Genomic DNA, 122566 nt, shown 5'->3' with positions numbered 1-122566 from the left:
TTTAGTCTCCTTGCCTTACAAAAAAAGTTAAATGGCCGCTATTCTGGCAATGGCTTCTATATGTTCTTTTCAAAGTTCCCCCTCTCCTAGCCTGGGTAAATCACTTTCAATACTATTTATCATCTGAGCTATAGTGTGTCAATTATTTCATTTCAGGACATTTACAGATGCGAATCCTCCCCTACAAATCCCCCAGTCCTCCTGGAAATTCTGTTGTTGAGGGATCGCTATCTAATGATTCCGTGTACCCCTAACCCCCTCTTTAATCCTCCTTCCTCCAACAAGCACACAGGCATCCTGTCACCGGTGTCTTTTGGCTACAGGATTCGAATGCCCTCCGAGGCACAGGGAAAGAGAAGGGAGGGATTTGTTTAGACAAGCAAGCCAGAAGGGAACTATTGGAAGAAGGTTTCGGAGTGGCAGCCGTGTTAGTCTGTACCAGCAAAAACAACGAGGAGCAGTAGTGGCACCTTTGAGCTTTGTTAGTTTCTAAGGTGCCACTAGTACTCCTCGCTGTTTTTGTTTTTATTGCAAGAAGGCAAGCGAGGAGCACTTGGCTAGCTGAGGGGACTCTGGACAGCTCCTTTCCTCAGGGCAGGTCTACACTTCATGCGAAACACACTGAGCAAGCTAAAATGGGCAAGTAAACATGATGAGGAGCGGGAATGCAACTCATTCACTGAAGAGCTGGTAGTTATGCCTTGGAGACAAGAGTTCTCCCACCACACACAACATGTACCAGATGTGGGCTTCCAACGCCACATACACCCCCCCCTACTCAGACACAGCCTGCTCCACACCTGCTACCCTTACACACACCCCTCCCCAGAAAGGCGTAGATAATCCTGCTCCAGGCTTGCAACCCCCTGTATACACAACCCTTATCCAGCAACACACACACCTTTGCCCACGGAGTCAGACACGCGCACACAACCCTACTTCATGCCCTCCACCATGCACAGCTAAAAACCTCCTCCTCCACACCCCCATCCACTACCACACACTAGAGGTCGCTTACTCCGCATCTCCCCCCGCCCCCCCGACACCACCTCTCCAGAACCACCCCCACCCCCCTTGCTCAAGATAGTAGCACCCCACGCCCACGGTATTATTTGGATAGACCTATACGGACACACGTGCTTCCCAACATTGTATCTTTCAGTTGTCCGTGTAGGGTGTAAACTGTGCGTCACAGAATTTCATTGAGTATCAACCACTGAGCTGCCCTTGTTCTCAGTGGAATCTGATACATCAGCTCATGCTTCAGCTTTTCTATAGGTGCGTCTGTGTGTCCCGGCCTGTACGTCTGTCTCTCTGTGCATCTGAGTCTGCGAGGAGAGGGGGGTTGAGTTTTGGATACTACAGTCCCCCTCCCCTTCGCTGCCCTCCAGCCTAATGAGCTGCTGAAAAGGAGCAGGCTCCAGCGCGCGTGGCTAGCGGGACTCCCTGATTGGCCAGCTGCGCCTCGCGACCCCCATTCATTAATAAATTAGCGGCACGCTCCAACCGAGCGCGAGGCACCAATCACACCGCAGAGCAGCCGGGGCTGCACCACACACTTTATGGGGATCAGATAAAAGAAGACAGGGAAGGAGGGTGGGGGAGGGAGGCAAGGGGTGCAGGGGGCTTTAAAAGAGAGAGAAAGAATGAGATGAGTGATGATAAATGAAATGAAAAGAAAGAATAAACCCTGGGAGGGGGAGGGGAAAGCTCAAGGGGCCCTGGGGGTAGATTTGATTGTTTTCTGCGGGGTATATAAGGGGTTTTAAGGAGAGTCGTGTGCCAGACACGCAGCCACTGAACCTCAAGCCGCTTCACTTTAACTGGAGTGCCGGGGCGCGTGCCAGCAGCTGGCCCCACCAGGACTCGCTCTCACACACCCCACCAACAAAACACAGAGAGAGGCAGCAGGCAACCGGCCCTTCTTCAACTCCTCTTTGGCAAAGGCAGCTGGACCCCCACCCCCTATCCAGCAACAGTGGGACCCTCTCCAGGAGAAGGGAGGGGCGGGGGACACCCGCAAGTCTGCCCCTGACGATTGCAGAGAGGGCCAGTGCAGGGAGAGAGCACTCCGCAAAGAGACAAAAACATTGTAAAGGGGAGCCAAGTAAGTCACCGAGTCTCTGCTTCAAACGTTGCTGGAGTTTTTATTTTCCTCTCTCCTCCGCCTCCCCTCCCTCGCGGTGGCGCAAAAAAAAAAAAAAAAAAAAAAAACCCCAGTTGCTGAGAGCAAAATATCTTGCTGCTAAGCCCGGCCGCGGCCGCTTCCCTCTCCCTGCGCGCCGGCATGGCCCGCTCCAGCTGTTTTAAAGGCAGAGATGTCAGGTTCTCAGCAGAGAGCAGCCGGGGGTGGGAGTGCATCCCTGCGTTTCTATGGCAGCGCTGCAGCGGGGCTGGCTGCTCGGCGTCTATTTGCCGGGCTAGCTCTAGAGCGGGCGAGGAGAAGCGCTGTAGAGACCGCGGGCACAACGTGGGCAGATCACAGCGTGTGCCTCTAGGCGCATGGCAGCTACACGGCCAAGGGTGGGCAGGGAGCAACGGGGCGCGGTGCTGCCAGGCCAGGTGAGCGCCCGCAGGAGGAGTGCCCCGGCCCTGGGGCGGGCGGGCTGCAGCCCCTGAGGCCGGGGCGATGCGGGGACATGGCGTGATGGGGCTTCTCCCGCTCTCGTTGCAGGATGTTCGTGAAGCCGGAGAGCCTGGAGCTGAAGGCGGAGGGAGACCTGCTGCTGCTGGGCCCGGCCTCGCCCTGCTCCTCCTCGCTCACCCCGCTCTCCTCCAGCTCCGAGGAAGAGGAGGACGATGAACTCCAGGCGCCCTCGCCGGCCCGCCCGGCGGAGGAGCAGCCGGCGCGGCTGCAGCTGAGCCTGAGGCGGCACGAGTGCAAGCGGCGCCCCGGCCGGGCCCGGCCCGGCTCCCGGGGGACCAAGACAGCCGAGACGGTGCAGAGGATCAAGAAGAGCCGGCGGCTGAAGGCCAACAACCGGGAGCGGAACCGCATGCACAACCTGAACGCGGCGCTGGACGCGCTGCGCGAGGTGCTGCCCACCTTCCCCGAGGACGCCAAGCTCACCAAGATCGAGACGCTGCGCTTCGCGCACAACTACATCTGGGCGCTGACCGAGACCCTGCGCCTGGCCGACCACTGCGGCGCCGCCGCCGCCGGCCTGCCGGGAGCCCTCTTCCCCGAGGCAGTGCTGCTGAGCCCCGGGGGCGCGCCCGCCAGCACGGACAGCAGCCCCTCGCCCGCCTCCTCCTGGAGCTGCACCGGCAGCCCCCTGTCCTCCGCCGCCTCCTCCTACAGCTGCGCTTTATCGCCGGGCAGCTCCGCCTCGGACATGGACTACTGGCAGCCAGACAAGCACCGCTACGCGCCGCCTCGCCCGCAGGCCAGGGACTTTATCTAACGCCGCCCGGCCAGCAGCTCGGGCCCTGCTGGCGGGGGCTCGCCTAGTGCTGGTGCAATAAGGTGCGCGGGGGCTGGAGAGCTGGCGTAGTACCCGGGCAGGCCTGGAGAGAGACGGGGGAAGATCGCAGGGGCTCTGACCCACGCTGCGGTTAGGAAGAGCCCCCGCCCCGCAGGAGAGCCTCCAGCGAGCCTCGGGCAGAGACACGCGAGGCGGCCGAGTGGAGGGAAGGGGTGCGAACACGTCGGGCACGTGGGGACATGGCGTGATGCGGGGACATCTGCGGGCCCTGGGAATCTGCTAAGGAAGCGCCACTGCGTGATGGGCTCTCCTCACCCCTGATTCTTCACTGACATGTTAATGTCTGACGGACAAGTACTTTCGCAGCTGAACTGTAGGGCCGGTAACAATATTAGCCACAGATTTGCGATGTCTGGCATCTGCTTTCTTCCCAGTGCTGCCTCAAGGCTGTGGGAATTTCACCTGTCAAACCAAACTTTTCCTCTCTGATGTGCACTTTGTTCAGTTTCCCAGCTTTGTCACAATGCGTTTTTGTCCCGTCCTTCTCTTTCCTGCTCCCTCCCCCTATTTTGCCATCTGTCTCTTATGATTTATAAGAGGGGAAAAAGTTGTTTTGTTCGAGGCCCAGGTTAGAAGTCATTGTATAATTTGTAGGCTTTGTAATGATTGAATGCAAGCGTGGAAATTTAGGCTGAACTCTCTATCAAAAAGGGGGGGAATGTAGAGAAAAGGGGGGGGGAAATCAGGAGGGAGGATTACCTCATGCATTATTTATCTCGACCTTTTAGGGGACGAGGCACTCCCCCATTCTTTCAAGAGATTAAAAATAAATCAACAGACTGAAAACCTAAACAGACACGGAGCATTACAGCGATCAGCCACACACGTGTTCACATCTATTTATTATAAAAGAAAGATTTCATGGAAGATATGTATATTTTTTGTATATTTTACAGAGTTTATTCTAGTATGTATTTACAGCTGAAGAGCAAAGGATTGTTCTTATGATACGATAAATAAAGTATATAATTTTCATAACTTTTGTGTACCGTTTCTGATTGGAATGTTTACGTATCATCTGGCAGCAAAAGGGGCGAGTCATTTATTGTAACCACGAAAGTTTAGGGGGCATCCTACGACATGCTAAGTGACTTAACCCCCCAGAAAGCCAATCGATCGAAGGCGCTCAGAATAGGTAGAATAGTATCCGCTGACATTAATACAAACCCTAGGTATATTTGCGTGCTCACATGTAGAGAAACATATGACAAAGCGACTGCGGTGCTTTGACACACAAAAACACCCAGAAGAAGCGTGTATAGTTAGTTCCCTAAAAAGAGAGGCAAGGTGTAGATGTGAACGAGGAGACCATAAATAACTGAACGCTACTTTTAAATAAATGGCTTACGTTTTCGAAATAAAAAGCCTGAAATCAAATTTGGTCTTGCTCTAAAAATAAATTTTACTGGTTTAAGACTTCAGTCGAAATTACATGATTTTACAAAGTTAATGTTAACCCACGATTGCAAAGAACTTGAAAGATACAGCTAGAAATACTGCCTTTACCTTCCATAACGTTAAATCTTCACAGTTTTAGTGGGCTCTGGGTCATAAAAATAAATCCACTACCTTTTACTGTATATAAATCCAGAGATGCTGTGAAGTTGGGGCTGCTCGGTGAGTGGACTCGGTCATGATGCAACGCTGAGGAAGGCGAGAACAGGGCTCTTTTACTAAACCTGCAGTTGATTCAAATTCAGCGAAAGTGTACTGAAGATTTTTGCCCTGCTATTTGCTGTGTCTTTCTCTGTGAGAATGGACACAGAAGAGAGTAATGTGACAAATTCTCATCTGTACCAATCCAGTGAGATAAACTGGTTGAAATAGCCGTTTAATCCGATCACTCCCTCAGGTTAAATGGAAAGTAAATGTATTCGTATGAAGACGATTCTTTCTCTGTGCCTCTCAGAGGTTTATGATTTTATACTATCACTATGGTTTCCAACGGAAACCGAATTTACCAAACAGAGCCTCGCAGGTAAGGCTCAGGAGGACATATAGCCCGTTACACACAGCGATTATTTACCCAAAGCATCTGCGCTAGCTAGTGATCATTTCCGGTCACAACACTCAAAACTTCGCTCGGGCCTGCATCGTAGGCCAACATCATCTCAGCCCAGGAAATGACACTCGGAACATTTAGAACAAAATCGTGGTGGTTTTTTAAGTGACCAGGTGTGCATAATCGAATGACTTCAGGCCTGTTCTTGCACTACATCGATAGAAGTTAACTAATTTTTTGTTCACTTCATATGTTTTAGTTTAAGGACAAAATGGGGAAAGAATTCATTTATTACAGCTTTTTAAAAATGGCTGCTGGCCACGCATAGGAAATTTTCTTCATCCGGAACAGTGTTTGAAAGTTTTATCACCTCCATCCAGTGCACTGTGAAGGCTCTGATGGAGGTTTCTAGCGGATCGATGATCCTCAAAGAAAAAACACCCCTAAGACACAGTAACAGCTGCTTGCTTTGCCGAGGCCCTGCATTTCTAAGGCCGCCATCGTTCTGTATGTTCCCGACAATCACTTATCCCTATTTTAATCACGTCCACTCATTTAATTCACACACACACACACACACCCCAAGGCCTACCAAGGAAATACCCATTTAAAATCGTTAAATATTAAATCTGATTCCCTCCTCACTACAATAAAATACTCAAACACACACCAACACGGACATATAGCCTTCTGTGGCACTGAGCAGGATTTCAGCCAGAAGGAGAGATCACCGTAGGGATAGTGTGAAATAGTAGGGCCACTTGCGATGCGACTGAAGGTTCTGCCACCCTGATGCTACCCTCATGTCAGATACGTGTGTGTGAGTGTGAGAGAGAGAGAGAGAGAGAACACCCAGAATGTAGACCTGAGAGATGTGCATTGGAACATATAGCTATGTGATAACTATTCGGGTCTAGACATCCTGGTCTTTTTGCGTGCACGAACTTCGTTTCTATTCACTGCTGAAGTTGCTTAAAGAAAAGAAAAGTACAGTCTGGGGAGTGGTTACAAGGATGTTTTCCTTTGTGGCGGAACAACTCTGGAATCTATGTCTAGGTCCTCAGCGGGATCCGTTCATGACGCCAGAGTTTTAGGCTGATCACCACCCTTGCAGGGCTTTTTATTCACTTGTGAGCCCTTGAAGGAATTGGTTGTGCGCAGATGACTAGAAAGGCGACTGGGTTTTTCCCAAGAAGTGCCATGTTAGGGGTCTGTTTCTCTAAAAGCAAGTAACCTGGACAGAAATCGGGGTGTGTGTGTGTGTGTGGGGGGGGGAATCTAAACCAAGTGCGAGGCTTCGGGCCAGATTCTGCCCCCTGATCGTGCCTGTCTCCGGCAGTAGCAGAGCCCGGTCCTTCGTTATTGTTCTCGGGAAGCTAAAGGAAACAAAGTGGAGAGGGCAGATCACGCGACCCTTTTTATAAGGAAGAGGGGTTACGATACACAAGCCTTGGGGCCCCAAGAAACAGGCAGTAATCCAGCCCCTGCTCTCCACCGAAAGCCGGAGGCGAAGGATGGAGAAGTGGACCGAGGCAGGTACCCGAGCTCGCTCGCTCCTCGTTCATCGACTTTGAACGGCCCTGGAAGGGGGGTGGGAGCAGCAGCTTGAGCCCTTGTCGGAGCACACGAGTCCCGCAGTGCGAGGCCACCCCTGCCTGACAAGCGTCTGCTCAGAGAGCCGCGGAGCAGGGAGGAGACAGGAGGGGGGCGAACCGCCACGGAACAGACATGGACGGGATCTACACGAGGGCCGTATGCCCAGGGCGAATCGTTCCCAATCTCAGCTCAGATCGCCAGGGACAGTCAGATAGCGACTGGGATAGGCGGAGGAGCCGCTGGGCAACAGGCCAGAGCCCGGAGGTAGTCACAGGGCGATAGCCCTGGTTCACTTTCAGACTTAAGCAGCCAAGCTCTCATCAGCCAGTGTACGACCAGGAGAGAGGGGGATCGGATACAGGCTGGGTAATCACCCACACTTCCAGCCAAGCGTCCTCCTCCTATTTAAATGTCCCAGGAGGGGATCCGCTCGCCCTCAGTAAAGCCTGCTAACTCCCCTGACCTCGGTGGCGTTACCTCTAGATTTATAGCACTGTCACTAATTGCAATCAGTCGGTCCCATCTTCATCATCCGCCCGAGAGCACTGGGTGACTTCTGGGGACAAACACCTGGAACTCGTTACAAAAGCGCCAATCCCCCACCAAGGACTCGGCGTGGTTGAATGTATTAATTAAATAAAATGCGCAGCCCATGAATTTGCCCGGTGCCAGGAGATCCTGGGAGCGTGAAACCCGGCCCTTAAAGCGCAGTCGCGAAAGAAAAACGTGTGAAAAGAGAATTAGTGAAATTAGGTTAGCCCAATAAAACTTGCGGGGTTCTCTTCCTCCCCCCACCCCTCCTCGGCAGCCTTGGGCTAGAAGCCTATCTGGCCAGATCTATTGTTCCCCACCCTGGCAGGGGGTTATTGTGGGATAAATAATTCCTTAAAAAAAGAAAAGTGGGTATTTGCATAATCACTGCTTTGATGTGGCCAGCAATCTCAGGCTGGGTCCCCCCCAAATCTGCCAGTGGCCTGAAGGAACAAAACAAGACCCACTCGTTCACGCCAGTGAGCGTGTGGGGCTAGCGCGTGAGACCAGCTTCACTTTCTTCTTCTTAACCACCCCTTTTAATAACCAACCTCTAGGAATGCAAAAAAAAAAAAAGGGGGAGGGGGGGGGATAGTGCTTTTCCTCTCTCTCCAAGCCAGGCCTCACCGATTCCATTGTCCCACCAAATCTCTCTCCCACGTGCATTTTTAAAAGGCTCGGTAATACGCCCTATGCCCCCAAAGGCGAAGTTTTCTTCCTATTAAAGGCTGTACCTGGACATCTAATGTGGCTACCACGCAGGTATGATGAGCAACGCGCCAAGGTGATTAGCATTTCATTATTCTTTTCCGGGCTCCTTCCAGCTCGCAGCAAGGCAGCACAGGACTTGGAGCAGGACATTTCTTCTCCCTGTTTATTTCCAGTCTCCAGTGCCTTGTTCATGGGCTAGACTAGAGAGTGTCCTAACAGGAGTAGGGAGAATAGACACCAGCACTGGTTATTGGTGGAGCTACGGAAGTGAGAAAACATTATCTTACAAAGCCTGGTTTGGGGGTTCCTTATAAACCAGAAACTTGAGCCGGGTCTTTCAGGGGCTTCAAAATGCTCCACAGTCATCCACGTTCACTCTGGCAATAAGTCAGATCAAAGCCGAAAACAGATATGGATTTCAGTAGCAACCACCATCAACTGTGTCCAGTTCTGGGCGCCACATTTCAGGAAGGAGGTGGCCAAATTGGAGAAAGTCCAGAGAAGAGCAACAAAAATGATTAAAGATCTAGAAAACATGATCAACCAGGGAAGAGTGAAAAAAATTCGGTTTGTTTAATCTGGAAAAGAAAAGACTGAGAGGGGACATAACAGCTTTCAAATACAGGAAAGATTGTTACAAGGCAGAGGAAGAAGAACTGTTCATAACCTTTGAGGATAGGCCAAGAAGCAACGGACTTAATTTGCAGCCCAATTGGGTTGGACATTAAGAAAAACTTCAACTGTCAGGGTGGTTAAGCACTGGAATAATTGCCTAGGGAGGCTGTGGAATCTGATTAAGAGCAGGGATGTCTAATATTTAGTCCTTCCAGGAGTGCAGGGGAATGAACTAGATGACCTCTTGAGGTCCCTTCCAGTCCTATGATTTTATGATCAGCTCAGTGGTTTCCACCCAAATCCAGACAAGAACATTGTGGGTTCAGCTGAGTTTTGGATTCAGACAATAAAAAGAATCCTAGCTGAGATGAGTCCCATTGAACCTCACATCGGGGGGCATCATGTAGCCCACACAGTCTTTGAAGTTGGGTTTTTTTTTTTGTTTTTTAATAAACACGGCTCCAGGGGAAAGCTCAATTTATGGTTTCTGGGGATGAATAGGAATCTCCTGAATTAGGAGAGAGACACACAGATCCATTAAACTGAGCAATAACATGTCCCTGGAAAGTGAGCTGAGCATGTGCTAGAAAAGCTAATCATTCCTCCACAGCTAAGGTTGCATGGAAGACTTGGGGAGAAGGGGATGTGAACGGATCCTACTCGGTACATTACAGTTGGTGTACAGTTCCTGTCCATTATTGAGATTTGCTCGTTTCACTTGCATTCCCCACTCATCCAGCCATTCAGAGCATGAAAGGAAAGGTCTGTTTTTATCATTTACTGTCTGTAAACATACAATGTGAGCCGCTCTGCCCAAATACAGAGGGGGCGGGGGGGGAGGGAGGGATCACCACTCTGCCCTGTCAGCCTCTGTCACGTGCAAATAAAAGACCCTCTCCCACCCAGCAGGGCATGTGCCTGACAGCAGCTCATGTCTCTGTAGCTACAGCTGAAAGAGCCTCTGCTGGGAACACAGGCCTTCATCCTACCACGGCTCTAATTTCTGAAATGCACCATTTTAAAATAACCCTGAGTAGCCCCTTTTTACAGTTAGTGGCGGGTAAGCAGAGCAAACACAATGCCCCACCAGTGAAACACCATGCGTCTGAAGGCAGATACTGTACTGGATTTGGGATACCTACAGTTCAAAAATCAGGTTTCCATAGCAGCACCTCGCCATAAAAAAGGTAATTCCTTGTGACAGAGAGGTCATCTTCCCTTTACAACGAGTTTATGATCCCTGTGTGTATTGCATTATGGCACCATCAGAGCTCAGCGGGTAGTTCTAGGACTCTCAAGGGGGTTTGTTGCCCTCCTTGGCATCAGAATAGCAACGAGAAGCCAGAGCAGTGCCAGTGTGACAAAAGCGTAATCCCCAGGGTCTGGGTTTGCTTTCTTTCACGTAAGGCATAAATCTTGCAACATCTCATCATAAACTTAAAAGTGTTCCTGATACAGCCATAATTTGGCTGTGTAATTTAAACAAAGATCCCCTCCTCTCCCCGGTCCTCTTAGACAAATGTCTGGAAGCAAAGACAGAGAAAGTGGGGCTTTAGTGCTTGAATGGCTAGGGCTGTTGATCAGCTGTTCCGCACCCTCGCCCCATCAAGGAACTGATCACTCTGCAAAAGTAAGTGTAGGAGGCTGGACAGTAAAATCTAAGAGAACTGTAAATTCAACCAATTTATGCTTCCCAGGTAAATCTGAACTGACAAAGTTCGCAGTTAAGAACCAGGAACAACACTCCCTCCCTCGTTCCCTCCCAATAATAGGTTATTTTCCATTGAATCTGTGGAATTGTCACCACTCCTTTATTTTGTATGTAATTATTGATAAGGAATTTGTTTTGCATTCTTGATTATTTCCATTTTTTTGTAGGCTTAAGCTTGCACTCCATGCAAGTTTTTGATACACAAGGAATGCAAAAATCAGGTCTTGCATTTGTCATTTTTAAATTAGCTTATCATAATGTTCTACATCATGCCAGGGAAACAAGTAATCCAATTGTACTTTCAAGTAATTCAGTTAGGAAGTATATTGTTATTATGGCACTGTAATTTTTGCAGCATTAACAGGTATGCAATCACTGCATGATTTTTAATATTTGATATTTCAGCAGCTTCAAAGTTGTTTTACATTGAAAAGATCAACCATTGTGTTTTCAAAGTTAAAACTCTTTGCCTCAGAAAGGATATGTAAAACTTAACTAAAAGTAGCATCTCTATAATAATAAAAAAACAACACACTTGTCCACAAAAATGTTTGTGAAGTTCTGTAACCATGAGATTTAACAGCTTTGAATGTAACTTGTACAATGATCCCTCAAACCCATGAAAGACAGAACTGATACTGAAAATCCACATAGGCCCTTGCATAGGGTGGCCCTACCTGGAGTGCCCTCTCTGGCAGGCCATAGCATGACGTGCACACCTGCCTCAGTTTCCCCTTGGAATCCACCAGTGCAAAGTAACATTTTCTCTCTGAGCAAGAAATTCAACTGCCACAGTCCACACAGTAAAACACTTCTCAAAACCCCAAAGTAAAACTAAGTTATAATGCAGCAACTCTTCAATCCCATTCAAAAGTCACCAATTCCCCCTACGCCACCATCATCCACCAGAGAGTTCTCCCTGAGAATTTTAAGATTCAGTTCTCTCCCACAAGTCTCCTCTGGTAGTCCCAGGTCAGGTCTCCTGTGACAGAACTGCCTACAGTATTCCAGTCAGCCAGGCCTCCCTGCCTGCAGTCCTTTCCTGGCTCAGGGAACCACCCTCTAGGACCAACCCCTTATTCAGGTCTCTGCATCTCCTGCTACTTCTTTCTGGGTATCTCCTCTCTTCCTAAGGCAGCTTTCACCTGCCCTTCTCCATCTCTCTCAGTCAATGCTTTTAGGCAGCTCTGACTCACCAGTTTTCTCTTGACTTCTTTCAGGGGCCTTCCAGGCAGCTTTCATCTGACTTCCTACAGGGACCTTTTTCATTTAGGCCTTGGCCCAGGTGCCCTTTTTAAGCCTAATTGGGGTGAAGAGGGGAAGGGAGTGAGCAACTTACCAGCCACAGGTGCACAGACCATTTCTTTCTTAAAGTGCCAATGTCACCTTGAGACAACCCTAAACTAGGTCCAGGTCCTTCAATGACAAAAGCTCATGTGGAAATTTGCACACATGAGGAGTCCCATTGACATTAACTCCATTGGGACTAGGCAGCGGTGTAAAGTTCTGCGTGTGCTTAAGCTGGGGGCCCTTTATGGTGTAGTTGATGCCACACATCAGCATAGGCATTGTACATGGGACGGTGATTAAATATGCGTGCACTACAATTCTGCATACCATCTTTCCTACAAACTCTATCCCAAAATATTTACAGGGTTCTTGTACGCACAAGTCCAGTTAAGTAGTTAGTAAGGTCATGATCCCACCAAAATGTATACATGCTTTTAAGTCAAAAGGACTTTTCACAGTGTGTAATGTTAAGCATGTAAGTAAATCATTGCAGGATTGGGCCCTAAAATAACAGGGGGAAAGCAAAAACAAGTCATTGGGCTGGGAGTCTAGAGACTTGAGTTCTATTCCTAGTTTTGCTGCTGACCTGCTTGGTGACCTTGGGCAAATCACTTCATCTTCTTTGTTTCCCTTCTCACCTTTTTGTCTTTCTTGTTTATTTAGACTGTAAGGTCTTTGGGGCAGAGACTTTCCTCATCATGTATTTATACAGTGCCTTGCACAATAGGCTCTAGGCACTATTGTAATGAAAACAATACATACAACTAATAGTCAAAGGAGAAATTATTCTTTTTCATATGATATTTGGAATGAGACGGAGAGTTGATGTGACAGAGAAGTTATAAAGAGCTTGTTGTAGACTTCTGCTTATCCCATCTGACAGGGAATAATAATAAATGAAATAAAATAAAATAATTACTACTAATAATAAACACATGCAAGAGGGAGGCAGCGAGCTGTGTGGATGTAGCTGGCAGGGAGAAGAGTAGAGAGTTCAGGAACCTGGAACACAGAGAGATAACAGGAGGGAGGGACATTTGCCTACCAGAAGTCTGGAAACTGTGGTTTGCCTGGCTAAGACTGAGGTATTCTCCTCTGCAGTGCTTTTCCCTCCCTTTCTGTCTTTCCTTTTGTCTTTTTTCCCTCCTTTCTCTTTTGACTTTCTGTGGAAGGAGAGGAGGTGGCAAGGAAGTATCTCTTCACACTTCTGAAATGAGCTGACAATGTGTCTCCTCCCCTCTTTAATGGCTGGTCCACTGGAGGATAGCTGCCTGCTACTGGAATAATTCCTGTAGCAGGAATTCAAACTGCTGAAAACCCATGTACAATTCAAAATGAAAGAAGTATAGAGGCTGATGGGAAAGGGTAATGCTAACCTTGTACAAGGTATAGGAGGATCAGGCTTTTTACCTCTTGCTTCTTGATTGGCGGAGATGACAGTAGCCTGGTGCCATGAATTTTCCTTTGGGATAGGCTATCTAACAAATACAGAAGGGTCATTCTGCCAGAGGCCATTGCACTGAGAGTGGGGAGGATGGGAGGGACTGAGAGGATGTCACTGCAAAACAAATAGGGGCATTAGGGAGGGGATTAGAGAGGGTTAATCATCTGGGAGACAGGCTGCATGGACGTCATGGAAGGCTTTAGGAGGACAGGTTTGAACTTGACCCAGAAATGAATGAGGAGCCCATGAGGATGAAGTTGATGTGGTGATGTTTGTGTGGAAGAAAGCAAGCGGCCGCTTCCTGTTCATACAGGTGTCTGGAAGTGTTAATTTTAGGAGACCATATAGAAGAGAAATGCATTGTCAAGGGAAGAGCAGAGCTGGAGCTGAGGCAGTAGGTTGCACGATGTTGCTGAGGTAGGGGGAAGGAGATTTCCCAGCACAGGAGATGAGGGAGTCTATTTGGAGAAGGTTAGTCAGGGAGGAGTCACTAGAGGTGTCAAAAGATAGGTATAGTTCTGTATCATCAACATTATAGCAGTAGTTAAAGTTAAAAGTAGAGAAAACACAACCAAGAAGATGACAGAAAAAAGCAGAGCCCTGACAACTGTGCCTTGTTGGTGACTCTAGTGGGGTGTGTCTTGTCTCAGAGATGGAGAAAGAGCAATAGATATGGAATCACGTAAGCAGGGCATGTATCCACACCGCTAAAACTACTATTACAATCAGCAACCTTCTTAGCAGTCTCTGCAGAGAACCCAAAGACTAAATGGTCAGGAAGACTGCACTCTTTCTAATTCCTGCAAGCTGTCTTGCCTGGTCAAGTGTTGAGGCACATTTGTGGGAAATGGTGGGGCTTTTGTAACATCTGGTGTGGTGAGACAAAGAACTTCATTCTCCAGTACACTAATAAATAGGAATTCACAAGCAGCCATCCAACTGTGGCAAAATACTAATAAAGTTATAGGAAAAGCAGCTCATCACAATCAGGTTTAGAACTGGGCTGGAACCAAAACTTCAGATCCAAAAAATTCCCAAAAAGTTGTGAGAGTTCAGAGATGGATCCATACTTTGGATCTCAGGCCCGTCTTGCATGCTGTGCTTTTCAAAATTGACAAATGAGAGGTTTGCAGCATGGAAAGACTAGGTAGAGCTTAAATGATCAAAACATTGGGCTTTATTTGTAATATGCTATTTGTGTGTTTTTGAAAGGCCACTTGCCGCATACAGATAAGTGTGCTGCTTTCTTCCATTTGTGCCAGATGAGTGTAGAATCTGTTTAATATGTGCTTTACATCCAAGCTTTCCCAGTGCTTCTCCAAAGTTGATTTCTGCGTCTTTATGAAATGTTAGATGGCTGCTTCAGAGCCATATACAAGGCCAGAGTATTCACTGGTGATGTCAACAGGCCTTCTGTTTCACCCAGCTGAAGTAATCAGATAAACTCAGCGTGAAGGAATAAAACTGAGCCAGAAGCAAGGCTAACGGTTAAATGAAGGCTAAGCCTGTGTTTTTCAAGCAAGCATAGAAGGCTTATTGGGAAGAGTTTGACTCTGTGGCAAAGCGCTCAAGGCAGCTGCACTCACCAGTACATTCAAGCTGTTGAACAGTAGACAGTAACTGCTTTCCCTAATCTTATTTTTGTAGGTAAGGACAACAATCATACTCAGAAATACAGGCATTCTCTTTCAGACTGGCAGTATATGCAGATCCCAGTGTAAGGGTCACACTGGCAAATGTACGCATGTGCCCAAGCAAACAGAAAATGTTTTATTTATAACCTCCTCAATCAGTGATTTTCATACACAATAAATAGACTATAAACCCTTTGAATTACTCTGAAAAAGGAAACATTTTGAGAACTAGGGACTTGGCTGTTGGGGAAAGGGATGGGTCAATGAGGGTATCAATAAATGCAAAAGTTGGAGACACACTATCCATAGAAACAACTCCTATACCGACTGGGTCCTGGAAAAATTTAGCTTTCACTGTAAGCTGATTGGCCCAGGCAGTATTGTTAGTGTATATTATTTAAAAGGGTCTAGAGAAATATCCCCTGCATAATTTCAACTGTGTGCACTTCTTGTATAATGAGCCCATTTCTACAGCCCCACTGAGGCAAAAATCCCATTGTCTTCAGTGAGAGTTTTATCCAAATATGAGTCACAAGATCTGGCCCAGTATTTAGACACCAACGCCCAGATCTTCAAAGATATTTAGGCATCTAACTCCATAATCATAAAGGTTCCTGCTGGTCTTAAAGTCTATTCAACTGTGAGCATAAAAGGTTACATAACTTCAGTGGGGTTGCATAGGGCTAAGTGGGGGCAAATTAGCCCCTAGTCGTTGATGCTGAATGGTCAAAACCAAACTCAACTGAACTGCCAATGGGTCTCTGAGATCTGTCTGCAAGCATATAGCTTTATTCTGTCTGCCATTTTTATATCTACAGCTGTTAGCATGGCGTATTAAATTCAGAGTATGTGATGAAAGAAAAGCAACAACATTAGATGGCAAAACAGATGCTCTTCCTTTTAAAATAATTTTTACTCTCAAATCTATTTCTCTTCAGAGGGTTTTTTTATTTAGTCTATTTATTTATTTGGCTGCTTTTAATCAGAGACAGTCTCTGGTTTGGGTCTCTGAGGATTGCTCTATGTTTCTATGCCAGGGATTTTGAGAAATAGTGCAGCAAGTTACTGAAAGTTGTTCTTACGGGAAAGGAATATTGATTGCCTTAGCTACCCATGAACAATCTTGCTCTCTCTCATCTTTTAATAAAGGAGAAAGAGAGACTGGACCAAAGCTGATGGCATATTTACCTTCATGAGTTTTTTTTTTAAAAAGTTAATTACCGCTTGGAGCAAGTTGGGATGGCTGTCCTGAGCTGTCTTTTATTAGTAGTCCCCTTCATTAATTTCCCTTGCTAGATTTGCTGCTAATAGCTGCTTGGTCCCAGACAGCACAAAGCAGCATCTGTGCCATTGAGCAGAAAAGCGGGACTCAGGCAAAGGGGGGTGGGGATAGACGCCGTTTACAAATCAACCCTTATTAACATGATGGCCTACTCTAGGGGGACTGCAGCCCTCAGCCTCTAGCATCAAGCGCAGCAGTTTGGACTTCAACTTTGCTAATATCAACTGGTGCTCCCGAACTAAGGAGCGAGACAAAAAACACCTCTTGCATGACCGTGCAAGTTATATAGCTCAACTGACTGTTAACGTCGCTGGACTCATTAGTTTGGTTGATTATATTTTTTTTAAAGACGGGGATGGGAAGAAGGAGATGGTTAAATACAATAAAACAGAAGTAATAATACATTCATGTTTGAACAATATAATAATCAGTGATGACTCACCGAGAAAAAAAAAATTAAAAAAAAAATCAGATCCTCAATTGTCCTGTTTTTATATGGGAATGAGGGACAGACAATACAGCTTTGAAACCAGCTATATTAGTTACTGTTCTGGAGCCAACGCCTGAAGACCTTAAGGTGTGTCTACACTGGCAGAGTTACATCGCTGGCAGTTACAGCGCCGCTCAGAGAGCACTGAAGGGAAACCACGGTTGTGTGTTTACACTGTCAGCTGCCTGCGCAATAGCGTGTTCACACTTGCGGCACTTGCATCGGCATTCAGAGAGGTGCACTCTGGGCAGCTATCCCACAAAGCATTTCTTCCTCTTCTGCAGCTAAGGTGGAGGGGGCGTGGGGCATCTTGGGTCTTATCCCACTGTCCCGTGATGTATCCCAGCAATCCTTATGCTTCTGTCCACATTTGGCACCATCTTTCAACAGTTTGTGTACTGCACGCTCTGTCTCATTGGTCTGCAGGAATGGATCCCGCACTGTTGACCAGTATGCGGCTTGCTCTGACTAACACGTGGTAGTGGAGTTATTCCTTCAACTACAAAAGCAAGAGGAGTTTGACAATGGTCTCACCACGTGTAGTAACTATGACATGAGATTGCTTGTGGCATTCCTGGAGGTGCTGACCACAGGGGAATGCTGCTTTTGGGCTCAGGAAGCAAGCACTGAGTAGTGGGATCACATCGTGATGCACGTCTGGGATGATGGCAGTAGCTGCAGAACTTTCGGATGAGGAAAGCCATGTTCATGGAATTGTGTGAGGAGCCCACCCCAGCCCTGTGGCGCAAGGACACGAGAATGAGCGCTGCCCTGTCATTGGAGAAGCCCATGGAGTTTGCACTGTGGAAGCTGGCTACTCCAGACTGCTACCAATCGGTCATTAACCAGTTTGGAGTGGGACAGTCAAACGTTGGACTTGTGTTGATGGAAGTGTGCAGGGCCGTTAATTGCATCCTGCTCCAAAGGACCATGACACTGGGCAATGTGTGTGACATTGTGGATGGCTTTGTACAAATGGTCTTCCCTAAATGAGGAGGGGACGATAGACGGCATGCATATTCCAATTCTGGCACCAGACCACCGAGCACATTAAGCGGAAGGCGTATTTCTCTATGGTTCTCCAGGCACTTGTGGATCACCGTGGGCGTTTCCTGGACATTACTGCAGGCTGGTCTGGAAAGGTGCATGACATACACATCTTTCGGAACACTGGCCTGTTCAGGAAACTGCAAGCAGGGACTTTCTTCCCAGATCAGAAGATCACAGTAGGGGAAATCGAAATGCCCAATGTGATCCTGGGAGACCCCACCTACCCCTTAATGCCCTGGCTTATGAAGCCATACACGGGGCACCTTGACAGCAGCAAGGAGTAGTTCAACAATAGGCTGAGCAAGTGCAGAATGACTTGAGTGTGCTTTTGGCCATTTAAAGGCCCGCTGGCACTTCCTATATGGGAGGCTGGACCTGGCCGATGACACTATTCCTATGCTTATAGCCGCGTGCTGTACGCTCCATAATATTTGTGGAGGGAAGGGTGAAAGCTTCACTCAGGGCTGGACTGCTGAGGCTCAGCGCCTGGTGGCTGAGTTTGAACAGCCAGAGACTAGGGCTATTAGAGGGGCGCAGTGCAGGACCATAAGGATCAGGGATGCCTTGAAGCAGCAATTTGAAGCTGAAAGCCACTAATATTTGTTGCTATGCTTGGGAGTGCAGTGCTTGTAATGCTAGGACATGATTGTGGCTGGTGCAGACGATGCACTATGAAGGTTTAAGAAAATTGCCTGTTGCTTTGCAGGGCTCTGTTTGCTTTCAATTAATGGAATACAGATTGCTTTCAAACCAACACAATTCTTTTATTAAAAAACAACAACTGGAGGAGAGAGACAAACAAAAAACCACATCAGCACTGTTGGGGATGGGGGAAGAGAGGGGCCCAGGAGGAGGTGGGGTCCCGGGACGGTTAAAGATTTGTGTATGTCCAAGTATCATATGCAACCTTGTCCTTTGGAGTACAGTGCAGTGGGTACTGTACTTCAGCAGGGCTAAACTGCAGAGGGACGGGTGTTGAATGAAGTGGATACTGGGAGTCTCTGGTACTGGACGGTGATGGGGAAGGAGTGGAATGCAGTGGGGACTGACTGGAGCCAGGCAGTTGCTAAGAGTGTGTTGGCAGTGTCTAGGGGGTGGGAGGCACACGGGAAAGAGTTTTGCAACAGCAGCTGCAGGGGAGTGCAGGTGCAGAGTTGCTCGGTTTGCAGTGCTATTAACACCTGGAGTGTGTCCGCTTGGCGCTACATAACATTTAAGAGCTGTTCCAGGGCTTCATTCTGATGTGCTGCATTCTCCCTTCAGTCCCTCTTCTCGCTGTCCCACCACTCCTTGGATTCTTGTTTTTTGGCCACGGAGTGCATCATGACCTCACGCAGAAAGTCCTTCCCTAGTTTTTCATGGGGTCCACTTTCTAATTCTGCGCAGCTGTTCAGCCAGTGATAACAAAGACGGCGGTTGGGCTCCCAAGGTCATATCTATGAAACCAAAATGCAACATTTTACAGAAGCAGTATTGTTTGCAACACACAGACCACTGATTCAGTGATTTAAAACATAGCCAGTATTCACATACCTGTCACTAACTGTCTGACCCCAGGCAAGCACACATGAGCCACAAGTCTCCCAAAATGGTGATGAACAGCAGGGCCAGGGTAAATCAGTGTTCCAGGACTGTACTGTACACTGGACACGTGGCTCTTCGGGAGAGCCAGCACTGTAGGGGGGGGGCTTTATAATCATTCCTGTCCCCTCATTTTCCACAGGCTATGTTCATTAGGGAAGATATCTCACTGCTGAGGGTGAGCAGGGAATCAAGGGTTCTTCTCCAAGATTGCAGCTTCTGCCCTGGCCTCTATGTGGCTTGCCTGTGTGCAGCAATGGCCCTCCCTCCTCAGTGATGGCAGAGTGGCATGGGAAAGTTACCCTTAATGGGGCAAGAAACAAAGCAGCTCTGCCAAAGAACCTGCGGCAGTGGATTGCCCAGTATCTCCATGAGAGTTTCGTAGAGATCTCTGAGGCAGATTCCCGTGAAGTGAGGGAGTCAATCAACACCCTGTTCCACTGCTCAGACTAGGCATGTGGTGGTACGCGCATCATACAGACACAAGCCTGCTTTCTGCAACTCTCCTTCCCAGAATCAAAGCTACTTACCAGGGGCATCCTCTCCTGTTTGTTCTTTTGCAAGTTCTGACAGCTGTGACTGGCTAGCCTCCTCCGGGGTTGAGAAGAGCTCTTCGCTGCATGCATCGCTGACCTTTAAGTTGTCCTCTGCTTCTGGCTCTGGGTCCCCCTTCCCCTCCCCCTCCTCATCCCAGATTTCCTCCTTCCACTCTCGACTGGCAGGCGAGTCACTGAAATATCCATAGTGGCCTTCGCAGTGGAGGTGGGGTTGCCACAGAGTATCAACGTCCAGCTCTTTGTAGGACCAGCAGCACTGGAGTGGCGGTTTGCCTTCTGCGCCTTGTAGTAGGCGCAGAGGTGAAAGTAAGCTGGTACGCCCTGGCACGGCAAGAGCCGGTGCGCCGTACTGGGGTGGATCGGCTTCTCCAGGCGCAGTTTAAAGGGCCTGTGGCTCCCAGCAGCGGCTGGAGCCCCTGGCCCTTTAAATTGCTGCCAGAGCCCCGCTGCTGGAGCCCTGGGGTAGTGGCGGTGGGGCTGGGGCTGGGGCTGGGGCGGCGATTTAAAGGGCCCAGTGCAGTAGCGGCGGCCGAGCCCTGGGCCCTTTAAATCGTCCCCGGAGCCCCGCCGCCACTTCCCTAGGGCTCCGGCAGGCTCTGGGGACAATTTAAAGGGCCTGGCATGGTACTGGCGGCCGGATCCCTGTCCCTGCAGCCCTGCTGCTGGAGCCCTGGGGAAGCAGCGGCGGGACTCCAGGGACGATTTAAAGGGCCCAGGGCTCCGGCCACCGCTACCGCCCTGGGCCCTTTAAACTGCTGCCAGAGCCCCCGGCTGCCGCTGTTACCCTGGGGAGGGGGAAGGAGGCACTTGCCGGTACAGGGTGGGCCGGGTCTGGCTCTGACCTCCCCCAGCCCCGCCCCTTCCGCCCTAGGCCCCGCCCCTTGTGGGGGCCAGATCCAGCCCCAGCCCAGCCCCGTACCAGTAAGTCCCTAGACTTACTTTCACCCCTGGGTAGGCATTCCGCAGCTCCTTCACTTTGACCCTGCACTACAACGTGTCCCGGTCATGGCCCCTTTCTGTCCTGCATCGTGAACTCTGTCCGTAGGTATCGTAATTCCTATGGCTGGAGCGCAGCTGGGACTGGACAGCCTCCTCTCCCCAAACGCTGGTGAGGCCCAGCAGCTCGCTGCTCCAAGCGGGGGATGGCTTGGTGCGTGGAGCAGGCATGGCCACCTGGAAAGATGCACTGCGACCACTGCACGCGTCACCGAGCACACAGGACGGGGATTTCAAAATTCCTAAGGAATCTAAGGGGTGGGGCTCTCAGTTGGCCGCCTGAGGGCAGGGCAGTAGAGTTCAAGTCGATGACCAGAGAGGCGAGAACAGGCATCGTGGGACACCTCCCGGAGGCCAATCGCAGCGCTGGAATTGTCACGCTGTCTACACTGGCATTGCAGCGCTGTAGCCCTGGGGCAGAAAGCTCTCCGCCTCCCGTCGGGGTGGGTTTTTTACAGCGCTGCAACTGTGCAGTTTCTGTGCCCTGAGTGGCTTGGCAGCGTGTACCCCTCGGGAGTTACACTGCAGAAAGCTGCTTTACTGTGCAGAAACTTGCCAGTGTAGACAAGGCCTTAGTCAGGACCAGATTCCAATCCAACTGAGGCCGGCTGTGGCACCTTACTGAAATAGTGGTCCCAGTGAAGTAAAAGGGACTAATCACAGAGTAATGGTTGACTCAACCAGGGTGTGGCCCTCAGGTTTTAATCAGGCCTCCCTCAAGCAAAATTACCATTTCTTCCCCAGTGCCAGAGATTGACATCTTTCAGTACGGTATTTTGTATGATCAGACATACATTCCTAGACTGTTTATTCACCCATTTGGTGAGCCTGGCACACGTAAGATTGAAGTCTCAGGGAGGGATGAATTAAGGCATTCTGAGCAGTGTGGGCACAGCGCATTCTAGAGCTCCCATGGGCCCACCCCCACGCTGTGACAATGGTGCTTAGGCAATGGCCCCCCCCATCCCTCCTTGGGGTGGCAGCAGCTTTTGGAATCAAGATGAATAGGGCAGTTCACATCTCTAGGAACTATTGTTCTATTGTTTCAGGCTGCCTGCAGACTCAGGCAGATATCACTTCTATTTGGCTCACATTCAACTCTTCTTTGCATTCATGAGAGCTGGAGACTTTTTTTTTTCTTTTTTTTAATTGTTTCTCAGCTCATCATAGGATTCCAGCAACTGGAACACTAGGCACAGGCCTATAATTCCTACACCTTAATCCAGCAGTAGGTGGCATGAATTTAATCAGCAGGGAACTGCATTAGTGGCCCACTGATGCATTTCAAACATGTACATTGAGTGTAATCTACAAATAATACTTATGTGGGATTTATTGAATCCAATTTAAAAATAGATTGGGACAGAAAGAGGGGAGGAAAGTGGATTTAAAAGATAGGAGAGATTATTAACATTCTTTGTGGTTGTGAAAAGTCAGTCTTTTGCATTGTAATATTAATCCCACCCTTGTTTGAAATATTCCTGGAACTCTCCATGTGCTCTACACCCTCCTCCCCTGCAGAATTTACAGCAGCCTTTCATTTATTCCTGCAGTGGATGTCTTGTTTTTTTCCCCTTAATAGCAAAGTTAGGGGGAAAACTCTCCTTTAACTTTCTGAGGGCTAGATTTTGCTTTCATTTCTTACCCTGTCCACAGGTCAATGCATTGGTGCACCCCCACCCCCCAGAAATAGCACAGGGATGGGCAGAGGCATGATTCTTTCCTAACTTCCCCGTGTTTCAGGTGAGGTATAGAAACTTGATCCTGATCTATTCAAATAGTAAACTATTACCCACCGTGAGCTGGCTCTGCTGTGCTGGCTGGTGCATTAAGAAGGCGGAGCCGAGGCTCTAGCCATTCCACTCCCCTCTTATTCTCTGACCACCTGCTTTGGATGGGTAGGTAGGTGGCATGGTGGGTGTGTGCAGCACTAAATATAGCTAAAAAAGCATGTATTTTTCTTGGCGACTATTTGATTTGTCTCTGGGTGAAATAAAGGTGCTAGATTCTGGCCTGACTCACCTGCTGTGCAACACTATTGATTCCAGTGGGGGGTTACGGGATATACAGTAAGTCAGGACAGAATTGCCCTCGCAGTTGCCATGTTAAAATATTCTACCAGAGCAAAATTCTACTCCCTCATCCGTATGCAGATATTGACATTTATTTCTGCTCTCCCTGCCCTCTGCATACCAATCTCCCATCAATGTCAAAAGGAACTCAATCACTGACTGTATCCACCACCATATAGAGCTAAGAGCCAGACTTAGCCCTTATGGAGGTGATGGAGAAGCAGCTGATGTCCTGCTCATCCATTCAGTAAGGATTAATCCCAGGCTATGATATCCCTTACTTTGAATAATCAGTGACCAGAGACACAATCTAACTAAGGAATTAGAAGGCAAACCAGATTAAAATAAAAATCTGTTCCACTCCAGTGCAGCTGTGGTCATTCTGGAGGGATGGCGTTCTTTGTAGAAACAAAAGAGTGATTGGAAATGATGGGAAACCTCAGCAGAAACATTATTTTTCTGCTCTTGGTAGCATCTCCTGTGAATATTCAATGTCTGCTCCTGCTGCCATTGAATTCAAAGGGAGGACTGCTATTGTCTTTAAGGAGAGCAAGTTTCCCTTTGAGCCCTCTCTCCCGCCTCCCTCTACTCCTGTGAATGAGAATCTGATCATAAAGGCACCCATATGAGACTTATCCAGATAAAGTCAATTGAATGGGTAGCTAAGACCAGACAGTCAGTGAGCAATAACTGCATTGTGCTGAGACCAGAGCATGCTCCACGAAGCTCTGCAATTCTGGAGGGGATAAGGATTTGTATCCTCTGTACGGCCCTGTGGCCAGTTCAACAAATCCATTATAAACATCCAGCGTGATCCCGGTTTTCTGTTAAGGAGCAGGCCTTCACACTGTTGGAGTGAGTCACATGGCAGGGGGATTGGATGGAGAGGCTGCACAGTGGGCATTGTTCTAGGCAGGCTTGTCTGGAGATGCTCTTCTTCAGACAGGCAGCAGTTGCCGCTGAGTGCCTCTACAGTGCACTGCTGCTGAGATCTAACTCATTTATCCCCCCCTCCCATCCCCGCAGATGGACTCCGTGATGAATGCATCATAACTGATTTAACTGAGGCAGTGTTTAATCCAAAGGGGAACACAGGTCCTCCAGCTACATCCTGCCCCCTATTCTGTTAAATAATTAACACAGCTTTCCTTGTAACTGTCACCCCAGATTCCTGCTTGCTGAGAAACTGCAGCAATACATGCACTGATGTGTTTGTCATCCATGTGGAGAATGAAGGGCTGTGTTATTCAGAGGAGGAATGACAGTTACAGGCTGGTGGCATGCAGGCTCTGGAGTTAATATTGCCAGCTGGACCCTTTTAACCTCATCTGCAAAAAACTTTCAGTATTTCAGCAACATTACTCCAGTGATTTCAAACCAATCTATCAGAGACACGAGGAGCCAATGAAAAAAAGCTTCTCTGCAGTAGAGTTTTTGGATATTATTTTTATGGATGGGTAATATTACCACTCTAGCACCCCCCAGGGGTGGTCTCAGAGTCTTCGGCACAGCCCTCCTGCTGCATTGTTCAAGGTGTCGGCTTTCTTGCAGGGGGGAGTTAAAGTACTCCAAACAAAGTCAGTATGCTTCCACTGCCCACAAAAAGGGTGAGGAGCCCCGGTGGGCCAGCCTATACTCTACCCTGGCCCGAGGCCCGCTGGGGATATCAGTTGGCGGCTCCTTCATGGGGCCTTGAGGACGGGCGTGTATTTGGCGCGATTTACCCCTGTCCCAGACACCTGCCCCTTCTGTGGCGTGAGGGAGACGCTGGCACATGATTACTTGGAGTGCACCAGGTTGCAGCCCCTATTCTGGCTCCTCACAAATATTTTGTTACAGTTCTGGCTGCACTTTTCCCCTCACCTCCTTATCTATGCACTCACTATCCATGGCCCCACAAAATCACAGGACCTCCCGGTCAACCTCCTCCTGACCCTGGCTAAAATGGCCATCTATAAAACCAGGGAGAGGAGGTTGGCCGATGGAGTCTCCTGTGACTGTGGGGCCTATTTCCGATCCGCAATCCATTCATGCATCCAGGCAGAGTTCCTCTGGGCGGCGTCCACTGACTCCCTTGACGCCTTCGAGGAGCAGTGGGCACTGTCTCTGCTCGGTGTCCCCCTCAGGTTCCCTTTGACCACACTCCTGTTCCTGTTATTTTATTAGTCGTCCCCTGAAATCACTTGGCTTCCAGTTCCTGTGGATCCCCCCCCCTTAGGCTGGGGTGGGGCAGGGGGAGAATCCTTTAGCAGTGGGTGGGCTTCCGCCTGCCCACTTTCTGGATCCCAATAGGATCCCTCTCCTGTAGCCATGTGGCCCGACCCTGTCACAATGGTTAACCTGACCTGTTTCTAAGAGGCATGAAATATAAAAAAAAAAATAAAAAAAAAAAAAGCAAAAACCAAAACAAAACCCACAATCCTACACCACTGGGAAGCCAAAGGGGAGTGGGTGAGGAACAGGGAAAGATACCGGCCCTTCACCTGTCTGAGAGGGCCTGGTAGGCCAAGGCTCTCAAGGCATTTCGCCAGGCAGCAGCCCCGGCTTCCAAGGGCGAGGGAGGTGCTGAGTTGCAATCCTGCTCCTTCAGAGCAGCTACAGGCAGCAGCACGAAGCAGGGATCCTCCCTTTTAAGGCGTGACGAGCTTCACAGGTGCTTGCTGGGTTGAAGCTCACTGTGCCAGTGGAGCTTTTTAATCCCTTCCTGACAGAAGTGGGGATTTGCCCCACTACAAGAAATAAGATCTGAGGAGTCTCAGGGATCAAGGTCTAAATTTAGATCTCTGGATTGAAACGAGTGTCCATTATCTTCAGGAGTGCACCATCTTGAATTCAAGAATGCATATGGCTGCCACAGACCTGGAGAGGTCTCTCCGAATGCATTGTTGACACCATTTAATGTGAAGTACTCTGAGTGATGTCTCAGGCCAGGAGAGTAGAGGGCAAACATCTATATAAAGCTACTAAGGCAATTTTATTCAGTAATGAATCATTAGAAGAGAATGACTCTGGGCTCTGCAGAGCTCTTTTTCCATAGGAAATATCCTACAGTACTCCGCAATTATGTTAAATGCTGGTAGTGCACTGGAAGTGTCCACTGCCACCACTACTCTCTTGCTGATAGTTCCTCCTAAGCCCTGGAATCTGTTGCATTTGGGACATCCTAGTTGGCCAGGCTATTAGATTTGCCCCATACACTTTATAAAAAGCACCCGGGGATCCCCAGAGAGACTCAGAGAGAGAAGTAGAAGGGACCACATCTCCTTGGAAGGACAGAAAGATCTCTTCAAATGGTCCAGCACACCCACCGCATACTCCTGGCAGCACCAGACTGCAAGCACTGAGTATAAACCCAGGCCCTTGTCTGTTACTTGAGCCAACAACATGCAGGCGGAGAAGAGAGACCGTTTTCTTCTCCCCCTACTCAGACCTAATTTCCTTATGAATAAAATGACAAAATTCTATAGAGACCAAAACACAGGGCACAGAACAGCTTTTGTAGAATGATCATGCTAGCACTTATATGGTGCTTATATCTTCAAAGTACAATATAAACATTAACTAACTAATCCCACGGCACCCTTTGATAGAAGTAATTTATCATCCCATTAATAGATAAGAAAATAATTGAGACTCAATTAGGTTAAGTGATTTTCCCAAGGCCTCATAAGTCAATAGCAGTACTGGGATTTTTAGTCACTACGTCCAAACTGAAATCTAGATATAGATTTGAAATGCTCTGTGTCCAGCTCCCACCCCTGAGTCATCCAATCCCCTCTTTAGGACCTGTTAATGCTATAAATAAATAAAATGAATCGTTGCAGTTCCCTGTGATTCAAGTTGCTGCCTGCTGCCATTCTGAGCCTCATTCTGATGACACCCGGATCTTACACTGTTATATATCTATTGATTTAGAGTTACTTCTGGAATTACTTCTGATTTACATTGGTGTGAAATCAGAATCAAGTCCTAGGCCATAGCGGCTTTGGCTAGTGAAGCCTTGCAAGGAGATCTCCCAATAAAGGAAAATCCACCTGGAGGAGAAAAGGAGTCCTTGTGGCACCTTAGAGACTAACCAATTTATTTGAGCATGAGCTTTCGTGAGCTACAGCTCACTTCATCAGATGCATACCGTGGAAACTGCAGGAAATGGCCTAACTTCATTATCATGCACATTGTGTAAAGAGTTGTCACTTTGGATGGGCTATCACCAGCAGGAGAGTGAATTTGTGTGGGGGGGTGGAGGGTGAGAAAACCTGGATTTGTGCTGGAAATGGCCTAACCTGTTGCTCACTTTAGATAAGCTATTACCAGCAGGACAGTGGGGTGGGAGGAGGTATTGTTTCATATTCTCTGTGTATATATAAAGTCTGCTGCAGTTTCCACGGTATGCATCTGATGAAGTGAGCTGTAGCTCACGAAAGCTCATGCTCAAATAAATTGGTTGGTCTCTAAGATGCCACAAGGACTCCTTTTCTTTTTGCGAATACAGACTAACACGGCTGTTACTCTGACACCTGGAGGAGGTTTCAGTAGCACAAGGTACCCATAACCCCCACACTGGTGGGGCCAGGGGAGGGGCCCTGAGGCTGGCCAGTGCAGCCTCAGAAATGGACGGCATTACGCTGTTGAGTAGGCATGGTCAGGGCACCCAGGATTCAGCATATAATCAGGCAGCCTGCACCAGGAGGGCCCCTTTGGAGGCCTGGTCACAAGTTATAATGGCCCTGCTCAGGGGTGAATCCTCCTGGGTTTAGTGGTGCGATTTGTACCCCTTTGTGCTAACAGCAGTGACTTAATTTCTGGTACGGTATTTGTTATTCGTAACTAGTCCCCGGATTACATTACAAGGGAAGCAGCAAAACTGACCAGGCACAAAGTGCTGTGCAATGCCCAAAGGAACCCAACTAACACAACTGAGCAGCACTTTGGCAATCCAAGTGATTCACTATTGTTTAGAAAAGGAGTACTTGTGGCACCTTAGAGACTAACCAATTTATTTGAGCATGAGCTTTCGTGAGCTACAGCTCACTCTGATGAAGTGAGCTGTAGCTCACGAAAGCTCATGCTCGAATAAATTGGTTAGTCTCTAAGGTGCCACAAGTACTCCTTTTCTTTTTGCGAATACAGACTAACACGGCTGCTACTCTGAAACCTGACTATTGTTTAGGCTGCCAATCGCCGTTGTAGCTTGTCTGGCAGGCGCTCTGCTACACGGTCATTGCCACTAACTACAGAGTGACATACTAGCTGCTTCTCATTAAAGGGCTGTAGTAACTGAGATGCTTATCCATTGACTCCTATAATCCTGAGCTCCCTGACTCAGAAGTCTTGCACCAAAGTAATCAACAGAGGCCGACCATTACAATGTGTCCTTATTTCAAACAACTACTGCCAGGAAGATGTGCTGAAAGAGCACGCTGCTGAGGCTACCCTTCTTAAAGCTAGCTCACTGCTAGCTGAGTCAGTCTGGTTTGTTGCTAACTCAAAGGCAACCATAAGCTAGAAACCCACTCAGAGCTAACCAGGTCACAGAGAAAGCCCATTTTTGAACAACCAGGGAAGCACAGGAAGAAAATTACCAAACTTTGGTTTTGGCCTCACTCACCAGATAAAACTGTTAAAAATGGATATTAAAATGTTAGATCATCTCCTTTTGGGCCAGGTTCTGATTCCTTCCTCACAGCACGTAGCATCTCAGTATTCTACTCCTCAGAGCAATAACACTGAAGTCATTGGGGTTACGCATGGAGCGATGAGCTATTCAGTGTTGTTAATAGGATCAGACTCTGGCCTTCTGTGGTTTACGTTACACAGCATCTCAGAAGAGACTGGGGACCCAGTTAAAGGGCCTGATCCAAAGCCTGTTGGAATCAACAGAGAGACACACATGAAAATACAACCTTCTGTAATGATCTGGTGTGCATTCCATCTTTTATAGCGCACTGGGAAAACTCAGCAAAATGGTGTCATACACATTTATTTTCCTAAGGATTTATGACAAACACTTGCATATTTGGGCCTTTTTACAGTGAAAAAATACAGGTATAATAAGGGTCTGTAATTTGTTAGAATAAAGAGATACTGCCAACTTGCTTAAGACTTAAAATTTAGATTTTTGTTAAGAAAAAAGTTTTTTCAATAAATCTCATAAATAGAAAAAATCATTTTGTAAAAATGTAAATGAAAAGGTTTTTTAATTTTATTTTTTTTTTTTGGTTTCTCTGTAACAGCCCCTCAGAACGGAAAGGTGGGTAAATGGTTACGGTGCAATTCCTTGCTCCATCACAGGCTTCCTCCGGAAGTCCTTGGGAGAATCACTGCAGACAATTACCCACAGGGATATTTATACTTGCTGACATCAAGGGGTATTTTGAGGATAAATACATTAAAGACTGTCAGGCACTCCGATACTAATCTAATGGGGGGGGGGCCATATAATTATGTAAGATGGATAGATTGTGAAAGAAAACAATACCCTTGTTCTCATGCATGATAACCAAAAGTGAAACTGACTAAAAATAGTGAAAATGATCAGTTTAATTTCACTGTCTACCAGAGTGAAATCAAAAAGTAAAACAAACAATATAAACAGTAAATTAGACATTTAAAATGCTGTCAGCTTTAATTATTAAAAGTGTTATTAGTGCTGATAGTTACTCGGCATGGCAGTGTTAGTTGCTTATAATTTATTAGGACCCTTCAACTAATCTGAGAAAATTTTAAAAACACCCTATAGAGTTCTGCAAAAAAGCTTTAATGTAACATTTTTGCAGCCTATTAATTCCTGAAACCTTACTACCTTTTTTTCCTTTAAATTCTGTAGCTGTATTTTCCAGAAGCACTAACCCATGTGCACACAATTTTTGTCACTAGGTTAACCAGCATTTTACTGTTGCAGACAATCCTCTTCTTTATTGGCTGTGGTACAAGATAACTGACTTAATCTTCCCCGTAACACGTGAGTTTTCATGTATCATTTTAATCTGCGAAACATTGGAGCTGAGTGTACTGTCACATGCCGATTTTACTTTTCTATGAGAAAGTGACTCCCAGGCTCAATGATGGATTGTTTGCTCTTTTTTAACAACAGGCAAGACGGTGAATGCCCTGGGGTGATAGACAGTGTGCAGTGGGAATGAGAGCAAATCTGATGGCCCAGTTCAAGTTCACCTGACAAAGCTGGAGCAGTCTGCAAACAGCATTCTAGAAAGGATTATTCACACTAGCATTATATTTCTGAATGCATTTTTTCCCTGCGCAGCTGCACAGCTCCCCAACACTGAAGGTTTATGCACCATAATAAAGAGATTTAATTTTTTTCTCTTACTTCCCACTCCTTACAACTAGTTTCCCCTGCTCTGTGCAATTATAGGGCATCTGTATATCCAAACAACTCAGTACAAACAACACCTTGAAAACAATAGCAGAACTAAACAACAGTAACAAAAAGCCTGAACTCTCTGCTGGCTGGAGAAACAAAAGCTGATGGTTTTGTTAAGCCTAACTTTGTACTGGGGGTCCGATATTTTTATGGAACTTTAGTACCCAGTTTCCTTCCCCCTCAAGATGAGGGGAAAAAAATACCCTAAACAATATCAACCAGATGCTTTTCTGGGACAGGACATTGGAACTTTAAGACCTATTTTGGCTCTTAAAAAATTGTATTTTAGCTAAAGAAAGTCTTGAACTAAATATTTAGCAGGAAAATCAAACGTTGTTACAAAACACAAGGGGGCACACTCTTTGCAAAGTCAGAGGTGTTCTATTTTAGCTGGTGGGGCAGCTCCCTGAGAAGTGACAAATATTGCCCCCCATTCAAGAGGTTGTTCCCCCTGGGTGGACCTCCCCCAAACCTACACAGAACCCCACTGAAATTGATGAGGTGCCACATGGAGACAGGGTTGAACTGCATGGAACCATATGCAAGATCAAGGCCTTTAGCTGCTTCCCAGGTACAGTTTAGATAATACTTAGCACTTACTAGACATTGCAGTGGCGTCTTCAAAGTGCTATACGAACAGTAACAAATTAATCCTCACCAAACCTGTGTGGTAGGTATTCATTATGCAGATGGAGAAACAGAGCAGCAGTGAGGTTAATTAACTTGAGTGAGGCCATACAGCAAGTCAGTGGAAGAACCAGGAATAAAACTCAAGAGTGTCTGAATCCTGCATTGCCACCACTAGACCATACACCTCAAAAAAAAGTTTGGACAATGATCTGAATACATCTGAACCTAGTTTGTCTGGCTATTTCACAGACAGAGGCTTTCAGCGCTTTCTACGAGGTCAATCACATCACCAGCAAAGTAGCACTAAGCGTGAGGCTTCACTGCACAGTTAGCTCAAGCTATAATCTGAGTGTTAATACTAAATCAATTCCTGCCCCCACACAAAAATCTCTAGCTAAAGTGTGCTTTAAACTCAAGCCAGCTGCCCTGTCAGGTAATGTCTACACCACAGCTTGGGGGATGCAATACCTAGCAAGGGTAGACAGACTCATGTTAGCTCAGCTTGAGCTACGATGCAAAAAATGAGGCACAGGCAGTGGCTTGGACTAACCACCCAAGCTCAGACCCAGGGGGTTGGGCAGGCTTGGACTCTGACAGCTAGGCCGTGCTGGAACATCCACACTGCTATTTTTAGCACACTGGCTCAAGCGGAGCTAGTCTGAGTCTGGCTGCCTGGCCTGGAAATCACCCTCCCGACCCAGGTGCAGTGGAGACATACCCTTAAGGAGGGTGTGTTGAAGCTCCAGTGATGCTGCCGCTAGACACACAGTGGGGATATAACAGCTCGAGTTACAACTCATCAGTCTCTGCTGCTAATCCAACCACTCCGTGTAACTCCCGTGCTGTTCTGAAGGCTAGCTCGAGTGCAGGAACTTGAGCGTACTAACTCGAGCTATCTGTTGCAGTGAAGAGAAGCCCTACAAGAAATCTAATGCAGATAAAGCCTGACATTCTCTGCCCCTTGAATACATCCCCAGTGAGTTTCTGAGAAGGGAATGACATAACTGCATTTGCTACTTTCCAATTCTCCAGGTGGTAACTCACAAAAGTCCAAGAAGGTCATGTCCATGAATTACAAGCTTTGGTCTAAAAAAAACAAAAGATTGTTTCATAAAAAGTAAAAAGCGGCAGCTGCCTCTACCCAGGGTAAGCACTATTGAAGCCTGCGGACAGCACACATACCACAGGACATTCAAAGACTGCGGAGTGTTAAAAATCAGGGATTCTTGGAGTATACTAGAGAACCATGAACAATAACAAAAGTGCAGATAAAAATGAATGAAATAGAGGAAATGTTCAAAGCAGCAGCTGCATGTACATGCAATACTAAAACATGTCCCCAGCACACCCAGCAAACATGTAAAAGCTCCAAGAAATGTCCTTGGATTGTGGCTTGAATTAAATTAAGTATTTTCAGGGGGCAGAACAGCAGGGTAAGTGACACTGGCTGTTGAGGGAGTTAGTGTGAAATTATATCTCCTGAACCCCAGAATATCACCAGACATTTCTGCTTCAGTCGCATACTTTATGTTGACTGAAGAAACCCCAAAATGAAAGGCATCAAACCCATTCGGTGGAGAATTACAGTTTTATATAATGGTCTGTGAGTCAGGGTCACAAAATCAGGGACAGGAATCGATCCTGAGTCAACAACAGAGCTCCCGCTGATGATAATGATTGTACAAAGGATGAACAAGAATATGACCATGTCATAAATAAACTTTCAGAGGCTATGACAAGTCTTTGGAGTCCACGCAAATTTTTCCATTGGCATTAACTGGAGATGGATCAAACATGTAGCTAGTAAAATTGCTAGTGCATTCAGCATCAGTCAGTGGGAAAATTCTGCAGGATACTTTTAGGACTGTCCCTGTGTCTGCCATTTGTTTATTTAATCATTTGTACAAGGAATTATCTAATTTGCATGCATGACTGCAGAAAACATATGTGCAAATAATGTGTGCAATAGCAAGCCTTAGTTATCCACAAATGTGTTTCTTCCAGCATCAATTACAGTTCAGAGTTAACATCATACTGCTTGGAATTAGGACCGTTCACAACTTTCTTTGAGTTGGTGTTTCAGGTTTACCTAGGCTAGTGCACAGGGTCACTGTACATTGGAAAGTTTATTTTCACAACCATGAGGAGCAGAAACTTAATTTTTATATGATATTCTTATATTCTGCAGAAATCCTAATATAACATGGGCTGCATAGATACATTGAGCAAGTAGGGAGTTTGGCATCCTCATTCTTTATAGAGTTAAATCAAGAGACATGTTAGAAATGAAAACAGAAGAAAAAGGGAAGTTACAGATGTAGAACAAGGGAGAAAAGAGATCCTTTCAGGGTGGATTTGAAAACAGCTACGAGTTAAGTAGAAAGAACAGGCGTACTTGTGGCACCTTAGAGACTAACAAATTTATTTGAGCATACGCTTTCGTGGGCTTGTGATGTACAGGAAGGCACTTCCAGATGACATGAGCTACAGATGACAGGCTCTTACACCATCAGTGACAAAAGAGTGCGAAGTGTCAGAGAATAAGTTCATGCTAGATGAGCACATGGGTATAGAATGTGACTTTAGGCACTGCCCTGAAAATTGTGTAAGCTGCAGTCCCCAGGAGACATTGTTATTCTGTGGCTATGTCGACGCTATGCGCTAGGGGGCGTGGTTCCCAGCTCACATATCCATAGGAGTGCTAGCTCTCATCTGAGTTAGGACACTAAGAACAGTAGTGTAGCCACAACGCTTCCAACAAAGATAAATTCAACATTTCAACAAAATTCAACAAAGACAAAAGGTAAGGTGCTACACTTAGGGAAGAAAAAACAAATGCACAAATACAGAATGGGGGATAACTAGCTTGACAGCGGCACTGCTGAGAAGGATCTGGGAGTCGTGATGGATCACAACCTCAACATAAGTCAACAATGAAAGGCTGTTGCCAAAAAAGCAAATGCAATTTTGGGCTGCATTAACAGAGGCATTGCATGAGGTGATAGTACTGCTCTACTCAGTGCTGGTTAGGCCTCAGCTAGAGTCCTGTGTCCAATTTTGGTCACCACTGTATAGTAAGGATGTAGAGAAACTGGGAAGGATCCATAGGTGAGCAACGAAGATGATCAAAGGGATGGAATGCCAGCCATATGAGCAAAGGCTGAAGGAACTGGGTAAGTTTAGTTTGGAAAAGTGGAGATTAAGGGGTGGGGGACATGATAGCAGTCTTCAAATACTTGAAAGGCTGCCATAAAAAGATGGAGAAAAATTGTTCTCTCTTGCCAGAAAGGGCAGGGCAAGAGACAATGGGTTCAAACTACAACATAGCAGATTTAGATAAAATCTCAGGAAAAACTTCCTAACTGCAACAACAATAGGACAATGGAACAAACTGCTTCGGGAAGTTGTGGAAGCTCCTTCCCTGGAGGTTTTCAAGAAGAGGCTGGATAGCCATGAGTCTTGGATGATTTAGACCCAAGTCCTGCATCCTGGCAGGGGGTTAGACTAGATGGCCCTTGCGGTCCTGTCTATCCCTATGGCTCTGTGATTCTATGAAGAGCATAGGCAGCACCGCGGTGCTAGCTGCCCTGAGTACAAACCCACCTGAACCCTGTGGGTACATATTTGGGGCTGCTCGCGTGCGCTGCTGCTGTCTGTGCTTTTGCGGCCAACTCCCTCTGATTAACACGGCAGCTCAGATGAGAGCTAGCATGAGTACATCCGCGTGGACATGGAATCACATCCCTAGCTCATAGTGTAGACCTAGCCAGAGACACCCCTCAGAGAAACAAACAATTTCTCCTGGGTCCTCCTTGGTACCAGCAGCAAATCACATCCCCCTGTGCCAGCTCAGCCAAGGTTCCACCTTCCTCCACCACCGCCTCTCGGGAGCAGTTACACCACGTAAAGCTAGTGTAAGTCAGATCAGAATGTTCCTCCACATGTGTAGGGCAGCAGGGAATGCCCTAAACCTACCCACATCCAGTCGACAGCCAAAAAAAGCAAAAACAATGTTCTTACAGACCAACTTGCCATTACTTATGGCTTGTCTCTATGGAGAGTTAGTATGCAGCAACCTGAGGAGTAAATCTACAGTTCAACTAGCCTACCTTTCACTAACTGACTGCGTGGATCCTACTACCACATGCTACAAGTTCAGTACAAGTTTCACAGCAGCTACTGCAGGATCTACGCAATCAGTTAGTGCACGGTCGGCTGGTGCATCGCAGATGTACATTCCAGCTTACTACACACTAATTCTCTGCACAGACAGTCCCTTAGTTTATAACTGTACTTGAGTATACTTGTTAAAGGCAAATAGCTCCCTTCACTTCAGCGGGACTACTTGTATGAATAAGGGTTGCAAGACTGGCCTTTAGATTTGTGGCAGCCAGAGTTCCATTAGAGGCATCAGTGGGAGTTTTGTTTTGTTTTTAAGAGAGAACTGCCAGGCTGATAGGTAAGTGTCCTGTGGGCACATTAAACACAGATGTGAGCAAGTCCATCCATCTGTCCTCAGGCACAGCTTCCTTTGGCTTCAACAGCAGTTTTGCCTGTATAAGGGCTGCAAGGTTTGCTCTGTGGCTAGCACAGTTAAAACTGCCATTTTACAATGTAAGCAAGAAATTACACACTCAGGTCTGAAAAAAAGAAGCTAAGTTTTTATCACTTTTTGTTTTAGTAACACAGCATGTCAACACTGAAAAAAGTCTCTGAAAATCATAAATACAAGTAAACCCAAATACCTGAAATAACTATACCAGATCCTGACTACACCCTCTTCCTTAGGATAGTATCTCCTAATAGCAGCAGGGGTTACAAATCCCACTGTCCTTTCTCAGCCAAAACCCACATTGAAGTCAAGCCCTGAGTAAAGGTTGTACCATCGTATCTCCTTCTGGTGCTGTGATTTCTAGATGAGACTGATCATTATAAGGACAAAGTTCTAGTGTGAGCTCACAATATTGCTGGCTCTTGTGGGTTTGTTATACCCTTGATGTTCCTTGAATATACTTTTATGTGGTTTTGTTAATTTCCACAACAAGCTGTATTCAGTAACGTGGTGTTACCAACCTGGAACAATGACCCAGATCCTTCCAACACTTAGGAATAGAAGTAATTTTACTTCTATGGCTCTTCTCTAACAAGCAGAGTTATTAATGTATATAAATGTGTGAGGGATCAGGTCCCATGTCAGCACCTGTCAGGCTGTCTTTGCACAAAGCTAGTTAGGTTCTGCTACCGAAGGCCTCGTTAAAGAAAGATGATGGCAGATTTCATTGCACTCCACGTGTTGATTATTGAAGAAATAATAAATTCCTTTCTCTCCAAAGTTGGTGGAGTGTGAAACATCTTTCCCATTAAGAGAATGAATCTGGGGGTCTGTGAGGTAGATGAGGCCTTTTCCATTACCTGTCACCCAACCTGTAGAATAAAGAATACATCTGAATATAAAATGACATACAATAGTCCCTTCACTTCATTGTGTTCTGTAATTAAGCCCCACCCACCCCAAGTCTGATCAATTTTACATAGGTGGAATTCTGCTGATGTCAGTGGAGTTACTCCTGATTTACCCCAGGGTAAGTGAGAGCAGAATAAGGCCCTTAACGTCTGTACTGATATGCAGGTAAGAACACATTCACAAGATGACATTAGGTCCCAATAGCATCTTGTTTTTGGCTTTACCCTGCTAAGGGAGGAGGGTACTTGAGTCAACAGCTTGGAAGGTCAGGTCATCAGCTCTAACCCAGGAGAGCCTGTGAAGCTAAAGAGGGGATGAATGCTTTCAGCCATTTTGGGGCTTGCCAGTCACAGGGAAGGAGAAGGGTGGCATGGGAACTGCTACACTGTCTCGGTGTTACCTGAGGAGCCCCCTTTGCAGGGAAGCCCCTCAGGGGCCCATTTCTGTTAGCTTTAGTTTAGCTTTCACATGGGTGGAGTGACACAAGGTTGCATCACACTAGGATCTGGCCCAGGAACATGATTACAGTTTCTCTCACATCACGAAGAAAGGGAGGGTCTCTTTGAGCCGCCAGGTGTTATTTATTTCACATGCCAAAAATTATGGCCTATTTTCTTACACAATGTGAGTCTGAGTCCTCTCTATGCCTCCCCTTGTCTTAGTGACACTGTAAATGGTTTTGTTCTTTGTACAGCACACACTGCTGGAAAATGGGAAGGACACACAACAAACAGAACCAGCCATCATACAAACCTTGCAAATCGACAACCACATCTGTGCCATGGGAAAACTCATGGGAGAAATGGCCAAAGGCCAAGCCATACTCTGTGGCTTTGTACTCTGTTTTTACTACTTTTGTGTTATTAGATAGTTTCACAAATTCTCCCAGAATATAGGGCTCCACACTCACACATCCTTTTATAGATTTGCCTTCTAATATCTGAAAGAAAACAGAATGTTAACGGGTTAAAATAATCCTAGTAGAGATGAAAACAGTGAGAAGTCCTATAGCTCAGCTATCTGAATTCTTATTTGAACTATTACTTTTTTCCACTGCACTAAAAGGATGTAAAGAGCCCCCACACTGTGCCATCCATTTGTTTGGTCCCATCACAACACATCTGGAAGCAGAGCTCACATCTAGCGAGAGAGAAGAAAGTATCAGCTCTGGAAACGTTAATTCAGCCTGATGAGACTAGACACGGGGATCAACAAGTTCTATAGGTATCTTCCTTGTAAAGCAAATGAAAAATATATTGCAAGAAAGTCAGTATAAAAAGTGGGAGAAGGAGATGAGAAGATGGCAGACCAACAACCAGCAGCCGTTCATCTTTTACATGGTCTGTGGTTGGTGGACGTAGTTATGTCTACATATTCAAGCGCTTGAATGTATTCATGCTAAAACTGCATTAGGCCTTGCTAACCAGTGCTCCAGTGTAAAGCAGCACCAATGACAGCATACTTAGCAAAAGCAGTAAAGCAAAGCTCTTTGATCCAAGGTCATTTGCATATTGCATTATAGCATATACGTGAACAACAGAGCAGTAAATTATATTCCACACATGCAGGGACAAAGACATAGAGGACATAGATATTGTGTATAATAGTCTACTTGGCTATTTGTATTTGAAATGCAGGAATCTAATAGAACGTAGTTAAATATGTAAACTAGATTTATAAAAAATAGAGGGATAGATGTTGGCTAATGCTCTGGACCCGGTGCACCATTCAGGTGATGCAAGAGGGCCAGAAAGCCACTGTCTCAGGGTAGCTGCAGATTTCCCTAGAACGGAGGACTCCCCACATGGCTTATGGCCAGCTATGTTGACTCTAGGCCATCCCCTCCCATCCCTCTCGGTAAGGACAGTGTCTTGGGGGCAAGTCTGGATGTAATGCAACCTGGTGATCCCCATCTGCAACTTGGGTGCCATTAATAAATCAATGCAAATTAGGGTAACCCTCAGGCTGCACTGAATGGGCACTGACTGGACCTGAGGATCTGGCCCACATTATTGTAACCGTTATTTCCAGCAACATTGTTACGATTAGTAATTATTATTTATGATTATTTTAATGATCAAATGAAAAAACAAGTTCCTGTCTCAAGGAATTGACAATCTCAGGGCCACACCCTTCTTGCCTGGCTCATCTGAGTAGCAAGGCCACTGGAACCTTCATCGAAGCGGGTGGGCCAAGGACAAAGTGGCAGAGGAATTAAAATGCTATTTAAATAACCCGCAGAATACAACTGTAACATAAATAACCAGAATACAAAATGTAGCCACATTATAATATTTAATTATAGTACAAACAAACAGGCAACTTTAGTTCTAAACATGGGGACTGCATTTTTTCCCCTCAGCACATGTTTCCTTTGTTAAAAAGTAGGGGGCATGGTCCTTTTATAAGTGGGGAGAGCCACAGCTCCCTGCCCCCCATTCTGGCACCAGTGCTCAGTAGTCCCACTTAAATCAATGAGCCAATTTAAGTGAATAAATGGAGCAGAATTTTACCCAAATTCTGGTAGTTCCGAGAGCACCATTAGAAGTATAGGCTAAATTTTAAAGAAGCATACTAAAGGTGCAGCTACTAAAATAGTACGTGCACCTGCAGGCAAACATGAGCCCTCATATTTCTGTGCACAAACTGGTTAGGTGCTAACACAAGTTGGGCAACTACACCTACCAGCTGGTTAACTGAACCCTTCCCTGCCCCAGTTACACATGTAAAGGTATGGGTTTGGTGGCCCGGCAGGACATACATACTTTTACAGGTGCATCCATTGCAACCTTTAATGAGAATCTGTGCTTGTATGTTAGATGTTTTTTCATCTTTAAATAATCAAACTTGTTTACCAGGTAATGGCATTTGCCTCTTAGGGGACCTCTACCCAGCGTTTCGGAGTGTGAACGAGCGAGCCTCTCTGGGTCGACAGACTTGGCCTAGCGAGGATCATACAACTGTTCTCAAAACAGCTGTTTAGACAGTGCTTTGAAGTTACGGCTTGAGCTCAGACTCTGAAGCCTACGAAGCGGCGGTCTACCCTTAGCCAGGAGGCTCACTTCCGTTTGCTCCAAAATGCTGTGTTTACATATCCACTGTGTATGGGACACAAGTGGCTTATAATAATTATTGTTCTGCAGAGATCTTGTAACTTTCTTAATATTATACCTTTCTCTCTACCCACTGTTCTACAGGAGAAACATTCTCTGATCATTTCCTGCTGGCTTCTGTAAGTTCCCTGCTTCAGTTGATTTCAGTTCAGAATTTCTTACCAGGAGTACTGCAGAGGGGATGTAAAAGATCTGTGTTGGGATCTTTTGCTCATACAGCCTTTTGTTGAATTCTGTCACGTAGTACTGGGCAGTCATTTGTCGCTCTACATCAATGAAATGATTAAGAAGCCCCTTTTCTTCTTTATACTCTTTCCCAACATACCTACATGGGAAAAACAGACACACAGCGTAGCCAATTCCTCAGGCAGATAGCAATAAGCAAAATCCTCATTGGGATGCAAATCATCACCACAAATCCACTTTGTTGTTCAAGAGCAAAGCTATTTATTGGTAACTTATTTAAAATGACAACAACTGAAATCTGGTCTTGTACCTCTTGATGGAACAACAGAAGTTAGCTCTGAAAGATCTTAGTCTTAGGGTGAGAATTTCAAAAGCGTGTAAATGAATTTGGCATCTAACTCTAGCTGACTTCCACTGGAGCATAGGCACCTTTGAAAATCCCACCACACTCCCTAATAACCCATATACCACATTTACTCATGATCCAAAATCCACATTTCCCTCTGCCAAGCAGCAAGCAATGCCTCTAGGTGCTGTGGCCTTGGTGAAGTGAGCTGGTAGACTTATTCCAGTTCTTAGGGCAGGGGTGTCCATTTCACAAAGCCACGGCACAGAATAAAATGTTATCCATCTCTCAGACATGCCATGCTCCGCCCCGCCCAGCTCTCTCCTTATCCTCTTGAGAAGAAGACAGCTAGGCTCAGATTTTTAAAGCCATTTAGGTGTTGCTGCGCTCAGCACTGCAATGCCTAACTGATTTAGGAGCCTAAATCTTACTTTCAAAAGTGATTTAGACACTTGGGAGCCAAAATCTCTGACTGTAAATGGGATTTAGGCTCCCAAGTGTCTAAATCATTTTTGAAAAAAAATCAGACTTGGGCGTTACAGCACTGAGCACAGCAAGACCTAAAGACCTCAACTCGAGGCAGAGGACAAGACTTGGCAATTAATCTTGTGCCCATGAGCAACCTCTACTCATATTTGTATTAAAACACAACAAGCCTGCACTCTACTGTGTGCCTTGTTTACATACAAGCTTGCACTGAAATCACTAAATTGGTTTTAATTTGACTATTTTCCTATTTTATGCAAGTCTGTGTGTGAATAACTCTCATTTCAGATTACGAGTGTTGTATCTGGATTATATTTAAATCGGAAATAGGAATGCAAAATGAGAGAATCTGAAACAACAAAAGGTGTGAAATAAAATCCATTCACTTACTTCTGAGCAAGTTTGTATGTAGACAAGCCCAAGGGCATAATAGGAAAATGGACAGTAAATGTAACACAGTGTCAGATAACATAGAAAACAATAATGAAGCAATTGGTTCTTTTTAAATACCTGTCCCAATGGAAAGCTGTAACTTCAGAATCAAACTGGGTAACAAGAATATCCAGAGCTATAACAGTGAGGATCAATCAAATAGCCAGGAGCTTTGGAAGGGCTATAAAACCCTTTTGCTTCAGGATATTAACAGCTCTTAACAAATGGAGATTAGGAAGAAATACTTGCCCTGGGAACAGGTTATTCCATAATTCCCCTATAACATTGGGGTTTCTTGCACCTTTTTCTGAAGCACCCGGTACTGACCACTGTCAGAGACAGGACACTGGACTAGCTGGACCTTGGGTCTGATCCAGTATGGCAATTGCCATGTTCCTATGTGTGCAGAATTAGCCCTCATTAAAATTTCACTTCAGCAATTTGTGCTTGATCAATACCTTCCCAAAGTTTCTTCTTGATGCAGAAAGTGTATCCAAAATGCAGTCCTTTGTTTGCCTTCCTTCGCCACGCTCAGGTAGTCTCCAATATACACAGCTGTTTCCTGGCCTGTCCACAGCCCAGATTTCTTGGAGTATTTCAGAAGAAGAGCAGCTACCAAAAGAAAACCCCCACACATGAAACTGATAGATTCTTTAGCAATGTTGTTCTATACCAGTAACCAAGGATGAAACCTAAGAGCTATCAGTTTTTTTCGTTGGGATGGATGTCCATGCCCAGACAAAGTTTCAAAGCTCTGCTACCCTGTCACACTCAACTATTACAGCGCAGTATTGAAACAGCATCTTTTGTAGAAGCGCATCCGTAAGTGGAAATATATAAGATAGTTAGGCAAAATGCGTTGCTTTGGCAGGACACACTGTAGGGCTGCTTTGCGGTTTCCTGCCCCCGTCTTGTACACTAATAAAAGTTTAAATGATTAGGGAGTCCAGAAAAAAAACTATTAGCAAGTAGAGAACACAAAATATCTACAGGAAGAATGAAATGCATTTCACTCCTGCTCTGTAATGCCCCTGCTATGAGCCAGTCATAAGCCTCTCGCTCATATATAAGCCTGAATACCACCAAATTGTGTGGCACTGGACAGTTATACTGATAAGAATATCTAGACTTATACTAGTTAATGCTAACACAAATTTGGAAGGAATATAAAACCTTCACGGTTAAAACCAATGTACTGCTAGGATTAGGACAGAGGTGGGAAAACTACAACCCAGGGGCCATATCCGGCGCTCGAGCTCCCACTGGGAAGTCGGGTCTGGGGCTTGACCTGCTCTGGTGCTCCAGCTGGGGAGTGGGGTCGGGGTTTTGCCCCACTCCGCCTGGTTCCCGGAACCAGCGGCACATACCCCCTCTGGCTCCTACATGTAGGGGCAGCCAGGGGGCTCTGCATGCTGCCCCCACCCCAAGCGCACCCCTGCAGCTCCCATTGGCCAGGAGCTGCCAGGAACTGAAAGCCAATGGGAGCTACAGGGGCAGTGCCTGCACACAGGGCTGCACGCAGAGCCGCCTGGCCGCGCTTCTGCATAGGAGCCGGAGAAGGGGATGTGCCATTGTTTCTGGGAGCTGCGTGAGGTAAGTGCTACCCGGAGCCTGCCCCTGATCCCCTCCCATGCCCCAACCCCCTACCCCAGCCCTGATTGCCCTCCCGCCCACCAAACCCCTTGGTTCCAGCCTGGAGCACCCTCCTGCACTCCCAACTCCTCATCCCCAGCCCCACCCCAGAGCCTGCACCCCCAGCCAGAGCCCTCACCCACTCCAGCACCGCAACCCCCAATTTTGTAAGCATTCATGGCTCGCCATACAATTTTCATACCCAGATGTGGCCCTTGAGCCAAAAAGTTTGCCCACCCCTGGATTGGAGGAGACCTTCATGTGGAAGTAGATTCTCTCACATTTGCCCACTGCAGGGCTCGTATACCTTCCCCTGAAGCATCTGGTGCTGGCACTGTCAGAGAGTGGATACTGTACTAGATAGACCATGGCACTTAGAGCTGGGCAGGAAATGATTCTACAAGAATTTTCAAGATTTCAAATAATTTTCCCATCACAAATTGATATCTCAATATTCACAAACTGAACTTCTGATTTTTTTTTTCAGATCAGATCAATCAAAACGTTTAATCAAAACTTACCCTCGGATTAGAGCCACACTTTAAGCTAGTGCTTCGCTTCAGTTGTTTATTAACTTTGTGAGCTAGCAGACAGAGCTCCTAGACTCACAGATTGAGAACAGAGTTTTATTGAAATGAACAAAATATAAAACTCACAAGGACCTTAAGACAAATTAAAAATAATTGAGAGATTCTGGCAGCAGGTACAGTCTTACTTGGTTTGGTTAACGGATCAAAGGAAAAAACTGGATACGATATTAAGCAAAACAGTAAACTAAGCCAAAATGTTGTGCTGCCCTGGCTTGGCTCTTTTTTCATTTAAATGTAAATATTTTGAAAAATGAGGAGGGCCTAAAAATATCCAGACTCTTGAGATCTATATAATCCTAGTAAGAAGTACAGACCTGATTCTGTAGCCTTTACTCATACATAGTTTCATAGATGTTCAAGCCCAGAAAGGACCAGTCCCTACTCTACTCTCATCTAAATTATTGGCATAAGTCAAAATGAGAATCAAACATGTGACCCTCAGTTTACAGGGGCAGTGCTCTAACCTCTGAATTAGAGGGCCAATGTACAAACACATATGAATAAGAATTGCAAGATCAGACTCTAGATTTCTATCTATCTTTGAGGGATTTATACCTTGTTCATCATCATAGTAAGAGTGCCAGCCTGCATGTAGTACAAAATCCCTTCTTACCCTCTTATAACTATGTTTGGGATTACGATGGCACATAACATATACACACAGGGGAGATGTTACTTACAGTATGCTTTATGGAGTTGTCTAGCCTTAAATATTCCAGTAGACTCCAGTCTCTGCACTAGCCAGTTATGCTCAACACCTGACAAGAGCTTCTCATAGTCATCATCCTCTAGAAAGCGAGCTTTTAGGATTTGTTCTTTGGTTCTCCCAGGCACAAAGACAAAAGAGCTCCCACTGGAGTTCAGAAAAGATGGACTCTCTAGTTCAGAGAAACTGCTGGAAAACTGCGCTGATTTGTACCATGATTTCAGAGAGGAGCTTGAGCTGTGGCTGCTGTTCAGAACATTTCTGTACTTTTCCGCTTCATCTTCCTCTGTGGTAGCACAGTCATTAAAATTGTCAGCTTCTGGCTTCTTCCTCCCTGATGGTGAAATTCTGATCCCAACCCTGTGGTGAAGTTGAGGCCTTGGAGCATTCATGGCAGGAGTGTTGTTTACTGAGCTCCCTCTATTGCTGAAAGCAAACTCCCATTCATCTTCTGTATCTGCCTGGGTGTCAACTTCAGGCATTTCAAAAGACCCATTTCCAGCAGAAGATTTGTTAATCCAGTCACGTACAAAGGAATCACTTGCTATTTTTGACTTGTTGCTTATAGATGTAGTAGTACCTACCTTACCTATAGGTATATGAGGCTCAACTGACAGATCATCTGTACTGTCTACAGTATCTCCTTCCGGGTCAATCCACACATAACTATTTCTAGATAATGGCTCTGTGATTCTTTTATACGCTTCGGCATCTATTACATTTCCTTCCACTCTGCTGCGCTGAGTAGGGCTGTGAATAACACTGAAGTCTCTATTGCTATCCTCGGTTCTGGACTCAATCATTTCAAAGGATTCTAATTCTACCAAGGAAGAGGAAATCATCTCCCTCTCAGGTCTGTTGGGACCAGAAAAATGGGAACCCTTTAAGTCCACGAAAGAAATAGCATTGTTCCTGAAGTCTATACTATTGGCATCCCCTGCGTTCTGTTTTGAGGCATCCCTTTCAGGTTCTGTCCCCTGCAAGAGCCCTTCTCTGGAAGCTGAGGACACATCTGCTAGTCTATTAGCAAAGAGCATATTATTCTTTAATGAATGCTGAGAAGGACCTGAACAGCCACCTGGTGACTCCTGAAGAGAGAGATGATGAGTTTGGAAGGACGAGTGCAGGCTCCCGCCTTGAACATTTCCCTCAGTAGATTCAGTTGAGACTGTGCAACACTGCTCATCCACTGAGCCCTTTCCCCTTTGTTGCCAATCTCTGGGAAGCGTATTGCTGGCGTTGCAATCTAGCTCCTCCCAGCTAGCAGAGGAACTTGATTTTGACAACTTGCTCCAAGACTTCAAAGAACTAGTGGTTTGACTCCTGCTTTGCAAACTGCTGAAAATGCCATTTTCATCATTGATAACTTTGTCTAATGGCTTGCTCTCCATTTCTTCTACAAGGGAGACGTTCATTGCATTAGAACTAATCCATCTCCTTCTTGTTTGCCCATGGAGTCTCTCATGGCTTCTTGTGTTTTGTGAAGCAGAGATTTTGGCAATGTCCTTGCCACCGCATAATTTTTCTTCAGTGTTACATATAGTGTCTACATTTTTAGTGTCAGTTTTTAAGGCAGTGATGCAAGCTCCCATTTTGGCTTCTCTGTGCCTGGTTTCCTGGCTCCTGCAAGTACTTTCAAACACTTCACTTACTGACCTATGATGCTGGGAATGCATTTCAAGGATTTTCTCAAAATTCACTTCACCACGCAAGATAGGCTTTTCTACTACACCTTTGTAGCTATCAGGAACATAAGATCTGGCATCTGAATTAGGGAAGCTTTGTACTTGTAAATGCTCCTTGACAGACATGATCAAAGACATGATCTCTTTGGCAAGTGTTTCTTTGTCTTGATCTTCTGTAAAAGGTGAAGTGCTGTAAGTGTACAGTTTCTCCATGGCTTCGCCACATAGCTGTCTCACCACACAGAGTCTCTCGCTCTGCCCGTAGAGATGCCGATTAACTGTTGTAAGGCAAAAAGCTGCTTTAATGAAACTATGAAGCTCCTGCCTGCTAGTGACAGGGTCATTTTCTTTCTTGGTGAGGAGACCAATTTCAAAGGATTTCTTAGCTTCAGACAAATAGAACTTTCTCTTCTCTGGAGGACATTGTGTGGAGTAACTATAGGACAATAAGCATGTGCCACGGATGTTCTGAAAAGGAAAAAGGATGAGAAGTCAATGAATTAGAAATCTGGAATTCTGTTCCAAATAAAAAGAAAAAAGTGCTGTTTCTTCATGGATTTCAAGGCACAGATATCAGCTCTTACAGCTCGTTTCTGCATTTCTAGGAAATGAGGTAAGGATTGTCTCATATATCTGATTATGCTGCTTTATTCTAAATTTGCTTAGAGTTGCATGGGGGTGAGGTATTAACTTGCAAAGCACTATCACTCTGGGGGATCTCTCTCTCCGCCGGTCTTTCTTCCTCTGTGGTTTTAGATAGGAGTTCTGGGAAGCGTGCAGCATCCTGCCCAAATCCCAGATGTGAACTGAAATCATACTCACCACTGCTGTGAGCACAAAAAGCGGGGTGTACTGGCTGAAGGCAGCTGCCAGCTTGCAGGCTTCAGCAGCTGACAGGAAGCGATGGTCAAACTCTTGGAGAAGGCGCTGTTAAAACAGCAGGATAAGAATTCCTTTACACACTATGTCATCTTTGTAATGTCATGTTCGTGGTGGTGGACAAAGACAAGTAACACTTATAGGGTATGTCTACACTGCAATGTAAGTCCAGGGTTAGCAGATCTTGAGTTAGCAGAGCCTGGATTTGTTAACATAGGGCTTGAGTCTCTACGCTCATCTATAACCCTAGGTTAGGAATTGTTGAACCCTGGGTCCCAACCTGGGCCTGGAGCATCTACACTACATTATCCGGGCCTGAGTCCAACCACCCATATCTCAGATTTCGTAGCACCCTCCCAAAATGTGGCCGCTCTAGCCCTTTATTCGTGGTACAGTGTGGAAAAACTTGACGGTCCAGAGGACAAAGGAAGTCAGCTCACGGAATACTTTTGGTGGACTCCCAGAGCACGGATCTAGTGGGGCTGTGTCTACATTGCAAAGCAATAGAGCTTGAACTGTGGGTCGTGGCTTGACTCAGGCTCAGATCCTCCACCCTCCTGGGGTCCTGGGTCTGAGCCCTAAGTTAGAGTGATTTTTGTGTGGATGGAAGCAGGGTTAGGCTTGAGCCTGAGTTTGAATCTTAGGCTTCGATTGGTAGCATTGCATACCCATAAAGACTTGACTGTATAATGAGGGTAATAGTAATGTGGTGGGAAATAGTTGGAAATAAAAGGGCAGAGTCTGATCTCAGTTACACTGAGGTAATCCAGTATAGTTCCATTGAAATCAGTGGGACTGATCTGACTGCAGAGCCCAGCTGCATCTGCTGAGAACATGAGTCATAATTTGGCCTGATGTCATGAAATGCTACAACTTCATTAAAATAAAATCAGGTAAAGCAGTAAATTGAGGATTCCTATAACTACATTCAATTGGCCATGAATTTTGTAGTAGTCATTTTATGTCCAACAGAAATTAAGCTATATATCTAACCAGAAAACAGGAAGATACTAAATATAGCCAATGCACATGAATTAAATTGCCTTGTGAACCTTAACTTCTACGTATCCTGATTTCTTCTGACTAACTGTGCAGCCTTACTGTTTACATTAACATAGTTCAACAGGAATTTTGTCTGAGCAAGATCTGATTTAGGACCACAGGACTTGACACACTGTGGAAGAAAATGAAAGTCCCTGTTTGTTCCAATGCAATGCTATGTTCAGATTGCACTTCTAGTTCAGAAGGATACTGATTTCTCCTCTCAAGTTATGTGAAATAAATGACTTCATTATAGGACAAATCCTGAGATGCACTGAACATGACCCACTCCCTATGGGATGAATCCTGAGATCTTTAAGAAGTTAAAACATAATAATTACTCAGGCAAATTGCCATTGATTTCAGTGAAGATCTGGACTTAGTCAGGATAGAGCACGGTCCTTAGAATTTGATTAGTTGAGTCCACTGGGTTTTGCAGATGCTCAACACCTCTCAGGTTTTGTGTCCATAAGAGGCTTTTTCTTTAATGAGTCTTGGGCTATTGCCAGAGCAAGATACTAGATTATCTACACTAATGGTCTGATCAATACCAATTCCTGTGTCCCGGAGACCCTTCCCATCACATTGGAAGTTTTAAGAGGTGTCTAATTTTGGTCTTAACAACGTTCACACAGTGTTCCTTCAATTCGTCCTGGAAGGAAATGACACCCACTTTGTGTTTAGGTGAGATAACGAACTCTTTGGCTGGCGTTGTAGAGCTTCCCCAAGCACTCAGTGCAAGGACAAGAGTAGGAAGTTTGGCTGCGGTTGGTGCAACTAGACAAGGATCAGCAAAAGACTTCTAATATATGAATATTTACCAGGTCAACTTGAGAGTTGTTTTTAAAACTATTATAATCTTTCTCACTCATGGAAACAAAGATATCAGCCAAAATACCCAGTGATGTAGCAATTCCCTGAAAAATAAAAAACAAACAAACAAGTGTTTTTTCCATTTTATTTTCTATTTTTGACGGTGCTGTACAAGACACAAAGATAAAGACATCTACAAGACACACAGAGAAGAGAGGACACATGGGGAAATCTAGAGCAGGAAACGAATTAGCCAAATTATATTTTTTGGATTATTATAAATGTGCGGGCATTGGGGAAAAAATGAAGGCTGGTGTAAGTCTGTATGGCTCTACTGAACTGAATTAAACTGCATTCATTTACACCAACTAGGGAACTTGCTCTGTATTATAGGAGGGATTTGAATGAGGATTGGAATTTTGTTACATTCTTCCTCACTATTTTCTCCAGCCTGTCAGCTTTCAAGGTGTGACAAATACGGCACAGCATCATGTGACATAAGAATATCTTCAGACTAAATGCTACATTAAATCCTGACTAAACAGATTTTGGAAAACAGGTTCTTAATCTGTTTAGGCTCAGTTTTAACACTCTACTAACTTTAGCTGCACAACAATAATTTAGAACTGATCAGTTTTTCTCAAACTATTCGCGAGGCACAAGGAAAAATTGTCTAGACAAGCGCCATATCAAATGCAATCAACATGCAGTTCTGCTGATAGAGCACCAAGCTACTGATGAGTTAATGTTGTTTAACTTGTTTAAAAAAATCCCAGATTTTGACAAAAAGGCAGGAGCTCCAGTTAATGACGATTTAACTCTGGGGATTGGAATGAGCAATTCTGAATAGGGGTCAGTGAACCACAAGAATTTGTAATGTCATGAAGATAGGTGAATTTGCCATTTGTGTCCTTCCAAAACAGGACAATTGTTCACTATTCCCAAACAGATTCCAGCCAACAGATTACCTTAAGATTGCAGTTAGTACAGCTAAATCATTCCATTACATGATGCCTCTTTGCCTTCTTAAATATCTGTAAAATTCCCTGCACACCTCTGCTTTCATATAAGTATTTCTGATTCTGATTCAAAGGTTCAAGATGCAAAACTTTGGTCCAGAGTTTTAACAAACTAAGTTTAGGGAGTTTGGGATCTGGAGTTTTGGTTTGGTCCATTATAAAGACAGGACTGGTTTACACAATTGAGATCCAGATTCCAAACATTCTAAAGCATGGAAGTGTTATAAAGATCTGGGCTATTTGCAAAGTTAATAACAAAATATATGAAGGATGGCTGTAGGACCTATGATGGTTAGGGCACTAACATAAGACTGAGTAGACCAAGCTTCAATTCCCTGCTCTGCCACAGACTTCCTTTGTGACTCTGTGCAAGTCACTTACCCCTTCTCCGCCTCAGTTCCCCATCTGTAAAATGGAAATAGCAGCATTTCTCTACCTCACGGGGGGGTTATGAAGATGAATATATACCGTAAGCCATTCAGATACGTCAATGATGGGGACTGTATAACTACCCAGATAGATAGATAGATATTCAGACCCTGATTCAGAATTTGAACACTCCTGAAGCTCGGGAAAGTTTGGTTCCAATTAAATGGTTAAGGCCCCTCCCTAAAAGTATAACAATGGCTGCATCTTGGTACTAGTCTGTCACTCCATCAGAGAACTACATTGCATCGTCTCATTTGATCATTTACTTCTGATGATGCTAATGAATGAAAATGATCATTTTATTCCTTTGCAGAAAGCAAAACAAAGCTCAAGACATGCTGGTTTCAAATAAGCACATGCACATGCATGTAAAAATAAATCAAGTATAGTGTAACGTTCAGCTAGAACATTTGCCCCACGTGACTGAAACTGACTACATCCAGGAAGAATAAACCCAGGACATATGACTGAGGGAAACACAATGGATTCTGAAATCAACGTGGAATTAGTCAGAGTATTCAGGGTGAAAAAAACACTAACCTTTTTATCTGGCTGAGGCAGTTTGAAATAGCCTACAATTGAAGCCCAAATCAGCTCCGCTGCCTCATACCACATTCCTGAAATAAAGCAGAGAAATAATCAATAAGCAGACTGCTTCTTTAAGTTACAACATAGCTCTATATTGCTTTAAAGCAGATGAGTTTATTTCACCTAACCTGAGCTGGGAGATTTCAAGACTGTATAAAACCATTCTACCATGCTTTTCCAGCTTAGTTACAACATTACATTTATTAATTTCATATTGCTTTGGTTTGTTCATAAATGTAAGTTTTATGCTTGTGAAAGATCCTAGATTAGCAGTCATGAAAATGCAAATTCACTTGGAAGGCACAGCATAGCATTAGGCCGGCTGTGCTGTCATCCTACCAAGGGCAGAGCTTCCATACAGCAGCTCTTTGCACCACCATCCTTGGGCCTTCTTGCGTCTGCCCAGGGAATTTTCATGACAGCTCTATGGGGGTAAGTTACTGGCTGGCAATTCAGGAAAGAATGTTGAAAAGGGGGGAATTGCTTGAATATTAAAAATAACATAAGAAACAGCATTTACAAGTGCATATCTTCTGGTGGTCTCAGCAAACAGACTGACGATCTGTAAATTACATTTGTTTGATAAATGGGCTCTTGCTAGCTGCAAGTGTTTTCTGTCTCAGCCAGTTGTGAGTAGAGCTAATTTTCTGTGGCTTTCTCTGTCAGGGAAACCAGGGGGAAATTTTAGATAAGCCAAGTCTTTACTTAACACAGGAATTTCTTTTTAGTAAGTTGTGAACACGGGTAATTAGTTTAACGCTTAAATGGTGAAATCACTGCATGGAAAAGTGTCTGGCTGCAGAGTGTGATCTTACCAAGCTTTTGCAGAATCTGTCCTCTGATCTGTATACAGACTGACTGAACAAGAATCCTATCACTTTCCTTGTCATACAGCCACACGCCTGAAACGAGAGTTTAAAAACTCACTGGAGTGTGACAGCTGTTGGTGGTTCCTGAGCCCTTAAAATCTGATCCAAATCCCAATGAAATCAACTGGCGTCTTTCCAATGACTTCAATGGGCTTTGAATTAGGGCTTTAGGTACCTTGTAGGTACTGAGATACAAAGGTGATGGAACAGTAAAAGAACTCAGAGAGATATACACCAGTATAAAGCTTTCATACCAATTATTTTTAGATAAACCATAGAACAACAGCAATAAAATAATATTAATAATAAAATAAAATAATAATAATAATATTTGGCACTTTTATGGAATATCCTACTAAAGATTTCAGAGCGGTTTGCAAGGGTGGCTAAATATTAATAAATAATATTTAAATATCACAAATATTAACTGAAGTGATTACTTAAATTAATTATTTGTGGTAATGTATAAATGGCAGCGTAACACATTTTTTTAGCCTGTGCCAAAAAATGTTTTCTCATCACACATCAATATGTCAGGTTTCAGAGTAACAGCCGTGTTAGTCTGTATCCGCAAAAAGAAAAGGAGTACTTGTGGCACCTTAGAGACTAACCAATTTATTTGAGCATAAGCTTTCATGAGCTACAGCTCACTTCATCGGATGCATTCAGTGGAAATGCATCCGATGAAGTGAGCTGTAGGTCACGAAAGCTTATGCTCAAATAAATTGGTTAGTCTCTAAGGTGCCACAAGTCCTCCTTTTCTTTTATCAATATGTTATGCATCTTAAAACAAGAGTGCTCATAATTTCATCAAATAATGTTTAGGCATCTACATTCTTATTTTTGTCTGATAGTTATATGGCATCTTTCATACATATTGTACTTTCACACCCAAAACTTTATTAACTTATAAGTAAGTTTGCCAGGCATAATTAAAAACAAGACATACATTTACACACATCACTGAAAATAATTAAGGAATGAATATCACAAATTATGGTTACATAAAACAATTATTCTCGCTGAACAGCATTCAAATAACCTTATCTCAGAGGTTTAAATTTTTTTAAAACTGGCAATGTTGTTCATATTCAAAACTGTCAACCCACACTGACTTAATCACAAGTCTTCTGATATTTGGTATGTCTCTTCAACCCCAGCTCCTGGACTTACGTGGATGTTTGAGAGACTTATCTTTCATTTTAAAAAAGGAAGTTTCTAGCCCTCATTGTTGTGGAGAAAAGCTTGAAAACATGACCCAAGTGAATCATAAAGGCTCAGAAACCAAAAGGCAAAGAAAAAGCACCAAAAATTTATAATTAAAAAAAAAAATCTCATGATTTTTGGGGCCTGACTCGTGATTACTGAGCACCTGGAGTTGGCAATACTGCACATCCTTCCACCCGTAAAGCAAGTTCTGACTCCAACTGTATAGACCTCTGAGGGAGAAAGAGTAATGATAACAAAAAAGTATTTATAAAAATTCTAACAGTGTTCTAAAATAGCACAAAAATATTATGACTTTTAAGTCCAATATTTCAGACCTTTCCAAGGCTAGAACCAGTGCTGTGAAAGATGGAATTCTTTCTTTTCCATTGGTACAAATCCCAATTTTTTAGCTCTGGTGGTCACTATATAAAGAAACAATTATTATTGGCACAGGACACAATATTCCTCATTTTGTGCATAAAGCCCGAATGGGAGGAAAGAGAGAAACATTTCTCTGACAATCTGAGTTAAAAAAAAAAAAATAAATAAAGATCAGTCAACTGTTTGAAACTGGCCAAAGGTTTAGAATCGGACAGAAATCAGCAGGCAGAGTGCCAGTGATACAGTCAAAGGTGCAGGGTACTTCTCGAACTAAGTAAAGGTTCGCAGAGTTTGGGCCCTGAATGAATTAGGGAAGTTTGAAAAGAGTAAGTTTCATTGTCCACATCTCTCTCTCTCTCTCTCATGGTAAAGAGCAGAGAGAAGGGAAATATGTAATTTGCCTACCACATTTTTGGGCATTAAAAATAAAATAATTAAAAATGAAATAAATACTAACAACAAAGGGGCTTTTGCGGGAGTTTTTGGTGCACAAGGAATGCATGATCAAGCTGCAAGAGAACATCGCAATTTAAGACCCGATCCTGCAGGCACATATTAGTTATCAGTATTATTTCTTATCAGGCTACTACTGTTAGCAGCACAACTGAATTCTGACTAATATTGGTAGGAAGCATTATGCCCGGTGTAAGTCATTGCAAAATCAGGAGTTTAATAACGGTTGCGCAGTGAATGATAATATTTACAGTTTGTGTGAGTGTGGGCGAGTGGTGCAATTAGCTAAAAGAATTATAAAACTGCCAAAAACGATGACTTAGACATACCTGTTGCTCCATTGTCATTTATAAGGCTGCTTAGAATATACTCAGCTTTTAAAAGTTTTCCTGAAAAAAGAACCCAAAAAGATAGATGAACATAAAAATGCATTATGTAATCTAGATGGGATTGAACTATTCATGAATAAAACTCTGTCTATTCTAGTTAGTCTCCATCTTCCTAATGCATTCACTGTTCATGTTTAAGTGGTTTTTAATTATACAATGTATAAAAGTACATTTCTGAAATTAGGACTGCTGTTAAACACTCACAGCTAGACATGAACTAGTGGTCAGGAAATAAAGGACACCTGTATGTATACTGAATGCCACATGCAATTTTGCATGTACAGAAACACAGAAGAAATGATAAAGTAGGATACTTTATAGCTAGAACACTTGCACTATTTTGTACTTAGAAAATCCTGTATGCCGAGTTAATATGTATTACTTTACAGCAGTGGTTCTCAAACTTCATTGCACCACGACCCCCTTCTGATAACAAAAATTACTATACAACCCCAGAAGGTAGGACTAAAGCCTGAGCCCACTCAAGCCCCACTGCCCTAATCAGTGGGGCCAAAGCCCAAGGGCTTCAGCCCTGGACGGGGGGCCCTGTAACCTCAGTCCTGCCACCCAGGGCTGAAGCCGAAGCCTGAGCCCCAGCACTCAGGGCTGAAACGCTCAGGCTTTGATCCTGGATCCCAGCAAGTCTAACGCCAGCCCTGGCGACCCCATTAAAACGGGGTTGCGACCCACAGTTTGAGAACTCCTGCTCTATAGCTCCATCCTGCCAACACTAGAGTGCAGAACTACTGCTGCGAATAGTCCCATTGCATTCATGTGATATGCTCAGTACAACGTGTTTGTAGAATTGAGGTAATAAATAAAAAAATATTTGTTAAAGAAACAACAACCCCTAGCAGAGTTATGGGCCTTGCTTCATTCCTTCCAGTACCTAGATATTACAGTATTACTTACAATCATGTAGGTCTGGCCCCTGCACAGCCACCCAGCTGCGGGGAGGGAGAAATGCACCTTACACAGAGCTGCTTCTGAGATGCTCCCTACAGGGGGTCAGCACCTAAAGGAGGGCAGGGAGTAGGCGGGTGCCATGGCTGTGATCTCCTCATGGGCCACTCGGCTGGTCATAATGAGGATAGTATGCTGAACTCGTTAAAAGGCCTCAGCTTGCCTGTGGTGCTCCACCCTTCCCATAATGTAGGGCTGCTCTGAACAGGCATAATCAAGCCCTTTGGGCTGAGCTCTCCACTGTGCCACCCACCCTGCATCTTCCCCCACCCTGAGATGGTGTCCTCCAAGGACAGGAAACAGTGGCAGATAGTGGAGGAAAGGAGAAGACTGTCCTCCAGCAGCTATGGTTCCCTGATCCCCTCTACCCCTCTTCAGGGAATAGGGAGCTGCTCCTGGGGATTGATCACAAGCACAGAGATGTGATTTTGGACAGAGGAGGGGTGAGGAGGTTAGGCTGCTACATCATTCACAGAAGAGGATTGGGGAACAGGCCCTGAGCTGCTAGTCTCTTTGCAGGCTGAGCGGCTCCACGCCCTTCTACATTCTCTCTCTCGTGTAGTTGTCCCACCAGCTCCCTGGGCTCCCCCTCTGTTCCTTAGAAGGGAGGACTAGAGAGGAGCAGGGGTAGCAGCTCTGGTGAGCTACAGAGAGGTACGGTGATAGGACAGATTTAATTTTAGGGGAGATGGAAGGAGGTGAGGAAAGCTCAACTGGGGAAATGCATGGCCTGGCCTGAATTGTACTGGCAGCCTAAATCCCTCTCCCCACGATCCCCCAACAAACCCAGGGAGGCACCCTCTTCCCAAACCCACGACTCCTCTAAGCAACCTGGGACAACTACCCCTCCTCAATACCAGATTTAAGAACATGGGTATTGAATTCATGCAGCAAGGAAACATCCTACACACAGACTTTACAGGGAAAAAACCAGTAAAAGCTGCCAATGACAGCACAGCATTTAACAAAACACAGGTGTTCCACATCTCAGCCATTCGTCACTCGTTTCAATGGCCTGTGTCACACACTGGCAGGTTTGAATGCTGAGAGAGATGCTGTGAGGCCTTGTTTTACCACTCTTATCATATTGAGGCAGCTTTGGCTCCACAAGCAGTCCAAACGAAATCAACAGAACTGCTCATGTGAGTAGAGTTATATGTTTGCAGCACCAGCCGAAAGTATGAATATTCTGGTGCTTAGACACCACAGCAATGGGAGCATTCGAAACACACGGATAGAAACAAGAATGGTTCTGAAAGGTAAATTATAGTTTCTATTGTCATTATTTTACCAAAAAAAAAATCACGTAATTTAAATTGAGTTGTTAAAACCAGGGTAGATTCAGTCAGCTTCTCCTTTTACCTTTGGTCCTGAAATAAGGGAAGATACTTTAAAAGCCGTTCAGGCACCATCCACGCTCCAAGTATGATGAAAAGAAGCACCAATTTACATTAGTGGGGCTGTCAGCGGCATTGTTTGTGTAGTCAAGTGGCCCTACTGAAAAAACGGCCGGGACAGTGCAGAGAAAATGCCGGTGTTCTAATCTACTTTTTAAAGGCTCTCGGTCAGAAGTACAGCAATTCAGATACCTCTGTTTGAAACCAGCAGGCCAGATTTGTGAAGGAACAAAAGCTCCAATTAGTATTTTCCACACCCTTTCACAATTTTCTCTACTGCTTTTGGCTCTGAAACCCTTTATGCCAGGCCCTTTGTGCTGGCAAGAGGAGGTGGGAGGGATGCAGGGGGGTGGGATCTACGTTTGAAAAGATGGCACTGGGATCATAGGAATGTCATCCCCAGAATAGGACAAAGTATCCTCTTGAAAGTCAAGTAGCTCCTAATTAGAACTGAGCAGAGAAAATGGAGAGGGAGAGAGCGAGCGCTTAACAAGGGTTTTGTTACCTGAATTTACAGAGATGCGAGCTAGGCGAATAACCACCTGAGGGGCTATTGGTGTGGCTGGCTGCAACTTGTGCAGGCCTTTGGCAATCCGAAGAAGTTTGCTGGAGGCATCCACCCAATATAGGAACCGGTCAATCAGGAACACGATAGCAGCTGCTGTTGCACAGTCCTTGACCATGATGGAGGCTTTCAAATAAACCTGAAAAGAACACCAAAAACAGGAGACAGCCAGGCACAAACAGGAGAGGTAAAAGAAGTTCAGTTAACCGTTTACAGAAAATACTCAGGCTTAATAACTCTTTGCCAAATGACAGGTTTCAGAGTAACAGCATTGTTAGTCTGTATCCGCAAAAAGAAAAGGAGTACTTGTGGCACCTTAGAGACTAACAAATTTATTTGACCATAAGCTTTTGTGAGCTACAGCTCACCTCATTGGATGCATCCAATGAAGTGAGCTGTAGCTCACAAAAGCTTATGCTCAAATAAATTTGTTAGTCTCTAAGGTGCCACAAGTACTCCTTTTCTCTTTGCCAAATGAAGCTGCTTGTACAACACTATGCACGAGACCAGATTTTCAGTCAAATAGTCTTCCTTATTTGCTATCAGACAGTCATACAATTTTACAGAGATTGAAGAAATAGACATTGGGAAAAACAAATATCTGCTGGTTGATGAAATACTATATGCATTTCTCAATCTGCTTGCAATTCTTTTGTTCCTGGGCTTTTGGTAAGGGCGATAGTGATTAAATAGAGTTTATTAGCATTATAAATATTACTTCCGTCTATTTTCTGATTTGTTTTTTAGCATGGAAACTTCTGGTTGGGTAGTTTGTTTTATGGGTTTGTAATGTGGATTTTGTCCCTATTTTGTCTTTTTAATTGTTATACTGATCCTAGAATGGTAGTTAAGTGCTTTGTAAATTTAAATGAACAACAAACCAATTCATAGTCATAATGGTAATGTCTAGCTCTTACACTGCTTGACCTGGAGAAGTACCGAGCACCTCCTCAATTCCCATCTGATGTCACTGAGAGCTGCAAGAGCTCCGCATCTAGTTTGTGCAGCAGCTGTTATCCATAAATCTTCAAGGAATTTACATAGGTGGGTAAGTACTGTTAGTCCTATTTTGCAATTGGGAAACTGAGGCACGGAGAGGTGAAGATGAAAACTCAAACTTGAGTGCCTCTGAAAATCAGGCCACTTATTTACATATGCATAAATATTTAAATACTACCCAAATACTATCCAAATTTTCAGTGTTGCTGAACTGCTGGAGTTCCCATTAGCTTAAATGGGAGCGGTCAGTGTTAACTGCAGATTTTCTTTTCCTTTTTTTCCCTAAAAGTCCCGTAGGAAATTATGGCCTCTCAGGAGGCAAATCAGCTCTTTGCGGGATCAGCCCTAAATATAAATAACTGGCATTAATGCAACATTAAGATTACAAGATCAAACACTCCTTTATACATCACAAAGAAGCAAACAGGGCAGAAGTCCAATGTTTTTTCCTTTGCAGGTCACCTTTAATGATTTTTAAAGCAGTATTAGCTCCCTTGGAGTCCCCTCTGAGGCTGATCCTTCTTACTGGTATGAGGAATCAGCCAGAGTTCCTGAAGGAGCATGCTGTTAGGGGGAAGGGAGGCCAGCAGGGTAGCAGTGTGGATGCACAGAGACTCTGTGGGTGTCTAGAGCCATGCAGATCTTGGGACATCTGCCAGGCTAGGGCCCAAACACCATGCCCTTTCCAGGGGAGTTGTGGGATCAGTCATTGTCCCCTGCCACACACAATGGGGCAATGAGGAAAAGAGCTCCACAAGCTCAAATTAGGAATTTCATACATCCTTTGAGGGCCTGTCTTGTGATGGGGAGAGTAGCATCCAATGATCATTTCACTGAAATGTGTACATTACACCATGGCAGGAGCCTCTTTTCCTATCTCAAAAAATCACCCCGGGAGCACCGGTTGTAGGAGGAATGTAGAGGAGTGTGAAGTTATTGTCCCTTCCTTCTTGTCCAAACTGTCTTTTAACTGATCCTATTCTGTAGAATTCCCATGGGCCACATGGTCTCTCGGTCTTAAGTAAGAGAAAAGTGAAAGGAGTTGTCTTCACAGAGGGGAGAAGGGGGAGCGCAGGTCACTTCAGGAAGCGAGAAGAGACTCTCACAATATGGTATAGTCAGGGAACCCGTCCCTCCCGTGCTTCCACAGCCATAGAATATGCTTTCCAGCCAGGTCTTTGGCCCACAACCTCCCTGTAGCCCTCAATTACCCCGCCTTGTAAAAATGAGACTCGTAATGCTACTTATCCAGCTTTGTCAGGTGCTTTGAGGTGCTTGGATATAAAGAGCTCTCTATACAGTGAAAAGTGCAGAGCCATGAGTGTTTGAAAAATCTAGTATGTCAAGCTCTATTCCAAAAAGGGCCTGACTGTCCTCTCCCTCACACCAGTGTAAATCAGGAGTAACTCCACTGAAATCAATGGTGTTAAAAGTGCTGTGAGTGAGAGCAGAATAAGTCCCCAAACCCCTGTCAGATAGTGCATGACTGAAGAGAGAACTTTATCTGAATCACGAGCAAAATTAAAAAAAAAAAAAAAAAAAAAATTTCGGCAGCTATCTCAATGTTTGTACTCGGCGTATAACATTTCCCTCTCATTAGCTCTCCTCGTAGGCACACTGGCCCAAAACCTCAAAGGTATTTAGGCACCCAACTCAATGGCTATGTCTACACTTATAACAGTGTATAAAGGAGAAGCACCACGCATTTAGCTCTCCGCCACACTGAAAGGTTGGCTGCATTGACACTTGTCCCTGTGGTGCGTAGCTATACCCCACAATGAAAGGCTCTAGAAGCAGCAAAAACTCCAGCAGCTCCCCAGCAAGAACAGGCTGTGGCAGGGAGGAGCCAGTGGGGAAAAGGCTCTCGTCGAGAAAAGCCCAGGCAGGGAAAGGCCCACCTGCCAGAGCCTTTCCTCACTGCTGGAACCTTTCACCATGGCTCTGGCTGTGGGGAGGCAGTGGGACACGACACTGCTAAAAACAGCACTGTTGACATGAGAGGCACTGCTTGGGCTTATAGAAAGTTGTGTAGGGAATATACCCTAGGGGTCCTGCCTGTAGGGCATGCCACTCCACTTGCCTAAGCTCTCTCTCCCCATCTACACGGATCTTTATATCTGCAGTAGCTGGCTGTGCAGTGTCTGTCTGCTACACGCCACCGCAAGTGTACATGTAACTCACAAGAGTTAGGCGCCTAACTACCTTTGAGAACTGGGCCACTGAGACGGATTTTCCATTCATATGGGTTTTTACACCAGGGTAGCTCCATGACATCAATAGTGTTACCCTCGATTTACACTGATGCAACTGAGATCAGGATCAGGCTCACAGAGGGGATTTTACCACTCTGTCCAGTTTTTAAATTCACAGCTTGCTATGTAACTCTCAGGCGATGAAGAAAGCAAGGCATGGATGGTTTGGATAGGATATGATAGGATAATGGAACCAATCAATAGCAGCATATTTGCTATCTCCCAGCTTTTCCACACTTCAAGGTGCTGTTCTGGTTTTTGGTTTTTTGTTTAACTTTTTCCTGATCCAGAGAGGGTCTTTGCTGAAAGGATGGCACTTGAAAGGGATTCCCCACTCCCTGCGTGCACATGCTCTACTTCTGCCTGCTCACAATGGAGGAATCCCTCTCTTTAAGCACCTGTAAACTGACCCTGCAAACTACCCATTCTAAATGCTCATGAACACACCATATATTTAAGCACAGAGCATTGCCTAATCTATTTTTTCTCCCCTTCTTCCCTTAATAGATTGGAGCACAAAAGCCTGAGAGAGGGTGACCTGCCAAACAAAAGGGCCTTTGAGTTCCTAGGAAAAGTAGACTTGGAGGAGGATGGAAGGAATCCAAGTGGCCCTATTATTTCCACTTGCACTAATTAGACATTTTTCTGTCAGCTATTGAGCACTGCTGAGAGGCCAAACTCACTGAATTCATTTCTAAAGTGTTTACAGAAGTTTGCATCTGTTTGTGTCTCTTCAGGAGGAAAATAAGCACTTCAATAGCATTGTGAAAAATCTAAACGAAGCATCCTATTCTGGAGGGCCTGGCAGCCTTGCAGCTGCATAATTTAGCTCTCTGCTCAAAGCTGAAGCCTCTTGTGTCTCTCTCCAAAACCAAATGGACTCAAAATGTAGAAAAGTCAAGCCCGGGGGAGAATCTTCGCTATTTTTTTAAAAAAAGGAACGGCTGCACGCTGTGTGGCATATAGTAACATAGCCTGGTGTCAGTCCCTGTCCTTATGTTCCTGTGTTTCTACCAGTACACTGAGAAATTAATACTCACTTCTTTCATTTGTTGCCAAATAACATGGCTTTACAATTCCTTAGCATCCAAAGACAGTGCTGGATAACTGCCATGCTGGGTATGTAAACAAAATCATGTATAAAGAAACTCTCAAAACTACTTTTAAACAGACTGAGACAGAGGACCCAGTTCTGCTCTCCATAGCATCATTATAAACCCAGAGTAACTCCACTGACTTCAAAGGTGTAACTGCCTAACTGAGAGCAATCAGAAATTCAGATCTACTGCTCAGACATGGACACTTAAGCCCCTTTGTCCTTCTTTGGGGGGGGGGGCTCTCTCATTTACTATATTTCTTATTGTTATCATTTTAGAGAGTGTCTGTATGTGTCTAGATCTAGGGGGAGAAAGGGAGAGAGAAATAAAATACACTTTGTTTCAACATCTGTTTCCATGAAGTGAAATGCATATGTCTAATTGAGTTTATGATACAAAGAGGAACCTCATGGCTGGGAAGCGGAGTCAGGTGGTGACGGAATTAAGTTTGCATGAGATTTCTATACATGGTTGATTGGAAAAAATGCAAAAGAGCCTTTACTGAAAGTGAAGGGCTTTTGCTTAACGGCAGTGAGTGGAAGTGTGTGCTGTTTTCATGGCTTCTTGCATTACTGCTATAGCTCCGCCCCACATAGAGCTTCAAGTTTGGGTCCCAGCTTTGGGTTCAAAGCCATGACACCTTCTTTGCACTGACAATGGCAGCTGTTCCCAAGACGGGACACAAACTCAGAACCAGAGCCATCTGGCACTAGACCTGGCAGGAACTGTGTAAAAAGGATATTATTGGTGTATAATGAATGAAGAGGAGGAGGGGAAGAAGACTGGGGAACCCTTAACGTGATGACTGATTTAACAGGAATTAAAAGCACAAATAAATGAAATACTGGTTCACGCCTGTCTGGCTATTTACAAAGCAATGAACACATAGGTAAGCATCCCATGAAAAGAGTGTTCGTCTGCAGACTCAGGAAAGTTCACACTGGGAAAGATGCCCTTGCAACTAAAAGGGGTAGAAACTTAGGCAGCTAATAAACGACTTAATTTTCAAAGATGCTGAGCACCATTAACTCATCCTGCATTCATCTCTGTGCCTAACTAGGGAACTATGTGCCTCGCTGTAGGCACTCATGTTTGAACACTTCAACTTTCATTTATTTTGTTAGTGAAAATTTAAATTCTTCACAGAGATCCTAAATAAACGCATCAGGAAGGAATTTTCATGGTGCATATTTCCAGTGGTTTCAGTTATATTTCCTAGATCTTTTCCAAAGTTTACACACAATTTACATCTCGTCTATGTATATAAATCCAAAGAAATTGTCTATTACTTGTTTATATTTCTTCCATCCATCTATATCAGCTGTGGGCCAATCAATGAAAGGCCAAAGCATTGAAGGATATGGCATTGAAGGACTTCAATAATGCACTGTTAGCAAAGCCCATCTTCTCCAGTGGGAACTGGATCTGCTGGGAATTGTTAACCCTGTGGCATTGCACTGGGTTTCTCTGTCAATCTTTGTAAATAATCTAACTGTAGAATAATATAGTTTGCATTTCTGTATAGTTCCTTTATCTGCCAATCTTATAGCCCTCTACAAAAACTAATGAATTAAACCTCACAGCATCTCTGTGAGGTTGCTATGTTCTCTAACACACATTTTACATATGGGTTAACTGAAACAAAGAATGGTTAAATGACTTGCCCTAGTCATATAGCAAATCAGTGGCAGAGTCTGGAATAGAACACGATTCTGAACATCTAGTTCCCTGCTCAAACTGGTAGACACCACTACCTCACTTCTTATGTAACTTCTGGGAGTGCTGATACAAGCCCTACCCAACTCCCTTCTGAGGTCATTGAGAGTTTTTCCATTGATTGATTGGGCCTGTTATTAGTAGCCCCAAATACCAAGGAATTTAAAAGCCCTGGAACATCTTTATTTTTTGAGTAAATGTCTTCCTTCACCAGATGAGAACTAAGTTCTGGAACAGTTACAGCTTTCAAGAATCAAAAACTCACTCTCTCTTTTCAGCTTAATTCTCTGGCAATTACATTTACTATATATTTTTCATTTCCTGTTCTAAGCTTTAACAGCACATAGACTTTATACACATGACAACACATGGATAAATATTCATTTGTGAATCTCTGAGGCTATGTTGCCATTGAGGAATTCTGAGGATGTCAGAATCAGGAAAACAAAGCTTGAGTCCCTTTGGGCACTCACCATAACCCCAGGAAGATTAGTTACTAAGTACACGGAGCACTTGGAAAATGTAAACTGCTATGCAAGTGCTAAGTTTCTGCCTGCTATGACAGGAAAGATAGTCCCAGGCTAGTGCCCTAACCACTGGACTAAGGAGAGGCAGGTTTGATTCCCTACTCTGCTGGTGTGACCTTGGGCAGGTCACTTAGGTCTAGATCCTCAAAGATATTTGGTCACTTAACTCCAATTGAAATCAATGGGAAATAGGCATCTCAATATCTTTGATCTGGGCCATCTGTAAAATGGGGACAATAATACTTCCCACAGGGGTGTTGTGAGAATAAATACAGTAAATGTTTTGTGAATCACCAGGGCTTGAAGATACTGCTATACTATCATTTGAAAACTGGGAATTAACAGGGTTAATTTATATCCCTTAAGGTACACAAGATATCATACCTTTAAAATGTTTCCTACAATGTGGTTGTAGCCATGTTGGCTCCAGAATATTAGAGAGAGAAGATGGGTGAAGTAATATCTTTTATTGGACCAACTCAGTTGGTGAAAGAGATGAACTTTTGAGCTCCACAGAGCTTTTCTTCAGGTCTGTGTAGCTGAAAAGCTTGTCTCTCTCACCACCAGAAGTTGGTCCAATGAAAGATATTACCTCACCCACCTTGTCTCTCTTTAAATACTTTAAAATGGTCATTGGTCACTCAGACTAATAGACAGCTATACTGTGGCCATCTACCAGACAGGGCTAGACACTTTCAGCATTATCACAAGTAGCTTTGGCTAATTTACCATAGGATCCAACAGGTAAACTGTTCTTTGATCCAACAGATCAGATGGGAAGTTTTGGTTTTGTACCTATTTCAGTTTCCTGAGCACTGCAAATCATGGATTATAATTAGAGAGCTGCCATTCTCTGATGCTTATAAAAGTTCTGTGATATTTCTCAATTAAAAAAAAAGAAAGACCGGGGATGCTAGGGATGTAGGCATCGGTAGAAATGAAAGGCAGCCTTTGATGGCATGAATTCCTCCTTGCCCTGTACTCAGCACCAGACAGAAACAAAACTACAGATCTCAGTTACCTGACTCTCCCTTACACTTGGATTACCTAAGGGAGCTCTTATAATGTAAGTCAGGTAGCAAAAGGTCAGCCTGGACAGCTAAAGACCTAGGGCCAAGAGTTAGGGCTTTAGATTATAACGCTCTTTGTTACTTTACCAACAGGGACAAAAAGGAGAAAGCTAAATACTCAGCTCCCCCTCTTTCCTGCTGTTTCAAAGGTTCCCATCTCTAAAGTGTCAGGCACACCTGTGGCATCTTAATCAGGACCGTTTCTCTAATGTTAGCCTCTAAACATTTCATTAGGTAAAGTCATTAGGAAAGCGTATTCAGTCCTCATTAAGGCACAGTTCTCATTGACTTGAATATTCCCATTAAACTTCAGGAAAGCTTATTCAGTCCTTACATGGGCAAAATTCCAGGAAGTTAAGGTTGCAACTAGTTCCCATTACAATAGCCTATCTTAGACTGCCTCCCCACAATCTCCCAATAACTTTGCCTTGGAAAATTGTTTTGGTCTGAAAATTGCCACATTTACTGTGAGGACATAGAAATAAATTAACATATTTTCTTCAAACCTGGCAGAAAATGTATTTTTAGTTAACAGTCATTAAATATTGTTTTACATTGTTCACTCTGCTTGTGAGTTATACCACTTGCCCTCATCCTGTGTTTCTCCTATCTAGTTAACCTGCAAGCTCTTTGGGGCAGGGACTGTCTACTTGTGTGTACAGGGCCTAGCACCATGTGTGGACCCAGTCTTGGCTGGTCCCTTGGCACTACTCTAATAATAAGAAAGAGTTATCATTACTTGAAATTGACTTCTGTTTAAGGCTGGTTTCCCTCTAGTCAAAACTGGCTTACTCTGACCCCTTCCAGCTTTCCATGTAGTTAAATTTCCTTGAAACTTCATATGCTGGCTACATTTGAAAAGAAAACAGATTTTCAATAAGCAAAGTTCTTAATGATTCTTGTGGATGGTTTAGGGTAACTCTTCTTTGCCCTCATGCCTACAAAAATCTTGTCAATGGCTAGGCTGCTGATGAGACCACTGCCCATTATGGTGACAAGTATTATCTCATTATTTCCTTGTCTATCTGTACCCATTTGCTCTCTTGCTCTTTGGGTGCAGGGACTATCTTTTTGTTCTGTGTTTGTACTGCACCCAGCAAAATAGCATCCTGGTCCGTGATAATTACAAATATTTAATATAATAAATACAACGATTACTATAACAGGGTGTAAGCTTTCGTGAGCTGTAGCTCACGAAAGCTTATGCTCAAATAAATTGGTTAGTCTCTAAGGTGCCACAAGTCCTCCTTTTCTTTTTGCGAATACAGACTAACACGGCTGTTACTCTGAAACCTATAACAGGGTGCAATCCTGCTCCCATTAATCTCATGGGAGATTTTTGTCATTTACTTCAGTAAGAGCAGGATAGGGCCCTAATCCAGTAAATCACTAAATGACCTGAGTAGCCACAAGATGACTGCTCATGAGCATATAGTTGTTCCACAATGAAGCTACTCGCATACGTGTGTGTGTGGGCATGTTGCCCTCTATAGGCTGATAGCAGAACATAGGGACATTTTGATAGCTTACAGCTAACAGAGATTGTTCAGGTTTCAGAGTAACAGCCGTGTTAGTCTGTATTCGCAAAAAGAAAAGGAGTACTTGTGGCACCTTAGAGACTAACCCATTTATTTGAGCATAAGCTTTCGTGAGCTACAGGTCACTTCATCGGATGCAACTGTAGCTCACGAAAGCTTATGCTCAAATAAATGGGTTAGTCTCTAAGGTGCCACAAGTACTCCTTTTCTTTTTAGAGATTGTTCAGAGAGCTAATATAAGCAGCAGAAGCCTCAGGTTTTGGAACAGAAGGGCCAGGAGTCCTGTCTTAGTCCTGCAGGTGTGTGTGTGATTTTCTTATGGAGAGGGCATAACCCTTCCCTTTAAGGCTGCAACCAAGGTCTGACAAGGGAAAACAAAAGCAGTCATATAAGTAAAACAAAAATCCTAATGCTTCCAAATGTTTGGGGTTTGGAAGCGGTAGGATCTCACTGACAACTGGAACATTTTTTAGGCTTTAGATACAAATAAAGAGCTCCATCCTGAAGTCTCTACTCAGCAAAAATACCCACTTTGTGGGAATTTTGGCTGAAGAAGGCCTGCAGAATGAGGTCCACTGTAGCTAGCTGCGGGATATGCTCACTTTTAGCTGATCACTCCTTTAAAACCTGTTTGTCTGTCTAAAAAAAGTGAGAAATGCTTTGTTGAGCCAGTTAAATTGGGATGGTCATTTGGATATGCCCGTGAATTTTCATCAGAAGACATTTCTAAGAGATGCAGGGGAGATTCCCATTGAATTTGGCCCAAATAGGACTAAAAAAAAAAATTGTGGGGGAAGGAAATAATCTTTTAGTCACATTAGAAAAGCAAAAATTCTGAAACAAATACTAAGCGGAGCAGTTTAAAAGGATGACGTAAGCCGTCTCACCTTGATAGGTCAGACAAACTGTTTGTGCCTCCTCCAGATTCAGCAGCCAGGAACTGATACACCAGTTTTAAAAATGTGAGAATAAGCCAAATGCTGAGGACCAAATTCCAATACACTCACTCCCTTTGAGTAGAACCAAGAAATCAACGAACTAGTCACCAAATAAGTCATTACACAACATGAGTAAAGGGATCAAAATCTGACACTTCATAATAGCAACAACACTCTATGGTAATAAAGCGCCTTCCATTCAAGATCGCAAAGTACTTTACAAACCTTAGTTCATTAAATTTAAGAACTTATTCTAAACATAATAATTTAGCATAAATGGAGATGAAAATTGTTAAAGGTTTTCCTCAATATTTACAAAGGCTTATTTTTCTTTCAGAGAATTTAATTATCTCTTTGCCCTCCATGTTAAAAAGAATAAAGAAGTTGTTCAGACTTTTATCTTTCCTCATCAAACTGTAAACATTCCTTTTCAGCCTCATTTTCCCCCAGCCTTTGATTCAAAGAGCTGAAGGAGCTCTTGCTCTGCCTTGAAATTTTATTTAAAATTAAGAAAAAAAAAGGGGGGGGGGGGGATGAGAAGGAGAGAAAAAATCCCTTTTCCTGACTAATACTAATACTACAGGTCAAAATGTCAGTCGATCTACAATTAAATGGAAAACAAAAAAGGTTTTCCCTTTTTTCCCCACAGTACAATAGTACTGGAATATAAATTACCGATGAAGATGAAATAATACTTCAAAGCACACGGGGAAGGGCAGCACAGTGTTTACCAAGTATTTTCAATGGCATGATGAAACATTGAAGAAGACGGTAACCCATTGATTTCAGGGGGTATTGGTGAATGGTTTAAAACTAGCATGCGGTAGGATTTTAGGTCCCTATAGTCTGTGACCCCATGATATGCTTTGTTTAACGAGGGCAGCTGCAGTTATCAACAGATGTTTCAGCAATAAATAATTGGTATCATCTCGGAAAAGACCCATCTACCTGGGGAGCGGGCATAATGCTGAAAACACTGCTCCGCTATTACAGCCACATTAATCTCCTATCTATCCAGCTTTCTTGGGGAGTTTACTGCAGGTGTTTGTCCTGGGAGAGAGCAGACAAATGCTCCAAAGTTAGAAAGCTTTGTGAGGACTGTAAAGGAGGTCGGCCTCTGCCATAAATTTCTGTCTAGGGCCACATACACCAACAGAAAAAAAGAAAATACCAAAATAAATTCAGAATTACAATAAAATCCTCCTTATCAGTGGAGCGTACGAAAGCAAACCTCCCCACTTATTAGTAACATGTAAGGTGTTCAACTCAAGCTTCCAATTTTCTTTTTTTAAAGCGACTTGCGCTGATGTATAAAAAATATGACTGAAGTTCCTGGATCCAAAACTTGTCGGCTTTACTCAGGCCTGGCTCCCAGTGAAGTATACAAGATCAAGAATGGAATCCCTGCCTTAGTGAAGTCATTAAGAGTTTTGCCATTCATGTCAGAGCGGCCAGGATTTCTCCCCAGGTCTCTTGGGCCTGACTCCCCTTTCACTTGCACCAGTGTAATTCTGCTCACTAGTCCTGATGTACCTCACAGTAAGGGAGAGGAAAACTGGCATCACCTCATCTTTAGTTTTAACTCTGTTTTTAAACAGACACCAGGAACCTAAATATCACACTTGACTTTAAAATAAACAAACAAGCAACACTTAATATTTCTATAACTGGAAAAGGCTGAGAAAAAGTGTTTTTTTTTATCCAGTTTGTTTAGCTTGAACTCATCACCTTCCAGGCTTGGGTCTTTATGCACCAGATATTGTTTAGGGCTCAATCCTACAAACCCTTTCTTGGATGAGTAACCCTTAAGCTTGTGAAAAACCCCATTTAAATCAAAGGGGTTTCTTGCATGACGCAGAAACACATTTTTGCAGGTTTCTGTTGTGGAGTTTCGTTCCAAAACTGAGGGCCCAATCCCACATGACCTCACTCATGAGAGGATTCCTTACTCTGTGCTATCATTGAACTAAAAGAGTTCTGTATTTTTTTAAAATCAGGTTTTACAAAATATTATATAAATATGTATTTCAGGATTTTATTTTAAATGTCAATGCAAAGTTTTCTGGGAGGATTTAAACATTCTCCTCTGTTGCTGGAAACCTGAACACAACAGCATCACAGTAGTGCAAGATCACTGGAACGTTAAAGGGGCTAATAAAGTGAAAGTGACTAATCTATTATTATTATTATTTATTGTTTGTATTACCATAGCAACTAGGAGCCCCAGTCCTGGATCAGGACCCCATTGTACAAGGCAAAAACAGAACAAAGGCCATCCCTGACCCAAATGCATCAAGTACAAAGATTAGTAAAACAGCATAAATGAAGTAAAGTTATTTTTATGTTTTTGTTTTGTATTAATGAACAAATCATTCCATGTAGGCATACTCCTGCCCATTTATATAATTAGTCCTGCCACGGGGAATACTATCAAAGTTCTTTTAGGTTCTGCAAACATTTTTCCTTTAATATTTGAGATACTTTCTTTCCTGTACCATTATACAGTAGCAAAATATTGTACACGTGGAGATGTCACTGCTTCCACCCATTATATCCTGCCTGGAGCCTTTTTGGGTATGTCTACACTGCAATTAGACACCTACGACTTGTCCATGCCAGCTGACTTTCACTGGCGGGGCCTGGGTGAAAGGGCTGTTTAACTGCAGTATAGATGTTCAGGCTCGGGCTATAGTCCAAGCTCTGGGTCCCTCCCACGTCGGAGGGTCCTAGAGCCCGGGCTCCGAACATCTATGCTGCAATTAATCAGCTCCTTAGCTAGAGCCCCACGAGCCTGAGTCAGCTGGCACAGGCCAGCCATGGGTTTTTAATTACAGCATATACATACCCTCTGATGCCCACCTCCTGCATTGTCCACTGGGACTCATTACTCCACTATGTGTTGTGCTCTGGGTTAGGCCATTTTCCCCCACTACCAGGCATAGCAAGAGAGTCTCTTAACATTCAACATAAAGGCTCTCATTGGGTTGCCAGCTGGGAATAGGAGTGAACATCATCTTAGATCTCAAGTTCAAGTCTGAGTCCCAGCTAGCCCACAGCCCAGAAATATAACAGTAGGGCCTGATTTTGCTCACACTGGTATCAGTGGAAGAACTATTAATTTCAATGGGTGCAGGACTGGGCTCCCAGTTTCTGAACAGCAATACTATCCTTTATCCTTCCACCTTTCGTTATGTCTACCCTATCTGTAGATTAGGTACTCCATGGAGAGTGATGAAACAAAGCCACTGTCTCCAGAATACGGATACATTAAAATCACAACGGGAATGATTCTAAGCTGTTCAAACTAGTCGGAACCCCGTCTCATCTGGGGAATTCAGCGAGGGAAGTGATGGAGTCCCATACCTAGTCTGTGTGTGATTGGCCCTTTTCTGATAGCTGCTTCCGCTGATCAGTTCATTAACAAAATCATTGTCTGCTAAATTACAGTGAGGAATGGCGTCATCTGTGTAACAGTAAATATAGTGGACTAGGGCACTATACATTCAAGAATTGCATTTGTAGATTTTAAAGGAACAGGTGTGTTGAACTTCATACCAGTAATTCATGCAGCCTTGCACTGATCATATCTTGCAGGTTTGTTTTGTCTTCTGGGCCTATGGCTTGTTTGTATTGCCACTTCTCTGGCACGAAGGGCCACTTCATTTCCTTTGCCTCTTCAATAAGGGTCCTTAGATCATCAGGGAGCGAAGCTGAAAAGGTCAAAGTGCAGGTAAGGAAATTGCAGACGATTCAGCCTCTAGTGTTATGATGTAGCATTTAACCTGCAAAAAGCATTCCCTTGCCTGCACCTCTTCTCAGTCACTACAAGCTGTTGGTTTTTGTCACAAGAGTAATAATGAGAGGGGTGCGTCTCATCAGTTGCTCTGCTATGCCCTGCAGGTAAATTGGGGCTACCAGCCATTAAAAAGGTTTTTAGCAGGAAGTAAAACACTTTGGTGGCCGTCTATGCGTGAAGAACTAGAGAAAGAAACGTAGGAAACATTTTCCCCAAAGTGAGAACAGGGTTTTTGGCTGAGTGAATTAATCCAACAGCATGGTAAACCTATCCCCTTTGCTAAAGACTGTATTAGAAATCTGCTAATGACTAAAAAGGACTAAGATAATTAGAAGGCTGGGAGAGTTTGTTAAATAATTCTTCAGTGTCCACATTTGCCACAAAGGTCATTGGTAATGAATTATTCAACCTGCAGGAGTAGAAATAATTATGGATCACCCCCCCGCGCGTGCACACACACTCCCAGTACCACCATGAAAGGAGAAATAAAACTCAGTTATGTAGGAAAACAAAGAAGAAATTATTCAGTCCATTTGAATGGCTGATGTATGGCACAGGGAATTAATTCTCTACAAATGCCCTGTATTTACCAGCTGAAACTGCATCATCCATACAGAAAATCCATGGACCAAATCTTCTATGCAGTCGGGTAGTTCCTTTGTAGTCCATGGAGCTACACTGATTTACACTAGCTGAGGATCTGGCAACATGTGCCTGTACTGTTATGCTTCATTTTCAGTTTATGTTAGAAGTAATAATACTCCATAACATATACAGTAGAATTTTCAGAAGTGTTGTGCAGAGATTAACCCTGCTCCTGCCGGAGCCAATGGACCACTGACTTCAATGGAATCAGAATTAGGCCAATTTTACACTTTTGAATTCCACATTGGCAGTGCCTTACATCTGAGGATCTCTAAGTCCTATTTAAAATGGGTATTGTACAGATGGGAAAACTGAGACACAGTGAGGTTAAAGGCCTGATTTTCTGAGGTGAAGAGCACCCAACACTACCATTGACTTCAAGTGGAATGTTGCACGCTCAGCCCCTCAATGATTTGCCAAAGGTCACACAGTGAGTCAGTGGCAGAGTTAGGAATAGAATAGACTAGGCATGAATCCCGGTCTCATGACTCTCAGACCTCTATGCTAACTACCAGAACTTGATGACTCCCAGTGCTAATAAAAGTGGATTAACCAGGGATTATTGACCAGTCGGGATTAATGGCAATCATCAGCTATGTATCTAGCTCTAGCTGGTCATTGATCCCCAGGAAAAATCCTGTTCTGAGATCATCATTGCTTAATGACATAATGAGCTAAATGTACTTCTACATTTCTACAAAATCATATCTTAGAGATAATAAATTAAAACCTACATTTCTTATCCTTATTAAAGTCAATTTACTGATAGTGAGATGTATTGGGCTGTAGAATAGTTTTCCTTGGAAAATGATGGAAGCCCTGACATTCAGGGCCAAATTTTCAAAAGTTGCCTTTAAAATTATGCCCAAGCATAATTCTTGCACATATTATCTCACTCAAGTGACATTGCACTGCAGTTATATGTTGCTACCAACCCACAAGCAGTCAGGATTCCCCAGTGTTCTGAAGCACTGTCTGGGCATTGACTGTATTATTCCCACGGCTGTACAGTATGGCGGAGAGTAAAGGCATGGAAATCTGGCTCAATGGAATGGACAGAGGGGATTACAGCTATGTAGCATGCTCACCTCTTCCCAGTGCCAACAGCAACTCTATGATAACAACTGTGATGACACATAAATAGGACTGAGGGAAGCTTGGCTGACCACAAAGAAGACAGAACTAAGATCCTGCCTTTTTATGTACAGTAGCCTTATTAAACGAAGAGGAAGTTTCCCCTGGCCGCCTCCCCAGTGGAGCATGGTGGAGCCTGCTTGGAGACACTGAGTCCCAGAAGGTGCCATTCGGATACGCTACTGGGCTGTCCCATGTGGCTGACACCTCCAGCAGAGGAGCTTTTCATCTCCCAGCTTCCCCTTCAGCCCAGAGCCGCAACTGCAGCAGAAGAAGGAAGAGGACAGGCAGGCAGGCAAGCAATATCTGCAGAGATGCCAGAGTCAACTTTTCTGCCAGAGTGACTTCTTTGACTCAGACATTTGTAGTTAATGGATTTAACAGTTGCTGATATTGACTTGCTGCACCCCACTGCTTGCAACTTCCGAATGCTGCCAATCTCTCCCTTTCTTCTTCCTCATCTTCCCCCTCCCCAATAAAAAAAACCACACTGAATTAAATAATACCGACATATAGAGGACAGTAACAGCACCAGGCATTACAAAACTAGTAAATAATGTGGTTTGGGACACTCATAGGCAGGCTCTCTGAGAGCATAACTGTATTACTGTTACCCTTAACCTGCTATTGTTTGTTTGCATTAAACATTTTATTTTAATTAGGCTCCAATCCTGCAGGTGGACTCTGTTCCCATTTGGATACAATAAAAAACAAAGGATAGAATATGGCCTCATCCTTTCCTATTATCTTAACCAAATGTCCTTGATTCTGTGTTAGTTAAAAAAGAATTTAGGATAAAATTTTCAAAAGCACCTAAGTCACTTGGGAACTTTAGTCTCATTTTCTAAAGTGACTTGAGCAATTAGGCCAAGATCCTTAAAGGTACTTAGGTGCCTTACTCCCACTGAAATCAGTGGGAGTTTTCAATGGGAGTAAGGTGCCCAAGTACCTTTGAGAATTTGGGCCTTATGAACCTAAGTCTCATTGAAAGTCAATGAGTCTTCGATTGTCTTTGGGAGCAGGTCTCCTTAAGCATTTGTAATGTGCCTAGTAGAATGGGGCACCAAACCTTACTGGAGCCTCTGGATGTGACCGCAATAAATACAATTATTGTATTGTGTTGTGCATTGTAACATCATCTATGGAACCATAAAATATTGCAGTGGCAACTATAAATAACATTGTACTCTTCAGCCAAAATCCAAGCACCACCGATTTTATGGCCTGGCTGTGTTATCTCTGTAAGCAATGTAAATTCACTGCTAATTAGGAGGGCTGAAGAAGGAGATGAAACTACACTGAAGCTGATTTGAAGGATTTATAAACAAAACAAAAAACCTTAAATAAGGTATGGTGAGGATTCTTTTTTTCCCCATTTGTGTGTGCATTTGGTTTTCAGTTCCTGTGTTTGGTCCGAAAACCAGTTTGACAAAGGCAACGTCTGTGGGAGGGGAGAGAAGAAAAACCCTCAACGTTTGTGTTCAGAGAATCCCCTTGGCTCAAACTGCTGCCATAAGTGACCCTGTACTAATGCCATTCTGTTGGAAGCACATGTGGGCTTGATGAATCAGTTATATCACAATCTGATTGTTACTGCTGTTTAAAAGCCACCTGCCATAGGAAAGGGGATCTGCAGTCTGAGATCATCCAGTCAACCTGCAGTCTGTGCCCTCCAGTGGAATACACACAGAGACAGCAATTATGATTAGGTATTAATATTATTATCACTGCACCATTGCAAGTGGATTTTCTTCTTTTAGCCAGCCCATGGCAGCCGTTCCTAAGAAAAGCCTGAGCCTCACTTCAGTCTCTGATCACTCACTTCCTGAAGCAGTTTACCTGAAGGGCCATGTCTAATTTAGTAACTATAAGGGCACTGATTTACCTTATCTGGAACTAAACTGATTATTTCTCATGCTTTGTGGCATTTAATAGGAGAAAAGAAGAAGAGAAGGATGGAGAAGAAAGCGTTACCTGATTAGGAGTTCAACAGCCCATTCTAAAGAGTGATAAAGCTTAAAGGAATTTGTGATGAGAAAACAAAGTACCCTTTGTAGAAAAAGAAAAATCTTCCCGTATCTATAACAGAAACCTATCCACTACCCTCAAACACAACCATGCTCAGAAACTAACTGAGGTGCTTGATAGCCAGCTGACCTCCCAGTAAGAGCATGGGTTTGAAAATCTGTTCGAAGCAGACTAGAATACAAAATGGGTCAAGAATGGACTAAATAATATTATGATTGACTCACTCATGCAAAGTGGGGAGAATGCACTGAATGTATATAATACCAACTACAGACAAGTGAACTAGTTGGCGAGAGGCACGTGCACTCTCCGATTTTGAAAAAAAAAGGGGGTTGGTGCTTTTTAAAAAATCTCAGATTCAACTATTAATATTTTCCTTCGTATTCATTGCATGAATAATTTTTCTGTGTGGCAAAACAGAAGAGGCATACTCTCCAGCTGGTGACAGAAAGAAAGACACTCAGAAAACAAATTCAGTAATGAAAACTCAAAAGATTTCCTCAAGTGCAAAATAAAAGCTACGATGGTGTAAGGTTGGGTAGTCCCTTGGAAAGCTTATTACAAGAGAATAGAACTAACCGTAACATTCTGCAGGTTTTCGTGTCTAATGCAAATTTAAATTTCACTGGAATTGAAATAATTCAAAACACCAAGCATCACACAATGCTGAAATAAATGCTAGCTTCTCCATAGGACAGGCAATGTAAAACTCTTCCATCCTAGCACTCATTTTGCATGTATTTATTCCAAATATTAAATGGCAGAGGTTATTCTTTCAATATGGATATTGCAAGTGTTTTTTCTTGGAACACCACTTGTAAAGGTGTTGCATGTTTTACAAGAAAGAGATTCAAATGGTGAGATTTTTTTTATGAGGAAAAACTGTTAAATACATAAGCAACACACAAATTCCTCGTGAAAGGAAAGTAAATAAGTGCCAGCATTCAGAAGTTGCATCTTTTTTTTAATAATTGAAATTTATGTGCATCAGCAAACTTTTGGGCATTGTTCTTCCCAAACTAAACTGCTCCTTATAGGCTCATGTTTACTGAAGCCTAAAATTGGAACTGACAGCAATTCACTGCAACAAAGTGGGCTTCTTTCCCTGCCTGCCTGTAGCCCACATCCCATTCATGCCCTAGAAATCCAGTCAGCTCCTGACACTGATCTTCTGAGAGAAGAAAAATAGGACAGGGATGGGGATGTGTCACTGTGGCAAGGAAGTTCACAACAATGTGCTGGTTTGTTCCTGGGGCCTCTCGTTGGGACCTCACCTTTGCACTGCTGGTATTCTCTCTTGTCTTCCTCCGATGCATCAGACAGCTTGGGTGAGAGCACATCCAGCGCTTGCTTGCACTCCTGAAGCAGCGTAGCCACTACTTTTTGATTATTCATGATGCCTGCTCCCACTCTGCTGCGAATCGGGCGTCCCTGGGTGAGCAGTGATCAATTACCTAGGAGAAGACACAAATTCTAAATGAAAAGGATCCCTTCAAGGCTGAGGTACCTGGTGAACAAAAGAGAGGGAAGATGATTAACTAAAGCATCATCAATTATCTGCAAGACTCAAGCAGGGAGAGATAATAGGGGAAATACATGACAGCCCCGGAAGACTTTATTAGAGGAGTGTGTGAAATAACTGCAGGGTCTCTGTGACAAACTGTGCAAGGCAAACATCTCAGAGGTACCAGAGAGCAGAGAGAAAGGGCTTGCTTTTCAATGGAGCCGTAAAATCACAAGCAGTGAAGTGACTAGCCAGGGTGTACTGAATCCCTTTTCACTTAGGAGACTCACGCAGTCAAGTGCTTTTAGTTTGAACTGAATTGTAGACCTTTTAAACACAGAATTACAGTGAATTTTCAAACACTTGCTGGGTGACATGGCATATGCTTAGTGGAGCCTGTAGGGAATAGTTAGGCTGTATAATTTTTACTCATGGGCATCGTAGTATGCAGCTCTCTCCTATGCATCCTCCCCCCAAACTTCCCTAATCAACAACACACGCTGCTAATCCCCCAATACAATATTCTCTCTAAATAATATCTTGAAAGGAATCTGTCCCAGCATTCAAGATTTCAGAATCTATATCTAGAGATACTAGTGTTTGATTCAATGGCTCTCAACACAGTGTGACGTAGACAAACTATACACAAAAAGTCTAGCCTGAAATTACAGAAAACTATGGAATTCAGCTACAACAGCCACCTTAGAACATAGAGGGGGAAGAGGACTGTTTTTTATATTTTGGGTGGGGCTTGTAGCACTGCCTATTATTAGGATTGCCTGACATTTCCCATTATAAGGTCCTGTTTTCAGTTGCTTATAACTTTGTCGAACGTAAACCATTTTGGCTGAAATTTTCCATGTTGGGAGTCTGCTTCAGACTGGAGTTTTTAGAAAAATTTCAGCTGAAATGGTTTGGCCATTTCCAAGAATCGTATTAGAGAAAGATACATTGTTTTGCCCCTGTTAAATTTTGGTGACCTTCACTTTGAGAACTTCTAGTGTCCCCCCATTTTGGAGCAGGGACTTGAAGTTTGGCATGGCGTGGCCTTTGTGTCAGGGATGAGTCTTTTGATGACCCTGTGAAAATATTCCAAACTTTGGCCAAGTTATAAGCCTCTGAAAAACTGAAGTTGACGCCTGCTCAGAAGACACTTGATTTTAGCACTGAAATTCCCCAAAGATTCCTGTTGCACCAGGCATGCTCCAACTCAGGACTGAGCAGGGCTTTCCCTGCATTGCATCTCAGAGCTGCTGCAGGCTGGGCTGAGTCCAGGTTCAGGTCAGGGTCCTGAAACTGAGAACAGAAAGCCTGTCAATGACCCCGCTGTTAGGCCCAGGCAGTTTGGAGGACAAAGCTGCTTGATTCAATGCAGAGGGGACAACAGCTGGACCTGCAAGGGGAGAGAGGGATAGATTGGCATAAGGAACCTGGGTAGTAACTGGGACAAAGAGTTGGGGGGCAAACACTGAGATTGGACAAGGAGCCTGGGAAGGAAAATCGAGACTGGAAAACATGGGGAAGGGGCAACTGGAGGCCAGACTTGGGGGAGACAGACAGATTGGATGAGCTAGAAGGAAAGGTACTGGGACTTGCTGGTCAATGAGACTGGGTTAAAAAGATGGGGTGACTGGGAATGGCTGGATAAAGAGAAGGGTAGAGATAGGGATGGGAAGTCCAAAGTGATGTTGCCTGATCTATTAATTGTATGTTGATTATATTACTAATTTAGTTTCCCTAATTAGCACTCTGAAGTTTGGCAGGTTCTTGTATCAAGATTAGGCCCAGTATTATCAGAAATACTGTTACAACCATGTACATCCTAATGTAACATGCACACTCTGGTTTATAACAGTTTTATTAATACAATTAGCAAATTCACAAACACTCCAACCCACCAAACCAGGCAGAAATAAGATAAAATGCATGGAGCATCCATATACTTATCCCCATATCTTGCAAAACAATCTTAAGTGTTAGTTATCTTCTTCCTCACCATCACAAGTGGTCATCATCCTGGTATCTCCCAAGAGCTACGTCTCTCCCTCTCAAAGCATACAGGCTGGGGTACAACTTTCATAATGCGTTATGCTGATACCACTAATGCATAGTCAGTAGGGGCTTCAGCCCCTTTTCCTTATTTGTAGCTCCTCATGGTGCTATGTTGGGGTACCCTTCTCCTAAAGGTTACTAATCCTTTCCCCACACGCTTATTAGCAAATATGTGAATTAGTTTTCAAAGGCATTCTTGTAATCAGGCATCTGATGTCCCTAACTAAAAATATCCTAAAAAAAATTCCCATCTTGTGATTACCTATCAGCAGTTTAGTTATTATAGCATTCTATCTATGGTTGCTCTTGGTTAGCTACTTATGTCAAGGATTTTGGGGCCTTATACCTTAATTAGTTTGGCTATGCTACTGTTTTACAGACCTTGAGGCTTTGTAGGCTCATTGCATTACTCCCTTCATTTATACCCAGGCTTCCCCTAGCACATACCTATACCTATAGACTACAGTGATAGATCTAGGACTTTCTGGGCAAGTAGACTGGGACTGGTATCAAAACCCTGAGGAGTGGAGACTGGGACTGACTAGATGAGGAGAATGGGATTGGGACAAGGAGCAAGGGGTGAGGAAGAGACAGGATTAGGGCAGGGCCACATTGGAAACGATGGGGCAGAAATGATCACATTTTGGGGGGGCGGCACAGCAGAAAAGTCTGTGCCCACTGCAGAACACTGCCCTACAGAGCCTGGAATGGAACCCAAGATCTCCGAGTCTCCCCACTCCTCAGCGGTCAGCAAATATCTCTGAAACCCTGGCAAACTCTCTCATTCTGCGCCAATGCTGGTCCACATACAGGATGACAACCTGCTACCTCTAGCCGAGGTCAGTGTGGTGGCTCTAAAGGTTCCAGTTCTGCCAATGACCCGTGTGGGTGCCAATATCATACCACCTGATGGAATTTCTGGGGTTTTTTTTTCCCTTTGGAAATTACACACAATAAACTATGTGTGTAATAAACAATTAAACATTATTAAGGTTGCAAAGTTGAGCGCTCAAAAGTCAGGAAATGCCAGAATAAAGTTACTTGTGCAACCTTTTATTTGCATTTGTTGCAGAAGCTGGAAGATGAGTAATGAATGAGGCAAGGGATTACAGGAAGAGAAAGGATGGTCTCGTGGTGAAAGCACTTAAATGCTGCAAAGAACAAGCACATGCTTTTAAATCACTCCTACATTACTCAGGGTTTCACTGATTTATGAAGCACGTTCTTTTTGCAGTTACAGTTCAGGACAGAAACAGGTGGCAAATTCTCAGTTTTAAATCCTATACCTCTGGAACAGTTTCCTGTCACTAGTCTTCTTTATGTTAACAGTAGTTTTGTTCACTTCACATGAACCCACTGGAAGGAATTATGACTTCGGTACATGCATTGTAACAGTTAATGCTTGAAAGTGAGTCAGTGGAGGATGGGATGCTCACAAATTTGGTGGCTGTCCCTGAACAGGGATGGGTTTTTCACAGCAAGCCTATAGAAGATTGCCCCACTCCACCAGTGCTGTCTTCTCCCTAGTGTTCATCAGTGATGGTAGGAATCGAAATAGGCCTGAGCCAGTTCTCTGCATTCTTCCAAGCATGCAGAACAGTCAGCAGAGCTCCACTGCCAGCAAAGATAGGGAAATGGCAAGGAACTACTTTCTGGTTATGTGGTCTCTTTAGCTCCCCAGGCAGAGGGACTGCTGGATGCTCTTTGGGGACAATGAAAGAGGGAGCTATAACGCTCCCTAAGACTGTCGTCCCTCTAGGGTCTGCATCACCCCACAACACAAGGCTACACCTAAATGACACAATCTAGCTTGGAGGCCTGGTCTTCACTACAAAACATTATAGTGAAGACTCCAATTAACTTATAGGATACTGACCACAACAGTATATCCAGCATAGATAAGGCACAAACCCTGTTCAGCATCATGTCAGCTAGTCATGTTTAAACCCTAATTTAGCTATTGATAACTTAAAAACAAACAACAATTATCCTGAGGTTAAAACCTACCCTCTCTTCTTCCCCCCGCTCCAAAAAAAATTTTAAATCTAAATAACAAGTGAAATTGTAGGCCAAACTGATTTGTCAAGATCACTGGAAAAGGCTCATCACAACTTCGGTTCACAGAGATTCCTTTTCCTAAGCATCTTTTGTACAGGGATAAGTAGTGAGAACTTCAGTTTGCTAAACCTGGTAGCATTGCTGGAAAAGTACATCCTTATAGTATCAAAGCACTCTCCGCCTTGTCCCATTAGGGCTAAAGAAATTGATCTAGTTACAGGCTACCTGTCAATCAAAGAAAAAAAAAAAAAAAGCTCTCAACTCAAGCTACTATAAAACACCAGAGCTACATTTACCATTAGGGACACTGACATCCAATTGATTTATCTGACTAAACAATCCTGTTTGTGAAGGGGTGCATGTGACAGTCCCATGAGTACATCTCCGGTTAAGACAAATCATCCCTGCCATATGGCCCTAGTTCCATTCCTGCATGTAAATAGATTTCTTTAAAAAAAACAAACTTGCTTTTCTGGGGAGCACTTTATTACCATACATACATGTATTAGTTTACACACAGTCTCTCTCTCTTTTCCTTATACATATATTCTGTAGCGAGAGAGAGAGAGAGAGAGAGAGACCCCACCGACTTGGAAATAGCGTGCATTAGCAGCTGGTTGAAGAAGAAATGTTTTGGGCCACATCATCCCAACTTCAGATAAATGCTCACAGAAAAAAAAATTTCTGCTAAAAATGCACTAGAGCAAGAAAGAACAGGGAGCTGGCCTTAAACACAGTGTTCAAGGAACAGGGAAATCAAAGGGAGCTTTGCAAACATGGTCCGACTTGTGTTGCATACATTGCAGCTGGACTTGGGAATCTGGCCCATTATTCTTTAAGTAAGACTTGAGAAACGTGTATATAGGTTTCCCCAGCTCACTCTGTGATTTTCAGTAGTTTTGAGAATATTTTTGTCTAGTTACCACAAAATCCTACCCCAAATATACAAGAAAACACTTTTTCCCCTTGGAATTCAATCACCTCTTCCAGGCTGTCCACTTCCAAGTTGCCCCCAAGGTGAATGATGGGTTAAAAAAAATCAAACTCCATATTTAGTCACTTCAGAAATAGTTTCCCATAAAAGATCTACACCTCGATAGTAACTGCAGAGTATAGTCAGGAAGAATAAGTTTTCTTTGAGTTATTGAGCACCACAGTGTACATTTTGATCTATAAGTCCTAAAACTTTTATTGGGAAACAATTTGGCTCACTCTTCAGTTGTTAGTGGGCAACAGGTAGTCTGTTCCCAGGATTATGAAAACCAATCCATTTTTCTTCACATTTCCCACTTGCTGCTCTGCAACAATGCTAACTATAGCATCAGGATATTTTTTATCTGGTAAACTATCAGCCTGCAAACCCACATCTCTCTGAGTAAGTATGTTTTATGTTCCTGCAGGCCATTGGGAACAAGGATGAAAACACTGGCATTTTAGATTCTACCCAGTTTGGGCTGACCATCCTACAACAAACCATTCTCCCATGCCACGTTGGACTATCGCTGAGATATTGATACAGTGACCTGGTACCGTCTTTGCTGACTTGGCCTTTGTAGATTTTTTTCCCCTTTATTCCTCCTCTGTCCCATGCAAAATATAGTCAGTATAGACTGTTAGCCAATAATCTGGGCCTGTCATACCATGCCAGCAAGAAGGAGCGGCACAGTAGCTAGAAAGAAAGGCAAGAAAGAATAAACCCACCACCCACCACGATTTTCTTTGGTGGATGCCACCGCAAAGTGAGTCTACATACTGTACAATAACGAAATATTTGTATGATTTGTTGGTATATCATGAGCTTCCATGTGTTGGTGAATGACAGAAGGGCCCCCGGGGTGAAAGCAGCCATGTGTTCATTCTGGTGCTCTCTTTTGCCATTTCTTACGTAGCTTAATAAAAAATAAAATAAATACCAATAGTATTAGAGTGCTAAATACCTCTTCACCTCCAATAAAAAGGGACTCCTAGCTTGCATGTTATGTATACAACACCCTAAAGTCCAGTATATGACCAAACGTTATCATGAGCAGATGGAAGGAGATTTAGGGCACCAGAGCGGAACAACTGAGAGACTTTAATAGGATTATGAATGTACATTTCACTGGTGTAAAACTTTTCAATTGCATTTATTAATTTTTATAAACATAGGCCTCTTTCCTGGCCCGGTCCTGCACCACCTTGAAGTCAGTTGCAAAGTTTCCTTTGGCTTCAATATTTCAGTATCCGTCCCTATATCAGGTTCCCAAGCGTTAGACCAGCAGCTCGATAACTATGGTTCCCAGACTGCCTGCAGATTGCAGAGAAAGCTGGCAGGTCAAAAGGTGCTGGCTCCTCCTCCAAGATCCTGGGAACAGCTGAACACAAAAAGGAGGAGCCAGAGCTATAGCCTCCTCCATCACTACTGAGGAGGTGGAGAAACAGAAGCCAGTCCCAGAGGCTGGAGCCATCAGGTGGACTGGAGAGGTCAGTTATGAGCAGGTGCAACATCTGGGAACAGATTTAAGAGCCTCAAACGAGAATGCCCAGGGGAGAAGCTACCAAGTGGCTCAGCAGCATTTTCAGGGGAGCAAGACGCAGGGAGGAAAGGGAATCAGAATGCCGGGCTAGCACTGGCAAGAAAACAGAGAAGAAAGTGACTAGGCAGAAAAGCAATGTGGCCAAGGAGCAGAGGAGAAGGGAATTGGGGGGTTGCACAACATGTGCCGAAGAAAGGAAGATCTGACAGCAGGGAAACATGCAAGAGGAGAAGACAATCAGGCCCCAGGGAAAGCTGTGGGTAGGAGAATAAAGAATATGGAGAAGGAGATGAATTGAAGAGCAAAAGAAGACAGTGTAATTAATTTTTTTCCCAAGGAGGACAAAACCTTTATTATATTAAAAACACCAGAAAATACCTACCAGTAGTACTTACACAAATGCTGTAGTTGCCACACAATAGGAGTGAGAGTAGGAGGCTGGGGGGGGACCAGCAGGAGATGATCTCTTTAGTAAGGTGTGGACTGCACGGTGAAAAGGTTTCAGAACCCCTGAGCTAGAACAGCACACCATCTGCCAAAAGAAAGGAATTTTAAGTTATATTGTGGGTAGGAGGAAAGTTGGGACTTCGCCTAACTAGACTGCAATCAGTTTTGAAGCCGTTTTTGAAAAGCAATCAGCACAGACACTCCAAAAATGGAGCAAACATCATAACAATTCGAGAAGCTGTGAACAATGTTTAGAAAATGTTCACGGTGCTACGGTCCTGAAATCCCAGTTAGAATTTCTGAGCCTTTTTTCTCTGAAAATATATTACCCTAATTTTGATCTTATTGAGGCCATGCTATAATTCCAGGGAGACCAATGGAGGGGAAGCGAAGACCTGATGATTTCCATGTGGAGGCTGCGTTTATGGATTAATCCCAACAGGGAGCAACTAAACCTCATCCCAGGGGCATTTCAGTTCAGACTCAGCACAGTCAATTGAGAAATGGGGTAGTTATTTATGACTGGGACTGTTTTGACTTTCAAATAAACATTTTAATTATTTTAAGTGCTACACTGAAACTCAGAAATCAAACACTGTTTTAATTTTTGTGTCAGCTGTGCCTCCTTCTCCTCCCTCATGCCCTTCCTTAGTGATGGAAAATTCAAGCTGAGTTTAAATTCCAGAGTGTACACGATACTCATCTTCATGTCAATCACATCAGAAAGCATTTCCCCAAAGCAAAATCCACTGCTGTGACACATTGCTGAGAGCGGGAAGAGATGCCTTTTCTACACTAAGCAGACTTAGGGCCTGATTCTAGGAGTAACTCCAATGAGGTCAGTGGGGCTGCATCAGTCTAAAACTGATATACATGAAAGGCCCACCCTCAACGTTCATCTAGATCCAGTTAAATCAATGTACTCAACTTCTCTAAAAATCAGGCCCTCTATGACTGTCTCAGACACCCTGACACATCTCACTGTAGCAAAACATTCTCATCTTTCTTCCCTGTATGTTCATGATTTGGTGATATTTTTTCTCAACTGCTTGAAGAACTTTAAAAAAAAATCTGATCCTTTATTTTTATATGAAAATAGTTATTTTTAATATATTTGCATTAAAGTTAAATGTAAATTCCATTTAGTAGAATGCAACCTTTTAACTTTTCTCTCCCTTCTAACTCATACAAGTGCAAAGCGTTCAAAGTCACGTACTGGTTGTGCTTTAGCACTTGGAGGTAGATGCTTACGTAGAGCACTGTGGATCTTTGTCTTTACCTGTGCTGCATTTTTTATCCATTAAATCTAAAGAGCCTCATCCAGTCCCCTTTAGAAGTAGGTAGCAAAACTCCCACTGACTTCCATCAGGAGCAGGATTGGGCCCCAGACCTGTGAAATTTAGAAGTCTAGATGTTGTGGTTTTATTTCTACAGCAGTCTGTTTTTCTTTTCAGATCCGAATAGTCAGGGTCACATTTATATGCACTGTCAGTCTTCCAGTTCCTATTGAAAAGTCAATTTAACAAAAAAAAAAAGAAGTAGAAAATGTATACTACTAGTTCTATGCATTTATGCACTTGTCACAGAACACTTTGGGGCCAAATCCCTAGTTCATGTAAATGGTGTTGCTCCATTAATTTCAATGGAGCTATGCCGATTTACAGCAGCTGAGGATTTGGTCTCATGTCCTAGAATTTTTCTACATGTGGAAAAAGCAACACATTAGCAACCAAAGACTTTAAAAAATATCACCAGCGAGCATTTCAGCTGATCAGTATTACTATCACCCCAGCAGCAGGCAAATTCAGTTTCTGAATATTCCGACAATCACTTGTGTTTCACTAGAGTATTATTTTTTTCTGGTGCATGGAAGCTTTGCTTTGTCAGAGATAATGAAAGAGACATGGCAAAGCTATTTGCTAGGGGCTTTTTATTTTTTTACTTCTCTGGTTTAAAGATTAGATGTTTTCTTTTTGTAAAGCTGGGTATACCAACTGGCATTGGCTGTATTAAAATAAGGAAGAACCTCAATCAAAAAAGCCTCTCCAAAGGCAAGCTTTCTTGTTAATATGCACAAACATGAAAGGCTTTCTTTTCATCCTATACAACTACAGTGTGTGTAAATTGCAGGGGGCTCATTGGCATAAATCTCGGCTGTGACCTCTGAGGTAAACTGGATTTACATTACTTTCTGACAAGAATTAAATGAAGGCCTTGTGGATATACGAACAGCCTTCTAGACTGCAACAGATGGGCATGAATGTGCTCCCTAGGCAAACTATCAGTGACATCTGTGTCCTCCAAATTCTGGTGGTCTCAGCCAATTAACAGGCAAAAGGAGAGAAGGCGGGGGGGGGAGGGGGAAGCCGCCCTCTGCACAGCCACCCCTAGTCAAAACTGAAGCAGAAGTGCTTGTGTTTAGAAATGGGATCAGGAACAGCCCACAGCAGTGAGGGAATTGTTATTAGGCTCTACAGAGATAAGCATTACAGAAAAAGCTAATGTGGATAGGTTAGATATTATTAAAACAGAACAAATTCTGCCCCCCAGTTAAACCAGTGTAAACCCAGAGTAATGTCATTACTGAGATAGATTTGCTCTGGTGTAATGGAAAGCAGAATTTGGTCTTATAAGCAGAGATGGGCCCAAAACAAAACACTTCATCTAACCCCACTTACCCATACTTTGGGAAAGCTTAGATCCAGGTCTGGAGCCAAACTTGATGGCTGCTTCCTATCTCTGTAGTGGGGTGAATCAGAAACTGGATCCAAACATCCCTAATTCACAACTGGACTTTCAGCATGGCCTCACTTTATTTGTAAGCCATATGGGCTCCTGAGAAAAAGAGCTCAGGTGAGTAATGTAATAAAGATTGGAGACAGAATCCCTGTTACCTACCTTGGCCATTATTGAAAAACAGTGCTTTGGGGATGGATTGTAAATATATCCACTGGACATTTAAGGATCCTTCATATGGTTCTTCAGAGAACTTCAGATTTTTTCAGTGTGGTACAGATACTGAGTAGAACATCAAGAATGTTCTTTATTAGTAAAACAAAAAAAAGTCTCAAGTGATTTATTTCAAAACTGTTTTAGCTTTTAAGGGAATAAAGTCTTTAAGGGAAATGATCTATTCAGAATGAAGCATTAGAGATTATTCTTTTGAATTTTAGGGGAACATCCATGAAATTTAAAAACAATAGACATTTACATAAAACTTTGATCCTGATGATGAGTGCAAGGGACTGGACTAGATGACCTCTCGTGGTCCCTTCCAGTTCTACGATTCTATCTGAGAAAACCAGACATCACCACACTAATAAGCACCTAAGAAAGAAAACTTCTAACAGGTGAAGTTTCACATTGCACTTTGTTTTAGGTCTTAAAAAAAAAGTTAAGGAGTACTTGTGGCACCTTAGAGACTAACCAATTTATTTGAGCATGAGCTTTCGTGAGCTACAGCTCACTTCATCAGACGAAAGCTCATGCTCAAATAAATTGGTTAGTCTCTAAGGTGCCACAAGTACTCCTTTTCTTTTTGCGAATACAGACTAACACGGCTGTTACTCTGAAAAAAAAAGTTGTCAGTAAAAAATTTAGATTTCATTGCTCTCCAGAATGTATCCTCATTAAACATTTCCCTTGAGAGTTAGCATTTTTAAGATAGGTGGGGGTTTAAAATAATCTCCCTCAATTCTCCATGTCTATGGAAGACTTGTCCTTCTTGCAGTTGCATGTAAATATTCCCTTTTCAGTTAATTCACCCATAGCTGTATCCACAAAACAAGATACATAAGGGAAGAAGGGACTGACGCAGAAGTACTGAGAACCACAACTTTCACTGAATTAAATGGGAGATGCTTAACTTTAAGCATGTACTTAAGTATTTTTCTCAATAGCAGTTCTTTCCTGAATTTGGCCATATATGCACAATTTCACTGTGGTATAAAGACACTTCACAACTTGTACACATTTCTTTCACACAGCCATTTGCACTGTCCATAGGAGCCAAAAAAGGCTGCCTGCAAGAATATTTGCATGAGCAGCATTATTCTGGAGAACATAAAATTGTCTCCTCGATCTGTAAACCAAAAATGTAGAGCAATTTGCCACTTTATGTACGAGGGGATGTAAAGGAGAGGGGAATTCTGGGGCAGAAACTGATTCCTAAACTGTTCAAACTTTGTTTACTTATTAACCAGAAATGTTAAAACAAACAAGCAAGCAAACCCAACCTGAGTCATTTTTGAAGTGCTCTGCTGCTCCTGTTGGACTATCCTCTGTGCCTCAGGTGTCTATTTTCAACAGACTGTGCAGTACACTGCTCTATATTCACTCCACATTCATAGGCCATTGGTTCTTGTTGCTTGATAAAACTGGCTGATAGGATGGTGGATGTGAAATGTGTACTGTAAGCTGTTCCTCATGAAACATAAGTGTGTAAATATTTCCATTACTTCCCTTAAGAACAGTCCAAAAGTCCCAACTTTTTACCTCCTCCACCCCCAACTGATACCTCTAGCATAACACAGGGTGCTAACAGCAGAAGGGATCTTTGGCTAAATGCAGAATTGTCATAGTGTAAGGACTTGGTGTACAAAAGCACCTGTTGTTTTGCTCTTGTAGTGATTTTAAAAGTGCTAATTCTGGCTCTCCCCCCCTCTCCCAAAACTACCATTTCACACACCATTATTGGATGCAAAAGAGGGAATAACTGAGAGACAGATCAATAAATTTAAAAGATCTTTAAAAAAAAGACAATGAATTTGGTACAGCACATATTTTTAGATCAAAGATGCCTTTGAAGTGACAAACCCCTAATCCATAAACTACTGAAGCACTTCCTTTCTGTTCCAAACTACTTGTTGTCAAATAAAATGGAAGTTAAGGAAATTATCTTTATCTGAAAATGGCCAAAAGAAGCCATCACCTAATGACAGCTTTGTCACAAATGACAATTGGGGAAATTGTTAGGAAGGCGAGGCCTAACGACTTGAGAAATAAGCTTGCTGTTTGCACTAATCTGGTCATGCAGCCCCCCACACACAATTCCAGTCAGCTTGCTGTGTGAAACAGCTAAGTCTTTGTCACTGTTAACAGCGGCTGGAAAGACTTCTCTTTCATGAATATGTATCACCAGTCCTCCGTGTCTGCAGAGACAAACCCTTCAAAACTGCAATATAAAAAATAAAACACCCCCCCACCCCAAACAACCAACCAACAAAAAACAAAATCCTAAGCTACTGAGCTGAGCGGAGTGAAATGCTAGTAACTAATGAAAGCTCACGCTTTGGTAATCAAGACAGAGGAACCCTCTGCTCAAAGCCTTTCCTAGGACTTTTATTTCCCAGCAAATTGAGATGAAGCCTATAGAGCACTTCACATCTTCATGTGTAAATGTGCAAAACCTAAATGACCCCATAGGGGTATATTATGCATCTCTCTATATATTTATACCAAATATTTGACCAAATGTGTTGCACATGTATGAAAAAAACTGGCTGTATATACAAAACCGTGGGCCTGATCAACTCAAACTCACGTGAACCCATGCTTACTCATGTGAGTAAAGTTGATTTCAAGGGGATTACTCATGTAAATACAGACTACCTGCACGTGTAAGAGTTCCAAGGCTTCACATCTCTTCGCCTGCTTCCCATCATGATAAAATATACAGCGTGAAATTTACAAATTAATAAAAAATAATATGCATTAAATCAGATTAAAATGTTAAACATATTTGAAAATAGTATATTAATATACTATTTTCTACTATAGGAATGGATTCCTTTTTTAAAAAAATACAATTTGGCCAAGAATTTCAATAGCAACTAGTGATTTTTGGGTGCCCAACTTGAGACAACACAAAAGGGCCTGATTTTCAGAGGGCAGGCGCTCAGCACTTTCTAAGAATCAGATCTCTTTAAAGCATCTCCAGTTGGACAACCAGAATCACTAGTAATTTTTGAAACTCTTGGGCTTTATTTTTATGGGGTCTTTTTACCAACTATTCACAAAATGCTCTGCAGGGAGACGTATAATGGAAACATAGCGCCCAATTTTACTGTCAGTAACACCGGCTAAATCCAGAACAACTCAGATGATGTCAGTGGAGTTACATTGGTATAAAAGTGGAATATGAGAGAGAGGGACTCAAACCCACAGCACTTTGTAAAACTGGGCACTGAGATTCATGTACAGGCAGAAGGGAGGAAATGGCTTATAAGGCTGCAGTAGAGTAGATCTATATGACAGAATTATTTTGCATCTGCAGAACTGATCCTGAATTTCCTGCATACCATAATCTGCTAGTAAAACCAATGGGAGGTATAGAAACACAAAGAATTCAGGATCAAAGCTTATGTGTATATGATCAAAATAAACAGATTAAAAAGTGGGGGGGGGGGGAAGAAGAGGAGGGTTTCTATTGGCAATGCTGTACATTTATTAAAAGAGTCACTATTGTTCATAAAGCTACCTTAAGATATTTGCTACTGTTGTTTGAACTTTGGTGAGCTAATCAGGTAACAAAATGAACCTTATTTACTAAAAAGAGATGTTTTTGTAACATCACAAATTTTACTTTTTCTCCCAGTAATAATGAGAGGAAGAAATTGGACTTCCAGTGGAGATATCAAGACACTAAGCTCAATTTTGAGGGTCTACGATATTATGCAATGTTTGCTGTAGACATTTCCATTTCATTAGCATATTCTACTTTACATGAAATCCAGTGATGAATGCTTCCCCTGATCTAAGGCTAATCCTCTTTAAAGAGCTACAGGCTATATTACATGTGGCCACAGCCGCAGTTATGCTATGGCTGAATCACTTTGAAGCCTATTGAACAGTGTTCCCTTGTGAGACTTTGCACAAATCCATAAACCAGTGCTCTCTGTGTTGTGAAATCCTAATGTTTTCATCATGAAGAATTTTTTATAAAGGGGCAGAACCCCTCCCTCCCCCCAAATAAGGTCACACTGCACATGAGATGCTAGGCTGCCGTCACTACTTCTAACTGCCAATCTATAATTGTAGCATACAAGATTAAAGTAAAATGTTGACCTGGTCTTTCAACAGCAAGCAATTATTCAGAAGACATGGCTGCTGGAACAACAATTCACAATTTATAAAGATGAACTGAGAACCAGCCTTCTGGGTGAGATTGTCTTAGCACAGTTTTCTGTGGGCTACCTAAAATTTACCAAATTTTGATGGCCACCTTCTAAATTGCAATGGCCAGTATAATCTGAAAGTGATATGGGATACTATTGTAAACTGGAAATGTTTTCTGAACCATGCTTCTCTCCCTTTCTTTATTCCATCCCCCTACTTCCCTTTCTCCTTTTTACATCCTTTTCATCCTATGCATTTTCTTCATCCACATTCTTTTTCTTTCTTTTCCTATATCCCTTTCTGTGGACCTGATCCAGAGCCAATTGAAATTGGTAGAAGGACTCCCATTTACTGCAGTGGGTTTTAGATCATGCCTTCTGTGTGTGCACGCACACACATATCTGTTTCTCTTATTTTCAGGATGGCAGCTGAAAACAAGAGAAAAGAGTCCAGCAGGTGCCTCACTGATTCACCAGAGAGCTTTATGATCAGTGCCTGCTGCTGAGTAAAACTGTCAATATTGCATCATCCCAGGAAGCTTCATCACTTAGCAGTCACCCCAGGTAAAACACTTCTGGTCAACACCAACCGGCTACTCTTCTGCTGGCTATTCCACACATGTCCATTAATTAAACTCTAGGGCAAGATACATCTCACATAGGTATATGACTAATGCACATCACCTAGCCCCTTTAAAATTTGCATAGTGGACTAGAACATACATTGTTACACAATGCATTGCACAAGGTACCTTATGTGAGCATCGCAAGACACAATACAATCAAATTAGAAAGAAAACCATGTTATTTATGGGCCTGTTCTAAAGCCTCCTGAAGCCAGTGACATTTCTTCAGGCCTTTAAATACTCCAAACACTTATCTTTACGCACAATTAATTTGCTTCAGAGTAGCCAAACAGGGGTTTTTTTTAAGTGACAAAAATAATATCTTACATTTACCCAGAACCTTTCATTAATAAGGACCCCAGTATGATATTCAAAGTAACCCACTTCTAGACAAACTATACACAATGATCACTTCATATGCCTTTGAAATGCAGCCACCTTGGGGTGGAATGTGGCATCTGTACACAGCAGCACGACACCTTAGAACAGGAACTACAGAAGAATACGATATTCATTTGAAGGGACAGACAGGACACTTTTCTTAAATTGCAATCTGACCAGGACACCAGGACTAATACTCTGGTTCTTGCAAAGAGTGCCATAGGGTCTTTAATGATCACAACTAGTCAGCAGGGTTACAAAGGTTAATACCCTGTCACATGATGGGTCATAATCCACTGACTCCAGTGGTCCCTGTTATAGTCAGGTCTTCAATTTTTCGTCTCATTTGAAAGATGAAACCGTCAGTAGCCCAGAGCCCCTTACTTTCTGTACTTATTCTGTACCCACTCAGGGAAAAGAATACCATCTACTCTACTGAATTACCAATATCACTTCCTACAGTTTAATGGGATTCTCTTGGGCATCTCCCAGCTAAGTACTGGTCAGGTCCTATTTTGTTTAGTTCACGATATCAGACAAGACTGTAGTCTGAGGTGGTATAAAGACTATTGAGGTCTACGTGCAAAAATGTCCACAGTCTGTCATTCTGAAAGAAAAATGGTCCAAATCACATATGAATAGTGAAGCTCCTTGAAGTTGGTGATAACTCACATAAATACCTCTGAATGAAGATATACAGCCCCCCATCGCTGCCTCAATTTCCCTTGCACAGAGTCCCCTTTTCCAAGGGGCTGATCTCCTGCCTGCATTATCCACTATATGTGATAAGATGGCCCCTTCCTGAGTTACCCTCGAGGCAGGCCATGGCTGACAGACGCACATGCCTCAATTTCCCCTTTCTTCTGGAGTCCTCAGTAACTCCATGCAATAAATAGCCATTTCCGGGGTTAATTTATTACAAGAGGTCCCAGAACCATAATCCAGATTTCCCCAGCACAATCTGAATGGTACATTCACTCTTTCAAGTCCCAAAAGTCTATCCACACCAAGTACAGCTCCAGTGTCTCTCACTGTGCTCCAGCTCCCCTATATGCCTCCTCACTATGCCTCACCCCAGCTCCCCTAGCTTCTCTGCTCTGTTTCCTTCCCAGCTCTTGCCTGGAGACATCAGTGGGCTCACCCCTCTATCATTCCCAGCCTTCAGCCCTTTCTGGCTTCAGTTTTCCGGCTCAGAGAGCCGGAAGCCATCTCCCTTTGCTGTTCTCAGTCTTCCACCCTTTCTGGCCACGGCTCTCTGGTCTGGGAAGTTTGTAGGTGATCCTCTGACTGCTTTCTTGCCTTCTGCTTTCACCAGCCTGATCTGGCACCACTGCTCAACCATGGCATTTTCACCGCTTCCTCCTTTAGGAGCGGCAGCCTCACCCTGAAGCTCTCAGCCCAGCTCTGCTCTTCCTCCGAGCTCTCTCTATTCAGGACTCTGGCCTCTCCTGCTTTGTGGACAATGAGTTCTGAATTCTTTCTCTGCGTTTTGAACTTTTTCTTGCCTTTGGGGTGTCTCTCCTTTATAACCGCGAGGAGCCTTGCCCTCCTCATTACACCAGACTAGGGCACACCTGGACAGGAACAGGAGAGCTGGGTCCAATTCCATGAAGGGGTCAGCAACCATGTTAGAAGCCCTTCTTAGAAGATAGTCATTTAATTTGCCTCATCCTGTATAAATGAAAATGTCTCTGATATTTTAGTCACTAGAATTCAAGCACAACCAAGGAGAAAACCTTAAATATATGATCAGTGTCCTCTTAAGTTTGAGGAAACCTCCATAAAATTATAACTTAAGTCAATACAGGTTTAAGTCACAGAATACACAATCTCCCTAAAAACATGGTGTCCGATCCTCACCTGGAATAAATCAGTGTAACTTCACTCATGTTTACTGGGTGGTTGTCTCCCTTAAATTGTGTAGACCAGATCATCAGCATAGATCCATTGGGGCCAGCCACCAGTAAAACCTGCTTTTTTGATCAACTAATTTGATGTTTTACAGAGAAAATGCAAGGGGCTCCCTTTCTGTATAGCAGCGAGTGAGGAGGCACAATTACAGCAAGGAATTAGGTGCACAATTACGAGTCACAATAGTGCTGCCCTAGAAGTAATATTAGTGATTTCTACCTTCCAACTCTACTAAATCCACTAGAAATTCCTCTTCAAAAACATGCCCCACCCCATAATCCAAGGCTCCTAGCAGTTTTGGTGCCTGATTGCAAAAAGGCAAAAAGGGAAGTTCTGAGTATTTCTCCCATGGGTCGACACGATGCTTTAGGCCTCATTTTAATGATATTATTTTTAAAAAGGTGTCTCTTCCATCATTCACTTCCCTTTGCTATTCTCGAAACCCTGCACCACAGTGAACCTCTCCCATTCTGTGGGCTGCATGAGGCTTCCTCCAAAGTCAGTCAACGCCACTCTAATTAGCAAGAGCCACATGATAGTGCCTTGTTGCCCCCTTTTCCCAGTGACTGAGCATAACGCTCCTGCTGCACTTTCATATCTGTTTCTTTCTGGTTCTGCACTTCTATGCTATGATTAATTTACAATCATATTACACAGCTACTTTACCAGGAATTGATTCTACAATGTTTCAACAAGAACCATGATCCACTGGAGAAAAGGAAGAATTGGAGGATGATGCGCCAGGAGAAGCTGCAGGAGGAATCTTTTCCTGATTTGTTAAACTTGCAGATTCTCAGACGTCACTTAGGCTCGAGAAACTTACTGTGCTAACTAACTTTTGTTCCCCTGGCACGATTGTAAAACACCCTGTATTCACATACAGTCTTCTCAATTGTTTATCCAACATACATACCATGCTATTTAGACTGATTTTTCAACATTTAATTCCAATTGAGCCTGGATCATTCTAGGCTAAATTGTTAGCGTGCCTGTTGGGATAGAAGGGCTAGCATAAATGGTGCCAGTGGTCTTTCCACCACACGGTATATGTATCAGGAACCAGGCTATTCCAGCAACTGCATCAGCTGGTGAACCCCTGATAGTTCTGACTCCATTTTTGCTAAGGGCAATCTGTGGCTTCAGTCCCTTTGAGAACAGAGTTAAGGCAGCCATTTTGAAAGAGGGGAGTTTCTCTGAAGAACATTGTTAAGTCTTCACTTACGAAGCACATTGGAAGAGGAGTATTATTTATTCTAAACATTTATTTTAGAAAAATAAATAAAAAATAAAACCCCTACCCATTGTACTAAATTTACTCAAGAATCACCTGTCAATTTTTGTGCAGACAGACGATGCCTGAACTGAGATCATTTGGGACACGAAAAACAAAAATAAAAAAAACAATTAAGTACATTTCTTAAAAGACCCATTTAAAATTAACATTAACCCATACATTAACCGACCAATTTACTGGTAAATTCTTAGAAAATTCATTCTGTGCCCAAAGAGCTAATGCTGTAATTTTGAAGAGGATACAATATATTCTTCCAGGGTTGCCAATTCTTTTTATCTGAGCACTAGATGCATGATACTTGGGGTTTATTTTAGAGCTCCAGCTCCTGGAGTTCGCTGAGTATGTGAGAATTTCAGTTTTCATTTTAAAAGAAAAAAAAATTATTAATCCTCACGATTTTTGAGAAAAGCCTGAAAATGTAAACCACAAAGGCCCCAGTCAAAAGGCAAATAAAAAAAAATCCTTTAAATTGATTATTTGTTAAAAATCTCATGAATTTTGAGCCAGGCTCCTAATTTTGTGGGGCCTAACTCACGATTCTGAACACTTGGGGCTGGTAATACCGCTCTTCATATTTAACCTGAACCTATGCTTCAAGTGCAAAACTCAGCTCAGCATTTATTATGGAGCTGCAACTAGTGTATCCATAATGAAGAATCATATCACTGCTCTGGAATTTTATCAGTTGGTTTAAAACTCTACCGAAAACTCTACCATTCTCTATTGAATTCCACAGGAAGGTTCTGCTGTTACAACACTTATCTTGTGCAGCAAATGCTCAGCATGTAAAATGGCACTCACTGGAGGCTACTCTGCTTTTGTTAACCTTGTGCATTTGTAGATCTCAGCTGAGCACCAAAAATGAACTTTGTGATTCTACAGCTTCTGACAAGGTGAAAAGAGGCAGAGTATTCTAGACAAATGTGTGATGTATAACGTATTTAACATTTCTTATTTTAAAGAATACCCTCACCACTGGGACTTATTGGCAATATCAACAGAGAGGCTAAAGACTGACTAAGGAACTGAACTACTGCTACCTCCAGGTCACAGAGATGCTATGGCCCTTTTTCTGTGGCAGAACCCCACTACAGATCCCTTCTTGATGCTGACTGCCATAGCACCCACTCTGTCAAAGTAGGAAGCTGAATGCCTGAGCGGCTCCCACAATGTAGCCAAATCAGGGGAGAGATCAAAGGATTGGGGAAGAGTTCCTTACTAGGTACAAGTTTATGGTAGCAGGGTCAACTCATACCCTATACAACCTAACAAATATCTGCTCCTTCTAGCTCACAGCCTCCCTACAAATGTCTTGCTGTCCCAGACCTGTGTGATTGAACTTGTCACATAAGGCACCCTAACACTTTGTTCTTTTTAGGGAGGGAGGACAGAGGAGAATCAGGAAGAAAGAGCAGAAAGTGAGAAGGAAGAGAGGTGAGATGAGCTAGAGGAGGAGAAAAGGAAGAGAACAGGGATGGGTGAAGGATGGGGGGAAGGTGACACAGCTAGGAGAACCGGTGAGACAGTGAGAGGAAGCAGAGAATGGCAGGTGAGGGAGACAGGGCAAGTAAGAGGAGAAAGGGCGAAAAGACAAGAAGGAAATGAGAGAAAAGAGAAGTCAGGGAGGGAAGGACAGATGAAAAACAAGACAGGCCTGGAACAGGAATGGAGGCACAACACAGGAAAAAGAGAGAGAGAGAGAGAGAAAAGAGAAGATGGGGGAGCGAAAGAGAGAGATGGGGAAAGCCCATCTTGCCAGAAACCGCTCTCCTTGTCAGTCATGCACGCAAGCTCACGAAGACTGATTCAGGCACCAAGCAGTGCAGAAGTGAGAGGGAAGAATCCTATCCCCCAGGTAAAGGCAGGAGGACTGAAGAGGGAAGTAAAACAAGGAGAGAGTCACATTTTGTTCTTGCATTGAAATGCCTCCCAAATACTTCAGGTTTTAGAGCGGTTCTGGATACTCGCTCCAGAACTGGGATTCAAAACTTTCAGCAAATTCATCTCCTTCCTATGCATCTCTCCTATTCCTTCCTCCCCACTTCCCTCTCCTCTTCCATTTAGAATCAGCTGTGTGTCTTGTCTGATTTTTGGATCATAAGCTCTTAGGGGGCAGGGATCAAGTCTTATTAGCACACTTTGGCTGCTGCAAAATAAATAAATAAGGGATATACAGTACTAGTGTCTGGCTGTAAATTATTATTAGGGCTTTGCTGCCTTCCCCAGTGAGCTCTAAGCAACCTCCAGTTCACAATCATCACCCCTAGACACTCCAGTCCACTATCATCACCCCCAGACACTCCAGTCCACTATCATCACCCCCAGATATTTCCAAAGGGAGGTTTACAGCTCTTGTAATTCAAAAATTCTAATTCATAAATTCAAAAAATTATAGCTACCCCACTATCAAGTTTGAGGTACAGCAGCAGGGCAATGCTAGGGGAAGATGGCATAATATTTGCTCTTGATGCTGCTTCTGTCTTTGGATACACAGAGGAGTTTGGAAGAGATTGTTGAGGACAGAAAAAAGAGTTAGGCAACTAACTCCCCTGTATGCCTTTGGAAACCTCACCCTCAGTCTCCAAGGTTGCCCAGCACATTAGACCCTGATCCTGCAAACACACACGAGTAGTCTCATTGAACTCAATGGGACTACTCGTGTGCATAAAGTTACTCATGTCTGCAAATGTTTTCAGGATCAAGTGTTCACAAGATCTTAACGAGCACTAAAAGTCTTTTAAAAAAAGAACAAAACAAAGGCTTGATTTATACTACAACTCTGGTAACATAACCCAACATTGCCACCTACTGGCTAATATCTTAACCTGCCTGAACAGGGATATGTGAACATACCCGAGCGATTAAAGTGGAAATACATCTGGAATCAGTAAAGTTGCATACAATTTGTTTTCAGATGACTTCCCATACCAGAAGCAATACAGACTAGAATTAGATCAAGTAGTAGAAAGCGAGATAATTTTGGGCAGGTATCTTCTTTTCTAAGAAGATACGAAAATTGTAATTCAATTTATAATACTTTATATTCACAGATGTAAGCTGTCTATGATTCCTTGGTATCATCTAGCCACCAGTATACAGATACTCACAAGTCTGGCTATTGTGCCCCCAAAGCTCCCAGTTACTCTTTATCTCATCATTGTTATCACCCCATCTTCAATGGATTCTTGTGGAATTCATGGCAATGAGAGTTACTGAAGAAATTCAGCTACAAGGTTCCCAAACAGACAATAATAATGCCCTATTAAAGAAAAGGATGCAATGCAATAGTACTCAAAGATACTGTTAGTAGGGGAGAACAATGTGAACTATAGGTCTAGTCTATCTCTAATAATTATAGAAGTGTATGTATGTATGGGACCTTTAAAAGTCATCAAGTCCAGCCTTCTGTGCTGAGGCAGTTATGATTCTGTATTCCACTCTTTATGGTCATTTAATTAATGGCACAGAAAAATCATCTAATTTGGGGATATTACTCAAGCAATTTTAAGGCTAATCAAACAAAGGATGTTGTCAAGGAGTTTAAGACCAAAGGGTGATGTAAGTTCAAATTTTTATATAATATCATGATGACTGTGGTATTATACAGATAGTAAATAGCTATTTGAAATGCAATCCATCACACTATATATTTGTTTTCTATGTAATATTAAAGTAATAATATCCTTTAATAAAGGGAATTCTATTTTTAAGACATTAAAATAAGCTCACTCGGTGGGTTGGGGTGGCTATCCAGCGGTTGATCCTGCAAACACAAGCACATGCATAACTTTAATCAGGTGAGTACTCCTAACAGAAGCTAATGGGTCTTCTCATATAAGTAAAGTTAGTACGTATGTGTGTTTGTAGGACAGGCTCTACAGATGCAAGGGGAGAAAAATTTAAGGTGTTCTCAGTCTCCGACTCCCAGATGCTCTGTCTGAAGGGGAATAATGTAGGACATGCGTCTTTGAGGGTTGGAGGAAGTGAAAGGGAGTGCAGGAATACTTGGCTTCTGAAATATGTTTGTGGAGCCAACCCCTGGGGGAAAAAAGCTCACATAATGATCACATTTTTCATAGGTTTTCTGCAAAAGTCTAGGTAGTCTTTATTTTATATATTTAAGGCACATAATGTTAAGCCCTTTAATGTTCATTTCTGTCCTCTTGTGGTGAGAGCGCAGCTTTTCAGAATAATGGTATCTCTTTACATTTACCCTTTTTACGCTGCACTTAAATCTGGTGTGGGCATTATACAAGGTGGATTCTGAGTAAAAGGAGTCACTACAGTCAATTATTCTAAATTAGTACTCAAATGGTCAGACCACCTACAAATTAATGGCTATTTTAATAGTGGTCAGAAAGCTAACACACACATTCAAAGTGGTCAACTAAATAGTTCCTGCAAAATGAGTGCTTATATGCACAGTTACTCATTTGTGCAAGGAAACACCCACTCTGTCCACATAGAAGCTGTGCTTGTAAATTCTGCATTTGCAGTTTAGATAGCCAGGTTTCAAAGTTAGTCCCTTGGGAATCAAACAAAGGAAGAAGACATAGAGTGAAATCCAGGGCATGGTTCAGACGCTGGGTCTGTGTTGCAGCAGGCTAGCATGTCTGGCTCAACAAAGCAGGGTTCTGGAGGCCCAAACTGGCAGAGAAAACAGGCTCAGAGGTAGTCTCAGCACATCAGGTGACAGTCCTAAGGGGGGTCTCTGTGACCGAACCTGTCAGGAGACAGAAAAGTGCCTATTATCAGCTTAGTGATCCACAAATGGGAACCTTCCACCTGGAGTGAGGAGGCTTAAGCACCTATGCTGCTTTCTAAGGAGATGAGTTAGTGTCAGGATCCTGGCTGCAAGGTGTGGGTCAAGGCTAGAAGTTGCAGTCTGTGCTGGTGTCATGCCAAAGGGCTGGGCTGTAGTCAGTAATCCTCGGTTTACTCCATTGTGGGATTTTTTGAACCTTCCTGTGAAGCTACAGGAGCTGGCCATTGTCAGGATACTGTAACAGACCATTAATCTGATCTGGTATGGCAATACTTCTATACCGAAAAGCAATTTAAATGAATAGAGGGGCTACACAAGGACAGCTAAAGCCAACAAGTAAAATAGTATTGTCTAATATTTGATTTCCTTGAGTTCCAGGTGGTGTTTTACAAAAAGAAAGTTACTGTGTGCCTGGTAAACAGTGAGATACAGAAGGAGATAGCAGACAATTGTGAGTGTAATTACTCTCTTCCTACTACATGTCTTTCATTGTTTGCTTTTAAGATGGCTGCTAAACTATTTCATGGGAATATTAAACTGCCTCAACTGCAGGTACATCATTTAAAAAAAAAACCAGCTATTTGTTTAGAAATCTCCTCCATGCCATATATAGCAGTAAATATTTCCCCCCAAAAGCTGGAATTTTCCATGGGAAACTCCCCCAATCTAATTTACAATGAAGGACCAACGAGACAGTCCCAGCCCCACTCCCTTATGCCAAAAATCCTTCTTTGTGCAAAATTAAGGTTGAGAATATAAATACTGAAAAGTCAGGAGAGTCTCACTTCTGTGTGTAACACCAATCTTAACCTGCACCATCCGACTTCCACTGAGTCGGAGTCTCATTTATCAGAGTGAGTGAGGAATAAGCCCTGTTATTAATGCTCAGTTAAGACAATAGTTTCCTACATCTCAAAGCCAACCCATCTTATTAAATCTCTCAAAAAGATATCATCAATTAGGAGTGCACATGGTACTGGAGAAACAAGGAAGAAAACTCAGTACTTGCTCAAGCGGTTGAACCAGCTAAATCCAAACCCTTATTTTCTTAGGCACACTAATTATACTTCAGGGGTCGGGCTTCACCTCTAGTTCAGTTTGCTCTCCGTTCACCACACAAACGTGGTCGCTGGTGCAGCCAGTATTCGCTTGCAGGAGTATAATGACATTTTGAAAGTGTATGAACTTTGCACCCACTAGCTGAATTAAGTTAAATCTGAAGGAGAACCGGAGATTATTTAGTCTTCAGTGGTGTCAGGTCTGAGGTGGTTGCATGCTTACCTACCTGCCAGCAGAAATATAGGCAGCCAGGGAACTTTACCTATGAAAACATGGGCATCTTGGGAGGTTTGGCACCTACAGAATTACACAGCAGCTGCTTGGGGGTTTTGAGACTACGGTGCCTAAGTGCCAGTTGGGCGCCCAAGTCCCCATTGTGAGTCCAACCCTTATTTTCTATGTGGAGAAACCACTAGACATGCTTCGTTGCAATTATTATTGTAAGCGAGTGTTGCAAAATACTGATGTTCAAGAACGGAAGTTCCTCTTTTGAAATAATGAGGAGACAAGACATTACTTACCCTAGTAATTTGTTTAGCAAAACCATATCAGTATTAGTGCCCTCACTTTAAAATGATATCATGGACACAGACAGGGTTCAAAGAAAAGGTAACCAGACCGAATAAGGGATTTGAAAATAAGACCATGAGGAAAAGTTAAGGGAGTTTATCTTGCTTAGCCTCAAGAGATAAAGTACGGGTGTGGACATCACTGGGAAGATGTAGGGATGCCATGTTCAGGGGCTCCATCTTTAATAGCCAATAGGAAAGAGAGCTGGTGCACATGGTGTAGCAATACGCACTAGAAAGATGTGAATTTTAATATACACTAATGTGTTTTGCACACCGTGGCCCATACAGATCCTGTTGGCGTGCACTAAAAGTCCCCTAGTGCATGCAGCAGGTTCTACATAAGCCAGTTAACGTGCACTACGTTGGTGTGCCTTAGAATTCACATCCTTGTAGTGCACACTGCTGCACCATTTAGACAAGCCCATAGGAATCTCATAAATGTGAGCCTCTCTTCCTGCCTGATTTGAGTGGTGGAAGTGAGAAGCAGCTCTCTCTCCTGGTTATCCTCTCCCATGCTAGCCCCTCTTGCTGCTGCAAGAAGGCGATAGGTCTTCTAGTCCTTCCCTAAACTCTGCATGTACCTTGATTATAATTATCTCTCTCTACACTGGATTTATCTTCCATTAAGGAATACACATTTTCAGATCTAAAGAAGTTGATAGTGACTGTATAACATCTGTGGTACCAAAATTGTGGCTATGACTACACTAGGCTATGACTGCACCGAACAGCTGTGCCACTGTAAATTCTTTACATGCTGTAATCCAGTGAAGCTCTCCCATTGACTTAATTAATCCACCCACAACGAGCAGTGGTAGAGAGCTTCTTCCGCTGACATAGCACTGTCCCCACTGGCACCTAGGTCAGTGTAATTTATGTTACTTGGGAGGGTGGGGTGGCCCCAAGCGACAGTTATACTGACATAAGTGGTAGGATAGACACAGCCTGTGTTTTTTTTTCCAATGTAGCTGGAGGATCTGTGGCAAAGATAAGCATGTTTTGTTGATCTGAATAAACAAGGCTGAGCAGTCACCTAATATCAGTCCGTTGCTCAAAAGCAATGCCCAAATAACAAATGAACATTCTGTATATATAACCTGTGCCCAATACGAATACATACCCGTGCAGATATTTATTCAGATTTCATATAACTAAATGCAAATGTATTATTTCTAAGAATAAAAGTTAACAGTACAGTAGAGGTAACAATTGTTGATAATGGGTGGGGGCAAAATTTTGAACCATTCCCTGCAAAAAAATTGTATAAACCCTGGCAGAAATCTGCAGGGCACGTGACCCCCCTCCCCGTGCATCACCTACAGAATACAGGTTAGTTTGTCCAGTGATATTAGCAATACTGTCCTCAAAGCAAATGATCAGGCATGTCCCAGAACGTCTCTTTAATGAGGGCCTTTTTCTGCAAATAACTTCAGAATTTGCCATTGACTTCAATGGGTGCAGGACTGAGTTCCTAGAGCATCCTAAGCTGCTAAATTCCTTGACAGAATAGTTCTGGTCACTACTTAATTTGTGTCAGGCTGAGTCCTGGCACCTCTATGCTTAGCAGTTCATAGCCCTGCCACCTCTGGGCTTGCCGCATCAGTTATGAATGTAAAAAAAATTGCTTGAATCCCAGCGCTCCTTTCATTAGCACTCATTCAGTAATGTGTTCTCTGTGGACCCAAAATTACTGGCAAGGATCACAGAAAATCTGTGTCAGGTCCCACTATGTTAATATGACAGTTCAAGGATAATTAACAGAAGATATCATAAATTTATATCTTTCATTCTATTACGCCCAGTCTGAATCAAATAAACTTTGTCTTTGGTCCATTACTCAAAATTACTTTTCTGATCTAATGTGCTGCTGTTTTCATCCATATCCAGCATAAAACAAATCTTGAGTGTGTGGTTCCCTTCAGAGTTCTTACTATTAAGATATTTTGTATCAGTAGCACCTTAAGGCCCCAACTAAGATCAGGGCCCCAAACACATATTAGAAAAAGTCCCTGTCCCAACACCTTAGTTTACATAGACAAGGCAGATAGAAGGCGTGTGGGGAAACAGAAGCACAGAAAATGAAGTGACTTGTCCAAGGTCACACACCTGGTCAGTGGCTATGCTGGTCACAGAAGTCAGATCATCTGACTCCCTGTCCAGTACCCTAACCACTAGGCTACACTGTCTAGCTTTCCAAAATTTTGCCATTCAACATTTATTTGCAGTCCCACTTTTCAGCTAAGGAAAGTCTGAAGCTACAGAGATCCAGCAGCAAAGTTAATATGAGAAAAATGCACCCTAATAATCCAAGCAACTGTATTATTGCAGTAAATGCTAATGACGCTATCCTAAAAGTATGGCTTTTTAAAGAGAGAGAGAGAGAGAGTGTGAGTGAGAGAGAAACCCATTCCTTGGACAATATCAGCTGGGCCTGACTCTCCTCTCACTTACATCAGTGTAAATTGGGAGTAACTTCACTGGAGGCAGTGGAATTCCACCAGTGTAAAATTGGTGTGGAGGAGAGGAGAATCAGACCCCGTTGCTGTTGTCCAAGGAATGGGTTTTTCTCTCTCTCTCTCTCACACACACTCTCACTTTCTCTCTCTTTAAAAAGCCATAACCTGGTCATTAAAGATTCTTTAACATCATATTAACTATACTTTCCTAGAAAAATCCTCCTACACCCAAGTGCTTATCAAATAATAAGCAGATGAATGGTGGGAAGATAAAACAGGTTACCCGACTGATGATAGCATGTAATCTGATTCAGGAAGACGATCATTCCTTATCATCATCAAACATCACAGAGTTCTTGTAAGTTAGTTCTGTTTCAAGGAAATGAGAGGCAGGCAAGAGACATGAAAAACAGCACAGACAATAAAAGCACATAAAAGTTGCACAACTGTGGGTTTTCCAATCACAGCAGCCCCCGCCATCAGTCTGTAACAAGATACTTTTTGACAGAAAAACACACCAATACAAGACTGTTGCACTAAAAAGACATTCTGGGATATGTATGACAGAGATGATTTTCCTTCACTTTGTTTCCAGTATATCCTTTTCAGGATTATCACATTAAAAGCAACAGCACTAAGATCTAAAATTCTCTCTGAAGTAAGGGTTTTTAAAAAAAATATAAACAAAAAACTGTACACACCAAATAGTTACATCACAAGAATCATTTTAAATGAGCACAAGCAACATATCTAGCCAAATGTACCTAAAGCAGTTAAGCACTTTCATATACAAAAGGAAGTAATATACTGTATTGTTTAATCATCCGTGGTATGGAATTTGTGTATTTATAGTAATCTAAGCATGTGTTTTATAACATTGTAGTATTTACTCACAAGGAGTCAAATCCTGCAAAGTTTACTCAGGCATAACACACATTGATTTCAACGGGAATGTTGCAAAAGTATAGATTACAAGATTTGGCACACAGATATCATACTGTCACATACATAGTATGGGAGATGCAGTATTGTCTAACAGTTAAGGCTGGAATTTAAAAGACCTGGAATTTATTTCCTACTCTGCCACTTACTCCGATGAATTGAGCTGTAGCTCACGAAAGCTTATGCTCAAATAAATTTGTTAGTCTCTAAGGTGCCACAAGTCCTCCTTTTCTTTTTGTGAATACAAACGAACACAACTGCTACTCTGAAACCTGTCACTCACTGTGCGATCCTGTGAAAGTAACTTACTTCTCTGTACATCAGTTACTGTATCTGTAATTAACACCTGCTCATTTTTGTAAGGAACTTGGAAACCATTGGATGAAAGATGCTATAACTGAACTTTTATTATACAGTAAGTTTGCATCAGGACTCAAAATAAAATATTATTTTTGACTGAACTTGGATTGCCAGCCAAGAAAGGATTTTTCTTCTCTAACAGTCAGTAAAATTTGATCAGACTCAGCATTTGTTTCTTAAAACATAAGAAAAGTTACTTTATTCTGGTTGGCAAATACCTTAATTAAGCTGTAAATGTAAAACCAAACAAACCCAACCAAAACAAACCTAAATGTTTCCCTAACAAGCAGAGTCTTTATAATATAAACACCCTGATGGGTGGGGGAAATGTTTCTGTGTAGAGGAATTACAATACAAATATGTTTTCCTTGATGTAATCACTTTATGATGGAGCATTTGTCTCTGTGGCCAAGACATTGCAGAGGTGACACTAGAGTGTCACCAAAGAACAGTTCAGTTCTGAATACTTTTGATTGTAGGGATTCAATACTGGGCATGTGGGCCAGTGACTAGGATACACTGTTAGGAGCTCAGCTGAAGGTGACTTGAGCACAAGACGACTGGGCTTAGTCTTTAGCTCACAGGTTGAATTCTAAAGGACAGCAATACATCCTCGATCTTGTCTGGAGCCCCAATGAAGTGAAAACACATTGGAGGAAACCTCATGTGAAGATCTGAGCATGGTGCGATTGCTGACAGTTACACATAATTAAGGACACAAATATCTATTTGTAAGCTAAGAACTGAAGAGAGTTTCCCTTTTCTGTGTTTAGATCATATTAGGGTAACATTTACAAATTTTATTTATCACATTAATTCCTATGATTCTAATATGTACTGGCATAAATACATCTACTTTAAGTTTTACACATTATCAGCTGGGAGCATTGCTTTCATAGTCTAATTTTGTCTATCTTTGAGACAAGCTATTAAAGAAAGAGGCACAACTGAAAAATTCAGTGACTTAAGCAGACAACCAAATTGGCCATCAGTTATGGTAAAACAACAAATTGAATGTAGAAATCCTCTCAACTCCATGAGTTATGGACAAAGCCAGTCCTTGAGGGAGAAGTTGGAGACAATCCTACAACTACATATAAAGAAAACTGGGTAAGACTCTATACATATCTCACGTTCCAAGCTCAACTCTGGTGGTTACCAGGGTTTCAGCGGAACTGCTTGTTAGCATTGTTATGAATTAAGAGACATTAAGCACCTATAAATGAAAATGTTTTAGAAAAATTGCCATTTGAAATTAATTTTTGCACATTCACTTCCAGTCCCAAGTGGGTTGTTGTTTCCCCCGCCCACTGTAAAGTTTAGTACAATTTTTCTTTGTCTGTTTTTGAATTATCCCAGGATTTTAAAATGTGATTTCCACATTTTTAAAGACATTGTTCAGTAATTCCTTTGTGATTGGAGATCTTGAAATTAGTTTTGTTTTAAACTTGAAACAGATGTAGTCCAAAGTAGCTTGTGTGCTTTACTAAGTGTGATACTGATTGAAAACTAGGTACTACAAAATGAATGTGGGAAGACTGAAAACTGTACAGAGGGCCTAATTCGGCATTCATCATGCGCTCTACACTCAGACATATGCATGTGTGTATTTACAGATGCTCTCTTTCTTTCAACTCTAACAGGATCTTAAAGACAAAACACTGTTTAATGCAACAGTAGACTGAGATTCTGAACCTACAGATGTCAAGGAATTCAGATATTTATTACAATGATAACTGTTATTCAGTCATGCTGAACATGTGGTATTTACTATAAGATCAAAGCTATCACCATAGTGAGTAATACAAAATACTTCACTTATAAAAGAGGGCATGCAATGATTGTTTGGAAATATAATGTTCATTTTTACTGACTTTTATGGGTGTGATGGGTTCCCCCTGGGGTGCCACTGAGCCCTCTGACCCACCAGCCTGGGCTCCCTCTCACACTGTGCTGCTGTGACAAGCTGCAGACCCGCTCCTAATCTTACACTTCCACTGCATTTACACAGGCAGGGATACACCCAGCTGCAGTTACCTGCAGGCTCTGACCAGCTACTGCATGAACCAACAGTAGAGAGGCTACAGCCAAAATAACCAGTTTCCCAGTCTAGTTCCCAGAGCTGTATCGTCCTGCCCTGGTCTAAACCCCAACCAGTATAAATTTATTATCCAGTTTGCTTCCCCCCCACAATGTGAGGAGGAAATGCAACAGCCCCTCTGAGCTAGGATTCCCAAGCACTTAAAATCTATATTTTTGTAGTTAATACATTTATTTTATGTTTTAATCTAAACCAGTAAGTTTGAAGTTAAGTGGTTCTAAGTGGTAGCAAACAGATCAAAGCAGATTACTTAGTAAGTAAACAAAAATGCAAACTAAGCTGATTATACTAGATAAACTGCTAATTCATATCCAATCTCTCACCCGGAGAGATGGTACAAGCAGGCTTGCAGATTCTTAAGGGACAAGCTGTACTTGGTTTACAGCTTGGAATCCTCAGGTCTTTCACACACAGGCTAGAAATCCCTTTAGCCTGGGTCCAGCACTTCCCCCAGTTCAGTTTTTGTTCCTTAGGTGTTTCCAGGAATCTTCTTATGTGGGGAGTGAAGAACAGATGATGTCACTCTCTGCCTTAGATACCTTTATTATATGGAGGGAACTGTCTGAAACTCAGCTTGTGGAAAAACACCGACATCCCAGGATGGATCATGTGGCCTGGTTACATGCCCTTACATTCCTTGCTGAGTCATAGCAGCCATTACTTACAGATTGTATGGAGCGTTCACAGGAAGGCTCACCAAATGATGGATAAGCTTCTCCTGAGGCCTTCTGTTTTCCCTAATGGCTCATTACCCTGAATAGGCCCTTCAGCACCCACTATCTAGACTGAAAGCATCTTGCCTAGTAGGCATCACCCAGGTATAACTACATTTGAAATACAGACACATAGCCAATATTCATAACTTCAGATACAAAAATGATACATGCATACAGATTGGATAATCCTATTCAGCAAATCATAACTTTTCCAATGACATCTTACATTACCTGTCTTGCATAAAATGCATCATTATACTATGAAGAATATGGAGTGCAGTGTCACAATGGGTTTACGATCTTAACCATAAAGTTTCATGAACAAAAATTCCTCCTTCTCCTCAGTGAGCAGTGTCCTGTCTCACATTGCATTTCTAAATGTACAGGATAATTTAGTTGGGTAGTTCATTTGATGTAACCTACCCAGTTTTCAATTTACTTCCTATTTTAAAATGTAAATCGATAGTTTATTAACACTGACAAGTATTCGGCATACCACATTATAAGCAGATATTTTGTTTGTTTCTAAATAAAGTCTAGTGGGGAAGAGTGGTTAATAACAGGGGAAAAATACACTTGAGAACTATGAAGTGTCTTTCAGTGGCTTACATGCAGAATGGTGTTCAAAAGCAATTAACTGACCATTTGACTCAGCCTGCTTTGCTGCCTAGAAATATAACTTTAAAACTTTTTATATCTAAAAATGTTTATTTAGAAGGGACTACTGAGAGTTGCTTACACAAAAGTCCCATTAATCACCACTAACTTTGGTGAGGGCTGTGAGATAGTAAATCCAGTAAGATTTTGCTCAAAATAAAATAATCAGTGGCACAGAAATCTGATCATGGTAGTGTTAAGAGAACTTTTTTCTTACACTGATAGAATGCAAACAACATGTAGGATACACCTAGATAAACTCTGTCCCTCATAGATCCTGTACAAGAACCCACATAGAAACAAACTTCTGAATGGAGCTAGAACACGTCCTTTAACTTTAATTAAATACATACATGCCAGGTATGTTGACACCTTCTACAAGATGGGTCAATTTTAATTAATATGATTATATGGACATTGCCTATATGGGAATGTAGTCTCAGGCAGTACACCTGCCCTGCCTCCCCCGTGACAGTTTCTGGGAGCTTTTCACTCATTTTCGTTTTTATTAAAATGTTTCTCAGCTCCGTTGCTGTGTGAGAGGCCACAGCACCAGCAAAGGAAACCGACCGACTGTACGAGTGTACAAAGCAAGCGGTAGAGTCCGCCACACACAGAGGGCTGCTAAATGCGCAAAGAAAACACAGCGACAAAAGAAGAGGGAAATACATTTCTGTAATCCCTTGCAGATCTGGTGATCAGCAGGCGTTATTCACAACTATCAGCGGTTCGGACCGCCGCCTGGTTTTTAAGTTGCCGGCGCCCCTTTGATTATCCGCCGTGCGGACCGCTGTGCTGGGCACTTACATGACGCTCGCCGAAGAGAAGCCGCCGGTCCAGCGGGTTTGTTTTGGTGGCCGTCCTACGTGAAGCCCTCCTGGGACTGCTGAAGCCGCCGCCCGAGTGCTGCGAACTACAAGTCCCATGGTGCAGCTGCTCCCCCCCCCCCACCCCGGGCAGGCAACGGGAGGGGAGTGCGGGGAAAAGTCCTGTCCTCTGCCAGCTCTGCATAAACAGTCTCGTGTTCACGCCGAGCCTGGAGAGGAGCAAGCTCAGGGCGCGGGAGAGGCTCGTTTCGCTCCCGCGACACCCCGCTGGGATCCGCCTGGCTGCGATCTGGGGCCCGCCGGCGGAGGTGAGCGCACAGAGCCGAGCGCTGTTTCTTGCCGCTACTTCTTTCCCGAGGGGGCAGTTTCAAGGGGCTGGATGGGAGCGGCGGGGAAAGGGGGGGCCGACGGCCGCAGGGGCTGCGCCACGAGCGGAGAGTGTGTGTGTGTGGGGGGGGGGGTGTGTGTGTGGGTGTGTAGCGAATCAGTGGGGTGCGGCTGATTTGCGGCTGCAGAGGGCGGCGTGCCATGACCCGCGCCCGTGGCAGGCAGCCGGCGGGTCGCTGCTCGTCGGAGCGGGCTGGCGCGGGGGGCAGCTGGTAACCCCGCCAGGCAGGGGACTTCCCGCTGGCCTGCACGTGGCGTAGCGCAGCTGCCCGCCCCGGCGCGGAGCGCCTTCGAGCCCCCGCTCTTCTAGGCGAGCCAGACGCTCCAGCGGCGGCGCCAGGCGTGGGCGTGTTTCCCTTTGGATGCGCTGCCAGCAGCTGCTTCTGGGCCAACGAAATCGGCGTCTGGGGTTTTTCAGCTGCGAGGAGAAAAATGTCCCACCCGCAGGTGGCAGCCAAGGGACCGGGCCGCCGCCTTTCCCCTGCCGTTGCCACTGAGGGGCAGGTTCTTGTGCGCAGACAGAGATGTGCGTGGGACTGTGCATCCGCCTGCTGCCCTCATCCATTTAGCCTCGCTTCCTTTTTTGCATGGGTGAAGAGAGGCCTCCTCCCGGTGTGCGGCGGGATGGAGCTTGGAGGGGCACCTCTGCCGCGCTGTGGGGGCGCCTGCCTGCTGCTGTTGGAGGCAGTGGAAGTTTTGCCATTGTCTTTACTAGGCGCAGGATCAAGCCCTTGATTGTCAGGACCCTGGATGCCTCTACTAGATCTTGCTGCACTGTCAACTCAGTGAATTTACTCACTTTAAAAAAAACAACAACAAAAACATCACAAAGGAATAAACATAGCAAGATATGTGGGGGGGAGGGAGGTTTTCTTTACTCTAGTCAATTCCCAGGCATTATGGGAAATTCTGCTCTTGGACCTTGTGACAGGTGTTCTACTCACCACCGTGGCACCCCCTGCTGGCCATTAGCTCGGGGTTGCCAGGTGGTGTCCTGCCCATCCTCACTCCACTGTCTCCGCATCCAGGACCTGCGTCACACCCTGGACTCCGTCGTCCTCTTCTGGATACAGCCCTCCAGCTCTGCCCCACTCGGTTCTATCCCCTGTTCTAGGGGACCAACAGTCCTCAGTCCAACCGCTTGCCTCACTGGTGAACTGCAGTCCAGGTTTTAGCTGATTATCTCAGTAGCAAACTTCAGTCCATACACTGGCCACGCCCCTCAGTGGCAAGTGGAGGCAAAGTCAGGGAGGAGGGAGAGAAGATTCAGGACCGCCCGCTACTCTGGGTCCCAACCCAGGGATCCCGTGGCCAGCAGCCATGTGCTACCCCTCCTCCAACTCTGCCATCTCCTTCCCTGCAGTCCCAGTACCTCCTCTGCCTGTGTATCAGGCCCTCAGTTTGGCAGCGGTCAGCCTGTTGACCCTGCCCAGCACTGCTCTGTCCATTGTGCTCCAGTCCTCTAAGCCAGGGGTTCTCAACCTTTTCCTTTCTGTGGCCCCCACGACGTGCTATAAACACACCAAGGTCCACCTGTACCACAATAATTGTTTTTCTCCGTATAAAATCTATGGTTGGCATTAAGGGGTAGGAAGCAGAGCAATTGCCCAGTAGCCCATGCCACAAGGAGCACCGCAAAATTAAGTTGCTCAGGCTTCAGCCCCAGGTGCTGCAGCTCAGGCCCCTAGGCTGCAGTCCTCCATGGTGGAGCTTCAGCTTTCTGTCCTGGGCCCTAGTAAGGCTAATGCCAGCTATACTGGGGAGACCCCCTCAAACCAGCTCTTGGCCCCCCTGGGGGCCCCAGACCACTGGTTGAGAACCTCTGCTCCGAGCAGCCAGTTCTCCTCCCTCAAACTGTAGGGAGCAACTGCCTCTGCTTAGCTCAGCAGCCCCTTCTTATATGGCTGGCCTTGATTAGCTCCGCCAATAAACATTCCACTAACTGGCTGACACTACAAGCCTTTTCCTTATTGGCTGCCTCCCCTGCAGGCAGGATTGCTTTAACCCCTTATATACCAGTGAGGGGGCAGCTGCCCCATGACAGACCTACAAATTCCTTTCTAATCAATGAGAGTTGCAAGGATGCATTTGAGGGTGGAATGCAGCCGTCTGTCTACACTCATCATTGCAGTATCCAAAGATGTGTCATATAGAATCTGAATTTACAGGATTTTTTATGGTGGAGAAATTATTTGTTAAATGAGCATGCACAAACATTTATTATGGCCTCTATTAGGAACTGAGATCTTCTACGTGGGGAGGATAGACCTGATGGTTTAACCAGTTTGTTCCCTTTCTAAGTTTTGAGATTTAATGGAGTCAGAATTGCTTTCAAAACAGTTGTATCATTAGTGTTTTCACATTTGTAATCTGTCTTTGTGGGCCTCTTGCTGCTTGTTTTATTTGTCAGTAGAAAAAGTTTGAATATCAGAGAAAAATTTGTTGTTAGAAATTTTCTTTTGTGGGGTGGGTGTACGGGCAGCCTAACCCTTCAGCAAAAGATCCACAAATTCCCATGTACGGTGATGTTAACAGTCAGTGCCCCAAGGAAGTTGTGTGGATTTTTTGCTGATGGAGTTGTGCGGAATGTAAGGGGAAGTGAGCCAAGTATGCACATTCCAAATGTGAAATGACACCAAGGGTTCAACACTGTAGTCCTCTGTATGTAAAACTCTTGCTAAAGGCTGGGGGCTTTTTGCTTCCTTCAGGACTTGGCCCCAACTGGGCAAGAGTTTAATTAAGTGCATATTTCTATGCAAAATACAAAATCCAGATCTTAAAAATATATTGTAGCACCGTGGAAAAGATTTTGCTCCCATTGCAGCCCTGTCTAATCTACATGCTGTCCACTTACTGAGGTGTAATCCAGTATCTAGGAACTGGCTTCTCTGTTTGAGAGAACTTCCTGACATCCCCTCCTGCTGCCTTAGGCCTTTAACAGAAGCAAATGGTCATTTGTAAAATTTGACATGCAACATTTTGAACAAAACATACAGGCCTGCATTGGCATGTCTCATTCACAACATCTGCAAATTCTTCCGAATACACTTCTCTGCTCTGGTAATTGAAAGACAGTAAGCATTACTGATGCACCTCCAACTGATTTAGGAGTAGACTGATGGAATGTAGAATTTTCCACTTGTAAGTTACAGGTTCAGATCTTTTCCAAGGTTTTGATCTTTTTCAGGCATGACTGAAAGTTGCTCTTCATAAGCACGAAAATCACTTTAGAAAGAACTATAATTGCATAAAACTGCAATATAATTTTACCCAAAATCAACTATATTGTTTTCAAGATGGGCTGGGAAAAAGCAGAATTATTTACAGGTGTTATAAACAGCCTAGAAATCATAATCTACTTGAAATTAATTTGTTTCTTAACATTTAGGTTTTGCTTATAATGGCCAGGAAAACCATATTAGCACCACTCTAGCAAGTAATACTTAAGTAGAGTTCACTAGTATGATTTCCCTGGCCAGATTTATCCAGCACTGAAATGGGAGATGTTCTGTGCCTGAGCTGTTGCTTTGTAAGAAAAAAGCATTGTGCCTTGTTTTGAATATCAATCAAGGAAGGAAAATAATTCCAGAGGTCTTGAGATATTTATATGGTATCTCTAAATACTGGCATCACAGAAAGGTGTCATAGTACCAGTAATCCATTCTTTGTATGTTTATAGATTAAAGTTGTGCAATCTTGTGCTTGGAAAGGCAATCGTATGTCAATCCATATCACAATGATGCTTCTTGTAGCAATAAAATACAATAAACTGAACTGCTTTTAGTAATGACTCAGATGAAATGAATAATGTTGATTACGCATCTCATAGTCAAATGTACATATCAGTTAAGTGATGACCTTATTTGGATGTAGAAGAAAAAACCGTTTAAACACAGTGCACAATTAGCTTGTGGTACTCTTTGCCACAAGCTATGTGGCCAAGAGTTAAATATGACATTTATGTGGACAAGAACATCCAGAATTACAATAGCACAGATTAAAAACAATAACAAGGAGTTTTGAAAGGGATATATCCCCCATATTTCCAGGCATGAGCCAACTGCTAATTAATGGGGTTTAGGAAGAAACTTTCCCTCTGGACAGACTCTTCCATAACTACAGGTTTTTTTTGCATCTTCCTCTAACGCAACTAGTGTTGGCCACTGTTAGAGACAGGATACTGGGCTAGATGAACTACTGGTCTGGTGCAGTATGGCAAATCCTGTACCCCATTTTTGTTGGAGAAAGCAGGGGAATTTTCACACGCACTTTAAATTCATTTTCGATATCTGTAACGTATTACATACAGCAGCTACTCCTTAATGAGATTTCAGAAGGTAAAGTTTGTGTCAGTGGGTAGTTCTGAAAACTCTAGTGTTCTTCTGAGCTCCTACTTGACTGTTCTACCATGGATAAATATTGACAGAGTCATTAGGCCAGAAGGAGAGGGAGAATGACTCTATAGTCCAGGGGTAAGGGAACCCATCCGGGAAGTGCAAGACTGAGGGGTCTGTCCAATCACACTTCCGTTATTTAGCTGGAGCGCCACTGTTTCAAAACAGGAGACCAAGGAAACCCTACACCAGAATGCCCCACAGCGTAGTGATTAGAGAGCTCTGAGACCTCTGTTCAAATCCTCTCCCCACTTTCTGGCAGGAAGAGGGGAATTGAACCTGAGTTTCCCACATCCCAGGCAAGCTGTACTTGTAAAGGGTACTTGTCACATTTCATATTGTCAAAGGAATATAATATAGTGATATAGAATATTCAGAGTAATTAACAAATACTATGTAATAGTTCCAATATGGGTCTGAGGTCTACAAAACAAAACAAGTGCTTAGGCTTCCAGTGGTGTTTCATCAAAATGTTTCTTCAAAGGTGAATCCATTTAGTAAGACACTTATAATAGAGGCAGAACTAGTTAATATATTTGCGTAGTTTCCTGCAAAGATCTCAAAACATTTAAAAATATTAAGGAAGTTTCATAACAGCCTGTACTTATGGTTGTATGCAGTGTTGTTGTAGACATGTCAGTCCCAGGATGCTAGAGAGACAAGGTGGGTGAGGGAATATCTTTTATCAGACCAACTTCTGTTCATGAGAGAGACAAACTTTTGCTCTTACACAGAACTTGGTCCGATAAAAGATATTACCTCACTCACCTTGTCTCTGTACTGTTTCTCATTTTACAGATGGGAAACCAAAGCACAGAGAAGCTTTTGATCTGTCCAGAGCCGCATAACAAGTCAATGGCAAAACTGGGAATAGAACGATTGTGATTGACCTGGAGTTCTTAACTACCAGTCCTGTGCCCTAGCTGCTAGACTATGTTTACTACCCGTGGTTCTCTATAAAACAAGTACACATTAATTGATTAATAGTATGTAAAGTTCTTTAAATGATGCCATTCCAGGTGGATTTTTTTGGTATTGCAATAATTCCATGTTTCTTTCTTTCTTGTAGTTCTGAGAAGGATCATCATCATGAGCTCCATGGAAGAAGTGGAAACTGAAGAGACAGTAACTTGTCTCCATATAACTTTGTACCATCCTTGCCAGGAAGAAAAGCAGGTGTTTCGCAGCTTAAAATTCCATAAGCGAGAGCAGTGCAGGGTAGATGAAGTGGCAAAATTTGGCCGAGATTCTAACATCTGCCATTATAATTTAATGGATACCCGTGTTTCCCGGGTTCAGTTTACCCTGCAGTTTTTCAGGCAGCTCAACAGCTCAGAACTTGGTTTTGAGATAAAGAACATGAGCAAAAAGACCAAGCTACTTGTGGACAATGTGGAACTGGACTACCTAAATAAAATTGACCTGCCATGGAAATGCATCATTCGCTTTGGAGACTACCAACTCTTAATGCAAAGACAAGATGGGGAATCAGTGGATTATTTTGAGATTTGCTTTGAGTTGTCCCAAGCTTCACTTTTGCAAGAGAGACACCTGCCTTCACTGCAGCCCATACCCGAGTGTGGTATTTTTCCTTCTTTGGTCTATTCCCAAGGAGTAAAACCAGTAGAGATGGATGAAAATGATTTGTGATAGAAGGGAGAAGGTTGCTTTCAACAGTGTCCAATATCTAATTCAGTATGACTTCAGAGGACCAAATCTTATCTCCTCAGCAGACTGCATTTGTTTTGCTTTCCATAGTTACCACTGCTGTGTTATGTATTCTTCCCCTCTTGCACGCTCTGTTTAAACATATCAGAACTTACTCATTTACAAATGTCATTAGCCCTGCATCATCTTTATTTAATGTCCATCCTGTCTCCTCCCTGCCACTCTGTTATCACCTTCTATGTTTGTCTGTGGTAAACCCCAATCAGAGTTAGTGGATCTTTGCATGGGCATAAAGGCCCATGGTAGCAGATCCAGTTGTAGGATTGGGGCCATAGATCATAAGCTCTTTCAGACAGGGTGTACCTGCCCTATAGTGCCACTATTTGGCCAGGTGTCCTGTAGATGCTCCCTGCCTCACTTTCCCCAAGTGGGCTATCAGTAAGTTAAATGAGGCTTTATTTAGGGAATAGCATCCCTCTGAGGGGGTCTAGTTTACTAACTGGAGCCCCACTGAAAATGCATCCAAACCTTCACCCCAGTGTCTTAGCTAGGAGACAATCAGTCTTAATTTATCCATCCCACCTGAGTCCACCAGTCCACTCCAGCATTTCTCTCAGTTCAGGCCTCTTGCCACTATCTGGGAAGAATTTTCTCCAGAGTCAGATGTGTCAGCTATAGCTCTTCTCTGCAGTACTATGTAGCTTGACAGCCTAGCCTTTAGTTAAGCATTCCCCGTGTCTAGGAGTGCACTTCTAGGCTCCTGGCTCTGGTGAACTTCCTGTCTCTAGAAACCAACTCAGCTGGTAATCCTTTGTCAGGGTCATTACCTAATTAGTTGTCAACTAGGCACATAGGGATTTCATTACCTCCAGGTGGATTTGAGTTGGCTTGTTCTCCGATTCAGGAGCTGAAAGTGCCAGTCCCACTAACAGCCCCAGTAACACAGGGTCTCTCGCTATATATTTCTGTTTAATTATTTCTGTAAAACATGGTGCAAAGTTCTGGCTTTATAAATAAAGTACAAATGGCCAGGATTAATATGCAAACTTGTTATATTGCATTATTAACTTTGATACTGAAGTGCAATCTGTATTCAGACTGAGATCCATTTTCAACCCTAACTTCTATGTTAGGGTTGAAAATGAAACTCTGAAACTTTTTTATTCATATTTTGTGAAAATAGAGCTATTTAGTTAGTATATTTAGCCTCCTAGGTACTAAGTTCAGAAGGGACCGTTATGATCATCTAGTCCAACCTCCTGCACAATGCAGGCCACAGAATCTCCTCCACCCACTCCTGCGATAAACCTCTCACCTATGTCTGAGCTATTGAAGTCCTCAAATCGTGGTTTAAAGACTTCATGGAGCAGAGAATCCTTCAGCAAGTGACCCGTGCCCCATGCTACAGAGGAAGGCGAAAAACCTCCAGGGCCTCTTCCAATCTGCCCTGGAGGAAAATTCCTTCCTGAACCCAAATATGGCGATCAGCTGAACCCTGAGCATATGGGCAAGATTCACGAGCCAGATACCCAGGAAAGAATTTTCTGTAGCCCCACAGAAACATAATTTTTCTTCTAATCCTAAAGTGATCAGAATGTGCTATAATAAAAATTCTATTACATCTTCAAAGATGTGAGTGTAAATAAAATAATGTGAATAATGTGAGGTTTTATTAAAAATGTTTGCACGCCTTATAATATTTTGTCCTCTTGTGTGGTTATATCTTGTAAGCACAAATATATAAGGGAAAATTTTTCTGAGATCTCAAGCTTTACTGGCAATTATTCAGCATCTAAAAAGATGGTGATGAGATCACAGCTGGTGATGAGCATTGCTCCAAAATCATGCTTTCAGAGAAATAGAAGAGTGCCTGAAATAATGCCACCTGGAGACCTACAACAACATTAGCCATATAGCTATGCATTGTTTACCCTCATTTTTAATTTTAATTCACCCAGAGTGTGTAATCCCCTGCCCAACAGCTGCTTCTCTCTTATCCCACAAACTTCAGGGTTCTGGCTCTACTTAATTCAATTCAGTTCTGCCCCTGAGGGATGCATCAAGTTTCTCCCCTGCTGTAACAAACTCTGGGTCTCCTCAGGAGCACAGAATTGCCAAAGCAGAGGTCTCCCCCAGTCACATCCCAGTCCCCTCCCTCTGTATCCCCAGCATACCCTCATGCCTGGGGATCCTCTGGAGGGGGTACAGAAGCTCCCTACATTGGGTGGCTTTCATGCCTAAGCTGTCCCCCTTCTACACGAGCTTAGCTGGCACAAAGGGACCGCAGGGTAATATTGAATAGGGCTCAGAAAGTTGAGCACTGAATAATATGAGGAGTGGGTTTATCTAGAATGACTACATACTCTCACTTCAGATGCAACTTCCAGGTAAAAGAATGTTTGGGGAAGCAGCAAAGGAAATGCTTAAACAATTACAAATTTGCACTATAGATCATTGTGGCAAAGAGCTTCTAACTGTGATTTCTAAGCAGGTACATGTTGATTTCAAACCTGCTCTTTTGACTACACGATGGGACCACAGAGCATGCAATGTCTATGCTAGAAATTGAACCTGTTTGAAACTTGGGGCCAAACTCTGTACTTCCACCTCATAGAATCTCATTCAGACCTCAGGATCTAACGTGGCTCCTCCAGGGTTTCCTATCAACTGTGGTTGTGTCTGCTAATGTGGAGAGGATCAAACTGCTAAGGCTTTCTTAGAACTGAGCCCTGACCACCATCTTATCAAGTATGATTCTATTTTTACTCAGTTATGGATAACATTGAAATACATTCCTAATTTTTAAAGGGATTAAATGAACCATCTAAAAGGATTTAGGTAGAGAGAATGCTGGAAATCATAGCAATGCTAACTCACTATGTTACAAGAAAAACTGAGAGAGATGCTTTTAGGATTACACTGGATTTGGTGGGTGGGGAGGATCACTCAACACTAAATTGAAGATAGACACCTAACAGCTTCATTGTTTCAGGTTTTTAAATCTGTGTGACCCACAAGGGCATTGTTATTTAGTAGAGGGACTTTTTAAACCATAAACATTTGGTTCTGAGAATTGTATATATAATCCACCTGGATATAAATTTGCCTTTACAGCTAGTATACAGATACTGTCTATAATACTAAAGGAAATTTACTCCTCTTATCAGGAGAAGAGTGAGATGTAGCTTTAGATGCACATTAAGGGGCAGAATTTTAAAACCTGAACAATGATTTAAAAAAAAATGGGTGCCATCAGTTAGGCCATCTAAATAAGTCACCTGATTTTCATCTGTCTTGAGCACCTAGCAGCTTCCATAAATATGGATTTTGGATCCTAACTGCAGGATCTCATCTTTGAAAATTATGGCACAAGCTTTGCTTTATTTGTCCTTATCTTGTAGGAACAACTGCTATCAGTTTAAACATCTAAGTATTTGATATATCGGCACAGTCATGCAACACAGACACCCAAATGCACTTGCAAATAACTGTGCACAGATATTTGCACTTGAGTGCAGAAAGGCCAGGTAGTGACAATTCTGTTCAAAATCAGGCCCTTAGATCTAGTCATAAAATACATATGACTTACTATGTTTAGTGTGTTCGCTTGCTGCCTGAAAGTGTTGTTTTGTACTTACCCACATAAAGTAATTGTATTCCTGTTAGTTTTTTCTACTAATGTATTACAGCTGTTATTTACAATATTAACACTCTTGTTTGGTGCTATCTTAGACTTAACTTCAAAACAGGTTGCCAGAATTTGCATTGTACAATGATATTACTTTCTTCACTATTTACTGGTCCTGTTACATAGAAAAATTCAACTCGGTTGCATTGTTCCTGACCATTTATTACATTTCCCAAGTTAATATTCTCAACAAAATGGCAACTCATATTTGATATTCTGGTCTCTACCATTCAAATAGATTATATGACGAGTAAAGAGAGGCCTCACCCCCACAAAAAAACCTGCTGACTCAATAAAAATTCTCCATTCCAATCCACACAGCAGACCTGTAAACCACAGCACAGAGCTTCATTGTATATTCTGCACTCATTCTGCAATGGAAGTCCCATCGATTTCTGTGGAACAGAGGCAAAATATTCAGTCGAGATCCAGCTCTATTGACTAGTAGGAGAATTCAGCCCTCGAAACAGGTAAAACAGTTTAGGAGAAACAAAATTCCCAAATCCAAATAATTTGTAAGGTTTCGGTTAATTCAGATGAGAATCCCACCCACCAAAAAAAAAAAAAAAAGTTTATCTTATAGCAGACACGCTTCCCTTCATGGCTACAGCTGGTCAGTGCCATCTGAGTCTTGACTCAAAATGGAAATACGTCCTTAATACCAAATTGACTTTTTCACAAGAAAAATGTTCCATTTAAAGATCACTTTGTGGCCAGTGAAGATTCCTTTCAAAGGGGATGCCAATACATTCAAAAAATACAAGTGCTGTGTAAATATTGAAGCACAAATATTCCAAAGTTATATTTACTTATGACCATTCAATTAAAAAGCTTCCGTGCCAAGGAGTGCACAATGAAATTCAGGGTGCTGGGCAAAGATTGCTTAAAGCCATCTTTTTGCTCCTTTGATCAGATGCCAGTTCTGTACAGTCCAGTGCTCTGGCATAAATTAGAGAACAGCCTGAGGTTTACATCAATTTACACTGGTTGCCATTGTGGCTCTGCTACTGAATAATCTTTCTATACCAGGACGAGCCATTCGTGGTTGGCTACTCTGCTTTGCCCTGGCTGCACCACTGCTGAAGAGCAGGGATAAAATGTCTTAGAGCTTGATCCTAGGTCAATGGAAAGATTCCCATAGACTGCCTTTGGATCAGGCCTTTAATGAAAATGCAGGAAAACTATAAACAGGGGTCCAAATCCTTCTCTTGCATACACTGGACTTCATCAGAGTCGCTCTGGCTTCACGTCAGCATCAGTGTGAGCAGAATTTGGTTCAGTGTTTATATAACTGTAAAATCTAAAGGGACATTCAAGTTAAAAAACATTAGAGGTCACCAAAAGTCACCATTCTTTCTTATCTACTTTCAACTGGTCAGGTGCCCCTTTGAGCTACTCTGTTGAAAGCTAGCATACTTGATTATAATGGGACTGCAGATCATAGGGAAAAAAGTGACATTTTCTATTTCTATTATAGGTCACCAAAGAATCTAAGAATTATATTCACTTCTGTGAGGCAAACTTGGTGGCCCCAATGTAGAGAAATTGCAGTAATCTGAGATCATCAGTTCTATCTAACAGATTTTAGCCAAGAAAATTTCAAATGGGAGGGAGTGCATCTCAGACAACCGACACTGACAGTTACATCTACAGCTTACTAGTTGACACCTGTCAGCTAGTACACATAAAATCTCAAAATTCTCAAGGCTCAGACTTCATTATGAATTGTGTGGGAAAAAAAACAAAATATGATATGAACAGATTTTGAGAGATATAGGAGAGTGAAAGAGAGAGAGTTCTTCTATCAGGGAAAATGTCTTTCTTTCTCTGTCTTAGGTCTGGTGTCCTTTCCTCAGTGCACAAAATTCACATGCTGTGTCTGTGAATTTTCAAAGTCCACCCACATTAAAGGTAAGCAAACCATTTCAGATAAAATAAATATTCAGTGGAGAAGATTTATCTATGTGGTCTGGGAAATGTTTGGGCTAGTTTGAATTACCGTGCAAGATCTGAGAGAAGACATGATTTTTATTTGAAGTCTAGGCTTATGACATTGGTTTTACATAACTTATCCAGTTCAATAAAAGTTTTCCGTGGTGCATGAGAAAGATTGTAAATCACCCTAGCACCTTTTGCATGAAACTTACTGTAAGAACAGTTTGCATGAACGAATTGGATGAAAAATGCCAGCAAGAAAACAAATGGCTGCACTTTGGTAGTTTAGCCATAGACTGGAGATACTGGTATTAAATCATGAAATATCATAAACAAACTTGTCTATTCATTAGCAGAATACAAAATGGTATGCATAACATGGAACCATTTTGAAAGTGAGCAGATTTTAGAACATGACTTAGCTTCAATAAAAGGGCACCTACTTAGAAAATAGTTGATCATTTATTTTTGCACTGCCAAATGAGTAAGAAAAAGAAGTTATTTACCTGTAATTCTTCACCAGGGTTCACAGCAGTATCCACATTCTTGGGTGCACACACTGTGTATGTAGTTGCAGAAGTCTCATAGTGAAATCTGGGCTCACCTCTGGCATATTCCTCTGCCTGCTAGATGCCCTAGTGATCTTTAATATCGTTACTAGTTTTCTAATAGCTAAAGATGTAACACGTAAGTGTAATAAAGAAAAATCTTTATCCTCCATCTCTATAGGTAAGATGGGTGCACAGCAGAGTGTGGGTGTTTAGCACACCTGTCTTAGGGTATGTGTACACTGCAGCTGGAAGCAAGCCTCTCAGTCTGGGTAGAAAAACTCATGCTAGCTCGACTTGAGCTAATGATCTAACTACTACAGAGCAGATGTTGCTGCTTGGGCTGCATCTCAGGCTCTCATGCCCACTCAGCACCCTGCATCTGAGCAAGCTACTCTCAGCTTGTGTCCCCCAAGCTACCTCACAACTTCTACACTGCTATTTTTAGCGTGCTAGCTTGAGCTGAGCTAGCATGAATCTATCTCACTGAGTTGGGAGGCTCACTCCCAGCTAAAGTGGAGACATACCTGCAGGGCTGAATCCAGGGACTCTCTGAGTCTTTCCTTTGACTTCATTTGTTCTTGGATCAGGATATTAAAGAACAAAAATTAGCTGAAAGTAATTTTCTTATTGGGTGTCACGGCAAAATCCCACTGTAGAGACCAGGGCTCTGATTCTTCCTGGACACTGGTTTTACACTAGTGTTAACTATTGACTTCAATAGAGTTAAACCTGAGTTTCACCAATTTAAGTAAGGAAAACCAGAGCCATGGTCAAAACACCTGCACAAATGTCTCTAGATCACTCAAAAAATGGTTTGTTCTTAACTTGAGTTAGCTAAGTCAAATTCACTAGAATCTTAACTCAAAGAAGGATCACCCAGTGGTTAGACCACTAGCCTGAGACTCTGAATAATTGTGTTCAATTCCCTGTTCTACAACAGGTATACAGCATGACCTTAGGCAAGTCACTTGGTCCCTCTGTTCCACAGAGTTTAAGGCCAGAAGAGACCTCCTGTATGGCAGAGGCCACCAACAGCCGCACACTAATCCAACCACTGAAATGACACCAAAGTACTACAACCCACAGGAGACTAGATTATGATGTGCCACAGGCAGAGAAAAAATGCTTACATGTCTTTTCATAACTGT

At 43.3% G+C, this 122566-nt stretch overlaps 3 protein-coding genes and 1 long non-coding RNA gene across 4 annotated transcripts; 2 read left to right on the top strand and 2 right to left on the bottom strand.

The window, feature by feature from the left end:
- The first annotated feature begins 2675 nt into the window (after positions 1-2675).
- Positions 2676-3404, top strand: NEUROG2 (neurogenin 2). Its single transcript, XM_077814411.1, has one exon. It carries the CDS (start codon positions 2676-2678, stop codon positions 3402-3404), a length of 729 nt encoding a protein of 242 aa, XP_077670537.1.
- Positions 3405-35722: 32318 nt separating this feature from the next.
- On the bottom strand, positions 35723-83072 carry ALPK1 (alpha kinase 1). Its single transcript, XM_077814410.1, has 14 exons — positions 82962-83072; positions 75711-75890; positions 70389-70543; positions 56637-56835; positions 53712-53771; positions 51286-51372; positions 50423-50499; positions 48443-48538; positions 46524-46628; positions 43991-46169; positions 41547-41700; positions 39801-39963; positions 37279-37465; positions 35723-36485 (listed from the first exon to the last, which is right to left on the bottom strand). The coding sequence occupies exons 2-14, from the start codon at positions 75829-75831 to the stop codon at positions 36286-36288; spliced, it is 3783 nt and encodes a 1260-aa protein (XP_077670536.1). The 5' UTR covers positions 75832-75890; positions 82962-83072; the 3' UTR covers positions 35723-36285.
- Positions 83073-98409: 15337 nt separating this feature from the next.
- Positions 98410-108862, bottom strand: LOC144263517 (uncharacterized). The gene is made up of 2 exons (XR_013345825.1): positions 108776-108862; positions 98410-99063 (listed from the first exon to the last, which is right to left on the bottom strand). It is a non-coding gene; the product is annotated as an uncharacterized LOC144263517 (long non-coding RNA).
- Positions 108863-108892: 30 nt separating this feature from the next.
- Positions 108893-116929, top strand: TIFA (TRAF interacting protein with forkhead associated domain). The gene is made up of 2 exons (XM_077815145.1): positions 108893-109103; positions 114646-116929. Exons 1-2 carry the CDS (start codon positions 108893-108895, stop codon positions 115224-115226), a joined length of 792 nt encoding a protein of 263 aa, XP_077671271.1. The 3' UTR covers positions 115227-116929.
- The last annotated feature ends 5637 nt before the right edge of the window (positions 116930-122566 follow it).

Source organism: Eretmochelys imbricata, chromosome 4 (assembly GCF_965152235.1).
Source record: "Eretmochelys imbricata isolate rEreImb1 chromosome 4, rEreImb1.hap1, whole genome shotgun sequence".
NCBI lineage: Eukaryota > Metazoa > Chordata > Testudines > Cheloniidae > Eretmochelys > Eretmochelys imbricata.
The sequence above is the reverse complement of the archived record's forward strand: the minus strand, read 5'-3'. Positions and strand labels throughout refer to the sequence as shown.

What these genes read in the sequence shown, in the direction of transcription:
- NEUROG2 (XM_077814411.1), top strand. Translation starts at nt 2,676, where the DNA reads ATGTTCGTGAAGCCGGAGAGCCTGGAGCTGAAGGCGGAGGGAGACCTG.
- ALPK1 (XM_077814410.1), bottom strand. Translation starts at nt 75,831, where the DNA reads ATGAATAATCAAAAAGTAGTGGCTACGCTGCTTCAGGAGTGCAAGCAA. An exon ending in AAATGACAATGGAGCAACAG is followed by an intron (nt 51,373 to 53,711) that starts GTATGTCTAAGT and finishes CTCTCGTTTCAG; the next exon opens with GCGTGTGGCTGTATGACAAG. An exon ending in TGCCTCAGCCAGATAAAAAG is followed by an intron (nt 48,539 to 50,422) that starts GTTAGTGTTTTT and finishes TTTATTTTTCAG; the next exon opens with GGAATTGCTACATCACTGGG.
- TIFA (XM_077815145.1), top strand. Translation starts at nt 108,893, where the DNA reads ATGGTGCAGCTGCTCCCCCCCCCCCACCCCGGGCAGGCAACGGGAGGG. An exon ending in TCTGGGGCCCGCCGGCGGAG is followed by an intron (nt 109,104 to 114,645) that starts GTGAGCGCACAG and finishes TCTTTCTTGTAG; the next exon opens with TTCTGAGAAGGATCATCATC.